Source organism: Ochotona princeps, chromosome 22 (genome assembly GCF_030435755.1).
Source record: "Ochotona princeps isolate mOchPri1 chromosome 22, mOchPri1.hap1, whole genome shotgun sequence".
Lineage (NCBI taxonomy): Eukaryota > Metazoa > Chordata > Mammalia > Lagomorpha > Ochotonidae > Ochotona > Ochotona princeps.
In genome coordinates this window covers 13,599,437-13,743,615 of record NC_080853.1, presented here as the reverse complement: position 1 = coordinate 13,743,615, position 144,179 = coordinate 13,599,437, and the positions used below count along the sequence as shown (strand labels likewise).

At 43.7% G+C, this 144,179-nt stretch overlaps 1 non-coding gene across 1 annotated transcript; it reads left to right on the top strand.

Moving 5' to 3' along the window:
* The first annotated feature begins 77,469 nt into the window (after window positions 1–77,469).
* LOC118760230 (U6 spliceosomal RNA) lies at window positions 77,470–77,579 on the top strand. Its single transcript, XR_004996666.1, has one exon. It is a non-coding gene; the product is annotated as a U6 spliceosomal RNA (small nuclear RNA).
* The last annotated feature ends 66,600 nt before the right edge of the window (window positions 77,580–144,179 follow it).

Below are 144,179 nucleotides of genomic sequence, written 5' to 3'. Positions count from 1 at the left end.
AATATTTGCATGTGTGTGTGTATGCGTCTGTGTGCTCCCGTGTGTACATGCACCCACTGAGGCTTATGGGTACAGGTGCCTGAGTGTGTTTTTGCCTCTACTTCTATAAACCTGAGTTTGAAGCTGCTACTCGCATTGCTAGGCATTTGCCTCTGTGTGTGTGTGTGTGTGTGTGTGTGTGTGTGTGTGTGTGTGTGTGTGATGCATACCTTTTATTGTGTATGTCTATGTGTGCATGGGTACATGGGCATGCTTGAGCACTGAACAGGGATAGAAGGCAGGCAGAGACTAAGAGCAAAACAACAACTCCAGAGAGAGTAGAGATAAGGGCCTGCCAGGGAAATGGAGAGTATTGCTGAGCAGGCACTTGAGTGCTCCAATCGGGGTTGTGGCATACACATAGAGCCGCAAAGTGTACAGGCATGGCTTCCAGAAGGGAGCTATGGTAGCTGCAAGAAACACGGGGAATAAGGAAGGTTCTACAGGCATTCAAAAGTCCAGAAAAATCTGTAAGGCGTTCTTGTGACCCAGCCAGGCAGAGCTGGCCATCAAGTCCTACATGTGAGGCCTTATAGGAAAGGAAAACCCTGAAGCCATCTCTCAATGCTTCATTACAGAATTAAGACCTGGGTAAGAGAGAGAGAGAGAGAGAGAGAGAGAGAGAGAGAGAGAGAGAGTGTGTGTGTGTGTGTGTAGGGGGCACAGGTAGTTTCCTCTGTACCTTAAAATATAAAAACATATTTTTTCAGTTTAAAAATATATAATAAACTTTAATTTCTGAGAGCTATATGTTGTTCCATCCTGAGAAAGAGGCTTGCAGTGAGTATGAGGTGGAAATTGGGACCCTGACTTCTCCACAAACACACTCCAACCACACAAGTGAGAAGCCGACTGATGCAGGCTGTACTGTCCTGCACCTGCCGCCACAGGCCCCCCAGCAAATCTCAGTTCCACGCACAGAGCACCACTTCTGTTGTATGTCCAAATGATGTTTTAGGATCCTAAGAAGCCAACCATGCATCTGCCTAGGATACAAAACTCTAACAGAAATGGAACTCAAGCCTGGACCTTGCATAGACCAGGGCTTCCTCCTCCCTGTATGTGAGCCTTTTCAAAGAATACCTTCAAAGACAGCCTGAAGCTAGGGACATGGTCATTTTACTCTCACAGAATACCAAATAATATCATCAGCAAGAAACAGAGAGAGAGAGAGAGAGACTGCTATGCCCTGGCACTAAGACCAGTGAAGGGTAGTGAGCATGAATTATGTATTACACAAGCAATAGAGATAAGAGTGGAATGGAGGAAAATCATAACCCTATTAATAATGGAAGTGCAGTTTGTAAACTCTCCACCAGGAATAATTTGCATTGCAATATAAACAGGGAGTATAACATAGAGCAGCCGGCAATGGTGCTTCGGTGAAATGTAAAAGCCACCATCTCAAACATTAAACGTCATGATTAAATTATAAGAATGTGTTCCACAGAATGTACAAGAAAAGGGCATGGACTTTGCCTCCATCTGAGCCCGGGGTCAACTCTTCCTCCTCACATCTGTCGAGCGCATGAGCTTAGACTTGGGTTTTTGACACTTGGGCAGCTCTGATTCCGAGTTGTTGTTCCTATAGAGTGTTTGCAACACATAGCATTCTAAGCATATTCCATGAAATAATTCATTTAGTTATTGAAATCACACTAGGAGCAAGGTGCAATAGCATCTTCATTTTACAAATGAGAAAACTGAGGTACCCAGAAGCTAAGTGATTTGCCTTATGCTGGAAAACTGGAAATGCTGCAAAGCTAATCTGGACAGGCTGAGCCCTGAGACCAGTCCATGCAGAACACTGTGCTTGGCAGCTCTCTCAGCTCTACTCAGGGGCCCATTCATGTGTCTCCCAGACAGGGCCGGTGGGACAAATCGTTGGAGCTGAGCTTTGAAAACAGAATTTGCGTTCATGTTAGGAATTTGGTCAGTTTTTTCACCAAGTCATCCTCTACTTCTAGGAATATCTGCTGAACAAACTTTACATCATGATGACCTCTGATGTCTGCTAAGGTGTAATCATAATTATTTTCTGCTTGTGTGTAGAAGTCTGGGTGTAATAATGGGTTTTATTGCCACATTGTGATGCGAAAAAATTGGGAACAACCAAAATGTGTCCAATACTCATCAAATGCTTAAATAAATGGTTATGATCCTATGCATTCAAAAGGAGAACAGGGTATGTGTCTAGCCTAGTGGTTAAGACACAAGTTAGGATATCCAGATTCCATGTTTCACTCCAAACTCTGATTCCTGATTCCAGTTTCCTGCTCATGTGGTCCTTGGGAGGCAGAAGTGATGACTTAAGCAATGAGCTACCTGCCATCCATGTAGCACAGCTGGATGTAGTTTGGGGATCCTGAACTTGGCTCCTTGGACTGGTCTCAGCTTAATTCCAACCATGGTGGCATTTTGGGAGTGAATCAGTGGATAGGTGTTCTCACCTATTAGTGGGTGGGTTTATTTGAGGTATCTTTGGATCTCAGATGCTTTCATGATTATTTAGCTAGGGTGGCTGTTGGTAAAGGAATGCACGTGGTTCCATTGTCCCATGAAAGTCCTTCACACTCTGTGAGTGCTTCTGTTACTGAGCTGTCTGCTCAGAACCACCAGGCTGGAATCATGGAGCACTGTCTTCTGCATGAGGTGAACAGAGTCCCTGACACCAGGAGATTCCCTCTTATTACTATGGACTTCAACTACAGAGGAAGCACCTGCAGTTATTCATCTGTAGAGACAAGCAGAAATGCTTTCTCCCAGGCACCTAAGAGGACAGAAGATAAAGCTGGATGTGCCTGCCCTTGCAATGAAACAGAAGCCATTGATCTAAGAGACAGTCATAGTTCTATACTTTCCCAACTGCCTGGCTGTGATCTCAAGTAAGTCAACTGAGCTCTCCATGCTGCAGGTGCCCCACCCATACAAGAAGAGCATTTGCCTCACCCTTCTCCTACCGTGAAGGCTGTGTCGACAGAAGCTTATAGGCATTTGAGACAAATCTGAATGTGGAATACTGTGACACAGTCGTAGAGCTATCACGTGAACAACAAGCTCAAGGTCCAGATGCCTTGGCAGCCCAGCAGCTCTGCAGAAATCAGGAAGGGAAGGCTGCTGTTGTAGCACGGCAGGTTAAAGTCACTGCTTGGGATCCTTGTATCCTGTATCAGAATACCAATTTTAATCCCAGCACCTTCACTTCCAATCCAGCTCCCTGCTAATGTGCCCAGAAGAGCAGTAGAAGATGGTATGAGTACTTGGGCTCCTGAAAACTGTAAGGGAGATACAAATGGAGATCCTGGTTTCTGGCTTTGGCCTGGCCCAGTCCGGGTTATTGAGGGATTGAGGGCATTGTAAAGTAAATCAGCAGATGAAGGAAGGATCTCTCTCTCTCTCTCTCTCTCTCTCTCTCTCTCTCTCTCCCCCATTCTCTGAAAGACAATAAAACAGCATTTTCAAGAAGAAATAATGAAAACAATTGGACTGTAGTAAGATAGGACATCCATGTGAAACGGTAGTAAGTAAACCCTTGGACAGGGTGGCCGGGTGCCTGACTTTGTGAGAGCTTTTAGGAGAAAACCTAGGAAAACAGGCCTCCTCCTGCTAGATGGTGGATGCAGGGACACCAACCAGATTCTCCATGAGAACTGGGATATACAGAGAGATAGGCTGTCACGGGACCGGGGCCCTGACTGCACCAGAACTATCAGAAGGCTGGGAGACTGAGTTCAGGTTGTGGATGGGGCTGGCAGCTGCACACTCCCCACTGTTCTCAGCACATAACTGACATTCCAGGGAAGAAAGGCAGAGAATTAATTTCATGCTGATGTCCTCCCCCACACAGAGACCTCGCTCCGGCCCACACAGTCCCCAGCTAAGTCCAAATGAGGGTCGCAAATTTGCAGGAAAACAAATGACTACAAGCAGCAAAATATTCTATGGGCCCCACATTCCAGTCCTTCATGTACCTTCCTCCTCAGGCTCTCCCATGAGCCCGGGCAGAGGCATACAGTCGGTGCTCAGCTAATGCTTATTGGTGCTAAGCTATACAGGTGCTCTCTTAACTATGAGTCCCTGAGCCCTGATTTTGCTTAATGAAAGAATGCTTTCCTTCTTCCATTTCTCTTACCTTTTGAGAATTTACTCCATCTTTTTTTATCCTGTTTCCCCAGGCCTTCTCTTTACTTGGCATCATTTGTTCAAAGTGGTGCCTTTAGTCACTGATCTCAGAAACAGAGACTCATGGTTGAGTTTAAGGGGTATAATATCTGGATGAGAGAGAAGAAAAGCCAACAAGGTGCTCTAAAGAGATGGCAGAAGGAAGAAAACATTTACTATGATTTGTTAGGCTCCACGTATTGAGCTTTGCATGTCTTATTTTATGTATCTACGATGGTAACTCCTGAAGTGAGCATTGTTCTCCCCTGTGAACGATGAGGAAATGGAGACTCACTTGGGTGCAGGCCTCCTCTTCCTTTGCCTCCTGATGAATAATAAGCTGTCATAGTCTCAAGTCTTGCTGCTCAATGTGGGTTCCATTGGCCAGCCTTGGTACCATCCTAAGGCAGCTTAGAAACACAAAATCTCAGGTCCCAACCCAGCCTCCTGAATCAGAGTGTGCATTTTAGCAAGATTCCTAGGCAATTTGTGTGCACACTCTAGCTCAAGTAAATGGAATCTAAAGTACTGGTTTCCCACATTCGGGTGCTGAGTTTCCAGAACTGATACTACTCCAAACTCCGCAGCTAGGTAGATCTGGATCTAGTAGGAAACTGAAAATCTGCACCTCACGCAAGTGACTGGCTACTGCTGTTGCTGCTGCTGTTGCCAATAGGGGTCTTTAAGAACTCCTGGTCAGACATCTCCGGGAGTTTGAGCCATTCATGCTTTCTTCCTACTTAACAAGCACTCGTTGAGATCCTGCTGAGCATAAATGATCAGCAACAGCAGAATCAAACACGAGAGAGTTCTAGCTCACATCCCATACATGCTGATAAAAACTGAGTGCAAGTGAAGCATTAAAGAGAGGGATGCCTTGTGAATCCGGGCTGAGTAGAGATGCCCAACCAGCAAAGTTTCCATTTGTGTCAAAAGTAAGTACACGTCCCCACTGCAGCTACCAGACGATGTTCATCCTAGCAGGCACAGGTGATGGCCCGAGTAGTTGGGTCCCTGTGATCCTTCCTGGCTCCGGGCTTCAGCATGGCCCAGGGCAGGCCTTTAAAGGCATTTGTAAGTAAACTGACCAATGGCAGTGCTCTTGCATGCTTTCTCCCCATCTGAGAGAAAGACAGATCTAAATAAATAGAAACTCATTAAACGTGATCCAGGGGTAGGCATTATGGGACAGGGAGTTAAGCCACTATTGGTGGTACTTACATCCCACAGGGAGTGCTTGTGTGAGTCCTGCATCCTCTGTTTCCCATGCAGCTTCCTTCTGATGTGCCTGAGGAGGTAGCAGATGATGATCCAAGTATTTGGGTCTCTGCCATCCCCACAGGGAGTCCCAGATAGAGTTTTTGGCTCCTGGCACCAGCCTGACCCCAGCCTGGCACTGTTCCAGCTCTTACAGATATTTGTAGAGTGAACCAGCAGATGAAAAATCTTTCCCTGTTTCTCCTCTTTCTATGTTACTGTGTCTTTAAATAAATGAATAAATACTCTCTGAAAAAGCCAGCAACAAATTCATTTCTGGAGGGATCATAAGAAGGAGGCAAAAATTGTTTTACCCATGGGGCAGACCCAGTGCTTACAGACTTTAATCAAAGTCTTTCAAAGATAATGGCCTGTAAAAATATGGGTCATCAGAGAGATTACAGGACAGAAATCAATATGTTCATTAAATGTCTTTAATGTTGCCCATATGGCGACCATGGAAAGCAACTTTCGCTGCATCATACTCGGGTAGAGGTGAGTGTGTGGTCTAAAATGCGTTGGACCAAGGTGGAACTCCAAAAGGTAGAGACCTCAGAGCCTACAAGTATCCCCAAACTGATCTGGGAGAAGCTGCAACCCTCAGAAGTGAGGCAACACATTGAGTGTTAACTCAGTTCTTTCTCTGTAAAGAGACCCACCTTCTTGCCACCTCCACCTATGAAAGTCTCCCCCTGACCTAATGTGTCCCAGTGGCCCCAGAGCAGCCAGACGCCTAAGGGCTTTCTTCCAACTGCCTTTAACATTTCCCTCTGGTGTGGGCCTCACTGTCACAGTGACTGATGCTGTTTGTCAGTCATCGCGCAGGGGTCACGAAGAGTGTTTGTCCAGGCGCTTGTCACAGTGCAGGTAATGGCCATAGGTGCTGACACCTTGTCATGGCATCACCCTGACCCAGTCTTATAGGCCTTTACAAGGTGGTTGAGAAGTGGGGGGGAGGTCCCTGGGGCTCAAAGTTAAGTCCCTGTATTTGCAACAAAACATTGTCAAAGCAAAAAAGGGGAGTGAAACCATGGGCAATACCATGGGCTCCTGGGAGTAAAAGGGGGTAACAGTAAAGGGGGAAAATGTCAGGGAACAGGATCTGCCCAGGAAGGAACACAGGGTCACACAAACACATTGCTCTTTCCAGAATCAGTGATAAGGAATAACCAAGCACATGGTACAAGGTTTATATCCAAAGAGACACTTCACTGTCATTTACAAGGGTGAAAAATCAGCAGGCAGTATTGTACAGTGGGTTTAGCCACCACCTACTGCACCCACAGTAGAGCAGAACAGGTTCAAGTCTAGGAGGTTCCACTTCCCATCGAGCTCTCAGCTAATGTACCAAGATGGCCCAAGTGCTTCGACCCCAACCACTCAGGTAGGAGACCCAGATGGAGTCTGAGGTTCCTGGACTCAGCCTGGCCAATCCCTAACTATTACAATCATTTGGAGAGTGATCCAATAGACAGAAGTACTCTCTCTCTCTCTCTCTCTCTCTCTCTCTCTCTCTCTCTCTCTCTCTCCTCTCTCTTCCCCCCTATCTCCTCCTCCCCTTTGCCAGTCTCACCTTGTCTCTTCCTCTCTCTATGCAAATCTGTCTTTCAAATCAATTTTTAAAAACTTTTAAAGAGTGGAAAGTTAGAAATATCATTGCTCAAAATGCCAAGTTCAGAAAAATAATTCTCCAAGCCTCAGTTATATTAACCATAAAATGAACAAAACAGTGCTACTTTTGAATTTACTGGATGAAAGTGCTTGGTGCAGTACTTGACACAGAGTAAAGGCTCAGTACAGAGACACTGCTAAATGCAAATACAGGAAGATTACAAAACAACACAATAATTTGAAGTTTTTCTTTCAAAGAGATTTACTGATAAGTGGGACTAACTTCATCATATAATTTTACACTGGGATCTTGTCCTGTTAATTTTCAAATCACCAGTGCCTGGTATTGGGCAGGGTGCACAGATGCCTCAACAAGTAGTTTGTGAATATCTGAATCAACCAATCAATAATCAGCTCACATTATTTTCCCTCCAGCTTTAAGAAAAACACGCATAGCCTGCTGGGTACAGACTGTAAGTCCCTAAGGATAAGAACCAAGAACACCCTATGTGGAAGAGTAGATTTCCCCTAAATTTTGTGAATTACTTAATTGTTACTAATATTAAATAAGATGAAGGCTCTCATGGCTCTTCTTTTCCTGGAAAGGTCGTCTTTAGTCTCCACAGAACTCAAGGTCAGAGGAGAGACACTTGGCAGCAGGGAATCCCCCACGCCAGTGCAAACTGCTTCTGACCATCAGCGGTGTGAGTGTGGTGTGGGGTGCACAAGAACTATGACTAAGTCCAGCTGTCACAGCAAAAGACTGCAGAAGATAACAAAGCTGAGAAACAGAGCTGCAGTCACACATCGAATTCTCTGGCTCTCCGGAGATGTCAAGACGCTTCACTCATTTGGTCCAGGACACCCAGATGTGAGTACCGCCTCAAAAAATGGATCAAGCAGTATGTCCCATTTGCCCCAGCTCCTCAGCAACACTAGCAGACCATGGGCTCCGGCTGTCTAGCTCCACTTTCAGAATCCTTTGTGAACACCATGATAAGAAGACCATAACTTTCCTGTGTGCCCGTTCGCCTCTGCCCAATCACAGATGGTATCCTGCAGAACGCTCCCAGCTACTTGTATTGCACATGCCCATCTGAAGACTTAAGCAACAAAGGATTAATTCCCAGGTGGCAGTGCCTCTGATTCACCAGCTTTGGATGGCTGGACTGGTTTGGCTTGTTTATACATAAATACAAAAGCCATTCCAGAGCCCCAGTTCCAACACTCTCAGTAGTGTGGTCTTACTGATGCTCCAAAGCAGTTTCATGACTTATCCAAAATTTGAAAATCACAAAATAAATGTGAGTTATAGAAGTTAAAGAATAATAATGCTAATGCCAGCAAGGAAAAGAAAGACAATATTTTTCAAATATTTTCCCAACTGTCATTTTAATAATAGCCTAACCACAAAGTATGCTAATTTTCTTTCACAGATACCTGCGAATGCAAATGCAAAACAAATAGTAATTAATGTCTTGGTGTGAAAATCAAGCAATTGGTATTAATTCTATATAAAACCTGAAATTATGCACATGCAAAATCATAGCCTCTTTTCAGGAGCAACAGTGACAATCATAAAAAAAAATGGCTACGTAAGAATGTAAGGAATTAACAGAATCCACATAGCCATCCTAAGGTGCCTTCTGCCAGCTTCCCACTAGACTACTCTACACACAAACACCCTTAGAACTAAGAGTCATAATCAGCCAAGTCAGACACTGTGCAAAATTTTACTAACGATGTGATAAAAGGGAATGGTGACTCCTGATGATACTCCCTGACATTTAAAGCTGAGTATCAAGACGGGCAGGCACCAGCTCACAAGCAGAGACCTAAACTCCATGCTAATTAAGAAGAAAATCAGTCCCTTTGCCTTATGTTCCAAGAGGTGTCTAAATGTGGAAGCCACTGAGAATGGCCTTGGATTCAATCTGGAAGCAGTCATTCAACAACAACCTCACAGTAAAGAGAAGGGGAAAAGATCCAAAGTGGGATAGGAAGCTGATGTTAGGAAGAAAAAGATGGAACGAGGAGGCCTGGATGCTATAATTCGTAAGTTTGTGAGATTTCAGCTAGTATTTGAGGAAAAGGAAAGAGACTGACAGCCAGGAATGAATTATAAGATTCCCTATGACTCCAGCAAAATGCACTATAGTCAGTGCATGAATGAGATACAACACCGCCCGTAGATACGTGTCCGGTATAGTAGGTACTATCAAACAGATGAGGCATGGGCATTTAGTGCAGTGCTTATAACTCTGTTTGGGACATCAACCTCCTGTCTGGAGTGCTTGGGTTTGAGTCCTGGCTCCATTTCTGATTTCAGATCTACTAATGGCACCCTGCGAAACAGAAAATAATTTCTCGAGTACTTGGATCCCTGTCACCCATGTGTGATGTGTGGCTGGAGTTCTGGGGTACTGGCTTCAGCCCAGTCCAGCTACCAATTCTGCAGGCATCTGAGGAGTGAACCACTGGGTAGAAGGTTTCTGTCTCTGTGTCTCCCTCTGCCTCTCTTTCAAACAGAATAACTTTTCATTGAATGGAAAAATATATTTATTTTAGTGCCACTTTTTAAATCTGTGCATGATTTTACATAATATGTGTTTTTAAGACCTCTCATAAGGGACCATTTAAATTTAAAATTAGTACAATTTAAAATTCAACTCCTAAGTTCACAGGCACATATCCAGGACTCAGTGGCCACACGCAGAGAGTGACTATCCTATCAGACAGTGTACAAAGGGACTGCTTCCATCAGCAGAGTAAATTCTGTTGGACAGCTCTGCTCCAGAGCCTGAGAACATAACCTCCTGCCCTCCACCCTCCACCCTCCACCCCCGTGTTGGAATCTTTCTCCAACTCATCTTTCTCCACTCTATGCTGTCCCACCCCCGCAAGAGGCTGACTTGTACAGCATGGTATGGTGGAGGAATCCTTGTCCTCTGGTTCGGGAGAACTTCAGCAACACAAGGACACTCTAGAGTTGAAGAGTAGGGTGGGACAGCTGTCACTCTGGTCTCCCCCTGATTCCCGTGGTTTAGATGCATCTCTCTATGAAGAGCTCCTGCCAGATCACTCTCCATGCAACTGTTCTCCCTGCATTCTGATAATAGTCCTCCACTTCTCTTTGCGCTTCAGGCTGCGAGCAGGTAAAGGTGTCTCATGGGCACCAGACTTGGTGAACATCCCTTTTAGGAGACCCCAACCTCTTGCTATACCTTCGGAAATAGCCCCTAAATAAAAAATTTCTTAATTAACCAGTACACACATGTTATCACATTCCTGGGATTACCCTAGTAGAAAACCTCTGCTCCAACTTAACCCCACTGAGGGGTGGCTTACCAATACTACAGACAGTAGAGTCTATAGCCCTCTGGAGTCAGGCGTAAGAATTATCTCACTTCATTTAACCATGATTAAGCACAAGAGGGTAGCACGGTGATTGGCAAATATTTTTCATACAAGACCAGATCATGATAATTTACACTATGTGGGTTATACAGTCTGTGTTGCAATTACATTGTACTATGACAGTAGGCAGCCACAGATGCTTAATAAATGATTGACTGTGGCTGTGTTCCAATAAAACTTTAATTACAAAAACAGGAAATGAGCCAGATTTGGTTCATGGACTGCCATTTGCCTAAAGATGCAGAGGACAAAAAGCATGCTTCTGAATTTGTTTATTCTGAAAAAAGCATATCAACATACATGTCAAACATATGCTTCAAATAATATGCGGAAAATAGGATTAAAATAGATTATCAGTGTCCAAGAGCTTTTTGAAGCCCCCTTGTGTATACATACAATTCTGGATGCACTGAAAGAAGATGCGGTTTCCTAAGGAGCATTGAGGGGAAGGAGATGACTAATGAGACAATATGCAAGAGCATAATAAAGATCAAGGTGAAGGGAAGTCCACAAGACACAAAGTAGAGAAGTAGTAAGTGTACATCCAGAATTCAGTTTTCATGAAAAGCAATGTGGAACAGGGTTTGTGTTAGATAAAATTATGTTCCAGAAAAATGATACATTTTAAAAGTATCTTTTAGAATCTACAGTTGAAAATAATGAAACAGTTCAAGTATATGAAGAATAGAGGAAAGTGACCCAGTTTATATAAAGAGGAAAGGTGGCGTTCCTTCAAAAATCCCCAAAACTATAATGACACCAAAATACCAGTTAAATTTACAGTGGAAGCTTTTGTATTAATGTATTTTATTACTCCATGATACAGTTCCATAGGCTCTGAGATCTCCCTTCCCCCACTGATTTCCCCCATATCATTACAATAGTATAGTCCTTCACAATCAGTCATAAATCCATCACTCTGCTGTTTAAGTGCATCCTGACATTGTAAGCATGGACAATGGCAGGGTCCTACATCCTATTGTCAACAGTTTCATTGAGAGTCCATCTTTGATTTGTAAGCAGAGATGCACACTGCATTGTATCTTCACATCTGTATGTGATAGTCTCCACTACACTGTTACTATATATCCCCTTAAATGAAAGCCATAAAGCAAAATCAACGAGAGAAAAATAGAAAATGTACAACAACATGAAGCTAACTAACATGCTATTGAATGACCAATGTTATCAATGAAGAAATAAATAGGAAAATCAAAGACCTTCTTGAAGCAAATGATGCTATTGTGTGACATGTGAGTCATTGAGAAAATTAATAAAACAAAAACTTTATTTTGAATGAATGAAAATGAAAACAAAATATCAAATTCCCTGAGATGCAGTAAAAATAGTATTGAAGGGGCTGTTGATCTTGTATCTTGCATGAAGGTTGTCTGTATCACAGAAAACATGACATTTGTCCTTTTGGGACTGACTTGTTTCAATGAACATAATGGTTTCTAGTTGGGACCATTTGGTTGCAAGCAGTAAAATTGTGTTAATTTTAATGGCTGAGTAGTATTCCACAGAGTAAATTTACCACGATTTCTTTATCCCCTCCTCTTTGGACAGGCATCTGGGTTGTTATTTTAATAAGAATTTTAATACTAACTACATAGTTATGTGCTATATGTGATATTTAAAAACGCATATGTATATGCTGACATAAATGTATGCAGATCAAGAAGGGCAATCAATAAATCCTTCTCTTTGACATTGTATTTGATTTGTGACCTAATACATGGTCTATCCTAGAAAACATTCCAAGTGTAGATAAGAAAATTGTGTAGCTGTTGTATACAATGTTCTGGGAATGTCTTCTAGGCCCGTTTACCCTAGAGGATTGTTCAACTCCAATGTGTGAGGACTCTGTACTAGCAGGTTTGTGTGGGAAGCAGAGGAATACAGATAGTGCCCACCCCAGCCCGCACAGGGGAATAAAATAGTCCCTGGGACTTAAACATCCAGTGACCAGGGCCCAGCATGGTAGCCTAGTGGCTTAAGTTCTTGCCTCACACACTTCAGGATCTCATATGAGCACCGGTTCTAATCCTGGCAGCCCCACTTCCAGCTCCATGCTTGTGACCTGGGAAAGCAGATGAGAATGGCCCAAAGCCTTGGGACCCTGCACCTACATTGGAGATCCAGAAGAGGCTCCAAGCTCCTGGCTTCGGATTGGTTCAATCCAGCCATTGCGGCCACTTGGCGAGTGAATTGACAGACAGAAGACCTTCCTGTTTTTCACTCCTCCTCTCTGAATATCTGACTTTCCAATAAAAATAAAATACACTTACCTCAGTTTTCCCTCAATCTCCAAGAAACACATTCCCTCCTTTACTGTCCTGATTCTTGTCAACAATGAGATGTGTGTAGGGCCTCTCCAGTCAGGCATCTTGTATCTCCTCTCAGCAAAAATTCTTGAAGAAAAAAAGAAAAATCTGAGATTGCAAAGCAAAATGGTATAAGCTGTACCAGAGTAGATACAACTAAAACACACTGCTTGCAATGGGAGGCAGGGGTGGGGTGGGGGCAAAAAGTATAGGTATCCAAAGCAGAAAGCAAAGCAAAGCACAAACAATGAGAAATCCATTGTTTATAAACAATGAAAAAGAAAAACCTCAAGCTAGGATGATCTCAGAACTCTCCATGATGAAAAATTGAAAATAAATAAAATGACCCACAATGTGGAAATGGTTAGGTATACTTACAGTGCAGCCAGATGTTTGAATATTATGCAACCATCAAAAGCAATGTTAAGCATATGTTCTTAATGACATTGGAAGGTGTATGAGAAAATGTTCAGAAAGAAAGCCAGGTCCTAAAAACATACAATATGTATGTCTGTCATCGATCATGTTTTCTTCTGGCCTTTTGTCTACCTACCTATACAAACAGAGGACTACCACAAGTGTAATTTTCCAATTCTGCACTGTTCCTGGTTTTGTTCTCTCGAGGAATGAGTCATAGTCTGCCCACAACACGGTAAGAGTCACAGAGTTTAGGAGGTTTTCCAGATTATCCAGATAGCAGACGGTGGACTCAGGATTCAAGTAAAAACCCAGACTGTGTATTCATCCCAGTTAACTTCCTTAGCAAGGATGGAGACAGAATGTGGAGGGAGAACCAGAGGGATCCAAGCCCTGGGAGCAGTGAAAACCTCGGCATCTTCCTGTTACGGCCAACAGTAAGGCTGAAATGATGGGACCAATGTTCTTTCTCCCAAAACATGGAACCTTCCCATGTCAATATTGACACAGCTTCATTTGGTCATGATTTCACCTCCAGGGAGCCAGGAAGAATCAATAGAATTTTACAGAAACCCAGAGTTGAATACCTTCATAAATCACAGATACTTTACCAATTTGTTAAAATGTCAATGGACTAGTATAACTTCTCCAGCCCTTTGTGACAATCCTCTATTTACTGTTAGGAAAATCCTAGAAAAATGCTACCTCCTACTATTCCAGGAAAACAGACCAAGAATCAATCTTACAAAGATGAACAGCTTTGAAATGTCAACCTCTTCAGAAGAAACATTTTATAAAGTCAAATTGCCACACTGGGCTTCATGGTAGACTTAAGATTCTGGGGAGTCTTAAATTCAGAAATTGAGAGAGCAACCAAAAAAACACAAATTATGAAAGTGGACACAATTCCCTTGGGGCCAGTGCAGTGGCGTTAACAGGCTAATCCTCCACGTGCAGTAGAACCATATGTGTCCAAGCTGCTCCACTTGCAATTCAGTTCCCTGTTTATCACCTAGGAAAGCAGGAGAGGATGGCTCAAGTCCTTAGAGCCTTGCACTCACATGGAAGACACAGAAGAAACCCCTGCCTCCTGTCTTCAGATCAGCTCAGCTCCAGCCAATACAGCAATTTGGAGACTGAACCAACAAATGGAAGACCTCTCTCTCTGACTCTCACTCTCTCTTTAAATCTGCATTTCAAATAAAAATACAGAAACCTTTAACAACAACAACAACAAAAATTTTCTGGGGGAATAAAAGGAAGGAATAAAGAAAAAAGTGGACACCATACCTGCTCTGAAAGGGAATTAGTGGAGGAGAGAGTATTTGTTCTGGACTTTCAAGTTTATGACATGAGAATCCTTATTCATACGTTTGTTTTTCATTCCTTGGACATTTTTATCAAACACTGAGCACAATGTTGAACTCACAGGGAGCAAGAAGGCATCAAACCATTGTCCTCTGCTTCCAGGAACCAACCGTCTGGAAAGCATGTTGTGTGTGTTTAAAAGGAAAACAAGTCCTTCGTGTGGTTTAGAAAACTCATTCTGCAAAATATGCAAATAGCAGAACTTTTCTATATGGAAAAGTCATTTATTTAGACCAAAACTAAATATATGCAAAGCAATGTAAGCCTAAGGTATGAACCAAATATGTTATCACTTTGATAATGTATGAGTTCCTTGGTCAAGACAAAAGGATTAGAAGATTCAGAACATAGGGGACTTCATAATTATCTTCTAAACTGTCTTTCTTAAAAAGAAGGTATAAAAGAAACACAATGTGCAAAAAATACACAAAGATATTACTGCATGTGTGTGAAATTCTAATATGGGCAAAGGAATCCATGCTGTTATGTTCAGGATAATAGTTACCTTGGTGGAGTATTGTGAGGAATAACAGCAAAAAGGCAAACGGAAAGCTGGGTATGTTCTGGTTTCTCTTGTAGCACTGGCCATATTGTTATGTTCACTTTGTGAAAATTTAACACCTTTATGATGATGATATGTGTGCCCTTCCATATATATGCCATGTTTTAATAAAAGGAAGGATAGATAACATTATTAGATAGGATGAAACTGTGGCAAAAAGGCATGTGTTGCTTTGCAATGACAACTATATTGATGTCACTTGTAACATCTCTGTATGTTTAAACAATTTCTAATTATATAAATAATTTAAATATTAACTCTAGCTGCTCTATATAGGGGGTTAGAGGCTCGAATCAAGCTGGCCAGTGGAAGACTCACTGTGATAGCCCAAGTTAGAGAAGACGAGACTGAAACTAGAATGACAGTAGGAGGAGAGGAAGAGCTGGTGAAAAATACAGCGCCTGGTAACCCCAAGCCACCCCTCTGATTCCTACAGCATGATCAGTACCATGCACCAATCTCATCTGGGATCTAGGAAAAAGCCCCTCAACATCTTCAGGGTGAAATTGCTTAGCCCTGAGACTCCCTTCCCAACATCCTTCCCTTTCAGCTAGCCCTTCTCTGATCTCAAACTTTCCGTCAGGCCCAGAGACTTACTTGCTTGATACACCAATCCAGGCAAATCCACGTGAGTAGGTGGTCTAACTGACAAGCTCTCACTCTGCCCCATCATCTCCCACAGAGGAAACCAGGCAGAGATCTGACAGTAGCTAAGCAAAGGCCCAGGGCCTGAGAGTGTGGACTGGAGGACGCAGGAGGAAAGGACTGAATCAGAGGGCCCCAAGCTCACGGCAGCATGTACTCCAGCCTCCTGTGGGAGGAGGAATGACTGAGCTGACTAACGCACACAGAGCGGTTTTATAATCCATTGTACCATGTTTATCAGGACAGGGCCGCTGTTCTTAATCAAAAGGGTTCTGTCTATTTTTTCCTCCACTCTTTCCTCTTTTGAACATCCATGCTCTCAATCATAGCTCACTTCTCTGTTTTCTCTATGGGGTCAGCCCATGGGAACCCTCACCTGCCCAGAACAGAGCAAAAGGTCTCTTCACTTCACCTTCTCAGCCTGTATTTAGTTGAAAATACTCAGCTAGTACAAAACCAAAGAATTACGGAGAGGAAAGCCAAGTCCTTTCCATCCTAATGTTCGCTAGCTACCTTGCACCACTGTTCTCTGTTACTTACCCCTTCTCACATCCATACCCTGAGAGTGAGCCTCTGGCATACTTACCATTAAAGACAGAGGGTGGTCATATCTTTATGCCCCACTGTAGTTAAACTTGTCCATAGGATTTGTTTTGGCTGAAGAAATGTGGATAAAAGGGCCTAGTGCAGTTGCCTAGTGGCTACAGTCCTCACCTTGCATGCACCAAGATCCCATATGGGTATCAGTTCGGGTCCTGGCTGTCCTGCTTTCCGTCCAGCTCCCTGCTCGCAGCCTGGGAAAGCAGTCGAGGATGACCCGAAGCCTTGGGACCCTGCACCCGCATGGAAGATCTGGAAAAAGCTCCTGGTTGCTGGCTCCTGGCTTTGGATCGCCTCAGCAATAGCTGTTGCAGTCACTTGGGGAGTGAATCAGCAGACAAAATGTCTTCTCTTCTGGCTCTGCTTCTCTCTGTATATCTTACTTTCAAATAAAAGTAATACATAAATTTAAGAAAGAAAGAAAGAAAGAAAAAAAGAAAGAAAGAAAGAAAGAAAGAAAGAAAGAAAGAAAGAAAGAAAGAAAGAAAGAAAGAAAGAAAGAAAGAAAAAGGAAAGAAATATGAATAGAAGTGACAATGATCCAGAGTCAAGCCTTGATGCAGAGAGGTGCCCATTGGTCCACAGAGACATTGACATGTAAAAAAGAGGTAGATCGAACTATGGTTTGGATTCAAGGCCAGTCCAGATAAACTTGTCTGCAGACACATGCGTGACAATAATTCGCTATTGCTCTAACCATTTTGGCGTGGCTTTTCAGGTAGCATTATTATTGCAAGTGGTAGGTGACGTATCCCATCACCCTGTTTTTCAGATCAGTAAAAAAAAATATTATTTTTGGTTATAATGTTAATATTTTGCCCAATCTGACTGAATTCTTTATGTCTTCACTTTTTCAGTCAGACCTCTGTGGATATATAGAGGATGCTGGAGTGAGGGCTCCAATAATGTAGCTGGACTAGAACACTAAGTCTAGGGTGAGTGCATCTCCCTTGGACCTGGACAGTTTTGATTTACACCTATTGATCCCATACAATTAATAGGATTACTCTTCTCCCCCCAAAAAGGTGTCTCAGTTTGGATGACTAAGTAATAGTCACTCTGGCCAAACTCAGCAAGATCTGACATGAAACATGTCTTCATTACAATAACTGTAAGAACTTCTTTGTAGTCAGCAGATAAGTAAAGAGTTTTTAAAAGGGACACTCTGGAAGGCAGGAGGCCTGCACATTGATACTGCAGCACAAGTTAAGTCTAAGAAAAAAAATCATTCTTTTTCTAAATGTATGGTTTTACAAAAGTGCTACAGGGCATTTTCTGAGAAATAAACTCCTTAATATGACTTCATAGAAAAAGTTCTATTTCCTTGATTCTCAAGAGTCCTAAGAAAGAAAAATATGCCCCCTGGCAGTGTCCCATAAAACTAATGATGTAGGGGAATATGTGAATAATTGCTTGAATTGCCAGATTATGTATCTATTAGGAAATCTCTTGGCAATATTAGGAAGGGCCTCTGGACAGTCAAACTGGAGTCAAGTGAAATAAACTCCTGTTGATCAGCTCAACAATCTTGTGGGTTAAGGAGCTATGGAAGCCAACTCAACATTGGAACCTGCAAGTATTCTGGAATCACAGCAAGGGAGACCCAAGATGAGGGGTGGAAGCAGGGACTGAACAAGGAACGGGCAAGACAACGCAGAGACAAAGGGTAAGACAAAGCAACTTGGGTCATGTCTATTGGCCTCAGAGTTCAAACTCAAAGGCCAGTGCCTCTGTCCAGTTTTGGTTAGACCAGCTGTGGCGCTTGGCGGGTACACACTGTGTCCTGTCCTACGGACACCTTCCCCACTGCAAAGTATTGTGTCAGCTTCTTGCTGGATCAAGAATCAATATCCAATCACAGGCAATTCAAAGCCTGAAGTGACAGTAAATAGGACAAAATACCTGATTTTTGAAATTGTTTTAAAAGATAAATAATGGCATAACATATCCTAGCTACATTCCAGTGTGTGGTTTTGAATTAATTTCCTGAACCGGGGTACCTTACGATTGTCTAAAGAAAACACCGCAGGATATTTTTTTTATCAGCAACTGGGGGGAAATCTGGAGATATTTAACAATGCTTGATGTGCGCATTAATATATTCTGCAAGTATTTCTTGAGGTTCCTGAAATCATGGAACCTATTTATACATTGGCATCATTAAATGAGCTTTAATAGCGTACGAACACTCTAGCCACATCAAGAGGAGTTACATCTGAAACTTCAACTGCAGTTGAAAATCACTTGAGTGGTTGGGCAGGTAGGTGGATGGATAGGTTATGGATGGGGAATTGAATGAGTGATTTCTTTAATATTATTATTTTGATAATATTTACATAGCTGATTAGGGCACAAAGGGTCAAGGGCTACGGGAAAGTGGCTAAGGCCATTGTTTCCACATTCTCTTTTTCATTCCTGTATCTGGGGTAAGGGAGGAGAAAAAGGGAGAAGCCCCACTCAGCCTCCCAACCATCCCAGGGTCCCCAGTGTGGGGTATGCCCTGAGGGCACTGCTCAAGTGGTTTTGATAATTCAGTAGTTCTGAATTGCTGCCAGTCTCACCATTCTAAGCATGATGAAATCTCTCCAGAATCCATTGGCTGACATAGTCCACCTTAGAGTCTCTGTTTGCCCAGATTTTCATTGCCAAAATGTGGCTGGGGTTGTTGATTCATTTGTTCTGTCCTCCATCCTCTGTTGTGGTACCAGGTGTCCTCTGCAGGCTCCAATGGACTGCCATGTCCTCCGTGTGCACCTTGATATGCTATCCACTGTTCCGTCTGAGCCACTGAGGAGACTCAGCTTTGACATATGTACTCTACGGTCATGGAACCTGCACTTCTCTTCATGGTTGTGGTTCTGAGTCCAGCAGTTCAGTTGGAGAAATCCCCAAAGAAACTTCATCTGAGGTGATCCCAGACCTGATTTTTGTGTGTGCTTGCCAGTACAAGGTCTGATACAGTCCATCGCCCCAATCAGCTTATGCACTTACTGGTGGTTGCACTTGCTGGGTCAGTTCTGTTTCCAGCCCTGTCTTCTACACAAACCAATGGATGTTACAGTCCAGCCTGATCCTGTCCACCACGCACTTGGTCCTCACGCAAACCAGTGGGAGCTGCAGCCTAGTTGGAGCAACCCACAATAACCCCCACCAGTCCTGCTCCCTGTATTTACAGCAGACTGGTCCAATCTGTCCCACATCCCTTTCAGCTGTCATACATGTCAATGGGCATTAAAGCCTAGTTCAACCCAACCAGCCCCACTATCCAGTCCACACACATGCCAGTGGGTGCCACTCTGTCTACATGCCTGCCCTAGTCCTGGTTCTCATGTGAATGAGTGATTTCTAAATGTGATATTATTCCTTGAATGATGTTAATACAGTGATTCATAATATTACACTTTAAAATCTACTAGAATGAAAGGACATAATGACCTGTTGAGAATACCAGGGGATGAAAGTTAAGGTTCATAAAGCAAGAAGTCATGAAAAACATGATTAATACAGCTCCTTTCTCATTCACCCTACTCCCAGCCACAAGGAGAGGATATTTGTACTATCAGACACCATCTGAAAGAATACCTTAGGTGCTTCTTACGGTATTACATGGAGTTTGAGATTACACACAAGGACCTTTACCTGCAAGTCTCTTGTGCTAAAGGGCATTTGTATCAATACAACTTCTTTTTTTAAGTTTCATTAATTTTTTATTTGAAAGATGTACCAAAAGGAGGAGAGACAGCAAGAGGGGCCTTCCATCTGCTGTTTTACTCCTCAGATGGTCACAAAAGGTGAGCTAATCCAAAGCCAGGAGCCAGGAACCAACCAGGAGCAGGGAGCCAGGAGCTTTCTCTGAATCTCCACATGGATGCAGAGGCCTAATGATCTGAACCATCTTCCACTGCCCTCCCAGGTCATAAGCAGAAGTGGAGCAGCCAGGGCTAGAACCAGCACCCATATACATTGCCTGCACTAGCCAGTTGAGCTGCTGTGCTGACCCCGTGCAACATAACTTGTCAAATCTCACTTCTCCTGTTCTCTCACCCAGATGCCTCCAGGGTTAATTGAGAAACTATTTCAGTGAGGCCATAAACCAGTCCATCCTCCAAAATGTACATATATTTTCCTTACTGATTTTTTTCTCCCACATTGCATCTGAATCTTCAAAACATCTATCCAAGTAATGAGACCATTTATCCTACAGCCTTTTCACCTTCATCCAAATCTCCAACTCATCTATGAGCCACCTAGCTATGAGCATTCCCGGGCACTTCTCTTTCAAACTCACTCTACACACAGCAGCCAGAGTGGCCCTTCTAAAGAGAAATTGGCCCATGCTGGTCCCCTGGAGAACCATCAATGACTTCAGGTTATCTTTGGGGTTAAGTCCAAATCCCTCAGGGGGTTCTGCACAATTTGATCTCTGCCTCCACCCCCCACCTCCCTCTCTCCTACGCCCATGCCCAGTTCCAGTGACCTCTCACGACACCCTGCTTCTCACTTTAGGCATGGCATACTCAATTCCTTCTGTATCCTTGTTTTTTCATCCACTATTGGACCTCCTCTTTCACTCTCCCCCCAGCACTCACTTCCCCACTCCATCCCATATTATATTTAGCTATTATCAATCCTTGGCTCCACAGATCTGAGTAGTGCCCTATCTTGTTCTCTATGACAGTATCCCTAAGCCCTCCTAACTCATCACTTTCTACACAGTGTTACGGTAGCTTGATGAATTCCCTCTCTTCCCACTGTAGTTTAGCTATCTTGAGATTCCAAATATTCACATGTGAGACCTGATCCCTAGTATGAAGTGTGTTGGGGGTGAGGGGGTGGAAACTACAGGAGATTGGGCCAGTGAGAGACAATTAGGTCAATAAGGGTTGCCATCCTTCAAAGAGACTAATGCAGTTCTCATAGGATCCTGATAGTTCCTTTACAAGTGAGCGGTTACAAAAAAGAACCCATGCTCTCCTGTCTCACCATGAGATCTCAGCTCAGTTTCCACCATCGTGCTACCAGACACCATCAGGCCCTCACCAAAGGTGAGCAGATGAGATCAGTCTATCTTAAACTTTCAGCTGTCAAAACTATACACTAAATATACCTTTCTTCCCCAGATCAGAAAAGACAGCCCAGTTCAATCTTATTTGTGACTGAGTTTCCAATGCCACATCCACTTCCTGCCACGAAGCACAGATTTGGGGAAAACAATTTTTCAATATTGAGTAAAAGCATGAGATGAATGAAAACATCTGCTATTCATTCAACACATGCTACCAGAGGGCCTATGTCAGGCGCAGCCTCAGTGTGTAGGCTATGTTCATCAAAAGGAGCACAAAAATCTCTCCCCCAGGGTGCTTACTTTCTAGATACGGTGACACATTTATTTAGCCTTCAGCAAACATTCATTGAGCAAAGAATCATAGCACACATTTAAAAGATGGGGAACATGAATTAGTGCTGAAATTACTGTTTGTTTTTGGCTTCTACTCAGTCAAGAATATGTCATTGTTCTAGTATTGTCAGTCTGGAAGCTTCCAGAGTCCCTTTTCTGTTGAATGTTTCTGTCTCACTGTTCACTGCTGAATAGAGAGTTACACATAAGGTTTGTGCCCCATCCAGGCCTATAGAATGCATAAATGGGCAAAGATTTCCTAGAGCTCACTCATCAAAGCATGTAAATAGGTAAGAAAAGGAGTTTTACAATGAGCTTGCTCAAAGCCAAAAAAAAAATGGAGAAAGAAACAATTTCTCAAGCAAACAGCCCTTCAAAAATCGGGACAGGTTACATATTTACTATATTTAGGGAAATGGAAGTTAGGGCTGATCTTTTTGATCCACTGTAGAAGCTTGAGCAAATGTCACCCTGTGTCAGGTTTGATACAAGGTCATTGACATCATGGCCTAATCATTACGTCTCATTATAGGAGGAAAAAGAAATACGCTTTTTTTTCTACTCTGTCTTAAAGTTCTGTGGGTAATAAATTTAGTTTTCTTAATTGGTACATGCTTCTTTCCATGTATTTTCTTTTTTAAACAAATATCAATATGAAGTTCATGCTCCCTTTATGGAATGGAAAAAACTCTGGCTGGACTTTTTCTGTAATTGGAGTAATCTGTCAGCAGTGGTCTTTTGAAGGGGTCTCAGGCAGAGCAGACCCACAGTCAGTTTTTTCCAGGAATAAATGTTGGGACATTTCAAGAGTTAAAGTTATATGGAAAATATAACTGTCAGGCCACACTTGATAAACGGCAATGCCTCTCTGCGAAACATGGGTTGTGGGTCTGGTCTCCCATCATCTTGGAAATTCTGTGCCCAGCCAGCCACTGCCCACTAGCCTGGCCAACCTCCTGCCCCCACTGAGCTTCGGGAAGTGACTGCAGCAGTTCCCAGCCAGGCTGACCAGAGGCCGAGGCCCTCGGTAACCTTAACCCCACGTGGGCAGGCTCCTCGTCAGAGGCTCTCTCCAACCCTAAAATTAACCAACAAGTTTTTGGAAGGGGAGGTGGACAGCAAAGTGTGAGGTTGTGTTTGCCCTGCAAGCCCAGAAAGAAACTAGAGCCTGAAAACTTGGCTCCCTGGGCCTGGGAAACTGTAATTGTTGAGTGAGGTCAGGCAGTGATCAAAAGCTTCCTGACCCTAGTCGGCAAGGCAGATTCCCTAAGCAACAGGATGGGGGCACCCAGCCTTCCTCACACCCTGCCATGCATGGGGGTCACCAGAGAGAGGTGAGGGCAGAGCCTCTGAGTGACCAAAGCTGGGCTCAAGTGAGGGCATTCCTGCAAACCCACCACATTCTCTGTGCACCTCATTGCATTCAGACAACATCCCTCAATTTAACACTTGCAGCAGTTGTATAATATGGGCATTTAAATTTCTGTTCTGTAGATAAGGAAGCTAACAGAACTCCCAACACCACACAGCTAAATGGCTGAGACTCACATTCTGTCTGCTGTAGATTTACTACACCAAGCCACACTGAGAGCATGAGTTGCACCGGTGAAAAGCTCTACAACCAGATGGCTTGAGTTCCTGTGTTCACTGTGCCACTTGCTGTCTGTGCAGCCATGAGCAAGTTTCTTCACTTCTCTGTGTCAATTTTCTCATTTGTAAAAGGGAAATAATAATTTTACCTTCAGCACCATGAGGCTAGCAGAATTTAAATGTGTTAATATTTGTCAAGTACTTAATACTAGGATATAATGGAGACCTTATACATAATAGCAGTATGTTCTAAGTTTGTTAAACAAATACACAAAGGGCTTGCTTTATTCTCATCACTCCAGAGCTTATGTTCCAATCCACATATTCAGAACATGAATTATAGTTTCCTGCCATGAATGTGACTGCAAAGTGTTTTGGCCACAATTAGTCACAACTGTCCAGAAGAAAAGGGAATATTTCTTGTAACAGAAAAATGCATGGAGACCTGAAAACTGGAGCAATACTCAAGGTCTCCAACTTGGTCTGTCTGATCTTGAACCCACGCTATGCACATGCTCTAAGTAAAGGCATGAGCTACAAGAGTTCATGGAGGAGCACTTGACATTTTGTCTAGAAAAAGACCATGGAACACACTACTGCTGCATCTTCACCTTGGCTCCCCGGCTGCCAATTCCTCAGCCCTCCACACAAGCCATGACTCCCAGTTCCAATCTCTGCTCTGCACTTGCCAGTGTGTCTCGTCCCTGAATTCAGGAGATGGAGGTTTCTCTAGGGCTGATGCACTCAGGGCCACTTTGAACCAAGGATAACACAGTTTTCTCCTGTTAAGAGCATTTAGTGATTTATGCAAAAGTCACATGAGTTCAGTGAGGAGGGAACTGCATCAACAGGCTTAGCTTCCAGTTAATTCTGTGAACTGCTATTGTGTTGCTCAATATCAGTATTCAACACTATGGTTCCCTGTTTTTTTTTCTTTTTTATGCAATCAATGATTGAAATTCTAGGGAAGTTGGGGTGGGGCGAGTGGTAGATAGGGAAAAGAGGAGGAAACAAAACGTACAGAGTTTGATTTGGAGAAAAAAAGGAAGCTGGAACCAGGTGGCAAAAATGCAAAGAAAGTGGAGTCACAAGAAGGTAAGAAGCTGGGAACACATGCAGGTGAGGTGAGGGAAAAAAGCAGGATCAGATGGAAGGGTTTAGGTTCCTGGGGTCGTCAGGAGGACAGAGGCCTTTGGGAGGAACTCAAGATCAGTCACTGGTAGCCACATTCATGGATACTCCACACAAGTAAGCGCACCTTGGGCTGAGGCACCAACCCTGATGTTTTCATGCTTATTATTTCCCAAATTGGAATGTGCTCCCTCAGGGAGCCACACTATTTCTGTGATGGTGAAATCAACCAACAGATGTGTGAACTCCACAGCTCATCCTGCACCTGTACAAACCCAACTGGGCACCACTAGCTGATGATGCTCACCTGCCACCTCCTGAAGGTGGTACCAAGCCCCTAGCTCTCCCCAGCAGAGTCAAGATAGGCTGTGGGATCCAAGCTGTCCCTCAAGGTGTTGGAAATGAAAATGGCCACATTTTAAATGTACACATTCTATCATTTTCTGATTAGAAAATCAATACAAGCTTATTCTGAAAGAACTTGTAAACTACTGATACATGTACAGACTTTCTGTTTCAGTGACTCAAAGGATTGAGTATTAATGGTTTCATTTGGGAGGATTGTGGATGGGGAGGAAGAATTTGGCTGTGTTCCTGTACCTATTTGTAGTATTCTGAATTGAAAACTAAGTTTGTGTGTGTGTGTGTGTGTGTGTGTGTGTGTGTGTTTGTGTGTTCGCGGGGAGAAAGTTCAAAATAGGATGTGGACTATGAGACTTGGGCCATGTTTTTGTTTTGTTATGCTATCATCTGTCTCTTTTTCTGTACTGAAAGCAACAGGAAAGGGATAAGTTAATAATATTCAACTTTTTGGGCCTGGTGAAGTAGCCTAACAGCTAAAGTCCTCGCCTTGAACACGCTGGGATCCTATATGGGAACCAGTTCTAATCCAGGTGCCCCCGCTTCCCATCAAGATTCCTGCTTGTGGCCTGGGAAGACAGTAGAGGATGGTCCAATCCTTGGTACCCTGTACCTGCATGGGAGACCCAGAAGAGGTTCTAGGCTCCTGGTCGTTGTGGCCACGTAGGGAGTGTCATCAGAGGGAAGAGCTTCTTCTTTGTCTCTCTTCCTCTCTGTATATCTGGCTTTCCAATAAAAATAAATAAATATTTTTTAAAAATAGTATTCAACTTTAAATCATTTGAAAAGAAAAAATTAAATGCAATAGTAACCTTATACTATACTATTGTAATAATATGGGGAAAATCAGTCAGGGGTGGAAACTTGGGGAGGGGCAGGAATCCCAGACCCTATGGAATTATACCATAAAACTCAAAATTTTTTTAAAAAATTAGTGGGCCCGGCATGGTACCCTAGTGGCTCAAGTCCTCGCTTTGCATGCACCGGGATCTTACCATCGGCACTGGTTCTAATCCCGGCATGGCCACTTCCCATCCAGCTCCCTGCTTGTGACCTGGGAAAGCAGTCGAGGATAGCCCAAGGCTTTGGGACTCTGCACCGGCATGGTAGACCTGGAAGAGGCTCAGGCTCCTTGCTTCGGATTGGTACAGCACCAGCCGTTGTGGCCACTTGGGGAGTGAATCATCAGAGGGAAGATCTTCCTCTCTGTCTCTCCTCTTCTCTGTATGTGTGACTTTCCAATAAAAATAAATCTTAAAAAAAGTTGAAAAAATAATTGTAACCTTACCTCCCAGACATAAGCACTGTCATAATTCTAGTGTGTGTCTCGGTGTGTTCTTTGGGTTTCAAGTGGATAACTTCATATTTAACTTTTTATTCAGCTTTGTTTTTGTGTTTTAGACCATAAATATTTTCACATATGATTCAATATTCTTCAGAAGCTAATAGCTACATAAATTCCTCCTGAGAAAATTCAAGCCTTAAAAACCCAAGTTCAAGGAGTGTATCCCTCGTGTTCCTGCTCCACACAGCTTTCTCGGTGAAGATTAGATGGGGAGATGCCCACACACACTGAGTTCAGCCCTGTGACAGATGTGCCGGCAATGGATTGGCCCCAGAGGTGCTGTGCTTAAGCACCTTGCTTCCAGATGTAGTGTGACTTCATTAGCCAGCCTTTCATAGATTGTTCACTCTTCGCACTTTGTCACTGCTGAATAATCTCATGAACATCTTCATCCAAAAATCTTTGTTTTGTGATATGAAACACAGAGAACACTTCAGAAAATGAAACAGAGAACACTCTTCACAAATATTTACAAGTTGTTTGACTTAAAAGAAAAACAATAAGTTTTAAGGCTCTTGATACATTTTGCTAAGAAACCCATTTAACACTTTCACAACATGAGTTGATAGTATGAAAAACAGATCTCATATTTTTTGCTTGTAATTTATTTTATTACAGGTGATGTGATTCTTTCCATTTTATTATCCATTCGCATTTCCTAGTGGTCAACTTACTACTTTACAATAATTCACCTCGTTGACACAGTAATGAATTTGATATTCCTTTAGCATCGGTATGATAAATCCCTTTTAAAATAACAATTCCGAGAACAGGAATTTTGCCCATCGGTTAAGAATCTGGTTAGGATGCCCACATGCCACACAGGCATGCCAAGGATTAGACCTGGACTCTAGCACCTTCCTGCTAATACAGACCATGGGGAGCAGCAACAAGAGCTCAAGTGGTTGGGTTCCTTCCTGCCTCCTGCATGGGAGATCTGAATTGGATTCCCATTTCTAACCTCAACCTCCAACAACTGCAAGTATTTGCAAAATGAACCAACACACAGGGGGAGCACTCTCTTTCTCGCCCTCACGCAAACAAATATATTTCTTTTTAAAGCAACATTTTCTAGAGAATTGAATGAATGGATTTTTCCAGAATGCAGGTACATTGTCAGATTATATTAGTGAGGGTCCCAAAAGAAAACAGATGGAACCGTGAATATGCAGCATCAAGAAGGAGTCATCAAAAGGAATATTTGCAAGAGGGTAGACAGGATTAAGAAGGCCTAACAGGAGTGATGTAACTATTTGGCATTAACAACACCTAGGCACCACTGCCCCTCCTCAGGTTTCAGGAGAAACAAGTAAATGCAGGAACCAGATGAAAGTACCTGCAATTACACGAGACCACTTGGCAGCTCAGCAGATGGATGCCAACAACATACTAAGAATGTTCTTGTGCCTGCTACCTCTGGGTAAAGGGTAATACTAGACCATGTCCCTTGAGTCTCAGGATAAAGCAATAGACTCTGAGAGGGAGACCCTTATTCGCGGATAAGAAATCCATTGAACCCTGCCTAGTGTAAGAAAATCATCCATCTGTCCCGACAGGTTCACAGGGCCAGAGCTCTAGGTATGACCGACTCTGTCTCTTCTTTGTAGTTCCCTCCTTTGGAGCCCTTTAATTGGGAAGTACTGTCTGCAGGGAGGGTGGGACCCAGGTCCTCGGAGTCTTTGGCCATTTCAGCAGCCCCCCCTCAGATCACTTCCAAATGTCATTGATCTCTGATCACAGAGACACAAGGAGGCTAGCTGAAGCAATTCCATCATGACCAGAAGCTGCTTTTCCTGGTGTGTCAGAACCTTTTATGCACCTGCAGAAGCCTGCACGGATAGAGATCCTCATACTTTGTTCACTGATTGGACCCACGTTCTCTGGGTCTCAATCCCCAACCATTTAATCCTTGCAACAATCCAATAAAGTAGGCACTGTATTTATTGCCATCTTTCAAATGAGAGATCAAGGCACAAAGAGGTTAGTACTTCTGGTTCATCCTGGTAACTTGTACCAGCTCACAGGGGAACTAAACTCCAAGTTCTGAGTCAAATCCTTCACATACAGCCATTGCAGCGCCTCACACCAGGGAAAACTGCAAAGACGTGGGACTGAACCCACGTTTGGCCTCATGTCATTTCAAAGCTCTGAATCTCAGATTTCTCCACTGGTATAAATAAATAAATAAATAAATAGGCACTCACGCCATTAATCCCAGGAAACTGTTGAGACCGTAAGTACAGGCTACATTTTCCCCACCGTCACGTGACCGCCATTTGCCAATTTCTGCTCACATGTCAGCTCATGCAACAGGGCTCCTCCAGTGACCTTACAGAAAAGAGAAAGAACTTCACTTCCCTGTCCCACCAAGCACTTGCTGGTTCCTTACTCTCTCTTGGTCTTCACAGTACTTACCACAACCTGGCCCCACTATGTGAGTGTGTTCTTGTGCATGTGTGTGTGTGCACGTGTGAATGTAGTCTGAGTATGTAATTTATATGCAGCATGCCAAGTATGGAATGCAGTGTATGTAGAGTGTGTGTATGTGCTATATGTATAGTATTGTAATGTATATGGTCTATGTGCAGTGTGACATGTATGTGTACGTAACACGTGTAGTCTCATGGCATGTAATGTGTGTGGAGTTTGTTTCTCTGTAATGTGTGTCATGTGTAACATGCATGTCTGATATGCAGAATGTGTGTGGTATTGTGTGACATACATACAGTTTGTGTATAATGGATGTGTCTATAGTGTGTGTAAGCATTTACACATTTCATCTGCTTAACGTCTGATATCCCACACATGCTGATCTCCAAGAAAGCAAAGACTTTGCCTGGTTTGGCCCTGCAGTATCCCCAGTTTCCCTAAAGACACCTGGTCTGTAGGGGGTATTCAGCAACTATTGAAAAAGTAGACAAATAATAAATGGATAGTGAACAGAAAACTGTGTGGTACTTGACATACACCACTCACTAAATACTACCTATAAAATCTGTTTGATTTCAATCTGAATCCCAGGTGACTGACGATAAGAATTCAGGCGAAATGTAAAAATTTTCTGACTTTACACTAAGCAAAAGACAGGAAGATGAAGAAATAGAAATATTCCAAGAATGCTCTGGGTTGAGCTACAATTAAGTACAATTTTCAGTGATGAGCATCTTAGTAGCCAAGGCAAGGAAGCAAACAAGATGAAACACTACAATTCTGTTACATGCAGAAAGCAACACACTGTCACCCAACTCCAATGTCTTGTCAAGTGCTTTAGATGATCAGGAAGGTATCACAACTCCCACTTAGCCTTGGAACGAAGAGCAGGGTAGTCAATTCCCATTCCACGTGGTCAGCTCAGACCACTCTCTCTTCTTTCCCTACACGCAATCCTACGGCAGAGGGGCTAAGTCAGCTAGGATACATGCCTACCTCCACCAGGTGGGCCAGATGTTCTGAGACAGCTGGGAGATTTCCTGGCAGGAGCTGATTTACAGAGTTAGCATGCCTCCTCCAGCCCCCGTGAATCAGGAAACAGCAAAACAAGAAACCCCACAGGGAGAGTAGCCTCCTAAAGGCAAGGCCCATCTCCCTCCTCTGAACAGCAACGCCACTCAAACCAGAAGGGTGTGTGTGTGTGTGTGTGTGAAAGAGAGAGAGAGAGAGAGAGAGAGAAAGAGAAAGAGAGAAAGAGAGAGGGAGATTTAGAGAGAGAGAGAATGCTCAACATAGAAGATTGGAGGCAGCTATAAGCCCGAGATCACACCAAAAACACCCAAGAGATGCTGCTGTCTGGCCTCTAGGAGGTGCTCCAGTGCAGTGGGAGGGACCTTGGGAGCCCACCAAGCCTGGACTGCAAATCACCCCTCACTCATCAACAGGAAACCCTGAGCCTTTCTGGGCTCAAGAGTTCCTTCCATTGGCTCTGGGTTACCTTGTGGTTACAAATGCAGGTCTGGAGTCAGGCTCCTGCGTTTGCCTCCGGGCTCACTGACATGGTGCTCTTGGCCAGCCACCTTTTGGTTCCAGTGTTGATTTTCTCATCTATATCATGAGTACAGGGAGGAGACCTACACCTATGACTACTGCTAGCATGGTACGTGATCAACCAAGTCAAACCTTTAAGATGGAGACCAGCATACAAGAAGTATAGGGCAGATGCTCCTCTGATTCTGTTGTGGCTGTAGCTTGTGTGTTCAAAGAGCATGTGAATCCCCAGCTCGGTACCTAGCATTCAGGGTTTGCAGACCTTTCCTGGAGAAAGCCCGACACTGAGTTTGAGTGCAGTTTGAGAGAGTGAGGAGGGGGGTTCCTGCCTGCAAACCTGGAAAGGAGCCCCTGGAGAGCCAGATGAACAAGACCCAGGCCAAGGCTAGTCCTTGGATGCAGCAGGGAGAGGAGAGTGAGCTGGGAAGGGGCTGGCCAGTGCCTGCCCCCGGGGAGCCCTGGGAGCAGAAATAGGAAGCCTTAGCTGGTATTTACAGGAACTCCTCAGCCCCTGACCACACTGTCTTGTCTGTGGTGCATTTATTTTGGGGACAAGCACTGGAGTCATTGCTGCCCGAAAGTGCTCCAGGCAGGCCTGCCTCGCCTCTGCTTTCCCAGGAGAGCCCTGGGGTGAGGAAAACAGAGCCACAGGCAAGCTCAGAGGTGCCTGAGTCTGGCAGGCCAACCACAGGAGCAGGCACAAGTCCAGGTTCCCCGAAGGCTGGAAGGGGCACCTCTAGCAGGAAGCTGGGGAAAAGAGGCCCTGGGAGATGCCGCCCCACCCCATCCTACCCAGCCGTGCTCTGCTCTCGCTTTCCTTTTCCTGCAAGGGCTGCCTTCCCAGCCATTAGGGCTCCTCTTTCTCCATTTCTTAGAACTCAATGATGGGAGGGTAGGAAGTAGGGAGTTGACTCTTCAAAGCTGCTTTCTGGCCCTGGTGAGCAAACCTGCCATCCCAGGTCAGGCATGCCTCTGCTGGCTATTCCCCAGCTCAACGCCAGACAAATTTAAGATGCCTGCAAGCCCAGCACCTGGGCTGGCAAGAGCCGCTGAGCTCCAAGCCTGGCAGGCCTTCAGCTGCCATACCATAGCAGGCCTGATTTCTTCAAAACTGACCTTTCCTGGAATGCACACTGACCAGAACCCATTCCTCTGACTCTGGCTTATATTTTTCCTTCTTTTTAAAGCAACCCTTACATAAAATCCCAGTTAATCATATAGTTTTTCTGAAAGCAAATGCATACCTGTGGCTAATATGTGCTTTCCAACATGTATCCCTTTCCTCTAAACCAAACCACACAGAAGCCCTTCTATCGAACTGCTATAGACAGTTGTGCAGGTTGCCTACTACACAAGCCTAGGAGATGGAGTTCACATTGCAGACTATGAGAATGACTCCCCAAGAACTAAACAGGACACAAGAAAACATGGTGGGGACATCACTGTGGCTTACACGGATAAGCTTCTGCCCGTGACATGACCATCCCATTTAAGCACCAGTTCTAGTCCCAACTGTCCACTTCCGAGTCCCTGCTTATGAACTGGGGAAGTAGCAGAGGATGGTTCAAGTCCTTGGGCCCCTGTACTCACAGAAGAAATCCAGAAGAAACTCCTGGCTTCAGGCTTCAGATTGGTTTAGCTCTGGCCATTGTGGCTATTTGGAGAGTGAACTAGTGGATGGAAGACCTCTCTCTCTCTCTCTCTCTCTGAAACTCCATCTCTTTGTAACTCTGCCTTTCAAATAATACATACATAAATAAAATCTTTTTGAATAAAAGAAAACATGGTAACCCTACTCTTAGAACTTCAGGAGTTTTTAAACCACTGGACTTGATATTTACCTTAATATCTGAGAGAATGGACAATTCTCTAGTCTATTAGCACTGATCTGCAACTTTTCCAACTCTTACTAGAGTATTAGTTCATAAGGGCTTTGGCCAGTAATACTCCTCTGCGTTATCTGCACAGTCACTGGATGCAAAGGCTTTGCAAAGCCCAGATTTAAAAGAAACAGTTGAGAGGCCAGTGTTGTGACATAGCAAGTAAAGCCACTGCCTGCAATGCTGATATTCCATATGGCACCAAGTAATGTTCTGGTTGCTCCACTTCCAATCCAGCTTAAAGGACTGTGGAAGTAGCAGAAGAAAATCCAAGTGTTTGCGTCCATGCTACCCATGTGGGCTACCCAGAAGAAACTCCTGGCTCCTGACTTCAGCTTGGCCCACATGGCCATTACAGTCATTTGGGCAGTGAACAGTAGGTGGAAGATCTTTCTCTCTGTAACTCTGACCTTCAAATAAATAATTTTTTTAAAAAGCAGAGAGTTGGGGCCCTGCGGCGTGGCCTAGCAGCTAAAGTCCTCACCTTGAACGCCCCGGGATCCCATATGGGCACCGGTTCTAAACCCAGCAGCTCCACTTCCCATCCAGCTCCCTGCTTGTGGCCTGGGAAAGCCGTCGAGGACGGCCCAGAGTGCTGGGACCCTGCACCCGCGTGGGAGACCTGGAAGAGGTTCCTGGTTCCCGGCTTCGGATCGGCACAGCACCAGCCGTTGCAGTCACTTGGGGAGTGAATCATTGGACGGAAGATCTTCCTCTCTGTCTCTCCTCCTCTCTGTATATCTGACTTTGTAATAAAAGTAAATAAATCTTTAAAAAAAGGAGAGAGTTGGAGAATTTAGGGCTTTATCTAAGGCAGAAAAATGACAAGTCTAGGAGTCCTGCTGTTTCTACTGTTTATTCAGAACAAATACCTTGTTCAACTGTACCTGGAGATTTCTTGGGGGTCAAAAATTGGGTCCTTGGATGTTTTGACTTTCCCAGAATATGCATGTTATTAAATCAAAACAAAACAAAACAAAAATGCAAATTTATCCCACACCTTTTTTTAGCCAGAAATGGCATTAGCACTGGAACAAATACCATCTCACTTAGCTTTCCAGCTATCTTCTGAGTTGTTAGCATCACCTTGGGCAGATAAATGAAATGAGAATGGAAGCAACTAAGCATAGTCCCGGAAAAGAAAGAGAAATTAGCAGGCAAATAAATGATCCAAAGCCCTACCACTACCTGTGGACCAGGCAGCAGGCTCATCTGAGGGAGTTTACTAAAACATGCCTTGCATCTGAAATCTGTGCATAGGAGTTAGTGCCAGAAATTTCTATCTAACCCTTCCAGGGAATTCTCAGTGATAATCTGGTTTGGGAATTAATGTTTAGGAAGGCAACTTGGTGTGTGGCAATGGAAACAATCTCACACAGACTACCTATGCCTTTGCTGCTGCATTCCCCTCTGCTTGGGAGGTGTTCTGTATCCCATCCTGGAAGGCCCAATTCTACTGTGACCTTCTCCAGGAAGTCTTCCTGGGCTGCTTAACTGGGATGTGGCTTCTGTTCTGTTTCCTACAACTACCTCCACAAGCCTCTCTAACGAGCTAACCTCTGCATGCCTTGGACAGAATCTACTTTTCCTTCTCTTAGACTTGAAACTCCTCCTGGACAAAACTGGAGTCTTACACATTAGTTTGTTTATTCCCATCATCACAAAAAACACCAGACAACTAGAAAAAGGCCTGAGAGTATAAGTCAAAGCATTAATGGACTAGAAGGACTGACCAAGGCATTTCACTAGAAATATGTCCTTCTGTGATAAGTCCACTGAACCCTAAAAATCCCCAATTGTTTTAAGTTTCCTTGACTTTTACCACCAAAATTTCTGGACTAGAACGAATCTCTCCCTCCAACATACTCACCATCTCTCCTGATACTGCAACCATCATTTGATTTGCAAAATCATCCCAATGTGAGTTATACCTGCTTCAATGGAGCTTCTGACAGCATAGGACAAACAGGTATCATACATTTTCTTATGTGCCTTCCCCACTGGGCCAGAGTTCCAGAGCACAGATTTATGTCTCATTCATTTTTGTATTTCTGAGGACATAGCATTGGCACAGGTACCTATTAGAAGTTCATATAGAGAATGAGCAAATGAATGGAGAAGGATCTTGGTACCAGGTCTAAGATATCTCAAGCGAAGGGTCAGTCTCTCTCCCCAGAGTCGGTGACATCATCCGAGCATGAGCCGGAGGCAGCCATCTGGCTGCCAGGACCTAGGTGAGACACACTTTCCTGGGACTCATCAAGTGTTTCTGCCTCTCCGACCTTCAAAGGTGACCTTCAGCCTGCTGCCCAACAACTAAGACAAGGCCAGGGACATGGTAAAAGGTCCAGCCTTCCTTATTTTCCTTCCTTCCTTCCATCCTGCTTTCATAAAACAAGCTCTTGCCTACTGGAGCAATTTCCTGAAGTAGATCTGAGGGTAACACAGGAATCCCTCCCTGAGCCAATATGCAACAAGACAGTGGCCAAGCACAAAACTGCCGACCTCCCCTCCCGCATTCCACAGGCATCAGCTCGTCTCCACTACACATCCTCATAGGCACATCCAGATCCAAATCACAAGAGTCCATATCTTTTCCTGATTTTGCCCATAATTAGTAACAAATGCAACAAACATGTGAAACTTGCTTTTCTAGTATTTTTTAAAAGACCTTTAGTCACAGAATTTTTATTAGCTGTTTTTTTTTTTCATCACTTAACAAATGAGTAAATCCCTGCAAATTGAAGCCAGATATGTTTGTGTGAATATCAAGAGCTGCTATTTTTTTTTATCATGCTTGTTTTTACTTCTACAGTCTCCTTAGCACTCCAGTCATGGGGTTCCAGTGTTCCTGTGCTATTTTGAAAGCCAGGAAATGTTAGAATGTGGTGTGGCATGATCTCAATTCTACAGTGGAGCCCATAAGCCTGAAAACTTTAGGATTGTCTGTGTTAAGGGAAAAGGGGGAAGATGTGTAAACTTCTATTCCATCTTCATGTTCCCAACTGAATATGCCATTTTGTGCCTATAATTAAGCCCTGATAGATATCAGAATTGTGAAACTGGCACACTTATATGTCATTAAAATAATTGGGGTGATAAGGACTGTCCCGTGGATACTGTGTACCTTCCTCCTCTCACACAACAACCAGGTCAGGTTTATATGGTGTCTCCAAGCTTTAACACAATCAGTCTGTTTCAGAGTGGCCGCAAACTCCTAGAGACTGCCCCAGTAGGCAGAACCATGGCACTTACGAAGCATCATGTAGGTGGCACCACACCTACATGCTTACTGATCAGATCCAGCAACCTACATCCACTCAGTGCCATCCTAGGCGGGGGCTAGGGGGAATCAATACTCTTCAATGGAAAAAGACTCACCACGCTGCTGAAAAGGTGACTTCCATTTATATCTTCATTACTAATGCGGCGCTCCCTCAGGTAATAAAATAGCAAAGTGGGCAAAACACAGAAGTGGTGTCAGCCAGACCTACCTCCCTCGCAAGGCCTCACAAACCCAGAGACTCCGCCTCATCAGATCTGGTCTCTCTGTTCATCAGTATTTACATACTTGACTTCTCTGAAGCTTGCCTTTTGTGGTTGAAAGACAAACTCATCACAGACCACAAGAACAAAAGAGTCACGATTCATTAAAATCCACAAAACAGAGCGGAGATGATTGACACTTCCAACTCAGAGACGTTTGCCTCAGCCTTTGCAGAGAATCATCCTTTCCACTCACTAGCATGACTGGAGGAAGCTAGCAAAGCAGCGAGGAAGAATGAAATAGGGAGAAGTCTTCTCCTTTCACATGGTAACAGCCTTCCCCTGGCTAGGGCAATCCTGGATGGGAGCAACACCTGTCTCTAAAGGACGGAAGATTCTTCTTCACTTGGGAGTCAATGTTGGGTTTTCTGAAAACCTGGAAGGTCTCGTTGAGAATCTGCAAATCCAAGCCAAGGGGCTGGGCACTGTCGAGCCTGCCGCTGAGAGTACGCAGGGGCAGAAGGGCTCAGAAGAAGAAGCTCTTCCTAAGAATGAGAACTGTCCATTAAGCAAAATGGAAGAATACATTCGGTCCCCGGAAGAGTTTAGGCAGACATGGAGCCCTACTATATTCTAGAAACCGCACAGAAATTCCCAGGAAACCAGAACACTCCGATTAGCCAGAAGTAATGAGGTGAGCCTCAGCTCAATCTAGCACTCACTCACACAATATTCTCTATGTGGAAACTCATTGTTTCTTTTTCCATAATAGTTAACAGTGTCTACTGCATCATTTCACTGCCCTCTATCTTTTCCACTGGATAATGTATCTTTGAAATCACTCCATATCAATCCATAAAGAGTGACTTCATCCTTCTCAGGGACTGCAATTATAACATCCATAAAGGCATCATATTTTGATCTTAACCATCTCCCAATTATGTACATTGAGTTTGTTTCCAGAGGTCTGTTTTCACAAACATTGATTCAATAAGCAACTCTCCGTATGTTGTAAAAAAAAAAAAAAAGAGAGTCTTTACATTACTTTTGCAGAAATAAAATTACTGAGTCAAAGTGACTGTGCATATGGAATGCTGATGGAAGCAAGGCATCTTCAGGGGTAGTGCCTTTACTGAACATTCTTAGAAGCAAGAGAGCAGTCACATGGCATCCCTGAAAGCTGACTGCTAGCTGTGGTTCTTCGGCTGTGAGTGGTCCCTTCTCATAGGTGTTTCACCAGGCCACCAACCCTCACACAATTCATGGGGCTCCACCCGCTGATGAAATAGGGGTCCCCTTGAATCCATCCCCAGACCTCTATTCAAGGCAACAAAGCCCAAAGAGGGGAACTCCTCATTCGAAAATCTACCTTACACCTTCCAATTTCCTCTTACAGGATCAGTCTCTTGTTTACACAATTCTTCCCCAGAATATCCATTCTTTTACCAATTCATCAAACCCAGAAGAATACACCCATACCAGCATCCCTGAAAGATCTATACAAATGATGCTTTACTCTGAACTTTTTTTTTCTCACGCTGGGGACTGTAGCCTTCAAAAAAGAAATGGGCCATCCACCAGAAGGTACTTGTCTCACTGAGCACAGTGATAAGTTTGCATAGAAGATATAAATGTTAGTCACAAATAAAGTTGGAGCTAGGGAGAACCAAACATGCCTGTACTACAAAAGCAGAAGATTTTGGAGCAAAAAGGAGAGGATAGGAAAGGAAGAGGCAAAAGAGGAAGGAAATGGGAGAGTCTGGGAGGAATGCCTGGGAGAGTCCAAGAGGCTTTCCCAGAGGCCCCTTGGTCCAAGTACACATTGAATGTGGAGATTGTCCGATGTCTACTTGGAAGCAGTAGGTTGTGATATTCTAATGGAAACATCATCCTGATGCTTCTACCTATTGTTTCTAAGGTCTAAAACACTTATAAACACACAGGGAAAATGCATGTGTGTGTGTGTGTGTCAATCAAAGCATCTCTTGTCACACCTAAGAACTATGCCACAGATTATAGACTGCAAATTCAGAAGTAGAGTCAGAGCCCTCGACACCATGTTGATAAAAATCCATGTAGATTCTCAGGTCTTATGAGGAGTCTCCTTTGATCTAAGGGTCCAGAGGCTGAAAATTTCACCTGCTCTCAGAGCTGTATTATCCTACTACTTCCTACATCTCTCTCCACGAGGGCTTGCCGAGATATCTATTCCTGCCAATATAACTCACTTTCACGCAGTCATACAGCTCTCTCTCACACTTCATTCAGGCCTCTACTCCAATAGCTCCTGATTACAAAGTCCTTGTTAACCGTTAAGTACAATCACACCGCTTGCCCAATCTTTTCTGTGCCTAATTCTGCTGCATTTCTCCTTCATAGTACCTCTTATCATCTGGAATTGTACCTTTATTTATTTCCTTGTTATTGCACATACCTCAAAACATAAGCCAGTGAAAAATTTCTCTTTTATTACTTTATTCACACCATCTGGCACATAGTAGTTGCTCAATGAATCTTTGTTAAATCCACTACGTAAGCAAAGAGTGGTCAGAATACTTTGAACTCATTAACATTTGGATATTGTTTTAAACTTATCAGACATTCCTGAGAAAACAAGTATTTTATAAGGAACAGAGTGAAATTAATGCTTGATAGTTAAACTTACAAAAAAAAGTTGGTCCTGCTATCCTCGTGTTTCATGGATTAACAGCAGTCATAGAATTTGGTACAAAGAAAGATTTTATGAATTACACATCTCTCAGCAGCATATGACTGCCCACCGTGAAAAGGAAGCTCAAGTCCTGGTCCAGATAACCATGAACATTCATGAGTAAGTGTGACCAAGATTCTTTCGCCAAGCCAAACTTTGCACTAGGAATTAGGCATGTGTCGCTGAGGTCAGCAACTGGCTCTTCCCTTTGCTGGCCTGCTGTTTCATGTCAGCCAGGACAACTTACACTCCACCAAGGGGGTTGCAAACTGTGCTCTCACTTTTTTTTTCAACTGAAGAAGGGGAGAACATGTTGTGACTCACAGGGAAAAGAAATATAATGCTGAATTTCATCCAAGAATCATGTGCACTCCCACCAGGACTTTGCCACTCAACCTGGCCCACTCACTGCTGTCATATGGTATATTCAGAACAGCCACTGCCATAAAGGAAGAGGAATTCACCAGCTAGACATGAAGGTCATGATCTCCTCCCACACAAAAGAGCAGAGAGACCAAAGGCAGCCTTTGGAATGCATGCTCATGAAACCAAAGGGAAGAGAAGGACCTTGGAGATTCAGGCCGGCAGAATCACTAGTACAAATGCCCAGGGCCACACCGACAAGAGCAAAGAACTGAACAATAGTATTAGAACATAACACTTCCCAAACTACCCGGGATATCTGTCTACACAGCCCAGGTTACATGAAAATTGTTCTCTTTAAGGCTCAGTGACACATGGGAATAGACAGTCTACGTGGAAAAGCTATCATGGAAACCCATTTCAATACGTACATGCTTTCCTTAGAAGGAGAATAACAAAATCAAGATTGTATCCTTGATTCTATGTGTCAATATTAACAACCAGCACTATTTAAGTGATTTTGACACCTATCTGTTCAAATTAACGCTCATTTTGACTAAGTTTTTTGGCAGGAATAAACAGGTTGTCATGCCAATTTATGAGCTGATCTATAAGATCCCTCCTGAAAACAATGAAACATAAAAGCCATACAAAGCACTAACACCAGAATGAAACAATTTTTCCTTTTTCTTTCTTTCTAAAATCCTAAAATCCTACAGCCTATTCCATTCTCTATGACACAAATGGGCTTACAGTTGCAAGCAATTGCAAGAGGAGGAAAAATGGAAAGAGGAATTTGACCCAGAGCTTACAGGAGATGCATTTTACAATTTATCATTTTCAATATTAAAAAGTAGTAGAAATAAGTCAACCATCCACTTAGTTGTTCTGTCTGAACATTGACTGTTATAATATGTATCTTCCCACATTTATACACTGTTTTTATATAAATAGAATTGAAATTAAGAAAACAGTCAATGTAGAAAATTTGGCCATATCAAGTTTGACCTCTACCATTTTTAGTAAATTAGTTTTTGGGGTTCTTTTGAGATGGAATTTTCATAAAAGTAGAAACTTAAATATATAACTCAAGGCAGTTTTGCCTAGGTTCAAATGACTACCAAGAGCCACAGGTTCAGGTGGCTTTTTCAAACTCACTTTTGGCAATTTTAGTCCAGAGATACACATCAAGTGGATTCTCTCTTCATTTAGTGAAATCATGTATAATACTCTTTTCTGTAACTATCTTTATTATGACACTAGTAACATTCATTCATGTTGCTGTATATGCCTTTGGTTTATTTTTTTTATTGCTGTGTGGTTTTCTAGTATTTGAGCATGTCACAGTTTGTTTTTTCATTTTCCTGCTGATGAGCATTGGGTAAGTTTTGACTATTACGAAACAGATGCTGTGAACATGTTTGTAAAACTCATTTTGTGGACATATGTGTTCATTTCTCCCAGGAATGACATGTTTGGGTCATAGTGCAGGCACCTAACTAAGTTTATTAGAAACCATCTCATAGTTCTCCAAGGCGCCCAGAGTTGTGGTTAGGCCGTCACCTGAAATGTAAGCATCCCATACGAGCACTGCTGTGAGCCCCAGCTGCTCTACTTCTGATCTAACTTCCTGCTAAAGCACCCGGGGGAAGCAGCAGCAGACAGTTCAAACTCTTGGGCCCCTGCACCCATGGAGAAGACTCAGATGATGCTCCGGGCTCCGGCCTGGCCCAGCCCTGGCCATGGCAGCATTCCAGGATTAAGCCAGCAAACAGAAGACCCCTCTTTCTCCATGTCTCTTCTCTCTGAAACTCTGCCTTTCATATAAATAATCAGCATCTTTTAAAACAAAATGCTCTCCAAAGAGGCTCCTGTCTGCTCTTATAATGAGCACACATTCACCAAAATATAAATCACACACACACATTTCCTGTTTCTTCTCCCCTCCTAGGAATAAAGTGTGGACATGCAGATGCTGAAGGCTAATGGGGCATCACAAGAAAACACAGGTTTTGAAGAAGCCTCAAATGTTATTTCAAAGGCTTCAAGCAACATAGTGTTTTTAATTATTCTGAGGTTCAGCTTTTCTTTGTAAAACAGTTATGTGGTACCTACTGATTCTATTGGTTTGCTGTGAAGAGGAAGTGAAATGATACAAATTAAAATGTCAGCATAGGCTTTGACACAGGGCTAGCAGAGAAAAGTGAATCCCCCATTCTCCGCGCATAACAATTTCCCACTTGTATTAGACTTTCGGATCCTACAAAGTTGTCTCTATCTGCTCTGCCCTCCCCTCCACATCCCAGTGCCCTGCTTCTCCAAGCCCCAGGAGGAACTGAGTCTGGGAGACAAAGACCCTGCCAGACAGAAGGTCAAGAGGCACATGAGGATGAGAATTGGTCCTTCCCCAGCAAAAGGCAAAGCTCTATTTACAGTAGGACAGATGGAACTGATTTGCTCAGAGCCATCTTATTCCTGAGTGTGATATTTGTCCACATCGTAAAACCACAGGCTACAATGTGTCTGACATTATACCAAGTGATATAACCCCTCCTAATGATATTATAATAAATCCCAAATGAGGCAGCCATCACTGGGCAGCCATTTCAAAGTGTTCCTGAAATAGTTCTTACAGAACAAGGAATCTGCATGCCAAATGCAGACATTCGCATGAGGCGAGAAGAGTCAGCTCAGGCACACACATGAACATGATTGTGGCTTTGCTCCTGGCTGGGAACTTTTTCTACTCATCTATTGACTTTTATGAAAATCAAAATCTTTCTCTTTTTTTTAAACTTTTTTATATGAAGGATGAAATTGGATGTTTTCTAAGTGCCAGAAAATGTCCCCTTCCCCCCAGGGTACTTTTTAAAATAATTCTTCGTACAATCAGCAGTTTCTGCACCTCTTCATTAGTAAAAGCCCATGACCTCTTCCCTCGGCTTCACCTCCCTGGGTGCGTTAAGAAAGCTGACCGCATTTCCTGCCATCCTGGTGGTGGAGGTCTGTTTTGCTTTGCTTCACTGCCAACATGCATAGGTATGTTTCTCAGATGTCACATGATCTGGTCCCACAAGTGCGGGGAGCCACTGACTCAGGAAGTGGTGAATTTCTTCTAGGACAAATATGCTGTCCTCTCTGCCCTTAAAGGTATGAAACACAGGAAATTGTGTGTTTCTTTAACAGAGTTGGATGCACCACCCTCTTGGTCTTGGAATTAATAACATCACACAGTCTGAAACAACCCATGTAACCACTGTTACTGTTTCCATGATCAAATTCACAGCAACACAATTGGGACACACACACTCTCTCATCATTTATTTGTTTATTTATTTTTTCCATCTTCACCACCTGTTTATCTTCTAGTCCTGTCCACTGCATTGGGGCCTCTTCTGTCATAATTTTCCCAAACATCCCTCTTCCCTTGCTTTTTCTCATACTGTGTAGTTATGCTCTTGGTCCAAAAGCTTAGCCCAAATCTCGGGAATGTGTTTTACAGACTGGCATCACAAAATTGAACAGGTGAGCCTTAAACTGCTGTAGATCACAGATCACCACCAGATTAAAAAAAAAAGAAGAAGAAACAAAGCAAAAAAGCTTTCTTAAACTGAAAAATACACAGACCATATGAGATCAGAGTGAAGGAAAGCAGAGGAGCCTGATACAATGGTTGAACCATCTGACTAAACCAGGACTATATTTTCACATATTTAAGATGATTTTGTCGAAATTACTTTGAGCTTCTTTCCCTTGAAACTAAGAATTCTAACCAAATCAACCATTCTTGCCACCTGGTCTGTGTTATCCACCTTACCCCGAATATATTCATTCCATATCAAACTGTCAGCTGGTAAGCCGGAGCTCTGGTCATGTTGTCTCTGCATGGCTGTATGAAATTTAATTAATATGGCACAGTGCCATCCATGTAAGATGCCTTGTGGCAAGACAGCCAAATGGATTTTGAAGAGCAGGAATGTCTCCCAAGTAGATCCCAAGTGTTCTGCAGCTGGAGCTCAGCAGGTCTTTGAACAGAGATGGCAAGAAAATTTTTGTATGTATTTTCACCAACCTCTGAGAGAAAATGAGTGCTTCCTTCTATTATAAGTGCACACAAGTTGTGGCATTAGCATTGGTAGTTCTGTAGCTTTATAATCAATAGAAATCACAGATATTTTCATAGCACATTACACTTGTTGCATAAATGCATAAATGCATAAATGCATAAATCACTTACACTCATCACTAAATTGATTTTCTGGTCAGTCACTATGTTGTGGTATTTAAAAAATCATTAACTAGCAAGTCTCTTTGGAAAATATAATATGCAAGTACATAAAAAGCATAATCATATGCATGTGATTTCAAATATATACATACTTACATTTAGAAGATATATAAACAAAGAAATCCCCAATAAAATAATATTGATTAGTATGTCCTCACAAAAAATAGAGCAGAACAAAATAATTCTAACATTTGTTTTAACAAATATACGAATAAGGACCAGAGTTGTAGCCTAGCAAATAAAGCTGCTGCCTACAATGCAACACTCCAAATGAGCATTGCATTGTGTCCCAGCTGCTCCACTTCCAATCCAACTCCCTGCCAATGGCCTGGAAAAAGCAGTGGAGGATGGTCCAGTGTTTGAGTCCCTGCTACCCATGTGGGAGACCAGGATGAAACTCCTGGCTCCTGGCTTCAGCTTGGCCCAATCCTGATCATTGTAACCATCTGGGAGAGTGGACTAGGATGAAAAATCTTCCTTGCTCTCTCTCTCCGTCCCTCTCTCTCACTTTCTCTGCAACTTTGGCCTTCAAATAAATACATTTTTTTTAAAGTAGTGCATAACAAACCAAGTTTTTTCTTCAAATAAGAACTTCAAAAATTAATGGGAAAATTGGTTTCTGTCTTAGACTACTAACAGCCACAGCATATGACAAACCAATATTAATTGGCATAATACAAACAAGGTAAGACTCAACAACTGCTTCAACAAAAGGTACAACCTAGAAATAATTATAAAAATAAATATCATAAGAAAATGAGACTAGGACCTGGCATGGTAGCCTAGTGGCTAAAGTCCTCACCTTGCATGCACTGGGACTCCACATGGGTGCCGTTTTGTGTTCGGGCTGCCCTGCTTCCCATTCAGCTCCCTGACTGTGGCCTGGGAAACCAGTCAAGGATGGCCCAAAGCCTTGGGACACTGCACCATTGTGGAGGACCCAGAAGAAGCTCCTGGTTCCTGGCATCAGATGGACTCAGCTCCGGCCGTTGCAGCCACTTCGTGAGTGAACCAGTGGATGGAAGATCTTCCTTTCTGTCTCTCCTTCTTTCTGTAAATCTGACTTTCCAATAAAAACAAATAAATACTTTTTTTAAAGTGGAAGCTAAAAATAGGATTCTATAAATAATACTAGACCATTAGTAGCTTTATAGAAAGCATACAATACGTCTCACATTAGCCAAAAGTTTTGTTGTGTTGTAAGAAAGTCACTAAAAAACATTTTTTTAATGTAAGTGGAGGTGCTTAACCTGTGGCACAGCACGTTAGGCTACTACTTGGAATACCCAAATTATCTATCAGAGGATTTTGAGTCAAGTCCCACGTCTACTTCATATCCAGCTTCCTGTTGGCATGACTGGGAGGCAGCAAATGAGGACGATCCAAGTACTTGGGTGCCTGTCACCTACATGGGAGGCCTGGATGGAGTTCTCAGCTCCCAGCTTCAGCCTGACCTCATCTCTGCTGGTGCAGACATTTGGGAACTGAACCAATAGATGGAAACACCCCCAGCCCTTCCCTCTCTGTTTCATTCGCTTTCCCTCCCTTCCTCCCTATCCCTCTTTCAAATATATTCTTATTTTTTTTTAATTTGAGAGGCAAGTTACAGAGAGATCTGCATCTGCTGGTCCATTCCCCAAAGGACCACAACGGTCAGAACTGAGTCAATCTGAAGCCAGGAGCTTCTTCCTGGATCTCCCCCAAGAGTTCATGGCCCCAAGGACCTGTACCATCTTCCACTGCTTCCAAAGGTCATTAGCAGGGTAGAGAAGCTAGAGGCTCAAACCAGTGCCCATATGGATGCCAGCATTGCAGCCAGATTGAGGCTCAGGGTGCTATGCCACAGTGCCAGCCCCCTCAAATAAACACTTTTTAAAACTATAGATAAATGTACAGATGAAGAAAATGTCAGTAGATAACAGAGAGTAAAAGACTTTCTAAGCATGGGGAAGTTAAAAAAGAGAAGACTGCTTACAATAAAAATGTAAATTTTCTAATTACTAGAAAATACCACCCACAAAAGTAGCTGACATCTTCCTTTAAATTCACTCCTCTCCTAAGACACTGTTTCGACCCCTGAGTATTGGGCAACTGCTACTCTCTATAAAGCTCTCCATGCCTGTAATTAAGGTCAGTGTCTCTAGTCCTGACAGATCACAAGGGCCCTGACGACAGGCAAAAGACTTGTCATGCTCCCTGCTGTAATGCAGCGCAACCCAGAACCTAGTTCATAATTTAGTCCAAAAATAGCTTTTATTGAATGAATAAAATGTATAAGGTGGATGACATATTGGGAAAAACTAAGTTTAGCAAGTACAAAGACTAACATAGCACAAAGGTAAAGAATTCTTCCAAAGAATAAAGTAATGACTAACAAGAGCATATTAGAAGTAAATACAAGTGGCAATCAAGTTATGAAAATGATGAAACCGCTGCTCTATAAAGCATTTTACCTAGCAAATGAGCAGATCAAAATAATAGCACTCACCACTAGGGAGGATAGAGTGAGATGCACAAGCACTTTCATGTTAGGATATAAATAATAACATTTATCTTTCAATAAACCTGGCAGTGCACAGCAAGTAATTCATTCAAGCATATTTCTAGTAAAGAATCTAGAATGAATATTCCAAGAGACACAAAAATTTGCATATAAAGAAGTTAATAAAAATATTAGTAGAGAAAGAATAGACCTACATCATTAATAGGCAAAGAACTTGATTCCTTAAATTATGGCATGTTTTTAAAGATTTATTTATTTTTATCGGGAAGTCAGATATACAGAGAAGAGGAGAGACAGAAAGGCTTTGGGCCATCCTCTGCTGCTTTCCCAGGCCAGAAGCATGGAGCTGGATGGGAAGGAAGGCCACCAGGAATAGAATCAGTGCCCATATGGCATCCCAGTGTATTCAAGGTAAGGACTTTAGCTGCTAGCCACTGCGTCAGGACCCAAATCATGACATTTTTTTAAGTTAAAATCATCTAACTGGGAGCCAGCATAGTAGCTTAATGGATTAAGATGCCACCTGAAACACCAGGTGTTTTATTACCCCACGTGGGTGCTGGTTCCAGTCCTGGCTGCTCCACTTCTGATCCAACTCCTGCTGCTTAGAAAAGTATCAGAAGATGGTCCAAATTCTTGGGGTCCATGCACCCATTGTGTGAGACCCAGAAAGAGTCCCTGGCTCCTGGCTTCAACCTAGCCCAACCTTGGAAAGTAAGCCAGCAGATAGAAGAGCTCTCTCTGAATCTTGACCTCAATCTCTCCACAACTCTGCATTTCAAATACATTAAATAGATCTTGCTTAAAAGATCTTTAAAGACTCACAGAAAAGTGGAAATATGAAGTGGACAAAGTCATGATAGCAAATACTGTGTGTACCGTTGCCTTGAGTGTGTGTGTTGTGTGTGATAACATCCATCCCTGCTTTTCAGAAGAGGTCACCTGGGTTGTCATCCTGCCTTCCCCTTATTGTACATGCCATGCTTTTCAGTGCTGCCCCTGGAGTCCAGGAGACGTAACATCTTCTGTTTGACTCCAGCAGATGGCCAGCTTTTGTCTCTGAGATCCCTGACGCAGCTGGAGTCCTTGTACAACAAGGATAAAGCCCTGGCTGTGGGACAGCAGGCATGCACGGTGCCAGGTCCACTGGCAAGGCTGTCTGCCAACAGTGTTGCACACCTTCACTGTGCCTGGAGACTACCGTTACCATCACTCCAAAGTCAACGACACACTTCAGGCCCCCAAACAAGGCCTTAGTGCAGCCAGTTAAGTTGGGGAACTGTTTGCTGAAGATGAAGATGAGTCTGATTCTGTCACGCTCTGTGTCCCATGAACAAATAATTGAGATATCCATGCCACAAACAAGATGAGCATAGCTCACTGGAGATCATTCATTGATTGAATTTAAATCTGACTTGTACTTCCCTAGCCCTGTGGCTTTTAGCAAGTTACTAAACCTCAATTTCCATCCTAATAAGTTAAGAACAAAATGTACCACAGGAGGGCTGGTGTGTGTGTCTCAAATGAAATTAACTGTGTCTATAAAAGTAAGCATATATTTACAAAATGAAGAATAGGGGTCCATGCTGCTTCACTTTGAGGTGCTGCTAATTCACTTAAGAGCTCAGCAAAAGATGGTCCATGTACTAGGGCCTCCACAACCACATGGGAGACCCAGAAGAAGCTCCAGACTCTTGACCTTGACTGACCCAGCCCTGTCTCTCTTCCTCTCTAATTATGCTTTTCAAACCAATCAGTCAAAAATTGAAGCAAAAATATTCTTAATTATTGTAGTCTTCATTTTTGCAACTAGTCACATAGTCACAGTTGATAGTTACAATCCACTCTATTGTCATGAATACGTAGTTAGGTAGTATGGTTCATTATGGTTCCCTGAGTATTGAGGTAATCCAGAGATTTATTCCAAGTGAATCTATGCTGTCTTGCCTGTGTTATGTGGTTGTAGTTATCCGCCTACTAGCACAAGCCTTGAAAGCACTAAAGTTTGCCCCTGTAGATGTCCTACATTTCAAAATGCTCTATACAACCTCCCATGTAATGACCCACTTTGTCCTGGTGGTCAGGATCACCCCAACCAGCATGTTGATTCACCAGCATGAGTCTCAAAATCTAACTGACATTTTGCTGACAAGTGCTCCTAGACGGAAGCACTTTAAGATTTTATTATTTATTTTTATTAGAAAGACAAACATACACAGAGGAGGAAAGACAGAAAGGAAGATCTTCCATCTGCTGATTCATTCCCAAGTGGCCGCAATAGTTGGAACTGAGCTGAACTGAAGCCAGGAGCCAGGAGCTTCCTCCAGGTCTCCCATGCGGGTGCAGAGTCCCAAGGCTTTGGGCGACCCTCGACTGCTTTCCCAGACCACAACAAGGGAGCTGGATGGGAAGCAGGGTGGCCAAGACGCAAACTGGCACCCATATGGGATCCCGGCACATACATGGTGAGAACTTTAGCCACTAGGCTATCATGCCAGGCCCTATAAAAGCACTTTTCCCCTGAGGTCGAAGTCTCCAATATCAGAAGAATTGAGGGGAATGCAAACTTTTGCTCTTGGGTATTGTGGGTAATAGTAAGAGAAGTGTATTCCCAGACCTACAAGTCCTAGCTATGCAGATAACCACCAGTGGCTTAATGCATTTCCTGCATTATGAAGGACAGTACTGCAGCCTCACAAGGAGTTATCAGCAGCAAGTACCATGATGTCTTCAAAAGGCTTATTCTAGAATCCTATCAGGCCAGCTGTTCCAGCATGATGGAGCACAATCAAATGTGCAGAACTATGACAAACATGAGCCCAGTGCTGGTCTTCATTGCTCTCAGATGAGACACTTGGTCAGAAGTAGTGCTATGTAGAACACTGATGGTGAACAAGACCTCTAGGGACCCACCCTGGTTCTGGTAGAATCATTAAAAGCAATGAAAACAGATCTATAACAAGAGAAATTAATCCAGTGACAACAGAGCATTGTCTATTCTATGTCGATATAGACAGGATTTCAGGTGATCACCCTACCCAGCAGGGGTGTCAAATTAAGGACCCTGCCTAGGAAGGGTGTCAAATCTGGCCTGTAGGCAGATCAGCCCTGAGGAGTGAGTTCATGCTACTGAACCCAAGCAAAACCTCCACCCCAGACACATGACCACTTGATTGACAAGATGCAGGCCTGTGGGTGGCAAAGAAAACAGGAATTAGGAAGAACCAGGACTTATAAATAAAGGCTGAAACAGTTGGAATTTATATTTGTGTATGGCGGATCAAAAGAATCAGGATAATATCATTGTCTTTGTCTACATTCTAGAAACATCTCAGACAAATATAAGGTTCATAAGTGATGAGCCACAAGCATGTGTTTGAATATCACCCTCAGGGGGCACTCCCCAGAGGGGAGACCCTATGCCATCTCTACTCCCTGGCAGCATGACTGTGGGGAGGACCCAGAGACTATAGCATCAGCGCTGGCAGTGCCCTTCTGTGTCACAGCCGTGCCCTTCTGCTCTCTGTGAACTCATACTAACAGTCCTTCAGAATCAATCTTCCGGAATAATAAACCAAAGCCAAGATGAGATCTCTTTGCACAGTCCCTTTCACCTCACCCAGCTTTTACCTTTGACTTTGCATGTCATCCACTGCTCCTGACACAGTCCCTGTTGGTATTTCCTGTTCATACAAACGAGGGCAGCAATGAATAAGAGACCCTCCCATTACTGTCCCAACCCGCACCTGTTTTCCTTCCAGGTTGTAAAATCATACAGTAAGAAGGCACCTATGGAAGTCATGTGATTCTTCACACACATCACACTGGCCCTTGGAAGCGCACAATCCAGCACCTTTCTGACAACGGACAGTTGTATTAGTCAGGATTGGGACAGTGTTGTGCAGCAAAAAAGCAAAGTCGACCTTGAGGCTGTGGAACTGGGCTGTGACTTTAGAGTTTCTTCCAATTATCAGTAGTGAAACTTCTTTTACTTTGTTTCCCAGAAGTAGAGACAAGAACAGTCCACTACACAGGACTGTGGTGGGTATGAAATGATGATACTCGTGAAAGAGCTTTTTAAGGGGTAAACATGTTATCAGCTCACATGGTGACGTCTGTATTCTTCAAGAGGGGCAGGAGAAAGACGGTGCATCAAAGCGAGACCAAAGCCAGGCAGAAAGGGGGGCTGCACTGGCCAGCAAGCTTAGGAAGCCTCTGACAGCCTCTCAGAAGGGTCAGTCCCGAGGTGCTTTAGAGCTTTCATTTCCACCCAAAGCCTCTGAGCAAGACAAGCTTCAATTTTTTCCTCATTTCTTCAGACTTATTATTTCTAATTTTTTATTTATCTTAACCAAGGGGAAAAGATCATTTATACCCTAAGAACAAACCATAATCACCAAATACCCTCATTCTTAAAGTGTGGCCATGAACCACCTGGAGAACTGTTTAAGTGAATCATCCCAAAGTTGATTCTTAAATATCAATTAATTTTTCTGAACCTCAATTAGCAAGTCTGAAAAAAAAAGCCTCAACAGTTGTCCTTGCTAAAGGCCTCAAAAGAGCTTGAATGGAAAAAAAAAAAAGAGCTTGAATGGAATAAATGAATAGATGATAGGATGACTGACTTGCAGAAGAAAGAAAATCTGAATGCAAACAGGGTCTTAACCAAATGAGGGTCTCCACATAGATGTTCAAGGTCCACAGAGTTGTCTTGGGCCTCAAACGACCCACAGGGTGGTCCTCTGTGATGCATCCTGGTTATAAGCACAGGAATAGACCCTTTGGCTGGGCAACCAGCCAATGCTGGAGCTGTTAGAAAGTAAGAATGTGTGTATTTATTGAGGAAAATAAAAATGTGCAGGCAACGTTGCCCAGAGATAACTTACAAGGTTTTATGGACATGTCACCAGCATCCCATTCAGGCATTGCCAGTGTCAGGTCTGCAAACACCTGGGAGCTCAGGCAATAAAACTCCTGAGGGAATTTGGGGCGGGGTGGGGAGAATCCAAGTACCTATGAAACTGTGTCACATAATACAATGTAATTAATGAATTAAAAATAATAAATAAATTTTTTTTTAAATAAAATAAAAAAAAAAAAACTCCTGAGGGAAATCAGTGGGTGGGACACACTTACAGTGGGAGGACAGGGGGCAGGGAATATAAATGACATGGTGTGAATGCCCACACCTGCTGTGGCTGTGAAGACAAGTGCCCCTGCAGTATTTATGGGGGTGAAATGAAAATAGGTATGCACACACTAGTGGGTGTGGTCACAGTGAGAATACATAGTGTGATTACTCCAGACATAATCGGAAAGAGGTGTGAAGTACAACGAGGAAACCCCCTCTGTGCATGTCCCCTTCACAAAACAGCCAAGTCCTCTCTGCTCCCATCCATGCTGTGGCCTGTAAGTTCTGGGTTCCTAAGCTTCTGCAATTGCTGTTTGTGCTTTCCAGTTGCCATGTTGGTGCAAGCTGCAGAAGCATCTGTCTTTCCAGCGAATCCCTCTGCAACCCAGACTACTTCACTGTTTTCTGAGAACTACCTTGTATGACAGAACCTTCATGAATGTTTTGGTAAAAGAAAAAGAGAACTGAAAAGAAGGAGAAAGAGGATGGAATGGAAAGAAAAGAGAGGATTGGTGAAGGGAAGGGAGGAGACAGGAGAGAGAAGAGGAGAGGAGAGGAGAGGAGAGGAGAGGGGAGGGGAGGGGAGGGGAGGGGAGGGGAGGGAAGGGAAGGGAAGGGAAGGGAAAAGAATGAAAAAAGGGGGGAAGGCAAGGCAAAGACTCTCACGCCAGATGCTTGAATCACCCACTATCCATGTTGGTGAAAATGGCCTTAAAACCCAGCACAGACACACAGGCAGTGCCAGGAAGAGGGGTATTTCCTGCCTCCCTTTCATCCCTCTATGGCAATGAGGCAATGCTAAATTTGCAAGATCCTGTTGGTGACCCAGAGCACACCATTGTCACGTGGGGGAGATCACTTCCTTACAAGACAGGGAGGAGCCCAGGGTTAAGTGTGGTTTGTGAAACGAAACCAACCCCTTGGGCGGGTGAGTCCTGGTGAGCTGGGATGGCTGGTCCAACTCACAAACTGAAGTTAGGGCCCCAGGATGCCATGATACCTGCCATGGGCCACATCCGTGCCAGGTTGCTTCCTCAGCCAAACCCTGAAAGGCAAGACTAGCATTACCCTGGCAGAGGCTAAGATTTGGAGTATCCAAGAGGCTGTGGCATTTGCTGGCAAACAGTAGAGCTGTCTTCCATGTGGCTTCAGTGTCCTCTTCCTCTTGTGCCCTTAACACCAATGCTTCATGTTTCAGAACCATTAAAATACTGCATAGTGTGTCTCTCTCTCCTCCACAACAGGAGATGCTTCTGTAGTCCCAGGTCAGGCCAGACGGACAAAAAAAATTAAAAATAAATAAAGAGAAGAGAGGACAGAGCCTTATGAAATGGCTTTCAGGGACAAGCTGTGAGTGTCCAGGAGCTGGCCTTCTAACCAGCATCACAACTCCTGACTGAGTTCAGAAATGGGGGAAGGCTTCCTGAGGGCCAGGACAATGAGGCAACTGTCCAAATCACTGCAGCCTGCACCTTCTAGATCCTCTCATCCCCACAATGCCCTGACTCCTGCTCCAGGGTCTGAGGTATGCAGCAAAGATGACTGTCATTGGGGTCATGCTCAGGTCCCAGAACCCTTCCCTGACAAAACATGAAAGTCATTCACTCCTGTTCAGTCTTGCCTTGTTGGTGCACAGAGGGGAAATCTGTGTCTGCACCTGCCCTAAGAACCAGTGCCTTATCGGTTCATGGTGGACTCATGATCTGAGGACCCAGGGACTCAAGGTCTACCAGCCGTGCACAAAATTGAGTTATTGCCGGGTTTGCTTAGAATGTGTAAGGGTAATATATGGGCTGAGTTTCATGGCAGACAGTCCAGGCTGAAGTCACTAGAACAGCCACAAGAAGGAAGAAGTCACTAGAACAACCACAAGAAGACTGTCTATGCGATCATCTAACAGTTATTGATACCACTCATCTGGGACCTTCCTGAAACTCTTTTAAAGCCAATGCTTGGGACCTATCCATAGAAGCGCTTGACTAGGAGCAAACACAGCTAGAAACTAGGAATTGCAGCATGCTAGGAGAGTAATGATGAAGCACCTGAAGATGTTGTTGGCAAGACACTCTGCTCTATTCTTGTGCAGCCTATCCCCAGCACCTGTTCTGCTACTTTCCCTCCTTAAGCCTCAGTTTCCTCATCTGTAAGATGGGTATCATAATAGCATGCACCTCTGAGGGGGGTTTCTAAGTGTTGCATGAGGCAACACACAGAAGATGCTAGCAAGGTGTCTGAGACAGACCAGCTTGTAAGAAAATATTTTCAGTGTGATCTCTCCCGCGAGGTGTCGCTAGACGTTTTCCATACTCCTGTTTTCTAGTGTTCCTGTAATGTGTGGCTTGAACTTCTCTGATGGCTTTAATCATCCAGCTTTGCAGTAACCTACTGACTGCATGTCAGAACCACATTTCACACCTTTTCAAAGGGAACACAGATAAGCATGGAGCAAACCTCAGGCAATGGGGCCAGAGCAGCCAGAGCAGCCAGAGCAGCCAGAGCAGGTGCGTCTATGGGTGCTCCAGGTCTGAGGGTGATGTATCTTACAGGAGCAGTACAGTTAACTAAAAGAGTCAAGACAGTAAACTCTAAGTGTGTTTTTCAAATAACTGATGATATTATAACTAGCAAAAAACATTACTTTTTGTTTTAAATTATCATCTAGATTTTCTCCTAAGTGATTTCCATACTAAAACAGAATAGAGTGATCCTAATAGAATCTCTCTAGATGAATTGGAGACATGTAAAAGACATTGGTCATCACTGCCAGAGATAAGGTGACTGCTCACTTGGCCTGTCTGGGACTACACTGCTTGGCATTCGCTGTCTGGTACCATTATTCCTAACATCCACTTTCATTCTCTAGCAATTCCTAACTTGAGCAAAATCAACAGATCATCCTAAGAATTCTAGGAAAAAACCACAACTATTTGTTACATGATTTTTCCTGTGAACTCTTTAATGTTTAATTAGGGTTTTTTTTAGCAGATTCAATAAGATTTGCAGATACAATGCTAAGTACATAGTAATATTCCCTCTCTCTCTCCTCCCCCTCCTTTCCACCATTCTTCCTGTCCCTTTATTTCTGTCTCTAGTTCTTGAGATAACATATTTGAAATGTACATGACAATTAAAAAAACTTACTTTTTCACCAAAAAAAAAAAAAGTGAAAAAACACCCTGGCTTGGTGGAGATATAGACAATGACGATTAACAATAACTGAATGGGAAAAGGTGACCATTTCCTACTTGTACAGTAAATTTTAAACTAATCACAGATCATAAAAATGATAGTGTTGTAACATTCTTAACCATTGGTTTGACAAAAGCGTAAAAGTTTCACAAAACTTACATGCAGCAATACTTACACAATACTTACACAGGCATCTAGCTTTTTATTTTTGGCTTGGTTTGCATTTTTTCCCCATTTTAGGTGTTACATAAAAAATTTTTAAGCATTTTATATAAAACATGTTTTTAAAACATGGTCATGGAAGTTTTTGATACTTTTTTCACTGAGAGACAGAGGCTCTGTCCCTTCTGGGAAGCTGGGCAGCGTTCTGACACCTTGGCCAATATCACATGAAAGAAGTGGTTTCACCTAAATTCCCTGGCCAAGCCTACCCTACCTCTCTCTGCCTTCCTCCCTCCCTCTCTCCCTCCCTCCCTACTTCCCTCCCTCTCTCCCTTCTCTGTCCTCCCCACAATGGAACTTAGCCACCATGTGGTGAAGAAGCCCAAGGCATGCTGAGGACAGGCTGCCTGCCCTGCTGTGTGAGCTAGCCACGCTGGGAGTGAATCCTCAGCCTCCCAGCTGCCGCAGCTGATGCTGTGTGGCGCCTTGTGTGTCCCTTCCAAACTCTGCTCAAATTGCAGATTGGGGAGCAAGGTCATGATTACTGTTTTCGGTCACTGGTTTGTGGGTATCTTTCTGTAACAACACATACTCGGATCATTTGCCCAGAAAGAAAATGCTGCTGGCACATCCAGCCTTTCGAACCTGTCAGAAATGAGTCTCCTGGTCCTTCCCTCAAAGTCAGGCGAGCATTGTCACTTTCAGGAAAGCACACGTGAAAAAGTCCTGGACCTTGGAAATGGGCTCTCTGGCACGTACATGAAACCTCAGGGAATTACTTCTCTCTAAGCCTCAGTTTCAACATCCACCAAATGGAAACCATAATGCTGAAGAAATAATGCTTCCAGAAGGACTATATAGCAGAGACAGCAAGCCTTATCCAAGAAGGGTCAGATAGAAGCTATTTTGGGTTTTGGGATCCATACAGTTCCTGTACCTACGACTCAACTCTGTGTAGCAGCAGCACACAGATGCACACACGTGTGTAAGCAGAGTGGCATGGCTGCATTCCAATGAAATTCAATCTACCAAAGGAGGATTTGGAGGGGCAGAGCCCTGATAGAAGGGATTGGGATAATAAACGTTCCTGGCATAAGTACTAGCTAGCATTAGCCTAAGTACTGTTATTGTTGCTGATATAAATACAATGTTTTCAAAGCAGAAAATCTTGCTAGGGGTTTCACCACCCCCTCCCAGCAACCACAAAGTTCACCCAAACGTGTTCACCCTGAGACATTCAGCACAAAAACTACTAACAAGATGAAGCGTGCCATGAGGGTACCATGGAGGATTTTCACAAATGCCCCATCATCGTCCTTCTGCACCACCCCAGTCAAGTAAGTCACACTGACTTTTTTTTAAGATTAATTAATTACTTTATTTATTTATATTGGAAAGCCATACATACAGAGAGAAGAGACAGAGAGGAAGATACTACATCCACTGATTCACTACCCAAGTAGCTGCAACGGCTGCTGAGGCGATCTGAAGCCAGGAGCCCGGAGCCTCTCCCGGGTCTCCCACATGGGTGCAGAGTCCCAAGACCTTAGATTGTCCCCTTCTGGTTTCCCAGGCCACAAGCAGGGAGCTAGGTGGGAAGCAGGGCAGCCGGGATTAGAACCGGCACCCATAAGGGATCCCAGGGCATGTAGAGTGAGTACATTAGCCACTAGGCTACTGCAGGGTCCTATCCTGGCTTTTGAATCAAGGCCATTCAGCTGTACAGGGAACATGCATGTTACACCCTTTGAGGGGACTTGATGGCTCAGACCCAGACCACACAGATTTTCCTAGGGGTCCATCATTCCTCTGAATTGAGAGGCCCTGGGCACAGAGTGTGCAGGAGTCCAGCTTTAGGGCAGCAAAGAGGAAGTGAACAAGGGAGCGGAAGAGGAATGGCTAGGGAGGTGTAGTGGCAGAGGGTGGTAGGAAATGTGACCTTTCCAGACCCATGTCTCATGGGTGTTCCATTCGCTGGTTTGTTCATCAGCCATGGGTCTTGTCTTCTGGCCATGTGACAGGTCCCAAGCCAGGAGGGGCAACTGGTTTGGCCTATGAAACCTTGGGTCCCTACCATCATGGATGGGGCCCACAGTCAGCTGGGAAGAGATCATTAAGTAAGATGTGACAAAAATTGTGTGTGTTGTGAAAAGGGAAGTGGAGGGTAGGGAGCCACTGGGGTAAGGGGGGGAGACTGGCTCTGTCAGGGGTCAGAGAAGGACTCCCCAAGGAAATGACATGGAAGCCAAGACCAGAAGGATGAGTGGGGCTTAGTCATCCTCCCCTGCCTCCTTCCTCTCCCTGAGCTCATCCCTGTGCTTAGACGAGTGTCCCAATGACCATGTGTGCACATGACCACTTACTCTTCCTGCACTTAGCTTCACTTCATCTACATGCCTTTCAAAAATCTTTTTCCTGGGGCTGGCACGGTGGTGTAGCTGGCTAAACAGCCACTGCAATGCCAATATCCCACATAAGCACCAGTTCCAGTTTCAGCTGCTCCACTTCTGATTCAGTTCCCTGCTAATGGCCTGGGAAAAGCAGCAGGCAATGTGCCAAGTCTATGGGCTCCAGCCACCCACATGGAAGACCCAGAAGAAACTCCTGCCTTTGCCCAGTCCCCACTGCTACGGCCATCTGGGGAGTGAACCTGTGAGTGGAAGCTCTCTGTCTCTCTGTCTTATTCTCTCTGTGTGTGACTCTGACTTTGAAATAAGTAAATAAGTATTTCTTAAAACTCCACCTCACCTTAACCTCAACATGGAGATTGCAAGCTCTTAGGATACAACATGCAAGTCTTCACATGGCCCTAACCAACTTTAGCCCTTACCAATACCTTAACCCTGTGACCTCCCGCCAGATCCTATGTACCTGCTATTCTATCTCAAAGACTTGTCCTTCCTCTCTTCATCCAACTCCTACTTATCCTTCATATATTAGACCATTTTCCTCAGGAAAGGTTTCTGCCATCTCCTAACTCATGAAAAGCTTTCAAAGTCCTCTGGACCACTCATTCCTAGCAGTTACTGCAATTGCACTGCCTGTCTCCCTAGGGATGCCATGAGCCCATGGGGAATGTTATTTGGTTCTATGTTTTCCCATGCATGCTTTCACCAGAGCCTGGTATGATCAAACAAATAATAAATTCTAGATGCAAGTGTAAGTGCCATGGCATTTCTATTTTCACATTCTTTAAAAATTTCCTAACCCACTAAACCCGTACCTGTTCCCTGGTTTGAACTCCTAATATCAGTCATGGGGGTGAAGCAGAAAAAAAGATTAACAAACACATACACACAATACCCCAGAATTAAGGGAGTTAATACACATCTCCAATTGTTCTTTGATCTGTAATCAGAGTGAAAGAACAGTCTCCTCCCCAGCAACCTTACTATGCACGAAGGGTCATTCCAAGGATGTGACCTTAGAGTTTGTTCATGTCCAGTGCCCATGGGAGAATCAGCAGAGGTGCATCAGTGCACTGTAAGCACCACCTGCAGCAGTAAGCATGAACTCCAAGGGGAGCACCAGAAAAAGGGGTACATCTGGTCCTTCTGCAGTCACCAGGAGCCCTGTAGTATTGATCACCAGCCTTGCAGAGGGAACATTTGCCTTTTTTTCCCTTCCAAATAATTAAAGTACAATATTTTACAGCCTGATGAAATTTACTGGGGCCCTTGGCACGTAATTATGGTGCTTTTTTAAAAGAGACCCCATAAAAGACGCATGATTAGAAAGTTAAGGAGCTGGACAGAATTGCAACGACGTGACAAATAATTTACAAGTGATAAACTGTCCGAGGGGGAAAAGAATTCCAATAACCTCTGATGAAGGCTCACAATTAAAATAAAAAATTCCCCCAAGACAAGGGTCAACCTTTTTCTTAGTCAAAAGCTTCGACTCATTGAGTCCCAAAAGAAGAGTGAGGCTTCTTGTCAAAGCCCAGTTCTGGCTCCCCAGGACACCTGTGTTGTTTCTTCGAGTGCTTATTTTTGTACTTAGCCATGTGCTCACTAAAGCTTTGTAGTAATTTATTCATGCACTGGTTTATCGTTTCATTTTCTAACAGCATTCTTTCATTCCATCAGTCTATTCATTCTTCTTCCCATTCCTCTAGCCACCTGTCCCATCTTCTCAAACTTTTCTGTATTAATTTCCCTATTTACCTATGGATTCATCCATTGCCACTTGTTGATATACACATTTATTAATTTATCAATTATTTGTCCTCACATTCATTTACTTACATTTTTCTTTCATCTGTTCAATTACCCATCCAAGATATCCACTTAAATTGTTCACTTGTGCTAATCAGAGTCGTACTATTTTCCACGGAGATGTTATTTGGTAGAAATATAATTTGAGACATGTGTAGTTCAAATCTTCTGTAGCCAGAGCTTGTGGAGCAAAAAACACTCCCACATTATTGGTGGGCATCTGAATGAAGGCAGCAACTGTGTAAAGCTGGAGATTCCTCTCAAACCTTAAAACAGAGTTGCCATATGATCAAGCATGCCTACTACTAGGTATATACCTAAAAGACTTGAATGCAATGAATCAAAGAACTCGGCATCACCATGTTTAGAGCAGTTCTATGCACAATAACTAAAATCTGGAATCAACCAAGGTTTCTATCATTAGATAGACAGAAAAAGAGAATGTGGTATACAGACACAATAGAATGTTCTTTAGCTATAAAAAAGAATGAGATTCTACCACTTACAGCAAAATGGAGGATATTATATTGAGTGAAATAAGCCAGATTCAGAAAGACAAATACTGTGTGTTCTCCCTTATATGTGAAAGCTAAATTTAAACAAATAAAAAAAGAAGCAAAAAACAACAAAAAGAAAATATCTGTGTGTACAAGTGTTACTAAAATTATAATTTTGTAAAACTTTGTTTCATAGCTTTGTCATTATATTCTTAGAACTGTACTAATCTTTTAAATATTAATAAAAATTAAAACTAAGGTTTCTGTAGTCATGAAAAAATCCTCAAATAAACAAGTAAGGTACATTGAAATAATAATTTTGTTACTTAGCAACTTTAGTTATTTAGTAATTATTTTGTTACAAAATTCTGAGTATTTTAATATATTTCATGTTTTTCTTATATAGAACATGAATGTGATATGAAAATATTTTTCATTAATTATATTTGATATATCCAAATATTATCATTTTGCATTTAATAAATTAAAAATTATCAATAAGTTATTTTAACTTCTTTTAGTAATCAGTGTTAATTTGTGTATATTTTATGCTTCCAGCTCAACTCAATCCTAATGCACATTTTAAGGACTCAATGGCCACATATGGGTCATGGCCACCATATTAGACAGTGCAGCTCTAGGGTTGGGCAAATGAATAAGGGTTAGGGTAGAAAATGCATTTTCTCATTAGTCTTCACATTTAAGCTCTAAGTGCATGATATTTTTATTTTACAATTGAAGAAGCAAAAGCACAGAGAGGAGTAAAGTTCTAAAGTTAAATACACTGAGCATCCCAAAACACAATGGCAAACACTCAGGCAAAGTGAGGGCCTTTCAGTTAAAACACAAAGTGTGGTCATACAGTCCCGACAAGAGCCTCCAAGGGCCAACAGACAGGACATCCCTGGGAAGCAGCAGCTTTGGAAATGAGAAAACTGGGGCACTTCACCAAAGCCACCTTCCTACTGCATGGAAGCTACTGACACAGACCCCCAAAGTAAGTATGTAATTGCAAACTGATTCAACCAGACAGGACAGAGGCTGTGAGATGCCCCCTGAGGGTGCGCAGTTGAGTTCCCTGCTTCGCAGGTTTCAGAAAGTGTACACAGTCCAGTGCGGAAGAACAATTTGCAGGAGCATATAGGCACTAAAGTGTTCCAGGTGTTGCACTAAATGTTCACCCGTGGTCGAGTTGCCAAGAGGGAAGGTGAGCTGTCACTTCTTTTTAGGATGCAAAGTGGTTGGGAAGGCTTCACCAAAGCAATGATGCTTGAGTGTCATCAAGCTGTCTCTGATTCCCCTAACAGGAAGAAATCTCTCTCTTCTACAGATAAAGCCACTTTGTTCTGGTCCCTGGAGCACAGGCTCTGGTCTACAGATTTCCTGAGCCAATTCCCATCCCCCTTCTCCCTCCTTGCCCAGCACAGCCTGCTCACTCAGTAACAACCCTTTAGGGGAGCCTGACACATATTCAACATCATCATGGATCAATGGAGAAATACAAGTACTCAGGTTTCTGAGAATGTATATATTTGTTTAAAAACCCCTGTCTTTCTCAACTACAGACAAAGCTCTGCAGGCTTAGCACCTCCCAGAGATGCTCTGTGGGAATGATCTCAAGGCTTTGGCTGTCAGCAGCAATATCCATCAGACGGGCTTCCCAGCAGCCTCTGCTCGGGAACAGAAGACCCAGCAGGGAAAGAAGCCCAGAAGGGAAGGTGGAGACAGAGAGAGAGAGGAAAGAGAGAGAGTGCGAAACTGAGAGGCACAAACAAAACATCAGGCAAAGAAAAAGAAAAGAAAATAGAGAAAAAGTGACTTGGAAATGAGGAGCCTGGAAAGAGTCAGAAAGGTGAAAAAAAACAGACGTAAAGATGGTGTGGTCACAAAACAAGGACATCAGAAAGCAGAAAGCAACGGAGACTAAATGATCAGCTAAGGAGAAATCTGTAGCAAGAACAGAAACAGGGTGTGTGTCCAGCACTGTGGAGCACACCCAGCCCCTGCCTGTCTCAGATCCACGTCTAGAAACATCTCCTCCCCACCTCTCCTAGTTTTTCCTCCTCTTCCTGATGCTTGCTCAGAAAGATCTCCTGACGCCACTGGGTCTGCCCCTTTGCTCCTTACCCTTGTTCTGCATCAGAAGAGAACATGTACTGTATTCTTTCATAGATCTGATGGAAAGTGATATTTGGTTGGTTTTCTGTCATTCTCTTGGGGTCATGTCATATAAGACCTGAAACAGTGTTGTGGCATAAAGTAGGTGGAGATTACTGATTCCTAAGTGAGGAACGGATGAGTGAGTGAAGGTAGAGACAGAACTATCACTGATACAGCCAAAGCACCTTTCTTTGGCTACTGAAGAGATTCAAACGACAGGATTGCAAGAGTGTGGCAAGGTCTGGTGTTGCTTGACCATGCACCTCTGTTCTCATCAGCTGGACAAAAGTGAGCTATCTAGGGTCCAGACAGGATAAGGTTAAACCAAACTGGAGAGGACTCGGGAAAAGATGGTTCTGTTCTGCTTTAAAATCACTCTGGAATTTCTTTCAGACAGAATTGTTCCAACCATCACTGCTTAACCTCAAGTTGGAAACCATCCTGTGCTCCAGAGAACATAATTCCCATGTATGGTCCACATTTCCCAACAATACTCCTATCACCACATTACGCCCATTACCACATTAGGCCCAACACAGCTTCTCTTCTGTGCAAGGCTCTTTGCTTCTCCAGAAAATATATTCAGGAGCCCTGAGCAAGATCAACATAGGCTGGGCAAGGTTGGCGAATGTTACTAGGGTGAAAGTCCCCGGGGAAGAACACTCAGCAATGCACAACTGGCAAGAGGAACCACACGTGTTTGCATCTTAAGACCAGCACGGAAGCTGTATTTGCAGACTTGCCAGTGAGACATGGCTCATCGGAGTTGCAGAAGGAATCTCTACCACCTAGTACAAAGGATCCTTGGGCATGAAACCCAAAGGCAGGAACCTACAGGTCACTTACAAGGAGACGCAGGAATTGTGGCTCAGTCCAAACAGTGTTAAACGCAACTCAAACCCCCCACCATCGCACCTCTCTCATTTTGTCTTTGACTTTGCCAGGCTTGCCTTTGTTTGTCCTGGCAGACCTAACATAGTTGCATTCATAAACGCTACCCCACACTCTGCTTTCCAGGCACTGTACAGTACAAGTTGTATATGCTTCTATGAGGCCTTCGTCATGGAAGTGGCTGGTAATGATCTGCTTTGGTTTGCTATACCCCTGAAGCTAGGCTTTTAAGGATTATACAGTTTGTGCTACTCTCAATGTTGATATACTAAGCACCTGCTGCTTGTAGCTAGTCCTTCAAGGTTCTTCTCTCAAAATAGGTGTCAGCATGCATTTGGTGTTATCCTGTTACCCCTCAAATTGTGAAGATTTTGAGTGGCCATAAGCATTGTTTCCCTGGATGATGTTTGAATTCAACCTCACCAACACTGCACATGCATAGCATTTTTCCTTTTTTCTTAGATGGCTGATGTAACTCATTCATATCTTCTTGGTCAGAATTTAGAGTTAACATTGTTAAAAATGTTTGTTTCCTCCTTATATTACTTGGTAGGTGAATTTTTCTTTATAAATCTTTTTTTTCCCATCCTGTTGCCTTATGCATTTCAGTCACCACATTTAGCTACTTCAAAATAAAAAATGGCATGGCCAGGGTATAGAGTTATGTATCCCCGGTCACACTCAGATCTTCAATTATGTCCTTATTAGGCAGGGCAGGCCCCTGGCTAAGCTATGACTGGGTATACCAGAAGGTTCATGATGCTGGTGAGCTCTGTATCCCAGGCACTGTACTAAGCATTTCATAAAAACACTTTACTGACCCATGTAAGAGCAACAAGTAGATAATAGGCTTTCTGTTGGCATCGACCCAACATCACCAAGACCAGTCAGGTTGCAGATGCAAGCCTGTGTGTCTATGTAGTTATGAAGTCATCACCACATAAGCTGCTGAGTGGGAAAACAAAGGATTTAAAAATAACTGAGCAGTAGGATTCTATTTCTACCCTAAACCAACTCTTAGTGCCCCGAAAAGACAAAAGGGAAAAGCTACAAATCTATGTAACATGTGTCAGTGAAGACACACATGGATACTTCAAAAATGTACGGGACAGGGCTCGGCAGCGTGGCCTGGTGGCTAAGGTCCTCGCCTTGATCCCATATGGCCGCTGGTTCTAATCCCGGCAGCTCCACTTCCTCTCTGTCTCTCCTCCTCTCAGTATATCTGACTTTGTAATAAAAATAAAATAAAAAAAAATGTATGGGACAGTGAAATTAAAAGGTAAATTTATTGGGGCACGTGTATGGGGCAGCAGTTAAAACTTCTCTTGGCCCCACCTGAGAACTTCTTGGTGTGAGTCCTGCATCTGTTCCTGACTCCCTCTTCTTGATAATGCGCATCCTAAGAGGAAGCAGATGATGGCTCAAGTGAATTCATCGCAGCCACCTGAATGAGAGACCTGAACCGAGTTCTAGGTTCCAGGATTCGGCTCAGCCCAACCCACGCACTAAGGGAATCAACCAACAGATGATCATCTCTCTCTCTCTCTCTCTCTCTTTCTCTGGTGTGTATGTGTATCTGCCTTTCAAATCAACTAATTTGTTTTTTAAAAGTTGATTTTGCTGCAGTACATTTTGGAAATGCATGTATAGGTTTTTCATAATATACATTTTCCATAAGTCTTTTGAAGATCCTTTGCACACACGGATTGCAAGATGTGGGACACAAAAATAAGTTTCCTTTTTAATTTTACTTCCAAGAACTAATTAATGCACCCTCTTGTACATGTGCAGGAAGTCATGGAGACATTGATGAGAAAATCTCACTGAGGAGCTTAGGAGGGCTTCAGAGAGGAGGTGACACTCCATAAGCACTGAAACTTGAAGGCTGAAGAGGAAGAGGATGGCAAGCACTGGGCCTCACAGTGCCTACAGGTACACAGGGCTTGTGCGGCACTGCAAAGGATAGGTGTGGGGATCAGATAGAACTGGTCTAAATACTGCCTTCTGCTACTAGCTGTGTTATTAGATCACCATTTTATCTCTGAGCCTCAGTTTGCCAAATGCAAAACAGAATCAATCAGCTTACCAGCTATGGGGAAGACTAAGATGTCAGTCTGGTCCCTGGCAAAGAAGTAGGATCTGATGTCATGGCTGTCATCTCTAAGGACTGTTAACTGTGAAATGAGGCCAACCAGCCAGGCCTCAATGATAACTACAATCCATGAACACATAACGTGCACCCCAAGATGGATAGAAGAACCCCCCACAACTCTGCCTCCTCCTGGTCACCACACACACCACACACTGACTGGGTGTGTTGATCTATACACCAGAGCAGCAACTCCCATCAGGGGTTTCCCCTGGAGCCCCTGGGTCCCTCCTGCCTTCAGGGCAACCAGTCTGACTGGGCCTCTGGGTAGTGGCTGCACCTCTGCCTAGGAGACCAACTTGTCCACATCCTCCCCCAGCTATTGCGGGAAGAGGCATGACTCATTCGAGGGAAGAGGGTTGGCACCATCTCCCCGAGCCGCATGGGGCCAGCCAGCAGGCTTGTGGTTAAAGGACCTGCCTGGGTTGCAAAACAAGCCAGTTTGCTGAATTCTGACATCACGTGATACAGGCAGCCGCTGTGGACGGCCTCTGCTTCCCCCGCCCGCTGACTCACACTCCCTGCAATCACACGGGCTTCTTGGGCCTCAGTTCCCCCCAAGGGTTCTTGGCTGTTGAGCTCATTTGGAGAAGAACAGAATTGGAAGAATGATCATCTTTGTTCCCCTTTTCACTGCACCATGAATATAAAAATGTATTCTCATCACACAAAAAAAGTAAAGGTTATCAAACACCAAAAACCAGAAACGGAAAATCACACCTCTAGCCCCCACCCCGCTCCATAAATCTGATCAGCAGTGTCCCAAATATATTAAAGGCCCTATTGCATTTTAAATTATTTTTAACACATAATAATAATTATGTAAGCACATTTGTCCTTTTAAAAATCTTGAAATACTACTGAGAAGGGAAGAATCACCTTAGAAAACTGTCAGCTCCAATCCTGATATCCATCCAGGGCCACCATCGTGACCAGTTAAATATTTCTCTTTCAATTTTTTGTCCTTGGACAGATACAGATTACACAACAGCACACAAGAAAACTTTGGGAATCAAGGCATTCCTGGACTTATTTTTGAACCTGTATATATTGTTCTACAACCTGTTCTACACTTTAGAGATAGCTTATAAAGGGCTCACTTCCTTTCATGGCTCTTTAAAATTCAATACCATAAATGAGCCATAATTTGCAAATTGTTGCCAAAAGAAGACCTTCACATTCTCCCATTTTCACCGTTATTTACGAACAACACTGAAAGGGACGTCTCTCTGTACCGTTCCCTGGTACACACACAGGGATTTCCTGCCAAGCAGCAGGCTCCCTGCATCCCAAGCCCTGTGCATCTGGAGGAATTGTGTGGAGGTCTGACACACAAAGACCCCTTGGGTCTCCCAGAACAGCAACAGCCGTCTGTGCCCTTCCTGGGTTCCTACAAATGCGTACCCACGTGTGCATTGGAACCCACTTGCCAAACACTCTTGTAACATGCTCAAAAAGAAGACAGATGAATAGAGGGGCTTTTTTTCTCCCCAGGACTAAGAGGCAGCATATAGGACAGAGAGCTCAAAGTATTTGAGCTAAATAGAAAATGTCAATTATTGAGAGATGAGCAAATGGAAGTTTATCAAACAGAATGCACTTGCTGAGAAAAAGTGCCAGTCCCTTCTTGTCAAGCTTACTCTCAGCTTATATGAGGAACTACAACCTCCTACAGAGGAGCTAGGGGTGAGGGTGGTTTTCAGATTCAAATATGATCAAGTTCCTGAGTTTGTTTAAAACATTTCAGTGCCTGCCAGGGCTCCAAAGTCTAACAGCATCCTGGCTTCTATTCTTGGTTTTTTGAGAAAACAAGAGGATCTCTGCTGCCCCAGTGCCTTTGCATGTATTTGGGGCTGAAACATGCCTTTCTTCTCTGCCTCCATGCTCACACTCACTTTGCTAACTGCTCCCATTTGGAAATTCCAACCAAAGCATTTATTCCGCAGAGAAGGCTCATTCCTTACTATGCCAGATACCACCCCCACCCACCCACCCATAACGTCTCCTTAGTGTCCCTTCCCTATCTGAGCACTGTTGGTAGATTCAATAATATCTGATTCATTTTCTGAATCTACAGTGCCAAAGTCTGCCATGTCCCCAGCACTTGGCCAAAAATAGATGCCCAGTAGTATCTGAATGAATGAATGGAATGAATGAGTGAGTGGCTTTACTCTTCTCTCCCACGGCCTTTGGGTCACACCCTCCACATCCCTCCCTCAGGCCTTTCCCTTCTGTTATAAGGAGGCAGCCTGGGAGAGCAAATTCCTTTCTAGCCACAGGAGGCCCTGAGGCCATCTGATAATCACCAGGGTTTCAGAGTCCATCCCAAATTTCAAACCCCATGCAGTCACCAGGACTCTGACATGTCACTTAAGTCCACTGAGACTGTTTCCTCATCTGTGAAATGGGCCAGCTGCCTCTGCCTTCCAGGGCTGTGCAAGGAGCACAAGACCTAGTCTGATCTCCTTCATACTGCAAGGGCCAAGTGTTGGGGGAAGTCCCCCTAATCTCCCTTCTTGGGACCACCACTTACTGATGTTAACATGATGTCAACACTCTCTCTACATGTCTTCAGGTTGTTGCCCTGAACAAAGCAAGGGAAGTCCAACTCCAGCTCCAACAGAACCAACCACTGTTTGCCCATGATTCAGGTGCTCAGGGCAGACAGGGACAAGCGATGATCTCAGGTGCCCCTGGAGTCTCTAAACCTTGGAGCATTTCATTGATGGGAAGGAAGGAAGTTGACTTCCTTACACTCATGCAAACCCTCCTCTTTCCAAGACCAAGACCCTGGCTTTCCCCAAGAGCACTTGCAAACCTCCTGCAGAGAAGTCTTTCTGGACTCCTTGAAGACAAAGGGGAGAAGGGAGGCTTTTGGCTAAGCTCCATCCTTGCGGGTAAGAGATGCAATAGGAGTTTTCCTCCACCCTTTCTGGGGATGTCTGGAGCCACAGAGAGCCAACGCCACGATCATCAGCTCTGGAATGTCCCAGAGCTTCAGACGCTGCCCCGTTGTTTCTTTTTTAACCTTCAAGGTGGACCTATGCCTTCACTTAGCTTCATTCCTGGCCTTCATCAAATATCAAATGCCAGTCTTTGCCAGGACCTGGAGTTTGCCCGGTAGGCAAAGCAGACACAGGCCCAACTTCACCCATAGCTTTTGGCCCAGTGTGTTGGTGTCAGCAGAGGAAATGACCTAAGGGGCTAGAGGCATACCTGCTTTGCCAGGTCCCATGTATATGAGGTAGGGGGCATTTGGGAAGCTACAGGGTAACCTAGAGAAGCAAGAGGGAGCCTGATGTTTGACCGACAAACAAGCAGCCAACCTACCAGTCTTTCCTGCAGCCCTCCAAGGGCCTGGGTAGCTCTGCAGCCAAAGCAGGGTTTTCCTACAGCCAAAACTTGTAATTAATTAATTAGCACACAACAGACTTGTTCCGTTTCACTATTGTATGCATTAGACAGTGCCCAACGCCTACCATAATAAATACTTGGAAGGAAGAAAGGGAGGGAAAGAGAGAAGATGTGCTGTGAGTAGCCTGCCTTCATTTATTTACTGACTTAACCCAATATTTATCAACCACTAATCATGTAGGAGACTATGGAGATATAAAAAAAGCAGACACAGTCCCTGCCGTCATGAAGTTTGTCTTCTGGCACCTGCAGGGAGAACACTTTTCAAACAGCACTCTTTCCATGCATCCTGTGGAACACTAGTCCCACCAAATGCTAACCAAATCTTGTCCTGGCAGACAAACTGGAATGTGCTGCACCCATGCCTGTAGGATTGCCACATCAGAATATAAAAATTTTCAGAAGTTTTATAATTTAGAAAACTTATTTTAGCCTGAAATCTGCCCTTTCTTGGATTAGCATCCCAGTATCTTTGTAAAAAGCGAGACTATCTTCCTGCTGGTCCCAGGAGAGCCAAGTTCTTCCTCATCCAGAGCTGATTCCCGACATTAGGTCTGGAGGATGGGCCTGCCACCATGATTTCCATGACTTGGGCTTCCTGGCACCTTGCAAGCTGCTGCTCTGACACAGCTCCAGGAAGCCACACTCTGTGCCATCTAGCTCCCACATGGGACAAGTCATGGAGATACCTCCTGTCCTTGTGTCCTTGGAGGCCCTGGGCAGGAAGGAACAGCAGGAACAGCTGCAAGGGGCCAGGACTCTGATGTGCACAGCAGGAGGGCAGGAGGCCTGGCCTGACCTGAAAGCCGGCACTATTATGCCAAAGGCCCAGGTTTTGGCAAGGCCTGGTTCCTACTTGCCAAGGGAACTAGGAAACTGCCAAACCCCTGTGCAGATGAAGACAAACAGCCTCGTGTTTCTGATTCACTTATGCTAGGCTCATCAAACTGCCATTTGGTGAAAGTTGCTTACATTTCAACAAGTACGAGAACCCCCTTTGGAAATGTGATTTAGTCTCATCCAACCATTTCTTGGTCATGATGGGAAAACTCAAGCCATACCTTTTGCAACTGGGGAAGAATGACAGCCACCGGATGTGCACAGAGCAGCAGCATCCTCCTTGGAGGCCATGGGTGGTATGAAACGGACAGACGGCTGTGAAAATTAAATGACAAAATATGTGTTAGGATCCTGGCCCTTAGTGAGCACTAAAGAAAATGGTGTTTCTTAATAACAGTGGTATGTTTATTGTTGGGATTTCATCACTACCAATACATGGTTCAGTGATACTGAAGTTATCCATCTTGAAAGTGTTGCCCAGACTGTTGCAATAGATTGCCATAGTAAAGACTTCATGACAAATCCCTTCTCAGAGTCCACCTGTGACTCTGGGCTCAGACTGGCGGCTGATCTGGATAATGAGACCTCTGCTGTGAGACTCCTTTGCTGTACCCCAGAGAGAAGCCCAGGCATCCCCACAAGCCCAGCTGAGACCAGCTCCCCACAGCACGAACCCAGAGACTGGCAGAAAAATCCACACAGCCAAAAAAGCCACTCGGTTTGGGGGAAGTGCTGGCTGCCACACCCAACAGCTACTTGACACAGTTGTGCAGCCTGCCGCTGGTCTATCTTCTTGCTCATTCAGCTCTTTTTACTGTCCACACTTTTTTACCTCTTCAGATTCAGATAAATTTCTTGGATGGGAGAAATGTGGATCCCAGAGCTGCAACAAAATAGATTGTAATGTTTATCATCTTCATCCACATCAGCTACTGCTCAGGGCCACCTGGAATAGACTCCCAGGGTGCAGTCTCTCAACACGGGCTCTCACCCCATCTCAAAATAGCTATTCATTTGGATAACACCAGCTTAACTAAAATAGAACCAAATAGAAGTGGGTTGAAAGTGATTCCAGGTTAACACAGGCTGGCTAACAGAAAAAGACTAATGTGAATAAGGGAAATTGAAATGCATTTTTATTGCTCCAGAACACACACTGTAGCTCAAACTAAATGCTGAAATGGGATCAAAAGCTAGGTCTAAGTATGGTGGCATGGTAGTTGTCTGAATGCATGCATTGGAATCTACCTGTGAAGGGTTGATTCTCTACAACATTTAATTTTTTTATTTGAAAGTGAGACTCACAGAGAGAGAGGAAGAGAAAGCAAGATCTTTCATCATTGATTCACCTCCCAGGATGGCCTGCACAGCCAAGGCCAGGCCAGGCTGAAGCCAGAAGCCAGCAAGTACACGTGTGTCTCCCACACGGTTAGCAGGGCCCAGACTTTTGGGCCATCTTCCATTGTTTTTCTCAGGTCAGCAGCAGGGAGTTGAATTAGAAGTGGACACAAACTAGCACCCAAATGGGATGCCAGTGTCACAGGCGGAAGTTTTACCCACTATGCCACCACAATAACCCTAGAAATGCTTCAGTATTAACCATGTAAACCTTTACCCTGGATGGGGGCAACAATCAAGAAACTGAACTCCACAACTCCATTTTCAGCCAGGGTTTACCCTCAGCTTCAGATCCACAGTAACCCCCCCTGCACAGATTTAACAAACCGTGCCATAGAGCTGGCATGTGCCAATCACTGCACTACAGGCTATGTAATTGATTCTCACAACTGCCCTGTGAGGCATACTGTGCATTCTTACTTTACAAATGAAGAAACAGAAGGCGGGGGAAAGTGCCTGGCTCACAGGGGAGCATCTGTGTGCTTCCAAACCCTCCGTCGTCATCTTAAGTCCAACAGCTTCCAGACTGCCCTGATCCTCCTCACATACCCACTTCCCCCTTTGCCTCATGTGTTGCTTCTTATTAAAAAAAAAATTGAAAAGCAGAATTACAGAGATTGAGAAAAAGAAAGAGAATCTTTCATCTGCTTCCATCTGGCTACAAAAGTCAGTGCTGAACCTGACTAAAGCCAGAAAACAGGAATTGCATCTGGTCTACCAAGTGAGTGGCAGGGGCCCATCACTTGGGCCATCATCCACTGTTTTCTTAGGAACCATTAGCATAGAACTGGATTGAAAGTGGTGTAGGTAGGATTCAACCTCATGCCTGTAGGGAATGCTGATTATCACAGATGGGGCCTTAACTCTCTGGCCCCCTGTGTTTCTTCTTTTAGTGACTGCGTCCATCTATAACTTCCATCAAACCACACCTTCCAAAAGATTTCCTGAAAGGCAGCTCTCCAACGCAACCACTCTGCACCCACTCTGCCCTGCATGACTGTAATATCTTCCTCCAACGCATCTCTTCTCAGCCACCGAGAGGTCTGCACACAGCCTGAGCCCCGTGGTTTAAAGCTTCACCTGGTGGAAAGGAGATAATTTTCTAAAGATCGGTGTGAGGTATCTAAGCCATCAGAAACGTGATGGAACAGAAAGGCTGAGATGGAAAGCTGAGGCATGTTCCCAGGCTCCAAAGTGAAACCAAGGCCCACAGAGAGCACTCTCCCTGAGCGAGGAAAGTGCTGGAGAAAGTTCTAATTAACCATCTCTTCTTCTTTCCTCCTCTGCAATAACTTACCTCTGAGACTTGTGTAATTCTAGTAAAGCACTTTTTAATGGGTTAAAAATGGTATAGTAAACAGTGCCTAAAAAATCTTGATGTCACAAGCCAGAGTATCTCTGAACCAGACTCTTACACCCTTTCCTTTGCAAACACATCTCAGTTCATGTGAGTCCATGTACCCCTTGCTCACTCCTACCTCAGGCCATTGTACAGGCAATTTCCAGAGACTGGAATTCTCTTATTTCTCCAAATCTCACAAAAGCCCAATCTCTACTCAATTCTCAGCCTTCCATTTATACATTAGCTCCTTCTAAAAATCTCAAATGGGCACCAAGTACCACTCAATGTTCTTCAAAAAAAAAAATCTCTCACTCACGCTCCTCATTAGCTGTTATCATGTCATTCTTATCCCCATTGAGAGTAGTTCTGATCATGGGCCATCAAATGAGGTGTTTGTCAATCTCCATTTGGCCTTGCTCAATCTCATGACCTGAGTCAAGAAGTGCCTACTGCCCCTGGGGCTCACCACATCTGAGACACACAGACCTCTGTTTGTGGAAACCATCTTCTGACCTCAAAGTTGAGTAAGAACATGGGTCCACAAAGATTTCCTTGGTTTCTTGGCCTCAGTTGAGGAGCATGCTGGGAAGTGAAGCAGAAGAAAGACATGGAAAGAAGTGAGTAAATCCAGCATGCTCAGGGCCAGGATGTGGGGAGCCTCCACATGGTCTCCACGGTGTGCCTTGCTGGGTCAGGAGGTATCACAACTAGGGAGAAGCAGAGGCCCTCTTGTATTATGTGAACATGCCTAACTCTCTGTCCTACCTCATGGCCTTTGCATTTGCTGTTCCCTGCATCTAGAATGTCCTTCCAAGGCTCTTTGCAGGGCTGGAGTCTCATCATCAAGATCTTATTTCAAATGTCACCTCCTCAGAAAGAAGTTACTTAACCCACCTAAACAAGTTACCACCCCATCACTCAGTACCCTCTGCCTTCCAGCCCTGCTTCATTCACTTCATGGCACTTTCCAACACCTTAAAGAATCCTCTGCATGGATCTGCCGTGTGTCTTTCCTGTTGTAATGCAACATTCCCCAGGTGGGAACCATACCTCCTTGCCTGCTGCTCTATCCCCAGTGCCTAACACCAACACTCAGTAAGTGGCCACTGAATAGAGGAATGAATACTTTGAATAAACACATTAATAAAAACTTCCAGAAGGAAGTCCTAGACTTTGGGAGCAGGAGATGAAAATGGGTGAAGCACAAATTTAGTAACAAGGCATGGACCTAACAGCACTGCTCATTTTTGTAGCCATCTCATTCCAGGCCTTCAGGGATTTCCTAACTCCCTCTGGCCTGTCGGAGAGCAAGCATGGTAAGTCAACTGCTGCCTGGAGCAGAATTCTGTCTAAGTGTCTCTTCCTGATAGGTTCAAACACTGGCTCATAGTTTACTGTTTCTCAAACTGTACCAAGGCTTCCACTTCCCTCCCACATCTCCTTCCCAAGCCTGAGGCACCCATCTGCTCAGTGAGAGGCAAACAACCCAGTTTCCCCAGAATCCTTGATGATCCTGCTTATGGACTTTGGGAAAATAATGTCCTACTCTCAGCCTCAGAGGGATGAGAATGATGATAACCCATCAGACCAACATGACTGCAAAAATCTGGCCAAATGACCTTCTCATACACCTGTGTCCATGGCACTGTTAGTCACGGCAACCAACAGATGGAAGCAGTGGATAGATAGAAAAGCGAAATGTGAAACAGATAGATGACAGATAGATAGATAGATAGATAGATAGATAATGATACAGATATAAACATACATTTATCAATGGATTGGAATCCAGCCTTATAAAGAAGATCCTGAAACATGATCATATGGACCTATGTTGAGGACATGATGCTAAGTGAAACAAGCCAGTAACAAAAGAACCACTGTTCTATAATTCCCATTTTGAGAGATACCAAGACTAGTCAAATCTATGGACACAAAAAAAATGTACAAAGGTGGCAGTCAGGAGCTGTGAAGGAGAAAGACATGAAGCTACTTGGGCAGGATCAAGAGTTCTGTGGATAAAGGGTGCTGATGGGTGCACAAAATGTGAGTGTTCAATACCATTGAACTCTATGTTTTTAAAAGGTTAAGATGGGGACCAGTGCTGTGGCACAGTAGGCTAAGTTTCAGCTTGCACCACTGCATCATCCCATATGAGAGTTAATTTGGGTCCTAGCTGCTCCACTTCCCATTTAGTTCTCTGCTTATGGCCTGGGAAAGCAGGGGAGGATGGCTCAAAGCCTTGCTCCCCTGCACCCTATGGGAGATTCAGAAGTTCCTGGCTCAGGCTTTGGATCACATCATATCCAGCCAATATGACAATTTGGGGACTGAGCCTGTGAACTCATGGATAGGGTATTCTCTCTCTCTCTCTCTCTCTCCTATGTAATTCTGCCTTTCAAATAAAAATAATTAAATCTTTTTTCTTCTTTTCGAAAATGGTTAACATGCTGGGAGTCCAGAACTTCCACATAGGTAAAATGGTCCAAGTATTTGGGCCATTTTTGGTTGCTTTCCCAGGCACTACAGCAAGCAGCAATCAAAACCAGAGCAGTCAGGACTTGTGTTCCAACACAGAATGCCGAAATTGCAAGCTGTGTCTTAACCCACTGTGCCACAACACCCTTCTCAAAGTTCTAATTTTAATTTAAAATCTTAATTAAAAAAAAGAAACTTAGGCCCTGCAACCAGACCAACCTGGGTTTGACTCCCAGCTGCATCTAGGAAAGTTTCCTACTTTCACTGTCAGCCAGGATGCAGTCCAAAACACAGAAAACACTCCAGGCACCCCAAGCAGAAAGGGGCTTAATGGTTCAAGGAGCGAGACAGCTTGAATGTGTCCCTAATGTGCAGGTCTTTCATCGTAGCTGGAGTCCAGAAACTCAGTTGCTTACTCCTGGTGCAGAGGAGGTCAGGCAGCTCCCGGAATCCACTTCTGGCCACCACAACACCCTTCCTGGTAAGTCAGGGTTGGATGGAAGTCAGGGTTCACAGAGGTCCACAGTTCTGCCCATCCTACTTGAGAACCAAGAGTGCCTCCAGGGCCCCCTGCCCTCAACACCTTGCATGAATCCAGCTGGCTGGCAAAACACTGATCCATGCAGAACTCCAGAGGCCATTGCTTCTCAGGGAAATACGCTTCTCCAGTTTCTCGTCCCTGAGATTTAGGAAAGAGCACAGATGAGGAAAAGAAATGTGGACCTTCAAAAATATAATCTGGTATACCTCCTCAGCCCTTTAATTTTCCCATCTCTTCCAAGTCAGAGCACCCACTTCCTAGAGTTTGGGGATTACATGAAATAATGCATGGAAAGAGCCTAGTGAGTGTTCTGAACTCAGGGTCCATCCCCATGTAACGTCCCCCTGGCACACTGACTTTAGTCCTGACTGATTCTCACAAGCTGTCACTTCCCTGGGGATTCTTTCTAAATGAAGGCTTCATCTACATTGCCTGCCTCTTCTGAAGGCTCACAGAATGGTGTGTGTATCCTCCACTGCACTTAGCATAAATCACACTTGCACATCTATGTAGGTGGTTATGCATTAAGACTTGCCTCTTTCCACTGTGAGCTTCCACCCTCTTCCCCTCACTCTCAGGTTAGTCCTACCTAAGGAGAGCAAGCCACTCCCTCCCACTTCTTCCCTCAGCAGCTGGAAGGACTGATGTCTGATTAGAAAGGGAGATATTTATAGTCTCACAGGAGGCACAAAGACACAGGAAGTCAGCCCTGCTCAGAGGACAGTGAGAGACAGGGAGGGGGCAGAAAGACTGGTGGTTTCCCGCTGGTTGTCCCAGGAGCTCCTCCAGGTGGCTCTTGCCAGAGCCTGGAGCAGCTCAGACTCCCCTGCCTCTTGCTTACCAAGTTGCGGTAGCTGTACAGCAGTAACCCATGCCACTGAGCTCAGGCTGGGGGATATGAAGTTTCTGACACTTTTTCACAAGCACTCTTCTTCCCACTTTTGTGCCTGAGAAAAGGAGCAGGCATCACCCCTCCATACATGCACACTCACGCACGCTGGGTGTGACAAGCTTCTTTCCTTGTCTGTAACATGAAGATGCTAAGAGCCACTTGGAGCTAGTGAAAGTTCCAGCTAAACACACAAGGCAGAGTTCTCAGAAGGTAGTAACCTCACCACCACCACTCCCCAGCTTCCTATCAAACTCCCAGCATCATGTCCCATTCCTCTCTTTCCTCAATTCCCCTCCTAAGCTATCCTAGGACCCACAGAAATGCTCAGAACTTCTTACCTCTGGTGGCAGATCCTCAACCCCAGGACCCCAACCACCACCCACCCAGTCCACAGGGACACAGCTCAGACTTGACTCTGCAGGATGACCTAAATGCTCCTCTGGATATCCCTCAGAATATCCAGGAAACCTCCCCTCCAGAACTCAGAGCAGTTTTGTGACCCTGGGGAGGGGCAGGAACTTTCATTTCAGACATGCTGAGACATGAACTCAAAATGCCTCAGCAATGGAGTTAGAACACCTGTTTTCTTCCCAGTGGTCCCCTCTGCACAGGAGTATGTAAGACCTGCACAGAACAAAGGAAGAGGGGGGAATGGGAAGAGAGATAACTGTGAGCTGTGCTTCCCAGGACATATTCACACTGTGAACATACACACTGGTGTTTCTTCCCGTCCCTGCTTCCCTCTTTCCTCCCCTCTTCCTTCACTTCTTCCTTTTCTCCTTCCTTCCTGCCTCTCTCCCACATTTCATCTCTCTCTCTTTCCTTCTTTCCTCACTTCCTTCTTTCTCTCTTCTGTCCTCACTATTTCTCTGTGCCATCTTCTGCTTCTGGATCGGTAAGTCTCCATCAGTCCATACGTGTGGGTTGGCTGGCGGTCAGCCTCTGGCCCCGAAAGCCATGTCAAATCCCAGGGAGGATGAGTTCTGGTCTAAACCATCATCTGGATCACGAGAGGCCTCTGCTCTCAGAAAATGACCATCCTATTTTGGAAGGAAGTGTATCTAGGGCAAAGGAGACCAGAACCTCATCTCCATCTAGAAAAATCCAGAACATACACTTTATGCAAGCTTCCAGGAACAACTAACGTTGGCTGGACAAGTTGAGATATCAGTAAGTCAGGTGTTGCTACTCAGAGCCAAAAATCTGCAGGGTGTGGCAGGAGAGAAAGCAAGATGTGGATGCTCAGACCTAGAGGTGTCATTAATGCCAATTAGGGAAATGACCCATTATCATCTTCTAGTCATTACCATTACAGGCGTGCCCCCTGGACGCCCACCAGGGTACAGCCATTAAGTGCTCACCCTCTTCCCTCCTCCTACTCTTGCCACATCCCCTGAGGTTAAGGCTGCTCCTTGGCTTGCACCTGTACCCATGAGTCAGAGCACTACCTGAGTATAGCCTGGAAAAGGACTGCCTTTAGAGGTGATGAGTTCCCCAGCATGGAAGATACTCAAGAGAGTGAATTCTTAAGTCTAGAATAGAAAGGGGCATCACTGAACTGTCTTCTAAAAGTAAGGTCCAAGAATCTTCAGGAAGGACATGCACTTGTAATGCCTCCTACATAGAGCCACAATTCCTACCTCAGTGAGGCGGGCGCCCTGATTGAGATGGACTTGAGGTGTCAAAGTCATATCACCATGACTCCAGAAGCTTGCCGTGCTTCTGAACTTTTTTTCAGAAGAGGCATGTGACTGCTTGGAGTTCAAGAACCTAGACTCAGGAGCCAGAAATAAGTGGATTCCAAGCTACAATTTCCAGCTGTGCATCCTTGAATAAGTCATGGCATACGTGTCAGCCTCAGGCTCCTAATGGGAACAAGAGCATATCTTATGGTGGTGAAGAACAAATGAAATTATGACTGCTTGGCTCTGAAGACTATTCCTGGCACCTAGGCAGCACTCAATAAATGAGCTGCTATACGAGAAAAGCAAGGGTTGGCCCCAAAGTGGAAGCCAGAGGTAACCGTGGTGTTGGAAGACAGTACCTGCAGCTTCATGACCCAGATAGTGTAAGAATCTTGGCTTTAGCCTGAGGAGGCACTGCCGGAGCTGTAGTCCCTGCCAGGTCATCCTGTGACACAATATCCCTCCATGTTCTGAGTCCCCAGTTTCTCTACTCTGTTCTGGACCAACAACTCCTTGGTCTTCTACTCCACTCTAGACTTGACGTGAATCCTACAACCATTAAGCACTTAACATTATGTTTCCCACCTTCAGAGGTTTCTAAACAGTAATTATGTAGTGGAACACCCTACCAGGGTAGCGAGAATAAATATCATTAGTGTGGGAGGCAGTGTGCGGTAAGTGGAGGTGCTTGGAGGCTTGGCACACGGCAGGGACAGAGCTGGCCTGAGGGTGGCCAAGGTCTATTGGAGCAGTACGATCACTAAATCCCAAGCTGTGCAGCCCTGTCTTTTGGGAGACAAGGCTCTGAACTTGCAAGGACAGGAGTGGATATAGTGAGAAGTGCAACTGGTCTGAGTGTCAGAAAATGTGGCTTTAGAATCTGTCTCTGCCATGGTGCATTTGGACAAGATATCTGACCACTCTGCCCAATTTTCTCATCATCATAACAGAAATTATTCTACCAGTCTCATTTGGTAGTGGTAGTAACTTTTATGAGATACTGCATTGTGTTTAAGGCAGGAAAAAAAAGGGGGGGAGAATTCTTGAGTAGCACTACGCTACTCAATGTGATACAATTTGAGAGATATAAGAGAAAAATGAGCAGAGTCCCTGCACAAGAATGCCATGAAGTTCATGAAGCATTCCATTTTGTTTAAAAGAAAGAAAGAAAGAAAGAAAGAAAGAAAGAAAGAAAGAAAGAAAGAAAGAAAGAAAGAAAGAAAAAGAAAGAAAGAGGAAGGAAGGAAGGAAGGAAGGAAGGAAGGAAGGAAGGAAGGAAGGAAGGAAGGGAGAAAGAAAAGAAAAGGAAAGAAATCACTGTTTTAGTATATTACACAGATTCCACAGTCACAAGGTGACAATCTTGTATATGCGGAACTCCCCTTTAGAAATCTCTGTACCAGGGCACCCACTTGCCCTGATAGGTGAAGATAATAATTGGAATGCCTATTAGCCCACATCTGAGTGCCTGGAATTGAAATTCCAGCTTCTAAGTCCAACCCTCAGCTAACGTGGACTCTGGTAGACAGCAGAGACGGCTCCGGTGATTAGGTTTCCAGCTTCGATCCTCCACCTAGCACAGCCTTGAATATGCTGGGAATTTGGGGAGTGAGCTCCCAGATACAAGCTGTGTGTGTGTGTGTGTGTGTGTGTGTGTTTCTACCTCTCCAAAAATAAGGAAATACCAATGAAATTTTTAAATCTCTGTATCATGATGGGCTAGGTTATGCTGCTGTGATAAGTGAGTCCAATACCTCAGACAAAACCATAAAGATTTCTCTCCCATTCAGTGTCATGTGCTTCCCATTGCATAGGCAAGGTGGTTGGGTGTTCCATAGTCAAGATCCTCAGGCTACAAAGCAGACACCAATGATCACCACACCAGGGGAAAGACAACTCGAGGGGCTCATACACTGACAGTTGCACACTTCAACCCTGTAGTTGTGCCCACCCCTTCTGCTCAGAATTCACTGGTTAGAATTTGTCATATGGCCCCACCTAAGCTCAAAATCGTTTAGTTCAGGGCCAGCACTGTAATACAGAGGTTTATTATCCTAAATCAGAATGCTGGCTTGAGTCCTGACTGCTTCACTTTCAATCCAGCTTCTTAGTAACACACCTGGAAAGGCACCATGAGAGACACAGAGTTAGTTCCTGCCTCCTGGTTTTTAGCTTGGCCCAACCTCCCTGGCTATCATGGCCAATCTGGGGAGTAAACCTGCAGATGGAAAATCTCTTTTTCTGCTTTTCACTCTGTCGCTCTGCTTTTCATACACATAATAAATTATTTTTTGAATTGTTCAACTCTCTTTGTCTTCAGAAGAATAAAAGGACCAGGCACTAGGAAGTGTCATGAGTCACTTCATAGGAAACATACATTTCCTCTCCTTTTTTTAAGATTCATTTCTTTTTATTGCAAAGTCAGATACACAGAGAGGAGGAGAGACAGAGATGAAGATCTTCCATCCAATGATTCACTCCCCAAGTGACCACAATGGCTGGTGCTGCGCCGATCCAAAGCCAGGAGCCAGGAACTTCCTTCAGGTCTCCCACAAGGGTGCAGGGTCCCAAGGCTTTGGGCCGTCCTTGACTGCTTTCCCAGGCCACAAGCAGGGAGCTGGATGGGAAGTGGAGCTGCCGGGATTAGAACTGGCATCCATATGGGATCCTGGGATCCTGGACTTTAGCCACTAGGCCACGCCACTGGGCCCAATACATTTACTCTTGACATGCCTACCAGGATAGATTTTTCTCCATATTGTTGGAACAAACAAGCACTTCTTTACTTGAGCTCAGGACAAAATGGGCGTGCACTGGCGATGATGCTGCCCAGCAATAGGTATCCACATTGTTAACTACCAGAATCACACTTGGTGGAGCAAGCCCTTGTATGAGGAACCTGCACTCACTGAGAAAAATCATGCTCAGAATTGTCTGAGCATATGTGTTTCTTCTACTTTTTGTTTCAAAGCTGAAACATATAAGTTAAATGTTTATGAGATGAAATGCCCTAAACTAACAGAACATTCTGGAACTCAGCTAGCCCTTGTGACAGAAAGAAGAGTGCACAAGTGCCCAACCTGAGAGATATCCTGTTAGGGCCTCTTGTGTCTCTCTCAGAGGCTAGAATATGGCCCGTTTGTCCTCTCTGTCTCTCCTTCTATACTGTAATTGCTACACAGAGATTTGGGCACAGTTTCTTAGAAGACCATGATGAATTTTCCTATGGAATAGGATCCTGTAAAAGGTATCATTTACCAATCACTCCAGTAGAGAGGTCAGAAGACGATCATAATATCCAGAGAATCATACTGCATTTAGAAGCCCTTAAAATCCATCCTCCCAGTTCCTTGGTCAACTGAAGCAGCATATGTCATGAACTAAAGGACCATGTGTTTCAGAAGCTTGGTTCTGAAATTCTTTTGGAATCAAAAGTCAGAATCCAGATTGAAGTGTTACAAGTTTCAGGTTCCAACTTCAGCAAGGGCAAATTTCTGCACACAAAACAGAAACAGCTACCGGCTACCACTTGTGTGAGCTTCAGCATCCTTACATATAAAATAATCATACTAATAGTTACCAAACACAATTACTTTTACACCTAAGCAATGACTTGGGGCTATGTTGGAAGTCAAAATTCAATGGAAGGAAATGAACATTTGTTGAGTATCTGTTAATGTGACAAACATGAGACTGGAATATTACATGGGCTATCCCAAAATGTTCAGGGCCATTTAAGGAAGGTCCTTTCCCATTTTACAGATGCGGAAACTGACACTCTGAAATATAAAATGACTCATGTAGCTAGTGGAGCTTTGACTTGAGTCCTGGTTGTCAGCCTCAGAGGTTTTTATTTCTTTCTTGGTCTCTTTTCTCTTTGATCCACCTTGGAAAGAAATTCTTATTGCCTCCACCTAGATTTCAAGCTAGGCAGGGAGAAACAATGGGTTGAGAAAGAAGACAACACTGCCAGTTTGGTCCTTGGAGATAAGAGCTTATGTGGTAAGCAGCCAGGAAAGCTGGAACTATGGATAAGCTCCACCCATATGCTTGTTGTAAGTCCAAGGGTCCACATCTTTAGACAGAGGTTTCCAGCCTGGATTTGTGATTAATCACAGGTGCCATTACCCCTGTCCATGCACTGACTGAGTGCTTAAACATACACTATCCATGTGCACTGTGCCTAACGCCTTGTTTCCTGACCACCTTGACAAATGGGTGGGACCGGGCGAGTATGCAGTGATTTTCCCTGTTTCTTCTACATTGAAACTGTTCTGACATCCATCCCCCTCCTTCATATCTCCATGGTTGCAACAATCCAGGTCCCATTTTCCAGGATTTTGCAACAGTTTCCTAACTGGTTTTCCAGCTCCCAGCCTCTCCCTTCATCCAACTCAATCTCCCTGTAGGCTGTCAGAGCCATCTTCTTAAAAATGCTGATCTGACACCATCATATCCAAATTGAAAAGAAAACGAACAGAAAACCTTCAGTGGATTCCATCACCCTCAGGATCAAGTCCAGATTCCTAGTCATTGGTCTCGAAGCCATTCATAATTCAGTCCCTTTTCACCTCCTCAACCTTCCCCATCCTACTTCATGGGCATCTCTCACTCTGTTCATCTGCAATTGTTCTCTCATGTACACTATTTTCTTTCATGTTTCTAGCCTTTACACAAGGTACTCCCTGGTCACAGTGGCTTTTCCCCGAAGCTCCACTTAACTGCCACAAGAAAAGTAATCATGGAACATGAGTATTCCAGATAATTTTTGCTCCCCATTTCCTTAGACAGAATCAGGACAATTGTCAGACTGAGTTCCTACTTAGCAAGGAAATTAGGTGCTGTAATATGTGTGAAACATATTTTTAAGCTTTATTTTATTTTCATTTGAAAGGCAGAATTACAGAGATACTGGGAGACAGAGATGTCTTCCATCCACTGGTTCACTCCCCAAATGGCAACAAAGGCTGGAGCTGAACTGATCTGAAACCAGGAACCAAGAGCCTTTTCTGGGTCTCCCATGAGGGTACAGGATGACAAGGCTTTGTATCATCCTGAACTGTTCTCCCAGCCCACAAGAAGGGAGCTGAATTGGAAGTGGAGCAGCCAGGACTTAAACTGGCACCCATATGGGATGCCAGTACTTCAGTCTACTTAGCCAGTACTGGCTTCAGCAGAACACATTAATTTTTTTAAATGCAGATGAGCTAAGATTGGGGAAGCTGTAGAGCATTGACAGTTGACATGGAAAGTGGAGGAAACTTCAGAGAATTTGCATCTAGAGGGGGCTATGAAGAGAGTATTTTAGAGTACTCCTTCTCCATTTCACACTTTTTTTCCTATAGAAACTATTTGAAGGCTTGTATTTCTTTCAAAAATCATGTTTACCTGTTGTTCTCTCTTATGTTACAATGCCAAAATTGGACTGAGCCATATGAAACATCAATATTTGTTCAGTTGCACATTCTTTGGAGGTTAAATCAAAGCTCTTGAGCTTTCCTGATCACCTTCTCTGACTCAGCAGGATTGGTTACTCCTCCCTGTGTTGCCACAGCACTTTATATTAGCCCTTGCTTTAAGACTCTGCATTGGCATGTTTAATTTGACTAAATATTCCTTCCATCATCAGTCCTTGAGTTCCTGAGGGACCAGGGATGACTTATACCCTTACCATCTTTGGATCTCTAGTTCCCAGAACAAGTCTTGGCACAGAAAAGTTAGCAATCCATTGTGGATGAGTACATGACTAACTACTAGGCTGCCTTGAGAATTCTCCACCAAACTGATCCAGCAGCCAGGTCTCATTTTGTCCAATCCAAGATAGGAAACTCCACTTAAGAGAGGTCAACCTCACTCCCAAATGTCACCTCCTTCAGTTTTGGTGCCACAAAATAGACACTTGACATTTAAAATTCATCTGAACATACAGAACCACAGAGTGGAAGGGTTGTCCAGCTTGATCCCAAACTGTGTCCCATGCCTCTTCTCTTTCTCATTTCTTAGGATAAATATGCTCAAACTTCACCCCGCCTGCAAGATGCCTGACTTGCATACAAATACCACTTATGGACTGGAAAAGAGAATAATTTCCAAAAACCGCCTTAGTCTATTTTCTGTTGCTAATAACACAATACCACAGCTGAATAGTTGTAAAGAAAGTAAGTTGGGGTACAAGGGCAATGCATTGCATCTAGAGATAACCTTCTTGCTGGCAGAGTCCTAAGGCAGTGCAAAGCATCACAAAGCAATAGATTGGGGGCAGAGGAAGACCTGATCAAACTGGCCTTTACCTGAGATAACCCATTAACCACATGATTCATTAATCCATTACTCACCTCAAACGTATCACCTGCCCCCACTTCTTAACATCTCACCCTGGTACCAAGCACTCTTTCAGTGGCCAGGATTTATGCTATATCCCTAGGTTCCAGAAGAATCTGCTCCTTCTTTCACATAGGCTCTGACTTTATCCAAGCATTGGAAGAATCTCAAAACTATGCTCTTTACATGAACTCAGTATCTCAGGGGTCCAGTCTTCTGGGGTATTCCATGAAGACCGTGGTGGCCAAACAGAGAGCTGGGAGGCAAGCTACTTCTTCCATCCCTTCATCTTCTGAGAAGTAGAACTTCATCACCTCCAGAACCTAAGTTAATGCCAAATAAAGTGGGAAACACATCCATGGGAGTCTTGACCCCATGGATGATAGAAGCTTCCTAGGAGAAATGTATGCTTGGGATGTTTGAATGAATGATGAAAATGTATGTTCTTGGAGGAAAAACAAGAAGATCACACACCAGCCAATGGAGGAGATGGAAATGGCCCTCACTCACTTCCTGCTTGGCCCCAGTCTTTGCTTTTTGTCTACTTTTTCAAGGTCTCCACAACCCCCACTCCTTATGAGTTCCTGTGAAGGCCATTCATAAAGAGAACTGACAGGAGGCTGGAGGCTGCTGCTGGGTAACAGCCAGATTGGCAAATGCCAAGCAGGATAAGCTGAAGGCCCAAGTTCCTATGTCCATGCTCTGTATGACCTGAGATCTTGAACCAACACAGACACAGATACTTGGTGGCAAAGTGGCCAAAGGCATTATTTCATCTTGCAGAGCCACAGTTTCCTTAATATCTCTGTTTATTTCAATGGCTTGTTCTAGAAATTTGATGAGATCATCTAATCAAACTGTCTGGTGGTGAGCCTTCAGTAATTGTTAGTTGTTTACTGTCATTAGCAACACCAACAGGCTTCATTTAGGCAACTGCACCCGATTATGTTACATTTCCTCTGTGATCATCCCTCATGCACCCTGAATATCTCCCTTTGTAGTTCTCGCCATCTATTCTTTCCACTCAGTGTCTGTCTTTTTTTCCTACTCTTTAAGTCCTGTGAGATTTGCTACTGCCACAGAAGCTTAGAATGATAGGAAATGCCTAAAAACAAACAAAAAAAGCCCGATTTACTCACATTCTACCATTCTCTCTTCAATATCTTTTCTCTGATATTTTTGCTTATTTCCATGTTAGGCTCCTCAGCTGCTACCCCTTGAAATTTCTGGATAATTTTCCCCTTTTTTCAATTTCTTCCACCCCTGCAGTTGACCCCTAGCCCACTCCAGGGCTTTGTTCAATTTCCAGGGGTTACAGTAGAAATAACTCAGACTCTGAATTACTCCTTGAAATCCTCATTGTTATTCAAGGTGTGAAAACTTATGGACTTGTTCTCCTTATTGGGATGTCATCAAACAAGTTGCTACTTGTTGTTCATGTCTTGACCCAACAGTATTGTATATCAATTCAGCAAATGTACAAATTTGAAAACCTTGAGGGCCTCTACTGCCCATCCTGTGCATTCTCCGGTTTTCTTCTGACACTGATTTTGCTGTTGAATCTGACATTGTCATCTGCCTACTTTACAGTCAAAGCTCTGAGAGGTTAGGATATTTGCTCAAAGACATCCACCTGGAGATAGGACTATGTTTTCCTGATTCTGGATCCACACTCTTAATTCCAGACTATTCCACCTCCAAAGACAAACAAGTATAAACGTCAGAAAAGTGGGAATGAAATCTAACTGTATGCCTTTGCCCTCCTCACCTCCACAACTAGCAGAGAAGTGGGCCCCTGTCTGGCTGGCAGTCCTAAATCTGAAGAAGCCTGGACTGCTTTAAGTGGGTGTTTTGAATTCTACCTTTGGATATAAGGACAGATGACCCAAGGAAAGAAAAGGTTTAGGGTTCCGAGACCTCCTGAAGGCCTTTGTCCTTCAGACCATGGGTGGATGCTGGCAGAGGAGTGCAGAGAAAGGGCGAGCAGGCTTCTCGACAAACCTAAACATGTGGAAGGGAAACAGATGTGGGAGAAGGGGGTCAGTTTCCTGATATCAGCAGAGCAGGGAGGAAATGATACTAGGTACTCTTAATCTTGTCAACAAAGCGTAAGAACCAAGGGTCATTATCCCCACATCAAAAGATGGAGAGACTGATGCTCAGGAAACTGAGGTCACTCACCCAGGGCAATGGCAGTTCCCATGAAACTGAGATGCACTTAGGTGGGCAGGCAGCTGAGGTCACCAACACACACCCTAACCTCAACCCCACCTTGGTCCAGCTCCTTCTGGTGCTGGGAGGTGTTTTCAAATCCCAGGGTGTGGCCTCACCTGATGTATTCTAGCAGTATCCAAGGCAGAATGAGCAACTCAAACCCCTCCAGCTTTGAGCTGAATGTGTTTATTCTATATCACCTGCCCAGCAGCAACCAGCGAGGGGGATAACACTTGTCTTTAGAAGCCTTTCATCCCTGCGACCCCAGCAAAAAGCCCAGACTCATTCACTTGGTAGTCCTATCTTGCATATCCCATGCCTGGGACCACAGGCAGGATTTTACCCGCATCAGAAGGCAGTGGGAAACCTGGAGTAACCCCAGGGTCTTCACATGAATCAGTCTGGGATCAGAAAGTCTCTCCCACCTTAATCTCTCCCTTTCTAGCCTCTCAAATTCCTTCTGGGCTTATTTTTCTCCCTCTCTCCAGTTGTCTTCTTTCATTTCTAGGGCCAGCAGATCAAATGTGTACCATTTTGCTACCCATCCTGGGTGTAATTAAGACTCTCAGCTCAAAAATCCTCATTATACAGATGAGGAACCTGAGGCTCCCAGAGCTTACAACTCACCAATGTCACTAATGAGTGGCATCCCCAGAATCTGCCCTGAAAACTATGCTTCAGCAATACCAGGGGGAGCCAAGTAAACCCCCTCAGCTTCCCTGTTCTTTGCCTTGCATGATGCCCCCCACCAGACCTTGAGGCCAGAAGACCCAGGGTGATGCAAATGAGGGAAGATTCAGTTGTGTGAATATCAGCGCTCATCACAAACCAGACCTCCATTCCTGCCACTGGCTTGTGGAGGTAGAGCTACTGCCAGGGCAGGTGAGGGTAGCCATGAGCCTCACATTGATGCTGGCCTGATAAGGACCAGACTTCCCCCACAGTGGGTATTGGCAAAGCGAGGGATGCCTAAACTGCTGACACAGACTCCTCTACTTAAGAGTGAGACTCTCCATGCTAGGGGTATACAGGCATACATATACACATCCACGCACACACAAAGATATGCACGCGGACTCACACACATATACACATACAACAGCACAATGCTCTGAGGCAGAGTGCAAAAGCAAGCAGTAAGAGGAAGAGTGGTGGAGGAAGGAAGAGCGGGAAAGAGAGATCTTTTTAACCTATGGAGTAAGCACTTGATCTATGCATTGTGCTGTGTTGTTCACGGTTTGCATTCTTCAGTCCTCTCAACAGCACTTTGAAGTATGCATATTCGTAGTCCCATTTTTCATATGGGTAAAATGAAGCTAAGAAAGATGGCCTTAAATCAGGAAGATTATCCCAATAATCATCTTAAAGATAATCTACCTTCTCCTACAAAAACACATGTTATTGCTAAAATGAAAGTCTGACCCATTCTGGGACCTGTCCTCCCATCTGAAGTCGACCACTGTGACTGGAGAGGGGACACAGGCAAGCAAGGACATCATCACTTGGGTGACCAAGAATACATTGGGCTGTGTATAAGTCTGATATTCAACAGTGACCCCATGTGGGTGGGAACTAAAAATCCTCTGGGGAAAGCAGCTTTCTGATACTCGCATCTGATGAGTGGAACAAAACAAGCCCCCTTCTGACTGAGAAACTAATTGGTCCTGGGAAATTTTCCATGTACTAGAATTTATGCTAATAATGTAAGCAAGGTGGGGATGGTTCAAATTATTAGTGGAAAAAAAAAGAAGCAAGTGACCCTACCACAATCCAATAAGCTTCTAGAATGTTCTATAGAGCTTTCCAAAGACAACCTGCATACTACGTCATCTGTCAGGACTGGGGCTCCCATACATGGCTAGCCTCTTTCCCAACCAGTTTGTTCTCAGAAGTCCTCACATATAGAATGGAAAAAGCAGTTTTGTGTCAGATGACCTGTTTTTGATTCCCAAGCCCAGCACTTGCCAAGAAGATAATCATGGGTACTTCACTCAGCCTGAATAAGAATTGATTTTCTTTAGAAAAACAAATCTTCATCATAGGCTGCTGTGGAAGGTGTGTTGGTCCCCTGGGGTTGGCATAACAACCTACAAACTGGGAGCCCTGAGATAGCAGAATTCTATTTTCTCATGCATCTGGAGGTCAGGAGTCCAAAACCAGGGTTTCAAGGCCAGTCTCTGGCAGCTCTACAGGAGGGTCCTTGCATGTCTCCCTACTTTCTGGCAGCTGTTGTCATGCCTTGGGGTCCCTTGGCTTGAAGTTGCAGGAAACTATAAACAAGCTGACACACAGAGCCAGGAATACTGCAGATGGTCAGTGAATGTTAGCTACATATAACCCTGCTGGGCCCACTTGTGAAGCCCTCTGTGTCATTCACCCATCAGTCCACAGCAGTCACAAATCCTCAATACAGTCATAACCGTTCTCCTGTTTTCAGCCTCTGTGGCTCCTCCCTAGTGCCCTCAACAAAAACAATTCCTTTGAAATGGTCCACAAGACCTTCACCATGCAACCCAGCCTAGCCCTGCCCTACAGTCCACTCTCCCCAACTCCTTCCATACCATACCATTCACCACTTCATGAAGACTCCATGCTTGCTCCCACTTTGGCTCCCAGCCTCTGCCCAGCCTTTTCTCTAGCACCTACTCCACTCCCTTCTCCATGAGAAGTGTTCTTCTCACTGCTCAAGATTTAGTGTACACCTGTCCTTCTCTGAGGGTTCCCTAGATGCCTCTGGGTGGAGTGAGACTCTCCCCTCAAAGACAGTGCCATTTAAACAATATCCCATTGTCATTTTTCATTGCCCCTCTCTCCTCTTTCAGACTGGAGCCCCTTAAGGACAGGGCTTGGTTTTACCCACTCTGATTACCCAGGTCCAGCCAACTGGGCATGAGATGCTTGCTCAACAAAGAGGCACTGACCTGCACATTAGACCTGAACACCCAAGTGCCTCAGGTGTGAAGAAGGGCCCCTGTGTAAGATCTAAGACCACTGAAAAAAACAAAAGCTATCCAACTCAGGATAGCTGAGTTTTCCTCCTATATTTGCCATCCCTTAACAAGTGTGGTAATACTCCTACCCTTTAAATCTCACAACATGGTCATTTGGTCATTGTGAATCAAGATCTGTGCCTGCCACATGTCACAGCAATGCAGATCCTTGTCACAGATGGCAACACCGAGATCCAGAGAAGCACAGTGACTCTTCCCCTTTGCCACAGCTGGTAAGCAGCAGAACTATGATTTGGACCAGACCCCCAAAGCTAAAGCCTTAACACTGATTCAGTGTTTCATCCTAATAAGCCTTTATTGAGCACCTACTATTTGCTTGGCACAGCTCTAGACTCAGTAGTGCCTTAAACAAGAAAAATGGGTGGCAGTTACCTTTCCACTCTGTCATGCTGCCATTCTGAAACTGATGACACAGTATGACAAGGGAGACAAGCCTGCAATGGCCCAGGAAGCTGAGTACATACACTAGCTGCAGAATCTGGGCAGCAAGAACAGGTAGCACCTCCATCCAGTGGAGCTGGAGCCCTAAGGTAAAGCCTCCTCTTGCTGTTCAGGATGGGGTATGCTGAAATTCTTTTCCTTGGCACCTGCAGCAGGACAGGAGAGATGGTGAGAGATGGAGGGGGGGCAAGCTGGAGATCACAGGCCACAAATCTCCTCCCTGCCACCTTGCACTTCCTCCATGTCCTGACTTCAGCCGGACCCAGGAGCAATCACTCAAGTTTACGATGCGCTTCAAGCAGGTTGCAGACCTACCATCATCGTAATGGGCTGTTGTTTTTATTTTCCATTTATAGGGGAGCCTGAGTTACTACCTATGGTCACCATAGCCGTTAAATTGCTCCAAGGGCTGAGATTTACATATCAGCCCCCTGACCTGCAACAAGCTAAGAGAGAGAGAGAGAGTAGGGAAGCAAGGGACATTTACAGTCTAATTAGAGCTGGTGATACACAGGAACAAGAGAGACCAGCCTTGTCAACCTCAAAAGCCAGGGGAGCCCTGCGAGGCCAGGCAGTCCCCATTAGAAGATGAGGGTGAAGGTTCAGAACAAGTGGGTAGTTGTTCCAGGGTACCTGCCGTGGAAACTAGAAGAGTGGCCGGAGAATGGGGGTGAAGCAGGGATAGGAGATGCTCCACTCCTCACATCAGTTTATCAAATTGCTGTCATAATTGCTTCTATTACGTGAACAAAGGTCCCTGACAAACAGTTAATAACCTGTCATAGCCTCCACAGCTTTCATCCTAATATCTCAATACACATCATAAATAATTAAATGCTATTAGTTGATGATTTGAGTAACCAAAGAGCTTCATAACCATCTTCTTCCCCCTTTTGCTGGGGCTAGAACCCAGCTCAGCACTGCTTTTAAATAAGAAAACTGAGGCACATAGAAACCAAATGAACTGGCTGAAGTCAGCTGAGTCTCACTTTGGCTCTCTGTCAACACCACACTCCCAAGCAAAGCATCCTTCAACCCTCTGGGGCAGGTGCAGGGATCCAGCAAGACAAATCCGTCACCTGCCTGCCTGGTCTCTACACTGGCCTCCTTTGACTATCTGAGTCCTTCACCTTGAACTCCCTTGTAAAGCATCCTCCTTTTTCATGTGGTTTGGCAGAAGGACAGGTCATGATCCTTACAAGCAAAGTATGTGTTTGCACCAAGTGTCCCAAGCCCGTGCCCTCTGCATCTATCATTTAGTTGTTGCCTCCAGAAAACTATCATTTTTCATTTCCTGTGAGTAATGCGTACTGCGAGTTAAATTCACATGTGTGTGCAGGACTCTCTGTCCAAAGAGACGTTTCATCATTGCGTGCTGACAGAGCTCCAGAGCCCAAGCCAGGATTCACATAGGCCAAGGGCTGTGGGGAGCCAAGAGCACGGCACTTACGCATGTGTGGGCAGAAGCCCTGGCAGTGTCTCCACCCTGCATGGGAAAAGGCCTAGTGAGAGTGCTCAGTGAGGAAAGTGTCAGCAGGGGGCCTAGGACTGACCATCACCAGGATCCAAGTGCAGTGGAGCAAATTTTGATGAACTGTCTTCCCCATCAGCATGAGCTCTGTGTCTCTGGATCATTCCTGTAATTTCTTAATATTCAGGTCAATGCTATGTGGTAGATTTGCTTACTCCTAATGTATAAATGTGGAAATTGAGGTTAGAAATTTCACATAGATACTATTACAGAGAGAGCAAATGCCATAATTATTATAGAACTCAATTTCATTGGTCTCCAAATTCCATGTTCTTGTAATTTCCCCTGTTAATCCACTACCATGCCCAAATAAAGAATGGATTCACCATTGGATTAATTTGAATTCTCAAATGTCTTTTTGCACCAGTGCTATGGAAGAGAAAGGCCATATCCTTTTCAGACAAAGAAAAGGGAATTGACCAACACCCCATTGTCTTAGACAATATTTTGGGGGTGACAGAGAAATCTTATTATCACAATGGCTACCAGAGCAGCTAATGCAAATAAACTTAATTGAATTATGCCAGATTTCTTCACTGCCTGAAAATATTTGTCTCGACAACTAAGTGAAAGCATAGTAGGTCTTACCCAAGCATCTTGTCTATATGCAACTGTGATGCAATTGTGTCTGACCTGTGCCCTGTGCCTCTTTCTCATCCATCAAGAATTAGGGTTAGGATTAGGGTTAAGGTTAGGGTTAGGGTTAGGATTAGAATTAGGGTTAGGGTTCTACCCAGTGCTGGGTTGGATGTCATGATGACTGCAGCTTCCCTGGGGAAGCATCCAGTCCAGAGAAACCATAGAGAGTAGCTCCTAGGAGGAGAGCACTGAGGTATATAGAGGAAGGCTGGAAATTCATGTGAGCTCAAGGCAGATCAGTTACAACTTCAGCAGGAACACAGCCAACTATGGACTCAGAATAAAGAGGACTATGAAGGCTTAGTGCTCCCTTTCCCCTGCTCAGGATCTGGGGTGCTCATCCTATGATGACCAGGTGTGCTGTCAGTTCAGCTTGTTAATACAGTTTATCAGGAACTAGAGCTCTAAGATCAGGGTAGCAGCAGACCCAGTGTCTGACAAAGACCCTACCTCCAGCTGAAAGGTCAGCATGGTCAGAGTAGACAGGGCTTTCCTCAGCCTTTTAAATTTTTTTTGAAAGATTTACTTTATTTTTATTGGAAAGTCAGATATACAGGGAGGAGGAGAGAGGAAGATTTTCCATCTGTTGATTCACTCCCCAAGTAGCCATAATGGCTGGAGCTGAGCCAATATGAAGCCAGAAGCCAGGAGTCTCTCCTAGTCTCCCATGTAGGTGCAGGGAACCAAGGCTTTGGGCCATCCTTAATTGCTTTTCCAGGTCACACACAGGGAGCTGGATGGGAAGTGGGGCTGCCAGAATTAGAACTGTCTTCTACTTTTTTATAAAGACACCAAGCCCATGGTAAGGTCCCAACACCTAATGCCATCACATGGGGAGGTGAGGATTTCAGTATATGAATTATGGAAGGACAGAAAAAGTGCAGATCACGGCACTAGCAGTTGTCACAGGCACGAGGATGATCATGATACTGGTCTTTATTATGTTGCTCTTTTAGCTCCAACTTCTGCTCCCTGACAGAATGCTGGAGACACCAAGACAGAGCTGTGGATTCTATCGGTAATATCTAAAGGGCCTCAGAAAAGGAGTGACTGTGGAGAAGGACTTTGAAGGATAAGTAGATCATTGGAGAAATGAGGAGAGACCCTCCAATGAGGAGCACTGGTATCATGCCCAAAGCTATGTAATATGTACTATGGAGTCAGAGTTTGTGAATTGGTGATTGAGAGATTCCTGACTACTCTAAAATCCCTCTGTGCCTCAGTTTCCCCACTGGCACAATATGATTGCTCTGGTTAATGATTTCAACTATCTAAGTCAAAGCATTGGGTACAGTACTTGGAAACAGACAGGTGTACAGGCCCTGTCGGCTAGTCTCATAAAGCACAGAGGGAGACTTGAGTCAGACGGCCAAGGCAAGGTGGCTTGGTGCTTTGGGACAAAATGAAGCATGGTACTTCCAAGCTTATGTTTTGGTATTTATTCCAGAATTGACTGGGAGAATCAAATGGTTTCTGATTTGCCAGACTGGGTTGGAAGGGAGATCATGGCCCTGTTTACAGGAAAATTATAAAAGGGCCACTGATTTTGAGGCTTGACCTTGAGTAATACAAATGAGGACGGAGAACAGCAGAGGGATTCTATAGATATCAGAAGGTGGCATGAACTGGTTTTAGCCCCTGGAACACAGGCAGTTTTATGTGTCAACTTGGGTAGACCACAGCACTGTGATTTAACCAAACACTAATCTAGGTGTGGCAGCAAAGGTATTTTATAGATGTGACCAAAATCCATAATCATAGATTTTAAAGACAAGATAAACCCGATCACTTGAGTGGGTCTGATTCTGTCAAAGGCCTCAAGGATACAGCTGAAGCTTTCGTGAAGAAAAAATTCTTCCTGTGAACAGCAACTCAAGCCCTCACCCCCGGCTCCAGCTTGCCTCTCTGGACAGACTAGCCTGCAGACTTTGGACTTGTCCGACCAGCCACCAACACCATAGAAGCCAATTCTTTGCAATTAACTTTAATACTTTCCTCCTACGAGTTATTTCTCTGGTTGAATTTTGACTTATACAGCACCTAAATGAATTGTTTTAACAGTAATCTCTCCATAAAATGGAATGTTATTCGGCATTTTTTTAAAAAGAGGGAAATCCCAGGCCCTATGGAATTGTACCATAAAATTCAAAATTTTTTAAATGGGGGAAAATAGACGGAAACTCTGCCATGTGTGATAACTTTGATAAGCCTGGATGATTCCATATATTTATGAAATATTCAAAATCATCACATTTGTGGGAACTGGATATTGAGCAGCAGTTGCTAGGAGATTGGGGTTAGGGAGAGTCGGCAATTGGTGTTCCATGGTCAAAAAGTTTCAGTTACACTAAATGAATAAATATGAGACTTCTATGTACAACATTGCACATATATTTAACAATATAGAAATGTGTACTTAAAATTTTGCCTTGAGGGTAAGCCTAATTTGAAGTGTTCTTGCCAAAAAATAAGGAGAAGGACCCAAGGAAACTTTTGGCAGTGATAAATGGATTGTTACCTTGATTGTGGGAATGGTGTCATGGGGGTATACGTCTAAACTCATCAAATTGTAGACATTCAGTTTATGTGTTTTAAATATCAGTTACACCTTCATAAAGCTGCTTTTAAAATGTAAAGAAACCACATCAGTTCCTATAGATTCTTCACGGAGCTTTGGACATACAGTTCTTGCCTCATCCTTGTGCCAAAGTCCATAAAAATCCCTCTTTTGTGTGGCTGCCTTTTCTGGACAAGGCAACATTCCTGCCTCTGTTGGCAGCTCTCTAGAGCAGATCGCAGACGTGTGGACATATTGATTCTGACATACGGATCATGCTCCCGGCTCGGTTTGGTCTGGTTCCTAATATATATGGTTTTATAAGGCTTCTTTTATGTTAGGCTGACTCTTTGATCTCCCCAGGAAAAAAAACCCCGCCCCTCCCCTCCAACCCAGAGCTTCTTTCAATCTACAGAAATCACTGACCACAGCTGCAGACCGGAGTGGATTCTGAAGAGTCAAGCTGAGCAGCATGAGTGAGCCAGGGTGGATGCAGATGGCAGTAACTGGGAACAAGAGAGAGAGTCTGTGACAGGAGCCCTGAGCAGGCATCCCGAGCCTTGTGCTCCTGGATGGGCAGGGGAGAGGCAGCCATGTGTCAGGCTTTCCTCAACTATTAGCTACTTTAATCTCTACAGCAATCTGGTGAAGGGGAGACCACGATCTTGGTGTGGAAACGAAGCAATTGGAGGCTCCGGGAGAGTCTCAGACTGGGTTTGCAAAAACCTCTGAGGCAAAGGTTCCGTTCATTCTGATGTAAGTTCAAACTTACAAAAAGGTTGCAGAAACAACATAAGGAGTTCCAGTACATGCTTTATGAAAATCTCCCAATTGCTATATTTTCTTCTACTTGTCTTATCCTGTGCCTCTCTTTCTCCTGAGCAAACTCATCACAACGAGTACTTGTTAACTGACCAGTCACCTGAACATTCGCTGCATCCATAGGATTGGCTTCAGACCCAATGTAATAGGACTTTCCTGTGACTGGAGCCCTGCAAAGCAGTGGGAGCCCCACAAATTCTCAGAGACAAGTTAAAACCAATAATGACTGGAAACAGCGGGGTTTAGGTTTCCTGGAAAGCTTGGACCAGACCCCACCCCCTGCCCACAGAATGAGGAGGAGGCAAAATTGAGTGGCCAGGTCTAGGACTGGTGAAACCCTGGTAAGTTACTCAGAGTTCAGGGTCCCTGGATCAAGTAAGGACAGTCAGAGGGTGAGAGCCGGATACAGCCAACTGGGAGACCCAGACTTTGGAGAGCTCACAAGTATTTATGCATCTAGTCAGTTCCTCAGATGTTTACTGGGAACCTACTGCATGTCAGAGACTGTCTAGGGCTAGGACACAGCACAAACGTATCTGCCAAAAATCTTTGTCCTCATGAATTTACTTTGTAGTAAGGACAGAGGGACAAGCAGACAATTAAAATGAATAAGCACATCACCAAATAGAAGGCTTTAAGGCTGTGCAGAAATAAAGTAATAAAAGAAGAGAGGGAGGTCTGGGTTTGAGAAGAGGAATGGACACATTTGGTGGGAGGATTATCTCATGTGGAAAACAGGAAGAACTTGGTCTGAAGTCTAGCATACATGCAATAAATGTTAATGTTGTGACTCCCACTGTGAAAAGGGGGAAGAAAGTCTTAATTAGTCCCGAAGTTAGTTCAGACAGCTTTAATGGGAAGGGAGGAGAGCCCTCTTGTCTAACATCAGGATTCAGTGAATCATGTTGATGGCTTTTAACCTGCATGTGTTCCACAGAAAACAAATTTCTAAGTAACATACAGAATTCTGGAAATTCGGGGAGCAGGAATTCAGAGTTCTGGCTGACTTAGTTCCAAGGCAATAGCTTGAACTATGCGTGACAACAGATCCAGGACCCAGGCTCTAATCCACTTGGAAAGGCACAAGCTAGACAAAGGCACAGAGGCTGCAGATGAGATGAGAAGATGGACAAAAAAGCCAAGAGGAGGAACTTCAAGGATATCCTGTCCTCTCTGGGTGCTGGGCCAGCCAGCAACACAAATAACTGGTCCCTGTGACAGCTGCCGCCCTGGTCAGCGGAAGTAGAGCTGAGCCTGCAGCTGGAGTTGCCAGGTCCATTCATGAATTCTCCTAACCACATTCTACAGCATGCATTACCCTTTGCTCTTGGCCTGAGATTGTGTCATGGCTAAGTCTAGAGATTAACTAGAGCTATTTGACCATCCCAGCCAACACCATTGAGCAACAAGGTATGGCTCCCAAGGCAGCCACTGGCTGCCAGTTTTGCCACAGAAGTGCAGGATGGTTATTTGTATTGCTAACCCTTCTTGTTCCTTTCAGTTTCCTGACTCCTAAATGAGCTTATTTAAGGGTCCATATACTGTGGATACAATATTCTCAGAGCACCTCTACACAGGAAGTAAAGTATCCATTTAATAGATGAAGCAAGCAGAACTCTTAACCCATAGCATGCTCACGAACGAAGCATGCACCCAGAATTCCAACCCAAGTCCACATGGCCCTTGTCCATGTTCCTCCCAGAATTCCAACCCAAGTCCATGTGGTCACTGTTCGTGTTCCTTCCACAAACACTTGCAGCAGCATGTATGGCAAGTTCTCATCTATAAAATGGACTCAATAGTGCCAATCCCACATGGCCGATGTGAGACTTCAGGGAGAATACATCAAGCCCTCAGTGCCTGAAACACTTGATAGATGCTAATTAATGTAGTAAATAGAAATGGCTTTATCCTTTAGCTCTCCAAAGAAAATTGATCACTAAAACAGAGCAAAGGAAAAATGGGAATCTCAGGAAATTCTAAACTTCTGTCCAAGAGAGGAAACCATTTCTCAACTTTCGACCCTCATATCTCTAACCAGGTAGGTACTCACTCAGTAAGAATCAGGGCCACGCACAGGCCAGAAGCATTTGTGCAAGTATTGAAAGTCAGCTAGCATGGCCCTACTATTCAACTCCTTATGGGTGAATTGGGTTAACGGTGAGGCCCCACGTGAGAAGTCATTAATCTCCACACGTTACTCAGGAGCTGTACAACTGACTTCAGCCCTAATCTCTCTGGAGTTGCAGCCTCTTCTGTGATTCATAAAACAAATCAATCACACCTCACAGGTTCTCATCTATTTATGACTGCCTTTGAAATACCTGGAGAGGGAAAGCCTGGGGGGAATGTTTTCATCCCTTGCCTCGCTGGGTCAACCTCCAGGGGCTGCAGGAAAAAAATGGACTCCATGCCTCAATTCAGCTTACAAAGATTAAAATTCTGAAGTTTTCAAGGAGCCAATGATTTTGCACCTGTAATATCTGGAAGGCCTTTCTCCCTATTGCTCCAAGTGGGGATGGGCAGAAGCAAGCATGGCCTGCTCATTTCCAATTAATGATGAGTTCAGGGGTTTGCAGCATAGCCGCCCGTTCATTACCATGACAGGTGAGATTTCTGCCCCTCTCCTTGAGTCTGGGTGGGTGGGCTTGTAGCTGCTTCCACAGGATTCAGCAAACAAACTACAAAGTGCCTTCTGAAGTTCATCATGCAACACCACTAAGCTTCCATGTCCTCCTTGGGGCTCCTGTGCTGCCAAAACTGGAGCCATGTCATGGAAGAAAACGCAGTTCCATCTGAGTCCAGCAGAGGTAGAATTCAAATCGAGGCACTGTGATATTGGATGCGGGTGCTTCAAGCACTGTCTTAAGCACTGTACCAAATACCCAAGCCAAAATGGTAGCTTTCGATACCACTAAGCTTGGAGTGGTTTGTTGCACAGCCACAGGAGCCAGCATGGTCAAGAAGAAAACATAGCAGTTGAGTCCACTAGTAACAAAAGGGAAAGCACTGACCATGTGCTTGCTTCCTGCCAGACACTCAGCATATTTGAATATTGCTGTCAGTTCTTTGCAAATTCCTATTAATTTGGATACTGGTGTTCCTACTTCAAATAAGAGTAAACTATGGTTCAGAAAGCCTAAGTGTCTTTTCCACAACCACACAGCAAAATCAGTATTAACACCCAGAAAATCATTCCCCAACCAACTACTTTTGGCTTAATTCTCTGAGTTGTTTCAGCTAGTTTGCCCAACTTTTTTTGCTACTTGAATAATGTCCACCTAAATGATCTATTGAAACTTTCCCATTATTGTTGAGTGAGGTAAGACTGTGGGACCTCAGCTTCTTGATCACAACTTCAGGAGCTGGACAGGGGTGAACAGTGGATAGTTAACTCCTGGACTTAGAACCTTAGAGATGGCCTGATGATGGGAAGAACCTAAATTACAAGAACCTCCAGCCCCCACTCCCAAGTCAGACCATCTGTAGGAACAACAAGAGGGCAGCAGAGAGCAAGTGGGACTCCCTCTGGGCACCATGAGACTTGGAAGGGGTAAATTCAGTTTCCCTCTTCCAATAATGTCAATTTCAAGATTTGGGGGTTTCATCTACATCTACAATCTTCCTGCGAGGATGCTACTCAAACCCAGCTCTGTGCAATTCTACAGTTCAGCCTCTTAGTCCTATGGCATGTGACTGCTGAAAGTAGGGGCCCAGGGACAATACTTTGGACAGGCAACAGATGGATGTTCCAAGTTCATTCGTATTGGAAGAGGAGACACACAAACAACAAGGTAAAGACCAGGCTAACTCCAGCTGGTAAGTGACAGATTGGGCTTAACTTTCTACTCCACGTTCCCACAATCTATTTACCCTCCTTCCATGGGGGATTTTTGAAAACAAATGAATCAGATTACAGTGTATCCCTGAGTAAAACTCTCTACAAGGGTTCCCCAAAGGAGAATACCCAAACTCCATACTTAGTCCAACAGATTCTTAACTTCACATGCATCAGACTTATGAACAAACCTTGCTAAATTGCACATGGCTGGGCCCCAGCACCACAGTTTCCAGTTCAGCAGATCTGGAGTGGTGCCCAAGCAGACACATTTTTAACAAGTTCTTCAGGGATGGTTGCTGCACTCCAGGAACCACACTTGAGAACCACTGGCCTACAGAAGCCAGCACATTTTTGTCTCCTGCTACCCTCTTAAGCCTCACTATTTCCCAATGCATTCACCAAGCCACAAAACTCTTACTGGCATCCATAAACTCACCTGACTTGTTTGCTTTAGGAACTCAATGCTCAGGAGGGCTTGCTGTGCGGCTGCTGCCTCCTACCCCTGCATCTCTTCTCATCTTCCAGGGTTCTGCTTGGTGCCACATCCCAAATATCTACTCTCTGCTCCCTTAAGGATACCTTCATCCAATTGACTTTCATATAGCTTACTCTCTTGGGGTGCATCTTAGCAACATCCAATTTGTGTTTATCTGTTGGGGGCTTTGTTTGTGTATAGGTATTGTTCGGTCTCCACTTTCAGCTATAGGCACCATCCCAAAAACTCAGCCTCAAGCACCATGGTAACCCAACTCAGTGCCTGTCACATCAAGAGCTCAGATAATGTGTGTTACAAGCATACAGGACATCATTTCATTCTTGTTACAGTGCAGGAGGAAGGAATTATCAAGTTCATTTCACAGATATGGAAACAGGGTCAAACCAGTAGTTTGAACCCAAATCTGTGGACTCCCTAGATCTTGCCCAACACTTTCTATATCTGGTCGTGCAAGAGTAGAGGAGCAAGACTGTTACAGAAAAATGATTCTGACACAGGAGTCTGGGAAGAATAAGGAGAGCAAAAAGGAGGCAGGATGGAGGATCAGTTGGCATAAACACTGGGGCACCCTCCAGACACTCCTTGAGACAGAGTGTGTCCAGGAAAGGGCTGCATGGGTCACTGTGGAATCAGTGCAACTGTGTCTTTTTGCATGAAGCTTTCACACCCCAGAAACCTCTCTCAGCCTGCTCTCTTCTGGTCACTCATTGGTCCTGGCAGTAGGTGGAGCCGATCATGGATGCCTGGAAAGGACAGGGTTCAGGGCAAAAGCTGATGTAGAACACAAAGGGGGTGGAGTAGGGACAGGGGCTGAGACAGGCCAAGAGTAGGGATACAAGACAACACCACCACTGGCCTAATCGCTTCCAGAGCCCAATTTCCACGGTCAAAGGTCCTACACTCGTTGGCCTGGATTTCGCCACCTGTTGTGTAATGACCACCCTGAGGTTGCTCCAGAGGGCTGTGGGTCAGGGTCAGGCCACCTTTAGGACTATGCCCTGACCTTAGATCTGGGGCTGTGAGCTTTCTGAAAGTATGATCATTGTAACCCATTTAACATAGAATCCAGCAATAGCCAGTAGGAATGAAGACTAGTCTGTATCACTAATCACTCCATTGACAGTTACTGAACTATGTGCCAAGCATTGTTTGGAACACACTGGGAAATCACACAAACATTTGGCCCTGCCTTCTTGAAATTTATAGTGTGGTGACAAATACAGACAACAGATTTTCACATTGATGAGCATAATAAAGTAGGTGCAGAGAAGGAACTGGACATCGTGGCAAATGCAGGCTGATGGTTTCACCCATCTGAGAACCAGGGAGGCACCCCTACCCTGAGAAAGCAATATTTATGAGGATGGCATAGGATGGTAGAAATTACCCAAATAAAGTGGCAGAGATGCAGGATCAAGGGGCCAAACCATTTCTCATGAAGAGCAGGGAGCAAGAGTGAACATTAGATAGCCTGAGATGGAGCCAAAACACATTAGAAAGAGTCTCAGAGAAATAAAAGCAGTAATTACTACTTTAAAGCACACACTCAAACTAGTTTAACAAAATGTGCCTTAATTATATCTACCTTAATGAACAGATAAGAACAGTTTGCAATTAGTTCTGTAATTGGTTATGTGACAAGAGATGCTTCTTTAAGTTCTAAAGCATATGTCCCATAGACAATTTGCAAGAGAAAAAAAATGGTTTTTCTGGTCCTAGAGCATGTTGCCCTAAAGAGCTGTCAGATTCCAGCATCTTGTAGACATATTTCCTTCAGGGGCTCTGCAAAGTTCAACGTTATCCTAGCCATTTCTCAGATCCGAGACGAAATAACGAATAAGAGATTTTACTTAGATGTGACTAACGCTACATACAGAATAACAGAAAGGAAGGAGTTCAGATTCCTCTTCTGCCATCCACAGGTGCTGTGATCCTGGTGAGTGTCCTCACCCCTTCCAAGACTCAAATTTTAAAATGGGAATGATGGTGGATCCAATTTCATGGAGTTGCTGTGAAAATTGAGCATGAATGCAGTTCAGTGCAGGAAATAGGCGAGTGTTTGATAAATACATGCAAAAAACATGTGTGAACTTGTATATGTTATGGTAATTTGCTATTGTTGGCATAAGTTACTAGAACTAGGAGCTTACATGACCTGAGAGTTCTCGGAGTTAGAAGTCATCATGGATCCCATGGGTCTCATCAAGGCATTCTTTTCCAGGGGTTACAAGGGATTTTCCAGCACATTCCTTGGCTCTAGACCTCTGCTTTCATCTTCAAAGTCAGTATCATCTCTCTGACCATTCTCGCCTTGTCCCTCCTACCTGTGGCCACAACAATAAAAGGCTTGCCATTGTTAAAGACTGATGTAATGAGATGGAATCCATGTGCATACATGCAGACTCTCTCTCTATCCCAAGGCCCTTAACCTTAATCACATCTTCAAAAGGCTTCTGCATTGTAAGGTTACATGCTCACAGGACTGGGGCACGGAAATCTCTAAGGGGCCTTTTTATTTCTTCTTTTTTGGCCCACTAAAAATATTTGTATGTACCTGAATGCAATCACAGTGATTGTTTTCATAATATATGTGTGAGGTATACTAATCCTATAACTTGTCCCACCCACTTCAGTTCCCCATAACAGCAACTGCAAATCTACTGGAATTTTCAAGACCTTGGGAATATTTTATCATTCTTATCTTAAATTTCCTCCCCTCCTCCATCATCACTTAGTTACATTAAAATATACCGAGAAGTAGGCATCTGACCTAGTGGATAGGACACTGCTTGGACTCTCACATTCCATTTTGGGGTGGCTAGGTTCTAAGCTTGGCTCTGCTCCCAATGCCAGCTTCCTGCTAATGTAGAGCTTGAGAGGTGGCAGATAATGACTTAAGTCCTTGGGTCTCTGTCACCCATGTGGGAGATACAGATTGAGTTCCTGTCTCCTGGCTCCTGGCTGCAACCTGGCCCAGTTCCAGCTGTTGCTGGCATTTAGCGAGTCAACTAGTAGATGGGAAATACCTTTCTTTCACTTCTGCTTTTTTTCTTTCTCAAATAAATAAGTAAATAGTGGTTTAACTGGCTATCTTCCACCTCCAAGCAAAGCACATGGTTCATATTCCAGCTGTTCCACTTCCCATCCAGGTCCCTGTCTGTGGCCTGGGGAAAGCAGTGGAGGATGGCTCAAAACCTTGAGACTCCGCACCCAGGTGGGAGACCTGGAAGAAGCCCCTGGATCCTGGCTTCAGATCAGCTCAGCTCCAGACATTGTGGCCATTTGAAAGTGAACCATCATATGAAAGATCTTTCTCTCTCTCTCTCCTTTTCTCTGTAAAGCTGCCTTTCCAATGAAAATAAATAAATGTTAAGACAACTAAATAAATATTATTTGACTATACTTGCTTTACAGCTATAGAAGTTAAATTGAATTAAACTTGGGCCCAGAGTGATGGCCTAACAGCTAAAGTCCTTGCCTTGAACGCACCGGGATCCCATATGGGCACCGGTTCATACCCCGGCAGCGCCACTTCCCATCCAGCTCCCTGCCTGTACCTGGGAAAGCAGTCGAGCATGGCCCAAAGCCTTGGGACCCTGCACCCTCATGGGAGACCTGGAGGAAGTTCCTGGCTCCTGGCTTTGGATCGGCGCAGCACTGTTGTTGTGGTCACTTGCGGAGTGGATCATCAGATGGAAGATATTTCTCTCTTTCTTTCCTCCTCTCTGTATATATTTGACTTTGCAATAAAAAGAAAAGAATCTTTAAAAAATGAATTAAACTTGTTAACAGGGCCTGGCATGTGACACAGTGAGTTATGTTGTCACCTGCAATGCTGGCATCCCATTTGTGGGCTGGCTTATGCTCCGCTTCTCTGCTTCTGATCCAGCTCCTTGCTAATGCACCTGGGAAGGCAGCTGAAGATGGTCCAGGTCCTTGAGACCCTGCACCTGCATGGGAGACTTCAAAGAATTTCCTGGCTCCTGGCTTCAGCTAGCCCAGCCCTGGATACTGTAGTCATGTAGGGAGTGAACCAATGGATGGAAGAGCTTACTCTCTGTAACTGCCTTTCAATGAAAGAAATCTTGTAAAAATATGTTAATAAGGTGCTATGTTTTATACATGTCTCATTACAATTCATTTCTGAACTTTGCAATGTTTCTTTACTTTTTCAGAATTTAGCTGTCTTCACAGCTCCCTGAAAACCCTATAGGTCTATGGACACAATTCGTCAAGACCTCGGTGAATCAAAAGGCCCAAAATCAGTGGATAGTCCTTGCAGGTGAGGGGTGAGGAGAAAGATACAGAAGGAAGAAATGGAAGGAATGTAGAAAAAAGAGAGAACGAGACACACAAGGAAGGATTTGAGCGAAGAAGGAAGGATTTGTCCTTAATGATGTATAGTCTGAAAACTCAGTGACACTGTTTCTCTGCCTGTAGATTATGTTCAAACTACCCATGAGTAATTTAGTCAGGAATCCTTAATGTGTTCACTTGTTCAGTGAATAGTTAGCTAGTCTCATTAAACATCCTTCCCATGCAGAATCAATGTGATGGACAAGACCCTATCTGCATCCTCAAGAACCACTCAGGCCCACTACCAGGCAATGAGCCACCAGCAAGAATGGCTACATTTTGGCAGGCCTTTTATAAAATACTGAGAAAAATGCAGCTCCTTAGCTGCATTCTTCCCTATTTTTGGTATAAGTTATATGAAGTAAAACATGCAGATTTTAAGGAACTAGTCTTTGATGGAATCCAGAGAGCTCTCACAACACCCTAGAAAGCTTCTCTGGGCCTCTTCCCAAGAAATTAGACATGACCCTGGTTTCTTACCGTGAGTGAGCTGTGCCTCTTCTAGAACATGGCATGTGTAGAATTGCACAGATGAATGCTTTTTGGGTCTGGTATCTTGCACTCAGCATGATTTTATTTTAGATTCACTCATGTTGTGTATATCACTAATCTATTTATTTGTATTGCTGAGTGGTGTTCCACTGTATAAATAGACCATTGATTTTCATCCATTCTTCTGTTGATGGGATATTTTAAGCTATTTCCGGATTTAGGCTATTGTGATTAAAGCTGATATGAGTATTTCTGCAGAAGCGTTTTTGTAGATATACATTTTCTTTTCCCTCAGATAAACACCAAGAGACAGAATTACTATGTTGGAGGCTGGATGCACATTTAACTGTTCAGAAGCCGCCAAGCTCTTTTCAAAGGCATACATCCTGCTTATACCCTCACCCAAACTTTCTCATTCCCCCATCTTCTCCAACATTATGGCTTGCTTTTGTCATCCTTTTTTGCTCTGAACACTCTGGGGACAAATTTCAAATGGAAACACTTAACCTATAGTACAAAGAACTCTGTGGGGCGTTGCTGAAGAACTATCCTTTCTAGTTGTTCTGAAAAGAAAGAAAGAAACACCACTCAAACAAAAAGACTGACATTAGCCAAGCACAGTTCCTTGAAGTACTGGGGTCCACCCACACACCCTGTCCCTCCAATGGGAAAAGTAGTCACAATCTCCTAGAGGAGCTTCTGTAAGGATTATTTTAGTTTTCCCTTGTAGAGTAAAAGCCGGTAAAGTCTACAGCCTGATAAGACCCTTCTCTGAGAGTAAGAAAGAGCCACCTTCATGGATCTTTCTCTAGCAATCGCCAAAGACACCTGCTCTTCAAACGTTCCACAGCACCCATTCAACATCTTCAGAATAATTCAGGATCACCTCCAAGACACCTGATGCTGAAACTTGAGGTTCACAGACATGCCTTCATCTGTAAGGACCTCAAATGATCCTCCAAAATGTACTGGCAAAAAGTTTGGAAGCCCTGTCCAGCTAAAGATCCCCTTCTCCTATCAAAGGGCTAAGTTTCACACCACCCAATACCAAGCCAAAGTCCCATGCAGCCATGGGGCACTGGAAATGTTGCTGGTTCCAACACAGATATGCTGACAACACAAAACACATATCAGATGTGAAACTTTGAATGAAGAAAGAAAATTGTGAATGATATCATTAATAATTTTATATTGATAAAATGTTAAAAGGATAACATTTTGAGTTAATTGGGTTACATAGACTATACAAGGGCACTTCAAAAACCTTGTGTAAAACAGAATTGAAAGATAATGCATTTTGGTGAGAACACATTTATATACATGCATAGTTTTCTTTTATTCAATAAATTTCCCTAGACTTTTTGTATAAGTCCCTGTGCATCATTAAAATTCATCTCACCTATTTCTTTCCTTAGTATAAAAGGCTGAAGTTGCTTATATGCCTTGCCTTCTCTTTCTTTCATATCCTCTGGTCTAATTTATTATATTCTATATGGACATAGGATATGATGTGGTCACTATCACAGCTCGATAGGTCAGTTTCCTGGATCCTCCCACTGTAGGTACCTCTTAGAACACCGCCTCTCAATTATCTTTTGAACTAAATATAAAAGGACTGACACCAGCCCCTGTGATCTGGTCAGAGTCACAATCTTGTCCCAGCTCTTGCTTGAACCCCAACCTAACCCCCACCTTCCACAGAAGCCAGGATCATTGTTCTGAATCAATGCAGAGTGGCCAGCAACCAATGAGGCAGTACATGGAGAAAGGGACCCAGGTAGGGTGACCAACTGTCTTGAATTCATGCAGTTTCTGTGAAATAGGATTTTAAGTTTATAAAAGCATACAGGCTCAGTCCAACCAAATGAACTACTCACCCTATACAGATTTGTACAAGAAATCTAAAGCTCACCCTCTCCACCACCAACCAACTCCTTAGAGGTCTGAGGGCTGTGCGCAAAAGATATGAAAATCCCAACCACCTCAGGTTTCACCTGCCACTGAATTGGGTGAGAACTGAAATTCTCAAGCCACACCTGCAGAGGCAGCAGGAGAAGGAACAGGAGTGCCTGCTGGCTATGATTGGAGATCAAATTCTTCCAAGGAGCTGTCATCTGTGCATGTGTGTGTGCGCGTGCATCTGTGGCTGATCAGCTCACTTCCCTTACACCCTGGGATGGCGTCAGGGTGGGGAGTCTGTCTGACTCACTGTCCAGCCACAGGCTTGCCTGCTCTGCCCCAGACGGGGCACCTGCCCACCCTCTCTCCTTCAGCTGCATTGTCAGTCACAGGCAATGTGCCTACAAGAGCACATACAGGGAATAGGGCCAGGTAGGCTCCGTTGGCTGAAGTGAAGGAAGATGCATTCTGCCTCAAGTACTGCTTGCAGGACAGACTCCCCAGGCTTTTCCTCACTGGTCTCTCATCATCTCCTCTCAACACATACATCAGCATCTCCAAGACAAGTCATCTAGGGAGAGGGAGGTACAGGGCCAAAATTTCACTTGCTTCCCTGTGTCCCTGTGAATTTGGAAACAAGAGAAACTAAGATCAAGAAGAGTTTAACTCAGTCCTTCAAATGCTCACTGAGCAACCACCTTATGCCAGGCCATGAGGAAAGCGCTAGAAATACCACTGTGAGCAGAATACCTGCCCTGGTGATGTTTATAGCCTAGTGGGAGAAATCAAATGATGAAAGACTCTTTACACCAAAAGAGAGAAAGAAAACGTAGTAACAGCTATTAATTGAGATCTGGATATCATGAAAATATGCATGAAACAGCATTTATATTGAAATCCAACTATGCAGAATTAAGTCGCACTTAACTCTATGTCCTGAACCTTCAAGGCTGGGAAGTGACAGGTATCTGGAATAGTCTCCACATCATCCTCCTGGACTTGACTTATATCTTGGTCAACAGACTCTGGCCTCAGAGGATGTAAGAGGATGTCCCCACCCAAGACAGATTCTTGGCCTGGGAGGGGATCTTTGCAGGAAGAACTCAGAGGACCCAGGCATGGGTGAGTGGGAAGCAGCCCAGAGTTTAAATTAAAGCTTTGGGCTACAAGCGTCCAATCAACCTAAATTTGTTTCAGGGCCACTCACTATTTTCCCATCTCATCTCTGAATCCCACTTTCTTACTCTGTAAAATGGGAGTAAAGCAGTACCTTCTTCATAAAGTCACCGTGAGAACCTTAAGAGGCAACCCATGGAGAGAGCTTAGGGTGGTGTCTGGCATGCATTAAGTGTCAGATTAAAAGTCAGACTTCCCTCTTCAAGTGACTTGTGATGCAGCAAAGAAGCTCATCCAGTGCTGTGGGAATCTCCTGTCATTTATCTTATAGTAACAACTGTTCAAAATAAATTATACATCTGGCAAAATGTCACACTGTGTCCCAAGGAAGAAATATTGAACTGAACTTCACACAGGGTGGGTACCTGACTTGCAGAGAAAGAGCATGGAGAAGACCCGAATGGGTGGGATGGGTGAAGGAGCAGCCCTGCAGCACTGAAGGACAGAGGAGCTGACAGACAATCAAGCTAAAGGGCTGGCCAGGCTGGCCAAGGCCATGCCGAGGAGCTCTGACTTCCTCCTAAAGATGACCAATTGACCAGTCAGCTGTTGGGGCTTGGAGAAGAAGAGTGGAGATCACCTGGGGGAAAAAATTCAAGAGTCCAAGGACATAAAAGGGACTAGTACAGGTCTAGGAAGGGCTACCACAGACATCTCTCACCACAACTCTTAGTGCTGGCTCTCAATCCCACACCTTCACATGCATTCTTCCTTCTGCCTGTATTTCAAACAAATGTACCCACCAAGGGATTTACTTATTCAATGAATTTTCTTTAGTTTTGTTTATTTATGAGGAGAGATACAGAGGAAAAAGAGCTCCCAACTGTTGGTCCACTCTAAACAACTAGGGCTGACCTGAGCCAAAGCAAGGAGCCAGGAGCTCAATCCAGGTCTCCCATGAGAGGGAACTTGAACCATCACACACGCCTCCCAGAGTACACATTAGCAAACAGCTGGAATCAAGAATAGAGCTGGAGAATACTGAAACCAAAGCACTACACTATATAATGCAAGTGTCCCAAATGTTGCCTTAACTGCTGCACCAAAACCCACCCCACTGAAGGACAATTTATTAAGCACTTATTCCATGTGAAGCCCATAATCCTCATTGCCAACAAAATTGATGGTCTAATACAAAGACCAGCAAACTTCTCAGTAAGCCAAAATATGTACAATACTATCACTTAATACTTAATAAACATAAAATTATTAGTGAAACATTTAATTTTTGGTACTGTCTTTGAAATTAGTTTATTTTACATTCACAGCATATCTCAATTCAGATTAGCCCTGTTCCATGTGCTCCACAGACACATGTGGCTGGTGGCCATCAGGACGGACAGTACAATCCAAGAGAAGGACCTCCTGAGTGGCAAGGAAGGGATGAGGATATGGAACATCCTAGCATCACCTGAGGTATGAACTAATTATGGTCCAAATCCAGCCACTCATTTGTTGGGTAATTTTGAACATATTTTCTAACCAATCTGTGTCTCTTTAAGCTCAAAAATCAAATGAATTGGTGCCAGTACCTAGGTTCCTGACAGCTCTATAATGGGAAGATTCCAAATTTGAGTTTGGTGGACAAATAATTAAACTGAGCATTCTTTGCTTGAAAAAAAATCTTGGGTAATACACTCATCTAGTGGAAATCAGGGTGAGCAACCTCCCCTGTCCACTGCTCCAGGGACCTAGAAAGTGACTCTCTGCCCTAAGTGGCTAGAAAATTGCATGTATAAGGTGAGGGAGGAATAGGAGAATCCTTCTCCCCAGCTACGTAGAGACAGTACAATCATATGCATACACACAGGAGTACATGCACACGCTTGTACATGCACACATACACAGAAAGATACATGGCATACATGCACAGATGTGTGCAGACACTAGGCAATACAGGCATGAATACCTGCACAAGCAAGTATGTATATATGTATGCAGGTACACACATGTACAAAGCTGACAGCTGAGATCTTCAGCTCATCAAGGAGCAGGACGTGGGAACAGAAATATGCTCCACCTGAGTCAGAGGATGAGTCAGAATATTCTGGAGAGCTTCAGAAGGGAACAGAGGAGGGGCTGGTGGTGAGAAAGGGAGCCAGGCCCCCAGGAGACTGGCAAGTTTCCCAGGCATGCAGCCAAGGAAGAATGTCCTGGGAGGATTGGGGTCTACTGCCTCACCCACTGGCGTCCTGAAGGGGCGCATCCTGGAGAAGCATCAGAAGAAGGAAGTGGCCCTTGTTATTCAACATATTAAGGATTATATTTCATGAGTTAATATAAGTATTATCAAAGAGAGGCAGTCTAACCTGGGTGGTATGTTTGTAGCCAGGCTGACATGGTTCCTTCTTTTTAAATCCCCAGTGGTTGAGAGGCCTGCTCACCAGTAGACAGAGTTGTAACATCATGTTTGGTGAATGTCTGTATTGTAGTAAGGTAAGGAAATTGTTAATCACATTTCATAAACAGGAAGGGATTTCTACCAAAAGTGGAAGACAAGTTAATTTGGGTGCAAAAACTTGGAAATCATTTGTTTTTAATATGAACTTTGAGTTCTCTAATTTCCTCTACATGAATACAAATTTTGGGTTTTTTGGGTGCCAGAATTAAAGTAAAAGTTATCTGAAATGGTCTGAAACTCATTGATAATTAAAGAGGAAATTTGGAAATGAAACTCTAATAATCAAAATTAGATTTCCTGCATGTTGTGAAGTATTAAAGTATTACCCAAACCCTACCATGATACCATTTTGAGTATAAAGCAACAAGCTGGGAAGGATTTAGATGAGGGCATACAGAACCTGTCCTGTGAGCACATGAGGCTCATGTATTGAGGTGTCTTCCATGAAGGCTCCATCCCAGACCCTCTCACTGCAATATCCTCACCAGCTGAGTGGGTGAGGCTGATCACCTTGCTCTGCTGGGAAACTGAGGAAAAGGCAATGGCTGGGTGTCCTACCTGGCCTAGGTCGGACTGGATGAGGTTAACTCACCATGAAAGCCCCTGAAGAATAATGGGTCTTTGTAGGCCAGCCACATTCAGGTACATGACAAGTCTTAAGAACCAGCTCTGTCATCATGAGGGACTCATCAGAAATTAACAGAGTTCAATCAAACATCAGATCCAGACAGCAATCTTTGGCCAAATCAGGTGGGAGGACCACTTGAGGACAACCTCAGGAAGAGACAGGAGCAGACAGGAAGGGGTCGGGGGCAGAGTGGGGTTGAGTGTCTCTAAAGACAGAGCAAGGAAGGCCTTGATGCCAGTTTGGCTGACATCCTCACACCTTGGGGCTAAACTAGGCTGTACTCAGTCAGGATTGATTTCTGGACCCCAGTGAAGGGGGTCCCTGAAAGGAGAACGTGGTGGGGAGGCAGGCATGGGCTGAGGAATCCCAGTGGGTAGAAAGGACTTCTACAAACAGCCCTCCATCTACCAGTTCTGTACTCATGTTCACATCACTGCCACTGACCCCCATCATAGCGTAGGCTCCCTCAAAAGCAGAACCTGAGGAAAGACCTTTGGTTCAGGTAGTTGATTTAGAAGATGATCCAAGAAAGAATGAACGAGGGATCAGGGAAAGGGGAAAGGTCAGTGTACAGAAATGTTACTGAGATCATTGTCATAGGCAAAGAAAGGTCATGTGTGCCAGGGCTGCTGGGAAGCAGAGGTCCTCTCAGAATTGGCTGATAAACAGAAGCCAGAGCCAGTGCTTTCTTTCATGGTCACATCATTGAAGGCCGCCATAAAGAGAGCTACCATACAGCCACCCTGCTCCTTCTACTTGCACAGAAAGGTGGGCAGCAATGCAGAATGTGGAAAGGCGTGGAAGCAGTGAGGAATGGCAGGGCCTTCTTCAGCAGCTGTTTGCCACTGCTGAAACTGGAGCTCAGACTAGGCCTCACATGAATTCACCATACCTTCCCATGGCTTCTGGCTACCCTTTAAATAAAATGCAAACTCACTGGCCCCACCTGCTCTTCCAGCTGCATCTCCTTCCACTCAGCCCCTTCCTCATCACGCCATGGCTCCATGGACTCATGGGATATCATACTGGTCTCCTTCCCATTCCCAGAAATGACCACACCTCAGAGTGCCCGCCCTTGCTCCTCCCTCTGCCATGTTCATCACTACATGGTCAACTTCTCACCATCAGGTCTTGACAAAGGAACCCTCCTTTGAGTTCTCCCTGACTAATCTATGTGAAGTCAAATCTCTCTGTACTCATCTCATATCCAAGAAGTGTGCTGGTGCATGTTTGAACAACCAAGTCTCAAAGGAAAACCAAGGCCCTGATTCAAAGTGCTTGACAGTTCTTATGGTGTAAATATTCCTGTCATGGTCAATGTCAAGTGAACAATGTGAGGTTGCTGGGTGTGGAGTTAGAAAAAGAAGCGCAGTAGTTCACTGTTATACCATATAGCATTTCCACCACACAGATACAAGAGACATAGATAACCTCAAGAGTACAGAGCACAGAAAAATAAGAAGTGATTCGTTTCCTTCTTTAATATTTAGCTATAAGTTTACACAATGCAATTTTTGTAGTGATGTGGTTAACCACTAATTCATAGAACTCCTAAAACTTTGACAGTTGGTTCTTTATGTTCTTTCCCTATGTGCACACTTAAAAATGTGTGATTATTTTTCCTCCTCATTTCACTTGATTTATGCTAGCCCTCTAGAGTGTGGGGCCCTAGGGAGGTGGGGGTGTGTAAAAATTTTGATTGATTTATTTTTGGGTGTATCCTTAGAGTCCAATACCATACCTAGATCACCAAAGGAGTTTAATAAATATTTGTTGAATGAGTGTGTCAATGCATGAATGAGTGGATAAATAAGCACGATGGATGTCATAGGGTTGGGCATCTTTGCTGAGAACTGGAGAGGGAACATTCACCCCCAGTGACCCACATTGAATCCCACAAGGTTTGTCAGGGTGCTGATGGCAGGGTGTGGAGACAACGTGCAAGAATGCAGAGGTTCCAGGCTGGAGAAGCCAGGCAGTGCTGGGGCAATGTATCTAAAGGCTTCTGGGCTCCTGGGTTGGCCTCTAATGGTGGTCTACTGGTGGGCAGGGCCCTCAGGCACACCCAAATCAAGCAGATCATCTCTTACTGTCCTCCATATGGTGTCCAGCAGGCTGCCCAGTTTCAAGGGTTTGCTTGATCTGCTCCAGCATATCTGCTATCCTAGACTTTCACAACCACCAGTTCAGCTACACACTCCACACAGCAAGTTCGCAAGAACAGAAATGTTAGGAAGTCCATGTATACCACCTTTCCAGTGTGTACCACCTTATACCAGCCAACCTCTCCACTCTGGAAGCCTGCATGCCCAAATGCACAAGAAACGCCTCATTTCACCTGGCTGTCTGCAGCACTTAGCATGAAGCTCATGCAGGATGCTTAAAGCATGAACGAGCCAATGAGTAAGGCAGCTTCCTAGCAGAGCAAATGTGAATCAGCAGCATTTCCCATTCAGGCTAGCCCCAGGTCTGCACTGGGGAACAGCACAGAGAGGCCACACCAGCTCTGCCCCTGCCTGCATTCCAGGGCAGTAGCCAAGAGCATAACCTAGAGAGAGACTGGGGCCACATTCCAACTTTTCCACACTCTACCTTGGCCTTCATTTTCTCATCCACAAAATGTAAATATATTATCACACCCTATCTCATCAGCAACTGGGGGGATTAAATGAAACGATACAAGCAAAGGGCCAGCAAATTTCCTGAAACAACAGGGCTCAATCACTTGCTTTTTAATTTGTGAACACTTATACAGCGATTTCTTTGTGCCAGAGCCTGATCTAAGCATTTTATGAATATTTAATCATTTAATACCATACTTACATCAAGAGCTTAACACTCCATGATATTACCTCTCACTTTGGGCTTTTTTTTTTCTTTTTGTTTCATTGGTTTAACTTGGTTTGGATTGTTGGTGTTATTATGATGGCTACAGCACCAGTTTCTGACACTCTCAGTTGCAACATCCTTGTGTGTAAAACGAAGCCATGTGGGTTCAGTGGCCTCTAATGTGGTCTCTTGGCTCCCCTCAGCTATTCAGGTTTTCCTGCGCTCTGCCTGCACAGTGGATTCTCACTGCAGGGACCGAGGAGGCTAGGTTGAAGAGCCTCTTCCTGTCCCCTAGCCCTCCTCTGCCTCCAAGGTCAATGGAAAGATGGGAAAGGGGGCCACTTTGCCCAGCAGCAAGGTTGTTCATTCATGTTACCATTGTCATCCCCTCCCCTGTAGTGTATAGTACTAACACTGCTTGTCTCTTCCCATCAGAGAGAGTCCCAGGGCTTCAGCATTTGAAATGAAAATGTCAGCACTGTCAAGCATTCACTCTTCAGCTACTATTAACTGAGCACCTACTATATGCCTGGATTGTCCCATGCTTTGGGAAAAAAATAGGAAGACTGCTACCTTTATCAAGTTTAAGCCATTGCAGGAGACAAGTCAACAAATAAGGAAAAAAAAAAAACCTTTTTTCAGAAACCATCATGGACTGTGACAGGTCTGAAGCGAATCAAGAAAATAAAGAGTAGCTGGGAGTGTGGGCAGGGAACCTCACTGTGCAGGTGATGTAGAAGCTAACACAGGAATAAGAACAAAGCCAGCTCCGGTAATGGGTTGGAGAGGGAGAAGAAGAAACACAGCTCTTGGTGCCTGGAATTGAAGAAGCCAGAAGGAGTATGGCCACAGAGATCAGCAAAGCAGCCTGCAGATCACATGGCACCAGGTTAGTCACATAAGGAGCTTGGATGATCTTCAAGGCATAATGAGAAATCAGCAGAAAATTGCAAGAAGGAAATGATGTCCCTTAACACACTCAACCAACATTTTTCCATCGACTGGTTTGCTCCCGAGATGGCCGCAGTGGACAGGACTAGACCAGATCTTTCACATGTGTGGCATGTGTACAAACACTTGAGCCATCTTCTGCTGCTTTTTCCAGGCACATTAACAAGGCGTTGAGTCAGAAGTAGAGTAGCCAGGACATGAATCATTGCTCACATAGGATACCAGAATTACAGGCAGCAGTTTTACTTGCTACACTACAATTCTGGCCCCTCAACTAACATTTTATTCACCTCTACATAAGACCCTTAATGCTAGTTGTGGGGTTCAGTACAAAATGAGAGAGCGGTCCTTGCATAAATTTCAAAATAGTCCTTGAGCCTGGAGTTCTGTGTAACTGTTCTGATGTTAACAAAGGTTTGTTTGGTTTAAAAAAACATGTACTGAGAGCCTGAATGAAGCGGGGCACTGGAATATCAAAAGTGAAGGCCAAACCAAGAAAATCAGGACAGGCATCATGGTTCAGAAAGTTAAGCACGCACGTAAGATTTCCACATCCCATATCAAAGTGCTTGGAATTAAGTCCTGATTCTGCTTCTAACTCAACTCCCTACGCATGCCTGGGAAGCAACAGATGATGGCCTACATGCTTAGATCCCTGACACCCAAGTGAGAGACTCAGATGGAGTGCCAGGCTGGGCTTTGAGGAGTAAACCAACAGACGGACATTTCATCTCCTCTCTTCCTCTCTTTATGCCACTCCCTCTTTCTGATAAACATATAAACAAACTAACAGAACCAAGAAAGTTATCTTTATCTCAGTTTTCTTTTTTGATTCTCACCACATACATACTCATACAAGACAGGAGGACTGATCCACTTCAACAAATTTAAAGATAATTAGATGCCCAAAGTTTCAGACCAACCACTGAGTGGACTTGATTTGATTCCTTAGAAATAATGAGAACATTACTGTACATCTACCATGTGCCTAGAACATACATAATTTCACATAATCTAACCACAACTACCCCTCAGTAAGCATGCAATGAGAAGTCATACTTAAAAGAAAAAAAAATCATATTTCCCAAGCTCATTGGTAGAGATAGGATTTGAACTTTGTTCTCATTGAATCCAGAGACCTTTCACCCTGGATAGACAGTCTCATCTCCTATATATGGCACGTGTTCAGATGATCCCTCAGTAAGGAATCAGATACAGCTTTCAGTAACCTTCAGAGCAGCTAGTATCCGTGGAGTGCTTACCACAGGAGGCTTCAAAAAGGACATGGAAAATGCACGTTACCTTTTCATTCCATTTGTTCATGAACTTTTGAAGCCCTGTGATACACACCAAATGCTATACTCAGCTCTCCCGTTTTTCCTCTATAAACAATCCCTTGCACACACACACACACACACACACACACACACACACACACACACACACACAAAAGATCAAGAGGTTAATAACTCATCTGAGGCCTTCCAGGAAATAACTGGTGGAGTTCAGGATCAAGGTGGCCCCTGAATCGGGGTTCCTGCCACCTGATGCTTCTCCCTCTCCACTAAGGACAATCAAGGTTCTGGCTGCTGTGGTTAGTTGGCCATTTTCCTGTTGGAAAGGTCATAGCTCAGAAGTCCAGAGAGTCTGACCCAGAGAGAATGTCTGAATATTTGACCTGATGTCAACATCAGGGCTGAAAGTTGCTTCATGCCCAGCTCAAGAGGAACAGGAAAGTCTGACTTCTCCCCCTAACCATGGGAAAGAGTTCCTTTTCTAAAATAAGCAAGGCCAGAACCATGAGTGTGGCATGTCAGACCCTTTCTGCCAGAGCCTTTCCCTTAATCTTGTCCTTTGGCTTATGGGGAGAGCTGTCTTGAAAGAGGAAGACTTGCTCACTCTTGGTTTTCTAACCAAGGATCTGAGGAACTTCCCTAAAGTAAAGCACCAAGCAGGAAGATTCTGACCCTTGCTCTGTTAGTACAACATTATAGCAACTACAAAGTCAGGACTCACAGCCTCACTCTGATACTGGGCAGAAAGAGGTATCAAAAAAAGCAGAGGTTGTGAATATCTAATATAACCCCCGTCCCTAAGTCACGGGAAATCCAAGTAGTCAGGGGAAATGGCAACCCAAGTCCTGGGGCCTAGGTCAGCCTAAGTTCTTCTCTGTGTGGTGGACTCTGGTGTCAGGCAATTGTGTCTGGTCGAATGCAGCAGGAATCCCACAATATAATTCAATAACTGTGGGAACTCTACAAATCCACTAACCACTTTGGGTTACTATTCCCTATGTTCCTGAATTAAATGATGCAATTTGTACAAAAGAACAGATAAAAATAGAGAAATATATTTCTTGGTCTGAAGTTGCAGAAGAGGAGCTAGGGGGAATCAATAAGAACTAAGCTCAAGTGTGCAGAGTTGCCAAGTAACACAGCCTCCACCTGGATTTCCAACTTTGGGTCTACATTTTGTAAGAGAAGAAATGCATGTCCTTTTATACCAGAATCACTGCATTCTCATATGATCAACATTAATTGGTCTTTATATCTCTAGTGTAAGTCTATTTTGAATCCTCAGATCTCTAAGAATGCCTATATATTGCTTTTACCATAAAATATCCAAAATTCTTACATTCCTAACCCTCTCTCTTCTAAATTCAATAAAAGGCTCCATCATTTAAGAGGGCAAAGGAAAAATCGATAGGCAGCCAATTTTTATATTCTTCTAAAGGAGTCTTTTTTCCTTCTTCTTCGATGTTTATAATATTAAAGGCATTATTCTTATGACTGAAAGTTTTTAGGTAGAACTCCTTTTTAATTCTTTGGTGTGGAATATTTTGATTCCTTTCACTGAACACACTTGATAAAGTTTTCTTTATGCATAAAAGTAAACTATACTTACACAATATGTATAGCCTTACATTAGAATTTTTTATTAACTCATGCAACTCTTAGGAAACTTCTTATTGGAAAGGTAACATGGAGTATCATAACAGAAAGTAAAGGACATGAAATGAGACTACTGAATTTCCAACCAGACTAACAGCTTTCCCAATCCGGTGAGTCTGGGTGTGTTACCCAAACACTCTGGTGCTCAGCCTCCTCCCCTGAAAGATGGGGACAATAATGATGCCTACCTCACTGGGTGGCTATGAAGATAACACAGATAAAATATTTTAATTTCCTAATAAATGAATTTAGTCACTTGCAACACACATCAACACATAAAATTCAACTGCACTAATGAAGAATGAAAAGAAATTAAGAAAACAATTCCATTTACAATGGCATCCAAAAAAAGCCAGAATATATAAGAATAAATGGAAGCAGGAAAGGGAAAGATTGGTGCACCATAAACCACAAAATATTGCTTAAGAAGCTAGGGAGCACACAAATAAATAGTAAGTCATCCCATATTCATGCATTGGAAGCTAGCGGTACTATCCAAACTGATCCAGCATTTCAGTACAAAATCACAATGGCATTTTTGTAAAAATAGCCATATACAACCTAAAATTCATAGGGAATTTTAAGGTTTAATAACAACCAAAATAATATTGAAAAAGATCAATAAAGTTGGAGGTCTCACTCTACCTGCTATCAAAACTAAAGTAACAGAAAGTGTGGTATTCACAAAGACAGACAGATAGAACAACCAAATGAAATAAGTGCCCTGAATGATCACTCTTTTGTGTGATCAAATGATCCTAGGTAAAGCTGCCAAGAGCATTCAGCGAGGAAAGAACAATTTCTTTGACAAGGATGCTGGGAAAGCTGAAGCTCCACAGGGAAAAAAATTAAGTTGGGTGCTTACTTCATACATCACATACAAAGATAAAAGTGGATTAACGATCTAGACATAGGATCTAAAACTTCTAGAAGAAAAGAGGGAAAATAACTTACGCTGGATTTGGAAATAGTTTCATAGCTATGACCTTGGGAAACAAAAACAATGATAAATAGTGAAGCTACACCCAACTCAAAAAATGTGCATCTAAAGGCACAATCAAGATTTAAAGTAAAGGATATGCTTTACCACATGTGATCACTATTTAGTTTGTACATAACTCAGAGCATCATAAATATGAAAAATTATTTCATGTCCACCAAAAATCAAAATAATAAAATACACACATAGCATAAAAAGATGCAGTGAACAACAGCTTACATGATTGGAGAAAATATTTGCATATCATATATATGAGGAGTTAAAATTGAGAATATATAAAGAATGCCTATATCTCAACAAAAATAAATAACCCAATCCTACAATGAAAAAAAGACTCAAATAGGCGTTTTTTCCAAAGATGCTATATACTGGGGAGGAGGTAAATCTCATAGCATACGGAAATGTATCATAAAATAATTTATAAATGAAAAAAATATCCAATAAGCACATAAAAAGACATTCAACATCACTGATGATTAGGGAAATGCAAATTAAAACTACAGTGAGCTATCATTTCACACTCACTGCAATGGTAATAATTTCAAAGGAAATTAGTGAGTATTGGTGAAGTTTTGAAGATGTCAGAACAATTGTAACATCTAATACCAATTCTGTTGGTAGGAATGTAAGAAAGTATAAACTGATAGAGAAAACAGTATGGCCATTCCGCAAAAGATTAAAAATAAAATGGCCATATACTCTCAAAATCCAACTTCTAGATATCCATCCAAAACAATTGAAAAAGGAAAAAATATATATTCATGTCCAAAGTGGCACTGTTGACAACAATCGATATGTATAAGCAGCACAAGTGTCCAAATGAATCAATAAGCAACATGGGCTGTGTGTGCAATGGGCTATTATTAAAACTTTAAAAGGAGGATGAACTTTGGGTACAATGTGCTAAGTGAAATAAACTAGTAGTATCACTAAACTCCGTGATTCCATTTATATGAAGTAATCAGAAACTGTCAAGTTCAGAGACAGGAAGTAGAAAGGAAAGTGCAGAGGAAGGGATGGGAAGTAATACAATAGACACAGAGTTTCAGTTTTACAAAATTAAAAGGTTTTTGAAGAGCTATCACACACAATGTGGATGTCTATCACACACAATGTGAATGTCTTTAACACCAATGAACCATGCATTTAAAAGTGGTTAAGATGGTAAACCTTGTTAGATCTACTTCACAACAACTAAAAAAAGAAAAATTGAAGTTCGTGCACCTGGGATACACTAGGTTCCACAAAAGCTGAATCTCCCTTTATAATTAAGAAAATGGAGTTCTGAGAGGCTCAGTAGCGTATTCAACTCAGATAGCACTTAAATAACAGACTTGTTGTGAAGGACTATGCTATTGTAATAATATGGGGAAAATCAGTCAGGGAGTGGGAATTTGAGTGGTGGATCCCAGGCCCTACATAATTGTACCATAAAATTCAAAACTAGAAATAATAACAATAATAATAATAAAATAAGACCAAAAAAGCTCATATAGCTCACAGGCAATGGAGTGGAGATTTCAATTCAACTTTTCTAAATCTAAAATCCACACCCTTGACCTTATGTGCCCCAGGCCTAACAACTGCTCAGCACAGAGAACACTGTGAATGAAGAGAACTTCCTTTTCTGTGAATCACTTACCACAGAGTCCAGAACCAAAGTTGGAGGCCTGCTTCAGTCCTCCTGTCCACCCAAAGTCTTAAATTCATTAAGCCTCAGCCAACCTCTCTGAAATAACCAGGCTTCAAATTCCAGAAGTGACTGATCCACAAAGCATGTGTCCACAGTTTTCCTTTTATTAATGATGTCACCTTCTTTAGATTTACAGTTGCTGAAGAAGTGAGACCACTACCTCTGACAATCAAGAATCAGACAATTTAAAGTTGGAAATCTACACTACAAATATCAGCAGCAATAAAAGGCAGAACAGAAATGCACCTTAAATCTACTTGCCATTGCTAAAAACAACACGTAAGAAAATAGATACATAAGAAACAGGAAGTCTTGACCACCAGTGCGCAGGCTTCAGAAGCACCGAGGAAGTGAATAAGCCATCCAGGAGGCTCCAGGAGGAGTTAACATGGACCCTGGATCTTCAGGGATGAATGGGAATTACGCATGTTAAAACATGCACTGGGCTGTTCACCAGCAGAGACACACGGGGCAGTCTGAAGAATACAGTGGACCTCTGTTAAAGAGTAGCCTATCGTTTACATCATTACTTTACTTCCCATGCATTCACCAAAGTTAATAAATGAATACAGATGCCCACCGTCTTCACTCCTGAGAAAGTAAAGCTTAGTCAAACCTTCCATCACTCCCCATGTAGTATGTGGACAGATCAGGGTGGGAGTTAGGGTAACATTGTTTCTGATGGATAATGGTGAGGAGAAGGGATGAAATCTGCATTGCAGATGGAAGAAGATGAATTTTGAGTTCCATTTTTGGAGACAGAATCTGCAAAACTCTGAGACTGATGATTTCCAAGGGATGCTGGGAAGGGAGAAATCTGGGAGACTGTCAGTCTCCAGCATAGGAGATTACAGGCAGAATGAGGGAAGACTTTAAAAAAAAAAAAAAAAAGGAAGTGAAAGACCAGCTCAGCCTTGGAACGTGCTTTTTAAACATATCATCTAGAAGCCTTCAGAAACTCCTGGTAGAAATGCAACTCCTCCTGAGACACCCAACACCACACTGCGTACACTTAGGTGCAGAATGAACCCTTGCAAGTTGACTCAGCCTACACACACCGTGGCTGGTCCAGGGTTACTCAGCAGCTGCCCTGCAGGACACCCACATGGTTAGCACATTCACCTCCCTCCACACCAGGCCTGAGCCATTGCTCCATTCTGGTGGCACCAGAGGCTTCTTGGGGATCCGAGAATAACACAAAACCATTTGTCTTTTCATAAAAGCTGAAATGCTCTCCCAGACTGAGAGTGTAGAATGCTTGTACAGCTAGAATCTCAACAAACATCTGCCACCTTTGTGTGGCAAACGCAGTCTCTACAGAACGCTGCCTTTGATTTCGAGGAAAGACAAATCAGGGCGCATGCTTTGTCTTGAATGTGTCTCATCACAGGAGGAAATGTTCAGCAACTTGGGATTTTGTGTGTATTAAAAATGAATTTTCTAAACAAAGAGCTCATAATGAAGAAGCAACAAAGGTTGCTGAAAAATGTGAAACCAGTTCTTGATTCCTGTCCCCTTCCCCTCCTGTGTCTCACCTTTTTCTGGATCCTTGGGGTTCATTTTCTGGAGCCAGGTCTCCGCTGTTTGGCCATTTTCAGAACTGACATGGCAACTCCTCAGGCCTCAGAAGGTGAGATCAGGGATACCAGTGGCCTGTGTCACCTTTCTGTACAGAGCGAGCCACAGAAGAAGCCATATGTTCTGTGCTCTCTGGATGTCAGACGACACTGGAAGTTGTGTAGACCATTAGAATGGAAAGAGGTGTTGGGACTTCCAGAGAGGGTTCAAAGATGCATCCCTTGCCTCTATGGTCCAGTAATTAACAGGGGATAACTATAACCTCCCCAGGAGCAGGAAGTAGGAAAGAACACGATCAGTCCGGAGCCACAGGCTGAGCTGGGTTCAGCTTCCTTTCTTCTCCGTCTCCAAGTTGGATAATCCTGGGTGGGCACTTTGAACCCTCTGGCTCTCAGTTTTGCTCTTTAGGAGATAGGTTAATGGTTTAGTGCTCCTTGATGTCAGAGGCCAGAGGGAGAATGTGGACACAGCTGACCTGCAAAGAGCAAAGTGAAGCAGTGATATAGAATGACCAACCACCCTGGCTTTCCCAGGACCAAATGGCTTCTGGAATTGTGAGAATTTCATGAGTTCCAAGCTAACTGGGAGAACTGGTCACCTGCATCTTCCAAGTCTAGCACCACCCCAATGTGATAGTGATAAGAACTGAAGCCATCAAAGAAGAAAAATGCATTTCCTGGGAAAATGTACACTGATTAAAAAACATATTTTAGAACTGCATGAACTGGTTCATCAAGAGGCTTTCTTATTCTAATTTAGTTCTCCACTGACACCAGACTATGCAGCATAGATTATCTAATAGAATAATTGTGATGCATACCTCCTAAATTGACTTTAGTTCTCTATATAGCTCCAAAATATCTATCTTTCTCTAAGTAAAAAGGCACCCAATGCTTAAAGCTACAGACTTTGGTTTAGCTTACCATTTTGTGGATCAACACATTGGACTGGGCAGCCTAGTCAGTCGTTGGTTGGGTCCACAAATGGACCTTTAGGCAACTGCTCAGTTAGCTAGGAAGTCCTACACTGGAAAAGCTTGTTCTAGCTCCATCTGGGCTCTCATTATACCCCAAGCTTCCTTTGATCACACATCATCTGGGCAGGTCCAAAACAGTTCTCTTGACTTCTAGACTCTGAACTGCAATGGCATCATTTCCAATCCATTCAGTTGACCAAAGAAAGTCACAAAATCACTTCTGATTCAACGAGTTGAGAAACAGATGCCCCCTTGGGAGCTGCAAAGTTAAATCTCAAAAGGGCAAAGATACAGTAGGGAGTGAAGAACTGAGTAATTCCTTGCAATTTAAATATCTCCTTGCCTTTGACCTATTCTATAAAGCATAGAACAAAGTAGCCCTTTGGGGAGTGAACTAGCAGATGGAAAATCTCTCTCCAACTTTGAGTTTCAAATAAATAAGTAAATCTTTTTTAAAAATTAAATTAAAAACTCTAGTACCTTCCCAAAGTATTTACAGTAAAGTCTTCCATAGTCCATCAAGTCCTACATGACCCAGTCTTTATGGCTTCTACAATCTCTTCTCCTATCACCTTCCCCCTTTGCTTTCTGAGTCAGAACTCTGACCTTCTCTTTGTATCCAAAGTGTCCCTCAACATGCACTCCCAGATCTCAACCTGTGGCTGATTTCTTAGATGTGTGGTTTGGCTTGGAGTTGAAGGGGGAAGCAGGACCAACTGGGCAGAGCTAGGCCAAATCATAGCACACTGGCATGTGCAGTAGCTAGGATGGGGTACAGTACATGCTGGGCTAGTCTAGGCTATCACATCTGGTTGTTTGCATGAAAGCCAGGAATGGGGTAGGATGGGTAGGGCTAGGCTGTAGCATCCACCAGTGAAAGTTGGGACTGGGGGTAGGCCAGGCCAGGCCAGATTGCAATATCTAATGGCAAACGCCAAGACAGGAGATGAGGTATGCCAGGCTGGGTCAGGCCAGGCTCGGTCTGAACAACCACCGACACATGCAAGATCTGTGGCTGGGAGCAGGCCTGGTCAGGCAGCCAATCTCAGCACCTACTAAGCCACATGAGGGCTGGGTCTGTGGTGGGCCAGGCAGGGCTTTAGAACCCAAAGGTAAGAGCCAGAATGGGTGTGGGCTGGTCAGGCAAGGCCATTGTATCTTTCAGGACAGGAGGTAGACCAAGTCAGGCTAGGCCAAGAACACACTGGTATATATAAAATCTGACACTGGAGGTGGCCTGATAGAGGAGCTTGGGGAACCCCTCTGTCAGTGCACAATCCTTGCAGGTGAGTAAAAGAACCAAGGCTGGGAGCAGCCCAGACCAAGCCAGGTTATAGTACCCACTAGTGCACATGCGGGTCAATTCCCATATCCTTAATTTGGGCTTGGCCCACTCCAGGTTATTATAGGCATTTGGGGAGTGAACAGTAATACACATGAAAAATCAGAGAACTTGAGAGGTGGAAACAAAAAGCAAAAGAAATGAATTGATTCCTTGACAGTTTAAAAACTTTATACTGAAATCAGCCATTGTTTCCCAGTAACATGCAAGGACTCATTGTAATTTACAAATTTTGACATCAAGGATATGTATAACTGACTCCCAACCCTTCTAAAAGGATGGCACATTATCATCTCTCTCTAGAAATCTTGAATTGTGTCCTGGATTCCTTCAAAATTGGTGGAGAGCGACAGACAGAAAGGAAAGTGAAAATAGGCTGGGTTTGCCATGGTCACTACACCTGAGAGAAGAAACCTGGTAAGATTTAAAGGATGTCCCTAGCCACTGACTTTACTCATAGTTCTTGAGAAAGCCCACATGCACATGCGTGCACACACACACACACACACACACACCCTCTAAAAAACATTCAAAACAATGGCTTAAATGGCCTTTCATTGCCTGTCAGCCAGTATGAAATATTCCAGTAAGTGCTAGGGGCTCAGCAGAAAACCACCCTCTGGGATCAGGGCCTGTGCACATGGACCGTAGATGGGGCCCTGTGACTTTAAACAGGCATTCATACAAGCTTCAATCAGAACAGAGGGAAGCACAGGGGACTGGGGCAGCACAAAGAAGGGGCACTTGACCTGGCCTCGGAGGTCAGTGGAGACATGCCAGAGGAACTGAGAGCAGAGCTGTATCACAATAACCCCCTTGGCTTCCTCATCTATGGCAATGGAGACAGTGAGTGCTACCTCCCATAGTTGTTGAGCCTACTGTGTTAAATTTAAAACAGTAATAGAACTTACTAACATTTAATGAGTCCCTATTTTGTGCCAGCTGCTGGACTAAGCACATTTTGCAAATTAGCTTCTTCAATCTTCATCACAACTCCAGAAAGTCAGAATAAGTGTCCCCATTTTATCCATGAGTAAACTGAGATTTAGAAAGGTTAGGACACAAAACCGAACTTCTGATGCCCCACATCTGCTGAACACCATACTTAGAAGCAGGACGTTTCACCATGTCCCTAATGTGACCATGAAAAGCTCTCAACTCAAAACAAGCCATCAATAAATTTCTGTTCCCATTTTCTGGTTGCCCCAAGCTCTCTTTTCCTCCACAGAGGACAAACAACAACAAAGTTCCCAGAGTTGTGCAACATAGGCTATTTTTCTGGGTTCCATAAAGCCATTCCTTCTATATCAGTATAGTCTTTGAAAGGGTCTGGAGGGCCCGGCGGCGTGGCCTAGCGGCTAAAGTCCTCGCTTTGAACGCCCTGGGATCCCATATGGGTGCCGGTTCTAGTCCCGGCAGCTCCACTTCCCATCCAGCTCCCTGCTTGTGGCCTGAGAAAGCAGTGGAGGACGGCCCAATGCATTGGGACACTGCACCCGCGTGGGAGACCCGGAAGAGGTTCCTCGTTCCCGGCATCGGGTCGGCACAGCACCGGCCTGTTGCGGCTCACTTGGGGAGTGAATCATCGGATGGAAGATCCTCCTCTCTGTCTCTCCTCCTCTCTGTATATCTGACTGTAATAAAATGAATAAGTCTTTAAAAAAAAAAAGAAAGGGTCTGGAAAGCAGACAGCAGAATATTGAGGATCATTCCTACTTCAAGAACAATAAAGCAAATTCTTGGAGTCCATCCATGGTTTCAATCCTTACTCAGGCCCAGTCCTAGAGAGCAAGGCTCCAGGTTCTGCTCCCCCTACAGTTAGCAAGTCACTAAGTTTAAAGACTTATTGCCAAAGCAAAGATATTACCCCCAAATTAGTCAAGCCCTCAAGGTGCTTGGAGTCTAGGCTCCCTGATGTCCCCTGTGGCTAATATTCCTGAGATACAGCTCCAACTGCTGCTCTGCTGGCTGTGCTTAAGGACCTGGCACCACTTCATCCACTGACCCATCACCTCTGTTGGTTTAACTTTGCCTTCCCCTCTTTGACCCACACTCAATCTTTTCACGGCATTCCAAAGTTTGACCTCATAAACAATGCATTTATTCACCCACTTGATTTATTCATACAATCTTTACTGGGAGCCTACTATGTGCCAGTCCTGTGTCCATGCACATGTCAACTCCTCACTGTGTTGAACATCTCAGTATGTGTGCAGACAAAATCAGAGGAGACCTGACTTCCAACCAATTGCTGCATTATGCACTTGACTGTGAATACGTGCCACCAGCTGTCAGCTAGACACCTTCACTGCATTTGATTCCAGCGCTGTAAAGGTCAGAGTAAGAGAACTGTAATGCTGGAGTCACCAAGATGATGTCCCTGCCCTCCCCAGCTCAGCTTAGCTAAAAACAATCAATGTCTGCCTCCTAAGCTGATACCCAGACCCAAAGAGATGCTGCTTCCATCATTTAGGGACTAAGCTTGCTTGCTCTCTTGCAACGATTGCAAGGCTTGATTATTGAGCCTGATAGAGCCCTAGACTCCTCAGATATCTCTGAGAATCAACTTGCAGGTCATACTCCTTTTCTTGACCTACATGCACTGCTGACCTGACAGCAAAGGATCAAGTGCACAGACGTGGAGTCAGCCAAACTTGGATCTATAGCCTAGTTCTGTCACCTTCTCTCCTGGTAAACTTGGGTACATTGCTTCATGCGACTAATCCTCAATTTCTTCATCTATAAAACAGGGATGCAATAATACTACCAATAATTATGTCATGGGATTGTTTTGATAATCGATAAGATGCAATGTGAACAGTTCAATCTAAAATTTCTCAACTTCTGTACTTATGACGCACAGTCCATATGATTTTTGGTTGTGTGTTGTGCATGGAAAACATTTAGCAGGTTCTCTGCCTCTACCTTCTATAGTCCAGTAACACGCTCCCTCCTTAGGTGTGATAAGCAAGTGTCTCTAAATAATTCCAAACATTTCTTGACATTCCCACTTGAAAACCACTGGTTTAACCTAACTCCAAGGTTCAATTAATAATATTGATGAGAAAAAGTACATTTAATCAAAGACTTACTTGTTCTACCAAATAAAGAGTTCAACAAATAAAAAGTATAAAACAACATCCTATTTCAGCAGGAAAACAGATGCAGTCTCTCCACAAAAATCACATGAAAAGATGTTCATGTTCAATCCATATTAACTTAAACTACTATCATTACTGGCCACTTGGGTTTTTACCAGCTCTGTGCTGTAATGTATATCCATTCTAACAAATTCTTGCACAGTAGGAGGAAAGCTGATTCAAGATAGCAGACTTACAATGTAGTCAATAGCCTAGCAATGCCTGGCAATGCATTTGCTATGCCATATTAAGCAGGCAAGATCTGTTCCTCCAGAAATGTCATAAGGGAAGGAATTGGAAGGACACAGTTGAATCAGGAAAAGGAATTTTGGAACTCATAAACAGAACAGAAGCTGTAAAAAGACTGTAAGAGGGCTTGGGTATACTAGGAAAACATAATATTCAGACAATGCAATAATACATAAAATAAATCAAGATGGTAATATACTGTTGGTACGATCAATGGGGACTCAGAATTGCTTGACTGTAGACATGTTCTGAAGATCAATTGTGTTTATTAATTTAAAAAAATGCCTACCATATGACCTGGCACTTTGTAGACCCTCAGTAGAGGTCATCTAAAATTGTCATTTGATGTGTGTGTGTGTGTGCGCGCGCGTGTGTCAGAGACAGTACTAGTTCAGACTGACTCGGCTCTAGAATGTCAAAGTTGGGAGAAACCACTGAGAAGACCTAATCCAACTCCTTGATTTACAGCAGAAGACATTTATATAGAAGACAGGCAAATAATGCAAAGTCACACAGTGGTTCCACATCTGGTTTCCAGTTTATTCAAATGACTGAAATGTACATAAACATATAAACCTGAACTGACTCCATCCTGAGCCCAGCACACTTTGGTGACGTAGAAGTCAAGACTCGGAAGCTTCTAAAACATCATAATCATTTGCTTCTGAGTTAAGGCAGTCTTTGGCTACCTTTGGTCTCTGGTCCTAAAACACTCAAAGCTATCATCCCATTCTTCCTTGACTCTGCTCCTCATGCTCCTGAAATCGCTTCCATTTTTTTTTTTTTTTAAGATTTATGTATTGCCTCCATTTTTTTATTCCTCTACCTCCTTCCTTACTTCCTTCCCACAAAGTCTAGTCATGCTTTATCAGGACCATCTCATCCCTAAGATCAACCTGACTCCTTTACACTTGGTTTAAAGTCTTCTTTCTGACAACAACTAAGTTGTCCTGAGCAATTACGATGTGCTAAGAATTTTATATGCACCGCCTGTCTGTGTGATAATAACAATTACTATTATCTCCACCTTACAGAAACTGAAACTGTGGCTCAGAAAGTTTCCTATATAGGAAAAGAGAGCTATGTTGTTAATGACATAGTATTACAAGTAAATCAAAACACTGGTGAGATAGTACAGGGTTAAACGGGTTCAATACCTGAAGACAGTGGACTTGTTTAACGTGAAGATTAGCAAAGATGATGACTGGCAGAAGTTTCCTGGGAAGAGATAATCTTCCATAATTGTGCTTTTTCCTTCACATTTTGTAAATGTGGAGTCCCTCAATTGATGGGAATGCTCTAGTAATAGTATTGGACTTCCTCGTCAGTGGGAAAAGTGCCAAACTTGCTTGTTTACTAGTTTGTCTCTACCACCCCCCACTACCACCCTATGCTGCTGCCTATAGCCCATTTGGGAATTTCCTCTTGAGAGGCCAGGATCACATCATGGCTGAGTACTCATTTGTTCTCACCTGTTCCCTAAATCACAGGTGGAGTAGGGATTATTGAGCTCCACCTGTCTTGATGCCTGACCTCCAGTTCCTGACCCACTTCTGACTAACCTACCTATGGAGTCATCCAACACTATGACCCACTTCCCACAGCGCTCCTCCCCAGACATGTTTCCCTGAGGATCTTCTTGTGCCCCGGTGTTCCTAGGGCCTGCAGGCACCAGCACCACCCATTCTGGACAGCTCCACCCTGCTCAGCCCTCAACTGGGTGTTGGCCTGGAGTCCTCCCTCTCCTTTCGCTTCTCAGACCAAGCCTCCTGGCACTGTCTGCCTAGGCCCAGAAATGTGTCTCTTGCACTTGGGCCTTTGTAACAACTACACGCCCTGATAGGATTTTTCCCTCTCTGATATACTGGCCTCTCAAAAACCCAAACTTAGATCAGGTTTCTGCTTAAGTGGGGGCTTTAATGCCCATTTTCCCTAATATAAGACCCAAGCACCATAGGTTGGGAGTTCAGTCTTGAAGTTGAACCTGTCAACTTAGGATTTCTTTTGCATCTAGTGAAGAGGTGTCTCTGAAAACTGAATGATAACATTTATAAACATTTGGTCCTTCACTAAGTAACTCTTAGAATTTTATATTTAAAAGGCAGCTTAAATCAATCTCTCCTCTACAAAACCAGTTCTTTTCTTGACAGTTGTCACTGACAGGAAAACCAACAAATGCCCTAACTCCTTTGAAATGTTCATACTTTGATGCAACTGTGTTTTTCAATCAAAATATACAGGCTTTTGGTTCTTTCCCAAATAAGTATCTTACATTATGCAAAACACATGCAGTTTCTTAACGGAATCACTTCTGTGATTCCAGTAAGCTCTTTTTAGTAAAAAATTTAGCCCGTTTGCCTGTGAGTTCAGACTGCAAAACTGGACTACGACAGTTAAAACGCCCTTTTTGCCACTTAAGAACTGTGGGGGGCTTTAACTGAATTATCTAAATTATCCATATTTCAGTTAATTCACATCTAAGGTTGATAACAAATTCTTGTAGAGAAGGCTAAGATAAGAATTTACAACCATGAAATACAATGCCTTGCATACATAAATTCCCAATAAATACCCCTTTTGATTAATTCCCTTATCTGTAATGCCATTGGTGGCTTTCAAGCATTTCTGAGGGATTGCCATTTGGCACAACAGTTAGACACTGCTTGGGACACCCATACCCAATATAAGGGTACCTAGATTTGGGTCCTAGCTCCACTTCCAATTCCAGCTTCTTGCCAATTCTCATCCTGAGAAGTAGCAGGAAATAATCCCACTGCTGTCTTCTTAGCACCCAGTAAAAATACTTTTCTGGGTGCATAACAAGTCTAAGTGTCTAGGGCCTAGATTTGGTTTCCAGGTTCCTGGTTCTAGCCTTGCCCAACTCCAGCTAATGTGGGTATTTGGAAAATGGGTTAGTACACAGATGATCTCTGTCAGTCTCTTTACTATTTAAATAAATATGTTGGAAGTACATCTCTTTAGAAGAAAGTCTTAGCTCTTGTATTCAACGTGAATAAAAGTACCATAATTCTGATGTAAATGAGAGTGATGTAACATTGCCTCTGCCATTGTCATCTTTACTCCCTGTTCTGGTGAACCCTGGATACTCCATTGGAACCTCATGACTCTATCATATTTTACTAAGAGGAACTAATTGCAAAATACATGGAACTCACGTTTTAGTTTCCTACTGTTGCTAGACTAAACTTAGTGTCTTAAAACATACAAAATTATCACACAAATTGGCATTTAGATCTCAACACAAATCTCCCAGGTAAAAATCCAAGCGTCAACATGGTTGTGTTCATTCTAGAGCCTTTAGTGGACAGCATGTTTCCCTGCTTCTCTCAAAACCAAGCCACATTCCTTTCTCCATGATCCTGTTCTCCATCTGTAGCTCTCTCATAGATCTGTTTCCCTTCCATGTATCTCCTTCTCTGATTTTCTTCCAGTCCCCTTCCCTTCATCACAAAAGTTGTGTAATTAAACTGTCCCACCCAGATAAGTCAAGATCGGCTTCCTATTTTAAGAAGAGATGGTTGACAACTTTGGTTCCATCTGCAACTTTAATCCCTCTTTGTCATGTAACCTGACACAACTACTATCTCAGGGCACTGGAACAGGAGAGCTGTGGAGCATCATTATTCAATCTGGCACATCATTCGTTACAGACTTGTTGCAGACCAGTCTACATTTGGAGTGTTAGCCATCCTATCCAGTTCCATTACCTTAAAGCTCCAGTTTTTCACCTTGTTCTTAATTTTAACATGAAAATCTTTGGCAAATGCCTGATACAATCTTGGTATACTTACTGTCTGTGGCATTAATCAGACTCACCAGATATGGCTGTGTTTCAAGGTTATTTGTTACAAGCAACAGAAAATTACTCTGGCTAATTTATACCTAGAAAGCTTTTATTAAAAGCTTATTTTGAAACTCACAAGGCCTCTAGAGAGAAAAAGAACTTGTCAAAAATCACGTAATCAAGAGTGATCTCCAAAATCATGCAGCAGAACTGATCTGAACCAAAGTTGCTAATACTGCTCTTCCCATCCAACTGTCAAGGATACAGGAAGGACTTTAGCTTAGCTATTGCTGCCACCACCACACCTAGAAATTCAACCAACAGAGTTGAATCTTCACCCACCACTTCTGTCCTTTGTCATTTCTGAAACCCAACTTCAAGTCATGCAGAGATACCTCTGATTATCCAAACCTAGGACACCTAAGCAATGACCTTACCACAAGGAGGACTGGGAAGTCAAGTGAGCGGTATTCTCAATGTTATGATAAAAGAGAGCTTCCATAACAATGACAATCCTCTCAGAACAGTCCAATCTATGAGGCGCTAGAAATACAGCAAGCATCCACAATACCAGTCTAGGAAGATAAGGGCTTTTTTAAGTTTTATTTATTTTTATTGGGAAGTCAAATATACAGAGAGGAGAAGAGACAGAGAGGAAGCTCTTCCACCTGTTGATTCACTCCCCAAGCAGCTGCAATGGCCAGAGCTGAGCTAATCCAAAGCCAGGAGCCAGGAGCCTCTTCTGGGTCTCCCATGCAGGTATAGGGTCCCAAGTCTTTACAGGAAAGGAGCTGGATGGGAAGTGGGGCAGTTGGGATTAGAACCGGTGCCCATATGGGATCCCAGTGCATGCAAGGTGAGGAATTTAACCACTAGGCTACTGCACTGGGCCTGGAAGATTAGGTTTTAAAAAGAAAAGAAAATTTTGAAATCATTCATTCTTAGTGAACCTATTTTGCCTCTCACTAATTCCTTCCCTTCCAAGGAAAATGGCACATAAAACTGATGTCATTTAAATAATAATTTCGAGTTGATTTCTGGAAATTTGCCTTGATCCCACACTTTCTAGGTCCCAAGTTTAGCAATTAAGTTAAGACATGCCCATCCACAATTTGTTGGTGTCCCACCCCTTTCAGTTTCTCAAATAAGACTGAAGGATCCCACAGGCACTTGAGCAAGTCCTTTCCAGACCCTGAGCTATAATTCATGTTGGATTGGGATCTGAATTCATTAAGAGCAACAAGGTGTGTCTTCTGCCTCTCTCCTATCTCTTATCTGAAGTATCAATCTTTCCAGAATAAAATCCTTTTGCCTTCATGAATTGAGCAACTTTGCATTCTCTCCAATAACTACCCGCATTGTACCCTCACCCCCTGCTGTGGAATCCCCTTCATTCCCCATCACCTATTGCTAAACAGTACAATAAAAATCCCCATTTGCAATTTCAGTGGTTTTTTCCCAAAGCCTTCACTCCTCGAGTTTAGCCTTCCTGACACAGTTCTCATATACATGGGCCATTTCTCCACATTTCTGCATGTCCTTTCTTCATAATTCTACTTTAAAATCTGTGTCCATCAGAAATGATGCTGTAGAGTCACATTGCTTTCTAGTTCACCAATATCGAGATTTTACAATGAAGAGAGCATGAATTTTGATATAAAATTCACAAAGACATTTCTCACGGACTAAGGTAAGGTTACGGTCCCTATTTACTGACATACAGCTGCACAACTGGCAGTCTCTTGTGGGCACAATTTTACTGGGTCTCCCAGGCACTTTCCCTTCAATTAATATAGAATTTTATCTGCTTCTCCAAACTCTGGTTCTCATGTACCCACTAGATGTGGGTACCCACCAAAATTAGATTTGGCTCTATAAGATAGCCCAACATAAAATGTAGATTAAGCAGCAAACAAAATATTCTCTTTGGAAACACAGAAGCCTTTTAAAAATATGTTATAGGGTCCTGGGATGATAGCCTAGCAGCTAAAGTCCATTTCTTGCACACACCGGGATCCCACACAGGCACTGGTTCAAGTCCCAGTTCTAATCTCCATCCAACTCCCTGCTAATGGCCTGGGACAGTAGTCAAGGATGGCCCAAAGCCTTGGAACCCTACACCCACACGGGAGACCCAGAAGAGGCTCTTGGCTCCTGGCTTCAGATCAGTTCAGCTCTGGCCATTGCGCTGCTTGGGGAGTGAATCAACAGATGGAAGATCTTCCTCTGTCTCTTCTCCTCCTTGTATATCTGACTTTCAAATAAAATTTTTTTAAAAATTAAAATATGTATAACATTGTCTTCTACGATATATGGAGCGCTGACTTAATTGTGAAGGTTAGGATTGTATCAGATAATCAGTTTAATTTAGATTATTATCCCACAAAAGGTAGAGATTTGCCAATGAAGACTTAGAATTATGGGTAAAGAAGAAAAATACTTATTTTCTAATCAATGCACACAAGTGTTCTTTAAAACATCCATGCACTGTCTGTTTTGCCTTGTGTCCAGGAACCTCTGTGTATTGGAGATCATATGTGTCAGTTTCAGTGGGCCATGTGGTGTCCAGACATCTGACTAGACACATCCCTTGAGGTGTCTGTGAGAGTGGTTCTGGGTGGTATTAGCATTTGAGTAGGTAGACGTGGGAAAGAGGAGGGTCCTTCCCAAGGTGAGTGTGCATCACCCAGTCCCATTCTGGATGTGAATATAACAAGCACGTGAAGGAGAGGAACTCACCACTTCTTCCTGCCTGCTTGGTTGGCATGGACATCAATCCTCCCCTGCCCTTGGAACAGATTTACACCATCAGTTCCCCTGGTTCTCAGCCTTTAGTTCAGACGGGGTTATAAACCTGCTTTTTGATCTCCATTTACAGACCATGGCACCTATTATCTTCTAGAATCAGGGGAATTCTTCATCATAAAGGGATACTTTAAAAAGTTCATGGTAAGTAGAATTAGATGATAAATTTATTGGAGCCAGCATCCTGGTGCAGCAGGTTAGCTCAAAACCTACATCCCATAGGATGACCAGTTCAAACCTCAGGTATTTCACTTCTTATATTGTTAAGATGTATTTATTTGTAAGGCCGAGTTAGCCAGAGAGAGAAAGATGAAGAGAGAGAAAGAGAAAGAGAAAGAGAGAGAGAGAGTGCTTAATAGTTGTATTTCTCCGGAGAATCCTAACCAATACACTTTGTGTATTTTATTTTCAAATATGCTGTTTCAGGCTAGTTTAATATCTCCCATGAGATACAAATACAGCAACTGTTTATTCACAATGTCATGGCATTTCAGACCCTGTTTGGAAACAGCATAGATCTCTGTGACTATGCAGTTTCCTCGTGGCGTTATTAGTGCTGGTTGCCTCATTATTCACAATGCTGGATCATCTTTTCTGTCACCTGTGAACACTGGCTCCCAATGACTCAAAGGCTGTTACTTTGTTTCATTGATGAAGACCATGAATGCAGCTCTTACTCAGAAAGTACAAGGAAATGTGAACAAATGATTTTTTTCATCCTTGCAAAACTTACCACACAAAATTTTATAATCTACACCTAGAAAATCCTATCTTCCAGCCATATGGAGAACCTTCCATCCACAACCACTGAATTTCCAGAATGTGGTATTTTCCATGTTGACCACATTATTATTGCATTCCATTCATAGGCATTGGCAGGAAGAACAGGTGAGAGGCCCTTGGTGAAAGTAGAATAACCTCATTTACATAAGGAACAACTGTCCCTTGTACACATATCTGAAGACCAACACAAGATAGCACACATCCACCGGAGACAAGATAGAGCATCAATGCAAAAATCCATTGGAATTCTTAAAAGCACACAGAATAGAAAATCATGACCATCTTCAGAGGACATCCTGACATGTGGTAAAGAGCCTGTTTGGGAGCTGAGGTGACCATCTTGGTACCAGCAGTGAGGGGGTTTTGCATGGCAACAGGGGTAAGAGATGAGATCTGCAAAACCACCTTAGATTGTGGGTCAGTAGGCTCAAGAATAAAGATGCTGGAAGGATAGGCAAACTGTGTAGCAGCAAGGATAGGTGCAAAGGCATGAGGCTATGAAGAAAAACACATTGAGCAAACAACCGATTGTCTCTGTGACTGAAACAGCATCCATCTGTGGAAGGGGAGGACAGGGCACTGAGCACAAGAGCAAAGCCAGAGTTCATGGGCTTCCTAAGTCAAGTCAGAAATTGTGAACTTTATTCTGTAATCCATGAAGGCCCCATACTATATCTCAAGTAGAAAGAAGACATGAGTAGAACAGAACTTTAGGAATCACTACTTATTTTCATTATGCAGCATGATAAATGGGATGAGTCGTTGTTGGGCTAGAGAGAACAGGGTAAACTGACACAAAGAGGGTGTTTACTGGCCATAGCCATGAGGGTCGGGGAGGAGAACAGAATAATTCCCAGTTTCTACCTGTGGTGACTGAATGAGTAATGGTGTCATTCCTGAAACAGGGAACAGAGGAGGTGGAGCAAGTTTGGCAGGAAAGAATATCCATTCAGGCTGGGACTTGCTCAGCTGCAAGACATAGAAGAGAAAGATTTCCCAGTAGACAGAGAGCACATTCAAAACTCCAGTAAGTTTTAACTGGAAAGGATTATACAGCCTACAAAGAGATTCTGGAAAAAAAAGGAAAATCTGGGAAGCTAAGAAATCTTAACTTTTATGGCAGTCTGGAGACCCAGGATTGAGCATGTATCTTTCAAATATTGGAAACCACACCCAATTTCTTGGCCAAGTTTTCATCAGCCATCTACACACCCTTATTCCTTGTTTTCTTTTCCAATGATGACTGCAAATACAATCTGCATCAAGACTGCATGTACTAAACGCTTGTACAAAATTTCTCTTGAGCCTAACATGGCTGCCCTCTTCAGTCAACAAAAATGAACACAGTCCTTAACTTTATACAAGGCTGACTTGAGGAATTCAGCTTTAGTTTTCATAGAACATTGCCAAGGGATCAATCATAAGCATCAACTCATCACAAATGCTAGCCACGAAGAGGGAGACTCCAGGAGCCCACAGCTTAGATCCAAAGGTAAATAAAAAGAGAACAGCCTTACCTTTAATTTTCTCCTTTTCATTTGCAAAGAGAGAAACACAGGTCAGGTCATTGGAAGGACCTTATTCAAGGAAAAACTTCATTTAATGAAATCAGTTGAGCATATTAACATGTTTTCTGAACTTGGCCAAAATGCCTGTAAGAGTCAGAATGCTCCCAACACACAGGCCTAGTTCAGAAACTGAGACCACAGTTCCTCCAGCTCATTTGGAAGCTTCTAGAATAGCATTGGAAGGTAGAGAAGAGACAAAAGTTATCACCCTTCATAGGGATCCACAGACTATGGTTGCCACCTTTCCCTTCCTTCCTGAGGTCACTAAGGCTCCATCTTTGTCCTGGGAGGGAGATTTGGGGTCATTGAATGACCCCAAGAAGAGAATCCAAATTTTTTTATAAAGGTTCTTATTTTCTTGAAAGAGCCTTGTGTCAGGATTTGAACCCATGAAAATAGATCTTTATGGGTGGACATTTTTGTAGCTCCTTTCCTGACACCCCTACCTCGGGTCTTACACCTTGCATTAGACTTTGCTTGGGACACCTACCAGAAGAATCTTTTTGAAGCCCCTTCTTGACCAGGCCACTCTCAGCTTTGTAGCATCCAGGACACTTTTTCACCTATAGCCACTTAACAGAGTGGGCAAGACTCACCACAACCTGACTCTTCAGCCTTTGCAGCCCTTTTTTTCTCCCAGCTCTATCACTTATATATCTCCCAGTTCCCTGGACACACATATTTTCACACCCCAATGTGTTTGCAGTATTTCCTGGAATGCCATTTTCTTTGTTATTGATTAAAAAACAATACCCATTTATTCTTCTCTGCTTAAACATTTTATGTCTAATTTTTAATTTTCCTTAAACCATGAGTGATGTCTCACTTTGCTCCTCCCAGCATGTAGTTCAGAATTTGCCCACGTGGCAGAACCAATATCTATGAGGCAATCAGACCACTTGACATAGTTAGGAGAAAGAGGAAGGGTGGGAGAGGCTGTGAATGACACAAGATGAGCTTCCAAGTCGAAGTGAGAGGGACACACGGAGAGTTACAGTGAAGTGCCATAGTGGTCATGCTTCCATCCAGTGAAGGAATCTATCTTCAACTGAAATCAGACTCAACCACATTACTTCTTCCTACCAGACAGAGGGAGTAGGCTAATAATCATGTGCTTCCTTAATTCCTCACAGTACCTCTAATTCTGAATGAATGACAGCGAGTTCAGAAGGCTAGGTTAAAGATGGTGAGTGTATCTCTGAACACATTGGACACAGAAAAGGAGAAGGTCCATGGAACAAACAGCTAGGGCAACCAGAATATGTTGGAGGAAGTAGAGCCCCATATTTAGGAATATCACTGATGCTCCATAAAGTAGAATTGGCACAAGAACATATATGGAAACTGGGAATGTTTGGCAAACAATATTGTAATCCCAGGCTTATATGAGAAGAAGAATAAAACTTGTTTAAAAAGAAGTCAGAACAAGTGTCCCCAGGAGAATCAGAATACTGTCCATTATTGAGCACCTATTTTAGGATTATAATAATAAATGAGAGGGGGAAGCCTTGTGGCATAGCTTGTAAAAGCCACTGCCTATAACACTGGCATCCCATGTATACTGGCTCATGTACCAGCTGCTTGATTTCTGATCCAGCTCCCTACAAATGCCCTGTGAAAAGTAGCAGAAGATGGCCCAAGTGCTTGGGGCTGTGCATCCAAGTAAGAGACATGGAAAAAGCTTTGCTTCTGGCTTCAGTGAAGCCCAGCCCCAGCTATTGTGGCACATGGGGAATGAATTAACAGATGGAAGATACTGCCTCCCTCTCGTTATCTCTTCTCTTTTCTCTCCCTCCCTCCTCCCTCCCTCTTCCTCACCTTTGTATCTCTGGATTTCAAATAAATTAATTAAATCCTTAACAATAATATTGATAAATGAGAATGCCTGATGTGTAGAAGTTGAGAGTCTAGGTAGGGAGGAGGCACCAATAAGCAGTGAGAACCTGCCATGCAGCACACTCTGTATTGTGATAGGGAGTTAGAGAAGACAGAGACACAGGGAAGAGGCTCAGACCAAAAGGGTCAGAGAAGTCTTCCTAGAGGAACAGTGTGGATGCTGAGGCATCCCATTATACAATGTGGAGGGAAATGGAAGGTGCGAGTATGTCTCTGGTAGAATGAGCCGGGCAACCCCATATGCAAAGACCTAAGCATGAGGAAAGCATGGCCTGTTTAGGGGAATTTGAGAAGCACAAGGAAGGTCCAAGTATGAACCCATCCTGGTTCAGCCCAACTATTCACACTACCAAGCATGAGATCACAGAGAACAGAGACTAGAATCAGGCTCCTCCAGATGTTCCTTTCTCACTTTAGTCACAGGGTTGTAGGTTCAGCTTTACCAGGGCTGCACAGCAAAGATAGTCCTTGAAACCCCGGGTACAGTCTTCATCACACAAGGAAGAGAGAGAGCAACACCCCTGCCAGCAGCAGAGACTCTTCCTGACACTCTGCTGTGCCTGGTTTTAATGGGTGGTACCTACATCTGAACCAGAGGGCTGCCATGTTGGACAGAACAAGATCCTGGAGTGGAGATGAAAGAGATAAGGGAGAGCAAGATCAAAACACATGCCCAGTTCAGAGAAGCTACTGGTCATCCTGTGGCCCACGAAAGCAACAACTGATGGCATTTCAGTCACATGCCACATAGTGTGGGCATGTGTAGATGAGTCTGAAATATAGGTGCCAGAGAGAAACTTGTGGGTGGATCACTGTCCACCACAGCCAAGAAGCCTCTCATCAGGAGCATGTGTCATGTGGACCTGGGAAAGGCAGATCTGCTGCAGTGACACTTGATGGTTTACAAACATTTTTTATATTTCCTTAGCACCAGCTATGTTATAGAGTTCTTAGTATTTCAAATGCATTTGAGAAATATAGATGTGGGAAGACAGAAGGACAGGCAGAAATCTTGCATTTGCTGGTTCATTCTGCAAACGCGTACAAAAGCCAGGGGCTGAGCCACTTTAAGTGGGAGCTGGTAATTTAATACAAGGATTCCACGTGGAATGGCAGAGACCCAACCACTGGAGCCATCACCTGCTGTCTCCCAGATTGCACATTAGCAGGAAGCTGGAGTCGGAAGCTAGAGGCTAGCATCAAACCCTGACATTCTGCTATGGTAGATGGGTATCCTAACCCTGTCTCAAACACTAGGGCAAATGCCTGCCCCTGCTAAATACTTTAACATCTAACATGAGGATTGCTCCTCACAGCAACACTACCAGAGAGGTAATGAGTTCCCAGGAAAGCGTAAGAAGTCTGCTAAAAATACACTTGATAAATAACAGGGAAATTAAATCCTGGTCCCCTGCTTCCTGTGACTCCCATCTCCACATTATGCAGTCACTCCCAGAGCCCTGGTAAAGTTGGCAATGTCCTAAAAAGTTCCCGTTGAAGAAAGCAAACCTCAGAAAGGTGGCAGAAGGTTCTGGCAACGTGTTTGGGGCTGTTAAGCTTGGACAGGTCAGCACATTCTCTGAGGCAGCTCCCCCTGCTGAGCTTCACCTCCCACAATTTCATTCTGAACTTTTAATGAAAAATAAATGTGCCCAGCCCCTGCCCTGGTCACCGAGCCAGATCAGGCAATTACAGAGTGTTTGTGTGGGGAGTAGGCTGGTTCTGAGAGGCTGGGGTGGCAGTGAGGAACGACGCCAATGAGAGCATCCAGGTGGCCCTGCTGGGTCTTCCCAGGCCCCCTCAGCTCCTCTCCCACTGTCCCGTCCACTTCCAAGCCAACCCACCCACACCTAGGGAAGACAAATCCACCAGAAAGACCCTTCGCCCTGGAACAAAGGAATCTAAATGCTTTCCAGCCAAATTCTAACTGAAAGTCCATAACGCACAGTGATAGGGACTTAAGGACAGGAATGACAGTGATCTTCACCACTCACCCACTCTGTGGCCATGGATAGTGGCTCCATGTCAGAGTTTCAGTGTTGTTTTCTATAAAATGCGGGGTAAAAATAATACCCAGCTTATGGGCTCAATAAAATCACCCATGCAGAGGGAGTTTACCAGGGCCAGTCACACGACAAGCACTCAAAAACCATACAAACAATGGCCTCTGTTTTTCTTTTCTTATGGAATTGCAATATACACCCCCCAAAATTTCACATATATCGTAAGTGCATAGTTTACTGGTTTTTCATCAACTGGGCACATCTGTATAACTAGCACCCAATTCTAGAAACAGAACACTTCCCAGCAACCTAGGATTTCTCTCTCTCTCTCTCTCTCTCTCTCTCTCTCTCACACACACACACACACACACACACACACACACACATTCACCTTTCCTACTACCAGTGCCTCCCAAAAGTAATTTCAATCCTTCTAACAAACATTGAGAAATTTGTTCTGCCTATGTTGAAGATGGTATTGTTAGCTCTGTTACTACCACTACTAGCACACATATGTGCCAGCATTCTAGATAAGTTCTTTTATGTGTGCTGTCTTACTTGTCTTTCATGGCAGCCCTCGGAAGTAGATGCCCCAGAATCATAGAGGCAGAGATTCCATCTGCTGGTTCACTCTCCAACTGACCGCAATGGTCAGAGATGAGTCAATCTGAAGGCAGGAGACAGGAACTTCCTCCAGGTCTCCCACATGGTTGCAGGGCCAAAGGACTTGAGCAATGCTCCGCTGCCTTTCTCAGGTTATAAGCAGGGAGACATGAACCAGAGCAGATGTGGAAAGCCAGCACTGTAGGTGGAGACTTTCATGCTATACCCCTGTACCAGCTCCATGGATACATTTCAAAATCTTAAAATATTTAGAGATAGGGACTTGTGTTGCAACACAGTGCATAAAGCTACCACCTGTGATGCTGGAGTCCCACATGGGCACTAGTTCAAGACCTGGCTACTCCATTTCTAATTGAGCTACTGGGAAACCAGAAGATGGCCCAAGTTCTTGGACCCCTGCCATGCATTGAGAGATGCATAAGAAGCTCCAGGTTCCTAGATTTTGCCTGGCCCATTGCTGCCCATTTCAGTCATCTGGAGTGTAAACCAGTGGATGGAATAGCTCTCACTCCATATCTCTTCCTTTCTTTCTGTAACTCTGCCCTTAAATAAGTGATTTTAAACATACTTAGAGATAATCTTAACAAAATATATATACAAGAATTATATAGTCCAAATGAGGAAGCAGTGTTAAAGGTTTTATTAAAAAAAAAGTTAAATAAATGGGAAGGTATGCTTACTTTACAGATTGAAATCGTCAAAATTGTTAAACTATAAATTTATTCCTGACCTATGATTTCATTGGTATTTCAATCAAAATATGAGCAGTTTTTTTAAGAAATTGAAAAACTGATTCTCAAATGCCTGTGGGAATGTAAAATATCTAGAAATACCAGAACAATGTTTCAAAAGGAGAGCATCTTTGAAAACTTTCCAAACTGATTTCGAGACTCACAATAAAGAAATCAGACCATGTGCTACTGGCTTAAGAACAAACTAACAGAACACAACAGAGTTCAGAAATAACCCCCACACATTTGGACTTGCACATGCAAAACATGAGCAAGAATAATCTTGGCTTTTGTCTCATACTGTACATTCAAATTAATGTAAGTATTAATCACAGGTCTCACTTTAAAGATAAAACTGTGAGGCTAACACTGTGGCATGATAGGTTAAGTTGCCATGTGTGATGGTGCATCCCATTTGGGAGTCAGTTTAGAACAAGTTTCTCCACTGCACATCCAAATTCCCAGGAATGCACCTGGAAAAGCAGTGGGAAATGGTGCCAGTACTTACCTGCACCCACATGGGAAGCCTGGAAGAGAGACTCCAGGTTCCTGGCTTCAGCCTGGCACAGCCTCAGCTTAAGGAATGAACCAGCAGATGAATGATTCTCTCTCTCTCTTTCTCTCTCTCTCTCTCTCTCCCTCTCTCTCTCTCTCTCTCTCTCTCTCCTTCTCTTCCACCTCTCCTTCCTCCCTCTGTATAACTCTTCCATTCAAATAAGTTAAAAATAAACCTTTTTCTTAAAAAAAAGCTTTAAATGATACTTTTGTAAGAAACAAAATCTTTGCAACTCTGGAATCTGAAATAGACAAACATTTTTACACAGATTCTAACAAAAGTTCATTTTTAAAATTGTAAATTGGACTTCTTCCAAATTATGAATAGTTTTCTTTTTGAAAGCCTCCATTAACATAGCCAGAAAAACTACATGCTGGAAAAAATATTCATCACACTTGGTCAGACAAAGGACATATCTAGAATATTTAAAGAATTCTTACAGTTCAATAATAATGAAAAAGCCCAGATTTTTAAAGTGGCTAAAACACTTTTGAAGAAAAAAATATTCAAATAGTTAAATGAACATGAAAAAAAAGCCATCAGGAAATAGAACTTAAAAACAAAAGTTGACAACATGGCATGCTAATTAGAATGGCTAAAATTAAAAAGACTGACAATACCAAGTGCTGACGAAGGAGTGAAGCAACTGGAACTTTTGCACATTGCTAATGTGACTATGAAATAACACAACTACTTTGCAAAGCAGTCTGGCAGTCTCTTAGAAACCTGAACACACACTCCATAACCCAGCATCTCACTTTTAATATTTACCAGGAGCAATGAAATAGATGTTCATTCAAGAACCTACGTAGGATGGTTTATAGTACCTTTATTCATAGTAACCAAGAACTAGGAATAACTCAAATTCCCATTTCTTGGTGAGCAGATCATACATGCTATAGCATAACCCACACAATGATATCCCACTCAGCAATAAAACGGAACAAACACTAACAGATATCACAGCACAAATAAATCTAAAACACCTTGTTGAACAGAACAAGCCATAGCACAAAACAGCAAACATTATATGCTTTTTTTATAAGGTCTAGAAAAAAATGACTTTAAACTAAAATACTAAACAGCAGATCAGTGGTGGCCTGGGACCATGGGCAATGACTGGGTAGAATTATGTAGAAAATTGGAGGAATGGTAAAAATGTTTTATACATTGATTAATGCATGCAATCACTGAATTGGTCAATTAAAATAAATGTCTTGCACCCAGAGTGATGGCCTAGTGGCTAAAGTCCTTGCCTTGAATGCACCAGGATCCCATATGGGTGCAAGTTCGTATCCTGGCAGTTCCACTTCCCATCTAGCTCCCTGCTTGTGGCCTGAGAAAGCAGTGGAGGATGGCCCAAAGCTTTAGGACCCTGAACCCTGGGAGACCTGGAGGAAGTTCCTACTTCCTGGCTTCGGATCAGCACAGCACCAGCTGTTGCGGCTCACTTGGGGGAGCGTTAGAAGATCTTCCTCTGTCTCTCCTCCTCTCTGTATATCTGACTTTGCAATTAAAATAAATAAATATTTTTTAAAAAAATATCTTGTTATATCATAACTATGACTTAATAGCAATTCTTTTAAAGCAAGCAAGCAAATAGTGAACATCATTGGTTTTATTATTACTTACCATGTCCCAGGAACTCTGCTAAGCCCTTCATGGATATCATTCTTCTTAATCTTCTCAATATCCCTCTGCTGCATGGGCGTTAACATGCCAGTTTCACAGAAGAGAAAGCAGAGGCTCATGGAAGAATGTGGGAAAACATGGCCACAGTTCCATCACTGGTAGGTTGTCTTAGCCAGTACATCCTGCCTGCAAGCACAGAAGAAGGATTCTGTGTATTTGGAAATAATTCTCACTCAATAAACAGTTGCCACTGATATGTTTTTGTGTTACTATTTGCAGAGCTGGTGTTTAAATCCTTTCCTGAGAGTGTTAAAGTCATTGACAAGTGGGGAGATTGGCAGGACCCCTGCTGGATAGAACAGATTTTACCATGGGTCTCTGTCAACATGCACCTCTGTCAACTGAGGTGGCAGCTGTGTTGATGCAAGGACACACAATCAGGCTAGAGCATGGAATACCTGAGCACCACAGGCACACATACCAGGCATGGGGCCCGAGGTAACAGAGAAAACTCTAAACTCCACCCAGGGTGGGGCTAAGGTTTTCAACACACTTCCTGTGCTGGTTACCGTGGATCATGGATTGGGCAGGGCTGGGTGGGTGGAACAGCCTGGACAGCCTGGTTTGTCCAGTGTGGCTGTCCCCACCCCAGTCAATCTAAGACAAGTCGCCTTTGGCAGAATGGAAAGTCTGTACATCATTGCTTCTAACCTCAGATTCTCTCCCTTTTTAACACCAGGAAGGGTTCTCTTTGGAAATTTAACTGCTTCTCTGAGTCTATAGTCACAGAGGGTGAGATCACACCCTGTAATCATGACTTTGGTCCTAAAACAATTATTCATCTTATGTACTTAAGGTTGGTGGCACAAGCTCACTGGGTGACGATCTTTCCCCATAATCCCTCTCCCTACCGGTTCTCTGCTGGCTCACTGCCTTCTGGGCTTTATCAATCCCATCAAACTTAGAGGGCCAAGGGAAGAAAGAAGCCAAAACACAAGAGATGGACACATAAATACTCCTTTCCTCCAAAGTCTCATACATCTGAGGGGTTTTTTTCTATGGATTACCATTTACAAGAGTCATACACAGAGCTGCTGAACCCAGAGCGAGCCTTAAATGGTGGAATTTCTAGTCCAGTGCAGGAACTATTTAGAGGCTGTCACTGAAATTGGTGCCAGGTTAACTATAAGAATTCCCTGGATGTATCCTCAGCCAACAGAATCTCAGCCTGCCATTTGGACTCCAAGTTGCAATGGGTCTATAGCGTCCCCTAAGTGTCACTGACAATCTGGCCTCTATTGACTGTCATGGCTTTCTTACCTTTATGCCTTCTAGAAGAATTTCAGAAAAGAAGGGAAAAGGAGCAAGAAAGGAAGAGGGAGAGAGACAGTGTGGTAGCAGAAAATGAAGTTTGTGACCACACAGATTTTTTTTTAAAGACCACCTTGATTGCTGAAAGATTAGGATGATATGATACAATAGAAAAACACTGGGCAGCCAATGTCCTAAGTATGCTGCAGATAGCATTCTAGCAGGCCGACTTGGAACTGGGCTAGATATAGACCGTGGTGAGATGTTGAGATGGGCCTAGGACATCAACAGTCCCAACAGAGTATGAGATGAGACTATATAGTAGAAATCAGTGATCTTCATGTGTGACCGCACATCGTCTTTTTAGCAGCCCTTTGCAACTCGGTGAATGTGATGCTACAATGAGTTCTAATCCCCAATGCAGAAGTCAAAACTCAAATGACTTCATATGCCCTTGCAGCCACGCCACAAGTGTATAACCAGCCTTCGTTAACTAGACACTCCAG